This window comes from Panthera onca, chromosome B2 (assembly GCF_046562875.1).
Source record: "Panthera onca isolate mPanOnc1 chromosome B2, mPanOnc1 haplotype 2, whole genome shotgun sequence".
NCBI classification, from domain to species: Eukaryota; Metazoa; Chordata; class Mammalia; order Carnivora; family Felidae; genus Panthera; species Panthera onca.
This window is the reverse complement of record NC_138343.1, coordinates 88,582,606-88,726,784: the sequence shown is the minus strand read 5'-3', so window position 1 is coordinate 88,726,784 and position 144,179 is coordinate 88,582,606. Positions and strand designations below refer to the sequence as shown.

General features: G+C 38.6%; 1 protein-coding gene across 3 annotated transcripts; it reads left to right on the top strand.

Annotated features, from left to right (window-relative positions):
• Window positions 1-51,195: 51,195 nt before the first annotated feature.
• FBXL4 (F-box and leucine rich repeat protein 4) lies at window positions 51,196-133,980 on the top strand. Of its 3 annotated transcripts, none has more exons than XM_060616236.2 (10): window positions 51,196-51,352; window positions 56,988-57,061; window positions 68,798-68,915; window positions 69,571-70,154; window positions 78,812-79,157; window positions 86,948-87,192; window positions 95,063-95,276; window positions 116,480-116,551; window positions 120,580-120,892; window positions 133,429-133,980. In XM_060616236.2, the coding sequence occupies exons 4-10, from the start codon at window positions 69,643-69,645 to the stop codon at window positions 133,590-133,592; spliced, it is 1,866 nt and encodes a 621-aa protein (XP_060472219.1). In that variant the 5' UTR covers window positions 51,196-51,352; window positions 56,988-57,061; window positions 68,798-68,915; window positions 69,571-69,642; the 3' UTR covers window positions 133,593-133,980. The 3 variants fall into 3 exon arrangements, with proteins under 3 accessions (XP_060472219.1, XP_060472218.1, XP_060472217.1); XM_060616235.2 differs by having other exon boundaries at window positions 56,988-57,079; XM_060616234.2 differs by lacking the exon at window positions 56,988-57,061.
• The last annotated feature ends 10,199 nt before the right edge of the window (window positions 133,981-144,179 follow it).

Here is a 144,179-nt window from a genome sequence, read left to right as displayed (position 1 = left end):
CTAATTTCTTATCCCATAGATGAAAATTATCACAGGCTGATAAAGGATATTTGATTAATGCCTGGTATGCTTAGAATAATGTATCAATGAGTAATAGTTTGTTATTAATGTGGTAAGTGCTTTGGTAGTATTCAAAGGATTATTGGACATAGTTTTTCCTCATCTAATGAAGCAGTTGATGATATAAAAAATAAATAATTGTAGATAACAGATATTCTCATTAAGTTAATGCTTTTTGCCAGGTTTCTCTTTTCTTGAATTTCTGGACCATCAGTTCTTATTTGCAAAGCACTTGACCAAGCATATGATAGAAAACCCCAAAATGATTATAACATCAAGTATATTACATAAGAATTTTAAATAAAATGGTAGACTGTAAAAATTAGAAGAAAATTTCCCATTGTAAGATGGAAAATGAGGGAACAAAATTCAAATAAACAACTCTAGTCAGGTAATAGGGAATCATCCCAGCAGGGCAGGACCCCCAAGTGCTTGGGGCATCCAGGACTGTTGTCTCCTCGATGGTAAGTGCACGATGCATCCACCCTGCATTCCCACAGTGGGACTGAAAGCCTCTTGGCAGGAGAGACCCAGTCCAACATTACTTTGCATTGGAATGAGAAAATTAAGGCAGTCGAGAAACATACGATGATTCGGGTCACCTCATAACTATGACTTGATTACTCTCCCTGTTTTTTTTATTTTTCTTTTTCTTTAATGTTCACTTATTTAGAGGCAGAGTGTGAGCGGGGAAGGGGCAGAGAGAGAGAGGAAGACACAGAATCTGAAGCAGGCTTCAGGTTCTGAACTGTCAGCACAGAGCCTGACACGGGGCTTGAACTCAGGAACCGCGAGATCATGACCTGAGCCGAAGCCGGATGCTTAATCAGCTGAGCCACCCAGGTGCCCCTCTCCCCCTCTTTTTTAACCAGGATAACAAAGGGTTTTTGTAGAGATATTACCCTAAGCATATACGCACTCAAAATAGGATTATAGGTGGCAAAAACCAAAGTAATAGCTCTTGGCTAGAATAACCTCCATGTTCAAAACACAAATCTTTTTAAAAGCAATTTTTTAAATGTTTTTTTTATTTTTGAGAGAGACAGACAGACAGAATGTGAGTGGGGTACGGGCAGAGAGAGTGGGAGACAGAATCTGAGGCGGGCTCCAGGCTCTGAGCTGTCAGCACAGAGGCCAACTCGGGTCTCAAGCTCATAAGCAGTGAGATCGTGACCTGAGTAGAAGTCGATCGCTTAACCGACTGAGCTACCTAGGCGCCAAACATAAATCTTAAAATTAAAAGCTTTCTTTTTGATTGCTTCTGTATACTAAAATCAAGCTATTTGTTTTATAAATTTTCTACAAAATGGTTGCATGGAATTATGTTGGTCGGCATATTGTTCTTTCCTTATAAGTCAGGATAAAACTTGAAAAATGAGAACTTCTGCCTGATGTTATGTGACAATTTTATTCGATAAGAACTGCTTCATAATATATATATAGCTCGAAATGAGTGGGTTAACTGCAAATAGTCTTTGATTCTCAAAACCTGTTAGTCTTATCAGCAGTAATTTACTCTTGCTTTCTTTTGTTTCCCACACATAATTCTGGGCTCAGGTGCATTAGGTTCACCTTCCCACATCTTCTGGGACCCCCCAGAATGGATCCTACAGAGGCCAGGAAAACCAACCCCGACTCGGTGCACCCACCATCTTTCTGCTGACATGGTCCCTTGCTCTTTGCTCAGGCTGCAGATTTCTTCCGTTCTCTTAGTTTCTTCATTCATTCAATAAATATTTAAGGACTGTGTGTCAGGCTGTGTTCAATGCTGAAAAAATGATGAACAACGTAGGCTGGGTCACTGCTCCCTGGAGGCTATGGTCTTCAGTCTTGGCAGAGGCAGTGATGCAAGCATTTATGGTGCAATTTAGGAGATGCTGGGACAGGGCGAGCCCAACCCAAAGGCCTGGAGAGACTTCCTGGAGGGATGACATTTAAGCAGACACCTAAAGGACAAAAGGGAATTGGCCAGTGAAGGGGTGGAACATGTTCCTGGCAGTATAGCCAATTGCCCATACGTAAGAGAATGTGAAGGAAATTCAAGATGGCTGGAATATCACCCACTTGGGAGGGGATGGTGGAGATGGGAGTAAAACTTCACATCTGGGCAGGGGCGAGGTCATGTGAGGCCTTGTAAACCAGGCCAAGACTTCAGCCTTAGAAGATGGAGAGGGGCATTGCAGGAACTTCTACTCGAGGCACCTATATGTTGTGTGCACTCCCCTTGTTATCAAGGGCAACAAAGGAGAAGGGACATAATTGCTTTCCTTGAAAAATACCATATTGTCCTTTTGGTCTTATTATGCTCTTCCCTGTCCTCTCTCTTTGTCTCCTTCTCTCTCCTCTATCTCCCCCCACCTTTTCTCTCTCCCTCTCTCTCTCTTCACTCCCCCTCCTTACTCTCTCTCTCTCCCTCTCTTCTCTCTGTATGCACTGGAAGAAAAGAATTTTCCATCTTTTGGGGGATTCTCTCTCCTTGAAATGGCCTTCCAAAGGTCTCTTTGTCTTCTGAGGTCCTCTAACTCTCGTTTCTGAAGTGTGTCTTCACTGATTAAAAAAATAATTTAAAGCACCTACTGTTGTCACTCATTGTGCTAACTAGGGAGGACATAATGATGAGCAAAAATAGACACACTGCCGGCTCTGTTAGAATTTACATCTTTGTTACCATTCCTTAAAGAAAATCCTAAACAGGTAAAAAAAAAAAAAAGATAGATATTTTCCCAGTGATAACAGAATAAAAAGTTCAGAAGCACTGAGCAACTTTTTCCCTCAAGAACACTTCAGAGAATACAGATCTGGATTGAAATGAATTATTGGCTCATGCTTAAGTGCTGTTGACATGATGACAAATATTTAGGCAAGTTATAAACTGATGTGTGAAGGCCACAGCAGTATCTTCACTTCCGCATCTCCTCTCCCCGCTTCACTCAGAAATGTTTTGTGAAAATGTTTCAAACTGCTGTAGTATACTGTCACACCAAAGGCAGGTTTCCAGAAAAAAAAAAAAGAAAGAGAGAGAAAGTGGCAGCAGCTTCTCTGCCACCACAGAGATGAATGTTGGTCTGTTATTTATACCCTAGAGCACGTGACTCCATGGCGTGCCTGGAGGCGTGTGAGAGGGAATGAACACACATGGCTGGAGAAAGCAGACCTGCAGGTGGGAGAAATAAAATGTATGCAGTTTGTCATAGGACTTGGGGGGAAGGCATATTCATTGAATCAACTTTGTTGGCTAGATTCACAACCCATAGGCGTTATGTATTAAGGGCTGCTATGATGGGAGGCTGGCTCGAAGATGACAATAATTAATTCACGAGTATTTACTGACTGCCTTTGTAATAGCACAGAAAGATGTAGAAGAGCAGAAATCCAATCAGGATGTAGGGTTTTTCTTTCACCTGTGCACCATGTGTTCCATCTCCGGGTGGGAGGAGCTGCTGTTCCCTGTGTTGGGGGCACTGACATCTTGGAAAATGCTCAGGGTCAGTCCCGTTCCCTATGGTTTCTCTCATGCCATTCTGAGACTTCTTCTCACTGGCCAAACCTTTAGGGAGTTGAAACAGTCATTTTGGGAATCAGGCTGCAGATCCTGCAATGTGGACATTCTTTTTTTTTTTCTAATGTTTATTTTTTTTGAGAGAGAGAGAGAGAGACAGAGAAAAAGAGAGAGCATGAGCAAGGGGGGGGGGGGGGTACAGGGGGGCCGCAGAGGATATGAAGCATGCTCCAGGCTCTGAGCCATCAGCACAGAGCCCAATGTGGGGCTCGAACTCAGGAATCGTGAGATCATGACCTGAGTCGAAGTCAGATGCTTAACTGACTGAGCCACCCAGACACCCCAATATGGACATTCTTTAACCAGGAAACACTTGGGATCCAGTTCCCTTCTACTGGGGGCTCATCCTGCCAATGGAAGTACTGGGGAAATTTTGTATTGAATTCAAAGTGCATTTGAGGCAATGTTCTCCAACTTGGCTAGCCATCAGAATCCCTGCAAGAGCTTTTAAAAATATGTATTTGTGTTGGGGCGCCTGGGTGGCTCAGTCAGTTGAGTGGCTGACTTCAGCTCAGGTCATGATCTCACACTCCATGAGTTCGAGCCCCGTGTCGGGCTCTGTGCTGACAACTTGGAGCCTGTTTTGGATTCTGTGTCTCCCTCTCTCTCTCTGCCCCACCCCTGCTCATGCTCTGTCTCTCTCTGTCTCAAAAGTAAGTAAAAACATTTAAAAAAATGCATTTGTGGCCTTATACCACACCTTCTGATGGAGTCAGAATTTTCAGAGTACCAAAATCCTAAATTTTCAAAAACTTTCAGGGTGAGTCCTATACAACCTGCATTTGAATGCGTTGGGGGAAAGCTAAATAGTGGCTCATACTAAGACTCTGTTGTTTGACTCCACAGTTGCCTCCTGAATTTTGATTCAATTCAACAACAATCATTTAAACATCTACCAAGTGTTGTATGGGAGTCACTAATAGACATGACTGGAAATTGTTTTTCTAGATGTAGATGAACTCTGTTCAGCCCTTCACAACTACAGTAGTCCCATCTTATCCATGGTTTTAGTTACTTGAGATCAACAGCAGTCCAGAAGCAGATGTTCCTTTTGAAGTATTGGCAGAATTTCAAGAGTAGCCTAACCCTGAGTCACAGTGTCTATGTCTTCTGTAGATAGAAGATGCTATCTCATCATGGAGGCAGTGTATCATCTCACATCATCACAAGAAGAAGGGGAGTATAGTACAATAAGATATTTTAAGAGAGAGAGAGAGACCACATACACATAACTCTTATTACAATATATTGCTGCAATTGTTCTAGTCTTACTATTAGCTATGGTTGTCAATCTCATGCTGTGCCTAATTTATGAATTAAACTTTATCATAGATATGTATGTATAGCAAAAAGCAAACTATAGATAGGGTTCCACACTGCCTGAAGTTTGGGGCATCCACTGGGGGTCTTGGAATGTGTCCCTATGGATAAAGGGGGACTGCTGTGTTATCTTCTTTAATGATTACAACAGCCCTGAGAGGTAAATATTATCATCCCATTTTACAGATGGAAACACTAAGGGTTGTGGAGCTTAAGTATCTTGACTAAGTCACGTCAGGATTTGAATCCAGGTCAGTATAACCCAAGAGCCTGAGCTCCTAACTTCTAGGTTCCTGAATCTCTGTGCATTTAGCAAAGATGAGATTAGAGGGAAATACTGTGCACCTCTGTACAGCACATCATTTAAACAACTGGAAAAAAATTATTAGCTTTCTGTGTAAAATGCTTTAAGTGAATAATGAACTACTTTCTTCAAGTTTTTATTAAAAAATTTTTTTTAATGTTTATTTATTTTTGAGAGAGAGAGACAGAGAGACAGAGCATGAGTAGGGGAGGGGCAGAGAGAGAGGGAGACATACGCGGGGCTCAAACTCACCAACTACAAGATCATGACCTGAGCCGGTCGGACGCTCATCCAACTGAGCCACTCAGGTGTCTCAAATTTTTATTTTTTAAGTTAAATTGGTCAGTGAGCAATGTGTAAGTTCCATTCAAAGGTAAGAATGTGAAGATAAAATATTGCTGAATTCCTTATTTATGAATATGAATAGAAAGTCACTTATTTACATAGGTAGATGTAAACATAGCCAAATATAGATGTCTGTGATTTTTTCCTCAATCAAACATTCCTAGAATTCCTACTTTGATATATTTTAAGTGATTTATATTTACACCAATGCCAGGGTGATTATGTACTTCAAGGTTCGCAGATTTTAAGGTATCTTCTAAATTTGCATGTGTCCAATAAAAGCAAATAACAAAATGACCTTGATGCAGATGACATATTATATTGAGTTATGAGAAATAATATATACGACTACAGAGGAAGTTCCCTCGACTATTTGGGCTTTTAAAAATTACATATTTTTAGTACATAGCTATAGAAAAATCAACGTTTTCATATAAGATGGGGCTGTTTGCTACAAATTCTGTTTTTTGGCCAGAAAAGAGGGTGCCAGAGATAAAGAAGCATTTACAACAAACCCGTTGGCAATCAATAATATATGTCATGATCGGGGATGCTCCTTAAACTGTTTTTACTACTTGCATCACAGTGCAACTCTGAGCAAGTTACTTAACCTCTTTGCATGTCAGCACCCTTATCAGTAAAATATGGTCGATGGTGGTACCCTGTTCTTAGGGGGGGGTGAGGGATGGAAAGAAATAGTCAATGTAAAGCATTTCAACAGTACTTGGCATAGCGAGCACCCAATACCATTGGCTCTTGTTAATTCAAGTCAGCAAATACTGAATGTGACTCAGAAAAGACAAAAGCTGTCCATTTTGTGGATAAGAATTGTGTCACGTACTAAGTCACACACTTTATATGTATTGTCTCATTTAATCTTTACAATATGTTTTTTACCCCATTTTATAGATGAAGAGACTGAGGTGTAGAGAGGTGGCACAGGTAGAAGATGCTAACACTGGTGTTCTAACCAGGGCTGGCTCTCCTGACCCACCAGGCTGCAACCTCATGCCAAGCATTGCATGTCTCACACTGAGCTAAAGTCCCAGGGTCCCTTGCCCTTGGGAAGGCTGCAGTCTAGAAGAGAAGACAACCATTAATCAAGGCATTGCAAAGATAATCACGGTCTGACGCTTCTCTGGGGAGCTGATGTGATCGGAGAGTCCAGAGGAGGTAGCCTGATGAAGGAAGGGTGGTGGTCACTGGGAGAGCATTCCAGGCCAGAAGTTGTGCCAGGTTTTCTCCATGAGGGCTCTTGCCCTTAGGGAGGCCCTGCAGGGATGTCATACCTCTCTCTATGGCACAGTGCCCCGACTCACTCAGCTCAGTCCTTTCTAACTAATCCACATTCACCTCTAGCAATAGGCCCCACTACCTCTTGCTTCTGGTATCCTTTCACTCTGGACTTCAGCTTAGCCACCTTCTGTTATATTTGTTTGATCCATGGGGAAGTCGGCCATTTTTGCCACACCACGTGGGGAAAGTCCAGTCACACGTCTTTGGTGTTCTCTCCTCACCATGCCCCCTCACTTGGTACACCGGAGTATGACATTGCATAGTACGTATTCAACCAGAGAGTGAGCAGCGGCCTCTTCTTACAAACTTTATCTCTACAAGTAATTCTCTGAAAGCCTTCCTCCTAATTTGGCCCAGGGGCTGAAGACCGGTAGGGAGGATGAAAGCTAAAGAAAACCACATGCAGCACTCCCCACTGAGTTGATGACTTCTGATTCCAGTGTCCCCTTTGAATCCCCATCCCTGTAGTAGTAGAACCAATTGGGCCAAATCTTCATAAGCTCTGAAGATGGTGTTTGTTTCTAATTGTTTTCTGCTTTCCTTACAAAGTATGGAATCAATGAGTCATCTTTATGTCCGTCTTGGGTCCTAGATGCCAATCCAGCAGAATAAAAAAAAATTGGAATCAGTGTCTTGCTATAGCCTACACATTTCTTGCTCTTTGCAGGTTTATGCTACAACCTGATAATAAGGGAAGGGTGTATTTCCTCAAATCCTTGCTTCTGGAATACAGGTCTCCCTTGCAGTTCTGTAAGTCATCCATCATATACGTCTATATGTTCATTCTGTTGATATTTTCATGTGCTTACTAGTGTCATATGCTCTTTGGGGAGCAATTAACAAAACGGACAAATTGGCTGCCTCCTTGGAGCTTGCACTCTAACGATGGGGCAAATATTCTACATACAGGTAAGTTATCACAGACAAGAACTTGAAAGGAGTTAGGGCTCACCAAGTGGTTTGGACTATTTCAGATTCTAATTCTTTTACAATGAGACTTCTGCCATTCTCCCTCTCTCTCTGTGTGTGTATGTCTGTCTGTCTGTCTTTCTCTCTCTCTCATTGACTAACCCTTATTTGTTGAAGCTATATGTTTTTGGCCACCTATAAGACGTCTCTCTTTCTAAAACTATTCATTGCCTTTTGACCCACTTCATGGAGTTTAATTTCTATCTGTTGTACCCTGATTCTAGAACCATTGGGCTCCTACTGGGTGATTCATACCTGTTCCTTATTTTTTAGAGTATGTGTCTCCTGTCGCTTTGCTCCCACAGCCCTTAGCTCTGCCTCCATTAGAGCATTTCCACACATGAGGGCAGTGACTAGGTCATTCCTCTTTGTAACTCTCTTCCCCTCACAGACACACACACCACCAACTCCACCACCACCGCCCATGCCACGGCTTCCAACACTACCGTCTTTGTGCCTTGCACAAAGTAGGGATTCAACAGAAGTGGCTTGAGTTGCATTGTTTATCCATTAGCAATTAACCTTTTACAATGCCAGTGCAGTCTTTTAATAACTCTGGTCGGCAATATAAGGGTTCCTCCACTCCCAAGCTGGCAAGAGGGACAATTCATCACAGATGATTCTACAGGAAGTGACTGACCCTTGCTGCCCAGCTGTCCATTAGCTGTGGCTATTGTAAGAATAACCAGAGGTCTTCGAATTCCATGTCCTCTCATGATCCATGAACTCCCAGAAAGATAGATACATAAAGGAGAGGTCTGTTTCCCAAAGCTCTGCAGTGTTAGCCAGCCTTTAAAACCTTATTTATTGTGTTCATAATACGTCAATTTAGGACCCATGTTTGGTCAACTCTGCTGAAAAATGTTAGAACTGCGATCTGAGCTTTCTTTGTTGGTTTGAATTTTCCATAAAAGAATTTCTCCTATAATGAAAATAACCAAAAGGGCTTTCATTCATGAAAATATTTGAGGCATCCGAAAGCCTAGTACATGTAGGAGTACTTTTGTACTGGTCTTTTTGAAGAAAATTGCTTTTAACTCTTTTTAAACTGAATCAAAAATGTGATGACAAATCTCTCAGCAATTGCCTCTTCACAGACGACTGTAAAATAGACACTAATTTTTACAAAAGATATTTTCACTGGGAGTGGACAAAAGTGGAGGGTACATCAAGGTTAGTCTCAGTAAAAGAAAATAAAGATCAACAAGCCTCCTGGGGTAATGGGCTGAAAAAAAAATAAACAATGAATTTTCCAAGGTCAACTTAGGGCAAATTTTCTATGGCGATTTCTGATTAAACCAAAGAATAAATAAGGAAATTTACATGTCATTTTTTCTCCATGTGACTTAGAGAAATTGTGAATCATGCTTTCCCTAATTTTATCCCGTGTTATTTTGAAATTCAGCGGAAGGCATGGTCATGGAGTTAGAGCATTAGAAGCACATTTCCTTGACTCTTTAGCCACTCAGTAGTTTCTAGAAAGATGGTCTTTCAGGAGATCGTGGCAAGAAAAGAAGTAGAATTTATCATAACAGAGAAGAATGTAAAGGAGGATTGCATTGGGGATAGAAATAGGTTGATTATAATCATTAATTTAAAATGGTTTTGAATAGATATGATTTGTTTCGGTTTAAAATGAGAACACAGTAGATGATTCTTCCATTATTCCATTCAATCATCTAGCAGATATTTATTTTGCATCTGCTATGTGCCATAATGAAGATTAAGAATGGATAATTAAGGCGTATAGAAAAAAATATCCAGGTAGTAAAATTAAAATGACCTATTTTGAAAATTCTATTGCCATATTACCAGCATATCATTTACGTTGAAGCATCCCATAATCTTCTGTATTAAGGATTCCTAGAAGTTTTTCTAAGGCTAATTCAGACTTAAATTCCAGCTTCCTTAAAACCCATAAAAATTCCATGTTTCTGGGGTCTTCTAAGAATCATGAAAAATAAAGCAGTGAAATTGTGTTAGAAGCTGCAGGATTGGTGAATACATCAAGTGTTCTCTGCACGTGGTAAAGTGTATGTCATAAAACAAATGCCATATTGAAAAATTAAGATTTTAGTAATAAAGTGTTAATAATTATATGTTAAGATGGATGTTCTTTCTTTTCTATCCTTAAAGAATAAATCCAAAAATAAACAGAATTCATTAATTTAGGAATTAATAATACAAATTAAAATAGCAATGAGATACCTCTTTGCCTTCAGATCAACAAATACCATTTTATTTTTTTAAATATTTTTTATAGTTTATTATTTTTTTTTCTGAGAGAGAGAGAGAGAGAGCGTGAGTGGGGAGGGGCATAGAGAGAGGCAGAGAGAGAATTCCAAGCAGGTTCCACGCTGTCAGGATGGAGCCTGATGTGGGGCTCGAACTCATGAACCATGAGATCACGACCTGAGCCGAAGTCAGACACTTAAGTGACTGAGCCACCCAGGGGCCCCAATAAGTACCATTTTACAATGATAGTGCCTACTGTTGGTGGGAGTTCTTGATAATAGGCAACCTCAGATAACTGTCAGTAGAAGTATAAATTGATACAGTCTTTCTGGAGGACATTTTAATGCATACATCAAAAGCTTTTAAAATATTCATTCTTTTTGATCCAGCAGTTCTACTTTGAGGAATGAGAGCTATGTAAAAAGATAAATATCCAAGGGTATTCATTACAACATTATTTATAATAACCAAAAATTGAAGATCGTCAAAATGTCCAATAGGGATTATTAAAAATTTAGGTTGCAGCCACGTTTTATCATATTTTAAAGCCATTAAAAATCACACTGTAGAATAGTAACACACAGAGAAATGTTCATCATCTACTGCTAAATGAAAAACACAAATGATATAGCAGTGTATAGTACCCATGTTTTAGTCTGCTCAGGCTATTGTAACACAACACCATAGATGGGATGGTTCAACAGAAACTTATTTCTCACAGTTCTGGAGGCTGGAAGGCCAATTTGGTACCTGGTGAAAACCATTGCTTTCTTACTCTGTCCTCACAAGGTTGATGGGGGAGGGAGGAGAGAGATTCTCTGGTGCATCTTTTTGTAAGGATACTCATCCTGTTGGATTGGGGACCCACCTTTATGACACCATTTAAGTTTTATTACTTCCTAGAGGCCCTATTGCCAAATACAGTCGCATTGGGAGTCAGGCTTCAACATAAGAGTGTAGAGAGGGGGAAAGTAACAAATATCTTCTCCATAACAACACGTATATTTCCAAATATACAACATGTATTATGTATACGTGGAAAGAGGCCTGAAGGCTGTATATGGTATGTATCAAAACATTAACAATGCTTATATTTAGATAGTAAGATTGAAAGTAATTTATATTTTTTCTGTCAATTCAAAATGTTCTATTAAGAATGTGTAAATATCAGAATGCCTGAGTAACTCAGTTTGTTAAGCGTTTGACTGGATTTGGGGTCAGGTCCTGCTCTCACTTCCCTGGGATCAATCCCTACATCAGGGTGGAGCCTGCTTGGGATTCACTCTTTCCATCTCTCCCTGCCTCTTCCCTATGCAAGCTCTTTCCCAAAATAAATAAATAAATAAACTTAAAAAACAAAAAAGGGTATGTAAAAATCTTCTATTCAGGAGCTTGTCTTTTTGTTTTGTTGATGGTTTCTTTTGCTGTGAAAGAGCTTTTTATTTGGGGGCACCTGAGTGGCTCAGTTAACCATCTGACTTCAGTTCAGGTCATGATCTCATGGTTCTTGGGTTTGAGCCCCGCATCTGGCTCTGTGCTGACAGCTTAGAGCCTGGAGCCTGCTTTGGATTCTGTGTCTCCCTTTCTCTCTGCCCCTCCCCCACTTTTGCTCTATCTGTCTTTCTCTCAAATAATAAACATTAAAGGAAAATTTTTAAAGCTTTTTATTTTGATGTAGTCCCAGTAGTTTATTTTTGCTTTTGTGTCCCTTGCCTTAGGAGACTTATCTAGAAAAACACTGCTACAGGTGCTGTCAGAGAAATTACTGCCTATATTCTCTTGTAGGATTTTTATGGCTTTAGGCCTCACATTTAGGTCTTTAATCCATTTCGAGGGTTTTTTTCTGTGTGTATGGTATTAGAAGGTGGTTCAGTTTCATTCTTTTGCATGTCGCTGTCCAGTTTTCAGAACACCATTTGTTGAAGAGACTGTCTTTTCCCCATTGCATATTCTTGCCTTGTAGATTAATTGGCCATATGAGTGTGTGCTTATTTCTGGGCTCTCTATTCTCTTCTATTGATCTATGTGTCTATTTTTGTGCCAGTACCATACTGTTTTGATCACTACAACTTTGTGGTATATTTTGAAATCTGGGATGGTGCCATCTCCAGTTTTATTCTTCTTTCTCAAGACTGGTGCTACTTGCCCAAGCACATTTCTTGCAGAACCCCTGGGATATGTTAAAGTTGCAGAAAAATAAATCAGTGGTAAAACTCCCAGTGCTATCTCAAAAGTAAATTGACCTTATATTCTTGATCCTGTTGTGGGACTGAGGACCGAACCCCCTCTGAGCCTTCGAAGACGGGACTAACTGGAGAGAGAGAACTGTTGGTAATAACCCTTGTTGGCCCTCCAGAGACTTCAATCAATTAGGACCTGAACTCTGCCAACTTAGGATGACTTTTGCCCCAATCCTATACTGAAGGGTCCTTTGCCAAGCCCCGTCATGAATGTGTGCATCCTTCGCTTAAGGCTTCCCCAATTTTGTTGTTCGAGGGGACATTGCCTTAGGCAAGTATCCCTAAATATCTGGTATCCTTAAATATTTTCCTTGCTGTTGCAAGTGAAACGCTTCCTTCCCCCCCCCCCCGCAACAATTACTTTTGTAATGAGAAAAACACAATAAATAGCGTATGTATTTTTCATGCCATCAGCACGGCGCCAATCCTCACCAGCTGACCGTGCGCATGCGCGGAGCAGGCTGCCCATTGTGGAATCGCTTTGGGCAATGTATGCACAGCACAGTAGGGAACAGCCAGACTTGCTGAACTTCCAAAGGAACCCGTAAGAGATAATACAAAGACAAAGCTTTCATGGGATTTCAAGAAACAGCTACTTCTCCAGGAGGGCCTTATTATAAATGGGGTTTCCGAAGAATATGAAAGCCAAATAAGAATAGCTAACGCTTGAGTGGCACTTTTAACTTTTCCAAAGCACTCTCCCATTTATTAATTCATTTGATCCTCATAACAACGATGCAGGCAGGGCAGCTATTAGTATTCCTATTTTAACAATGAAGACATAAAGGTAGAGAGCGATTAAGAGACAGACCCAAAGCACACAATTAGCAGCGAAGGCTTGCGCTTGGGACACAGGTCTCTGGCTTTCCCTCCAGAGTGCCTTTTCCGACCGGTGCACCCTCACTCACAGGGTTTCTTCCACCACAGAGCCTGGTGGAAACCCTAGGATCTTTTCAGCTCCTATTAAAAGAAAGAAGTCCCTTAGCTTTCTCTTGAAAAGAATGAAGCCAAGTAGGGCTGTAAAAAATAATATAATTCAAAAGGCAAAACACAGCCTGCTTTCACCAAGACTGAAGGCTCTGCACCTCTGGTGTAGTACATGGTTGTTCTGGGCTTAAGAAGGTGTCATGGATGTCCACTTTCCATGGATTATACACTGTTGCTCATTTGCCCTGAGACCGAGAGGGGTAACAGCTCTTTCAAAGTTAAGTGTAGCAAATACTACCACGGTGAAGTGCTTAGGGACCATGCTTATTTAATCCTGGGTTGAGTGACTAGATGTGTAATATAAAATTACATGGGCCTAACCTCCATCTTAATTAAGAAAGGATTTCCTAACTAAGGACATTATTTTGTATACTAGACAACTTCACAGTTCTACCCAAATGCAGTGTAAGAATATGATTTAATCATTTTGTTTTAAACACTCAAATATGGCAGTTTGAGAGATAGTTTACAACTCTATTTTTAATGAACTGATTTAACTATAGATATTATAACTGCAAATAAAACACATTTACAAAAAGCTGTTGTCTTTAGAATTGTAAATCTGGCAAGGTTTTTAGCAGTAGAGACTCAGATAAATAAAAAGTTGCATCTTTTTAAGCGGCGGGTGTTAATTGGGCTTTTCTTATCATCAAGAGGAGTAAAAGCAGATGTTGATCTGAAACAACCACTTATCATGTGTAGTGGTCCTAAGAGATGCCATTTTCTTTGATGCCCTTATTTGTTCTGATTTATTATCAGCCAGATTTACCTGCTGGTCACATACTTACTCTGACTTGGAAATACCGTCCCACGATAAGTAATTCAGGAGATAGCTATTACTAGAAAGGAAGTATCCAACAAGAATGTCACAAACGTGTTTTGTCAGTGGACTGTAGCTGTGTCAAGGTGAGATAAACTAATCGTTTCACCTTGACGTGCTAAATTAAGTAGTGTGAAGAAATCAGAAGACAATGGCGAATAAAATGAGCTGAGTGAATAACTTGCCATTTCCTTGCATAAATAAATTTTTTGTGATGATTAAAGCTTAGTGAATAAGTTCAGGGGTGGGGGTGGGAAAGGCAATTATTCCACGTAACAGGAGAAAGCATCTATAATTATTTCATGATAACTATTTAGAGTCAAATGGGAAAAGTTACTGGAACGGTTGTGGTGGTACATTTATCTAGTAAGTTAGGAAGGACAGAATCTGTCATTCCAACTCTGAAAACTTGGATTCATCCCTTTCAAAATGAAAAAAATATATATATATATTGAATATATATATATATTGAATATATATATATATATTCAACATGGTTATTTAAGAGAGGTTCAAGTCAAAAAGAGTGAATAAAAGCAAACACTGGAGGCTTTTGGGTTTGAGGGAAGTAGTTGGGGAAGGAGCCAGAATAAGAAAGCTTCCTCTCACTCTTGATTTTACTCTTTCTTTCTCTCTCACTCAGTTCATTCCACTTCAAGAACAATATTTATTGGGGACCTTGAGTTCCATGTCCTGTGCCCATGGGCACTGAGGGTGCCATGGAGACGGTCCCTGCTCTCAGGGAGCTTCAGGGTAGGGAGCTAGTTCCAGTAGGTGAATTTTTGATTTAGTTAAGTGCCACCCAATCAGAAGACTTTCCACATCAGATCAGATATGAAAAGCTGTCTCAAAGCAGCTAACAAATGTTGAACAGGAAAAATACACCTTATTCGGTACAGTGTTAATGAGCGACAGCGCCCTTCTGGGACTGTCCAGTTTACTTCTGCCTTAAATGCATGGGCGCGTGTATGTGTGCAGGTGTGTAGGTGGGAGCATGTGAGTGTGCATATGTGTGTATGTAGTAGGCCAGCAGTCAGCACGGTGTGGCATTTTGCAAGTCTGAGGGCCTAAGTCCAGGACTTTCACAATCCCACTTTTACACCACTATTTATTCTAATTCTCAAGTTGGTAATTTCCCATTGCATATGCGTTCTAACAACAGAACTTCCCCACATTTCTCTCTAACTTATATTGTTCCCACTTACGGGGTGACAGATGTCTTGCTTTACAAAACCCTTTGGTTGCAACTTTTCTTGCCCACCCTAACTCTTTTTGCTTTATACTTTTTTGACCAGTCTTAATTAAGAAAATGTTTCACCAAAGCTGGTAGAGGGCACATGTACCTGGAACTTTGTTGCTTTCCTTACAGAGGATGCAAGTCAACCATGCCACCAAGATTTGTAACATAATGCACTTTTTCATTAAAATTGAGCAAGGGAAGGTCCTTGGCTGTTACTTACAAGAGTTAACTCAGCTTTACTGCTTAGGGCCAGGTGACAAGTGTTGGGATAGCTACTGAACCCAAAGGAGGAGCACTGGACCAGGGCAGCACAGTGAAGGAAGTCTTCCTGGAGGAGGTGTCACCTAAGCCAAGGACTGAAGGATGAGTAAGGGTTTGGCAGGCAGAAGATGGGGAGGAAATTCGGCTCAGGTGGAGTGCTCCATAAGGGCTATTTTAGAGATAAGAGAAAGTTATACATTCAAAGAGCTGGTGTTCATTTGTTAGAGCTGCCATACCAAAATATCAAAGACCGGGTGGCTTAAACAACAGAAGCCTATCTTCTCACAGTTCTGGAGGCTGGTAGTCCAAGATCAAGGTGCTGGCAGGGCTGGTTCCCTCTGAAGCCTCTCTGTTTGACTTGCAGACGGCTGTTGCTCCCTCTTCGAGTGGTCTTTTCTCTGTGTGAGTGCACCTCTGGTCTATTTTCATGTCCAAATTTCCTCTTCTTATAAAGACACCCGTCAGATTAGATTAGGGTCCATCCTAACCACCTCATTTTAACTTAATCACCTCTTTAAAGACCCTATGTCCAAATACGATCATATTCTGAGATACTGGGTATTAGCTTCAATGTATGCACTTTGGGGGGGACATAATTCAGCCTGTAACAGAGCTTAGAGGAAAAGTTAATATTATCAGTGCATGATGAAGGAGAGAACACTTGCATACATTCTACAACCAAACCACAATGTCAAGTACATCAGTAATTTGGGACAATCCAAGAGACTGCATTGTTTCAAAAGGAATCATGGGGACTTCTCTTCTCCCCTCCAAACGGAGCTGAAAACAGTACTCTTCCCATGTGAGTTGAAGATCTGGGCTCAAATATCTCAAAGACGTGATAGCAGCAGCCCCTGGAATATTTTCTTAAACAAACAAGCAAACAAAAATCCCTGCCTTTAAAAAGAACAGACATAGTCCCTTACTCTAATGGCACAATACCGGACAACTTTCTTTCAGATCACTGGGGAAGAAATGACAAACATCACCACAAATGATTCTTGTCCCCGCGACTAGAGCAACATCATCACGAAAAGACACCTTGACCAAGAGTAGCACTATGTGGAATCGTTTCTATTAACATGAAAGAAACCTCATGTATGTATAAGGCATGTGACTGTGTCAGCTTGTAATGAGAGAGGTCCTCACAAGTAAGGTTTGAGCCTCAGGGGCTTATCACTATGGCCTAACTCCGAGAATGACCTCCGCCTTCGCTGTCAAGAGACCTGGATTCGAGTACAAGTTCTGCAGTTTACTGTGATCTTGATGTCGCTCCTGGCGCTAACGTTCTGTGAGTCTATATCCCTCGTATATCAAGTCATGCCTCATATATCATGTCATGTCACAGCTAAAGAGTTAACGCTGCACTTCTTTTTTGCCCACATCTCCAATCACAAACAATGAGTCGATGTCAGAGAGCTGTCCTCACATGCCCTCAGCCCTAAGATCACGAGGATGGCACTATTAATGGTAGGATGCCCGCTTTTCTTTTCTGGGCCTCTGGGCACCAGGCAGTTGAAACCATGTAAAACTTGGAAGGCTCTTGCCTGCATGATTTATGGCTATAGCCGGTTCTTTATTCCCTCACTTTCATAAGCACCAAATTCCGTTAGAAAACTTAGGGGAAAATCTGCCAATCCTGGGCTATTTTGGGGTTTCTTCATCATCTCTTGACCTTTGATTTGACAAGCCAAATAACAAAATGAAAAATGGGCCCCGTGGTCTTGACCGTGATTACCAGCTAGGGCAGGCAGCAAGAGGAATGGGAAACAAAAAAGCCACACCATTCCGCGTCGAAGGTTCTGAGCTAGCGGCAAAGGAGAAACTTGAGGATTTGGACACAAAGTCCCGATAAAGTAAAGTAAATTATTTTAAGTATGACAAATTATGTTTCTAGTTTGCATCTATCTTTGTGGGATAGAAATGGAAGCTTAAGGAATTGTATGCCATTTTAAGTGGCCGCCTATATCAAGCACATCTTCAGGGGTAATTTTGATATCTTTGACTTCTAGGAGATAGTGGCTTATAGAGTCTATAAAATCTACTTGGTATTATTAATATCCTTAAGCTATTCCTCAAAGTTAACACTTAAAAATTTTGCGTACCAATGATCACGATCTTCTTGCATCGTGTTGTAATTTTGTAGGAACATCAAGGTATTTCAGTATTGTTGACGGTTTTCCATTCTTGCTATATATAACATGTCTAAATTTGAAAGTGAAAGCAAAGTAATGAGGAAATTTGCAAAGCACAGAAATATATTCCATTCGTTCCCTCCCTGCATTTTTTCCTTGCAGGTAAAGAAGAAGGTGCAATGTGCAAGTTAATCTATTTAAATGAAACCATAGCTTTTTAAGCTTTGAGGGAAAATATTTTTCAGACATTTACATGCATAAACAATTGCACTATGAAAGCTAAACTTAGTCATACAATCTACCTAGATCTTTAGAACATGCGCATACATTAAACCAGCTCAAAATTAATAAAACTCTCTAAATTATGCATGGCGCAGAGGGTGAAAAAAGTTGATAACAGGAACTGTTGCCTGGCCTGGTGCTATGAATTTGGTAATGCAACCCTATGGCTATGCACTAGAGAAGATCGTAATAAGGTATAATTGTTGCTTGCTCATTTGTTTGAACTCCAAAACTATATCAAATAACACTTAATTATACACATAGAATACCATTACAGCGAAGAGCTCGCACTTGAATAGCTTAGTATAAGTGAGGACATTTAATATTATTTGGCTCCAATAGGTGCAAAAAGATACAGAGTAGCAGCTGCTAATTAATCTGGAGTTCTAGGTTTGCAACCTCAAAAGAAAATCTAAAGAATATTTCCTGGAGTTTGAATATGTAAAGTTTTAACAGCTCCATCTGGTACATGCCCTCTGATTACCCAGAATGTTGGCTGGCAGTTTGAGGGACGCATTTGATAGCTCGCCAAGTTTAAAGGTCTATTGGAGGTAAAACAATGCCCACCCTTTAACAAGAGAGCCATTGTTCCTTAACAATGAAGCTCTCTGGCTTATTTGAATGTCAACAATTCAGAAAAGTTGATGTTTGGAGCCATCAAATAAAATGTTTTTGTGAAACAGTTTATTATTTCAGTGGTAATTATTTGAATCATTCATGGTAAAGGATGTTTGCTAATGAGAGCTTGGCTGCTGTAAATTCCAGAGAGACTGAATGCTCTTTGTGCTGACAAAAAGACCCAAATCACTGGAGAGCGACTGACTGGACAAATCATTCATCTATGCAAATGCCAGCCGAAATGGTCAGATGCATTTATTACCCTCCTCATTATAGTAAACAAGGCAGGAATCGTGACTGGCAGTTATCAACTTGCCCCGAAGTCTGATTTGGTCTCCTACCACTATTTAAATGAGAGGAAAAAAGGCATGCCGCTAGGGACTTTGTTGGTTTATAAAAGAGTAAATGTCACATAGCCCGGTGCTTAAAGACTTTTGATTGACAAATGTTTTATTTGACATATCAAACAATGATGGTTTTCATATCAAATAGTCCCTATTTGTTAGCAAAAATCTTAACCCCTTGAAGTTTGGCCAATGCTTTTAGCTCACTTCTGCCAATGCTGAGAAACTAGAACACAGATGGCAAGTTACATTAAAGGCAATACCAAATATCTCTACACATAATGTGCAAAGACCTAAAAATACTCTGCATTGGGTGACAGAAATGACACAGTGTTTTATCACAACACATATAGTGTAAAATGTTCTTCTGAACTGATAATGCAAATTAAAGTGATGTTGACCTACTTGCACTTACTAAGTATTCTTCTGCTGTTTAGTGCAAGATAAGCTAAACATTAAAGAATTTATACAGCATATGTCACAGTGAAATCTAAATTGTCTGGTGTAACTCTTCTTAAATGTCACAACAGTGTCACAACACGCTCAGGGTTTCAGGGCTCACAGTTAAAGCCACAGTACCCTCATATAACCTCTTGTTCTCATGTGCTCAAAACTTTTGCAGTCTTACTTCCTGGAGCTTAAGTTTTGTAGACTTCATTCCTGCCAGATTGCCATCTACAAGGGTACCTCCAAATACAGAAGTGTGCCAGGCGGATACGTGAGCTTATGGAATTTGTAATCAAGGTATGACTTGCTAAATGCCACACAACAACTTGCCTTGGAGACGCTTAGGATGATGGGTTCCCACACGTGCTTTCCTTTTCCCAGATTTTGGGCTGTCGGCACTGCTGCACTTTCAAGCCTCTTCTTTCTTAGGACCAAGGTGGAACTGTTCGTTAGGAAAAACTGGAAAAGTAATCGCCGGAAAAGGTGCTAAACAAACCCAAAGCTGTGGTATGTTTTCCTGGCACGGACTACAATGTGGAATTTTCATAACCCTCAACTAAGGGTTATCAGTCAATTGTGTTTCGTTCAGTTCATCTGTCATACTTTTAGGCATGTATACTGTTACCCTCAACATAAAAATAAATGTAGTCAGGGCTGCTGGGTGGCTCAGTCGGTTAAGCATCTGACTCTTGGTCGGGGCTCAGGTCATGAGCTCACGGTTCGTGAGATCGAGCCCTTCATCAGGCTCTGCACTGACAGCACGGAGCCTGCTTGGGATTCTCTCTCTCTCCTTCTCTCTGCTCCTTCCCTGCTCATGCTCTCTCAAAATAGATAAATAAACTTAAAAAAAATAAATGTAGTCATTTTTTTTTTTATAGAATTTGAGCATCTGGAAGAGTGTTTTTATCAGGAGAAATAGTAGTATTCCTCCTTTAAGTGCATGATTGTGAAAGGGGTGGTTCTCAAGTAAAATCATAGCATCTTGGATCTCAGCTTTCTCCACAGAAACATTTTCATTTTCACCGGAGAGAATGTGAGATTAGAGAACACTGATTGCCAGTACTGCTGTTTCATTCTATGTGGAGGGTCATCCGTTAGGGAGCTCTTAGCCTCTGTCACTCAGTGGCTTCTTTGGTGCACTTGAGAAAAGGCTGAGCCCTTTCCTCTGCCTGTCACTTAGAGATGTGTCTTCCTGACTGCCTGGAGTAAGTGTGGGCTCAGATCTGTCCCTGGAGTGGGAAGGTTAGATCTCCAGCTCCCCGCCCCCCCCCACCCCGAGACTGAATGAGTAAATCTGCCTAACTCTGGGTACAGCATTAGAGAGCCCGTTGTTGTTACACACGAATGTCATAGTATGATAGGAGAAGATAGGATTCAGGAAGCAGAGAGGGAAAGGTTAGGGCCTGAGATCTCCTGGGTGGGGAAAACACCTCATGTTGCATCCACCTATTCATCCTTCAAAGCGGCAAGAACATGAATCCCGGATATTGCGGTAAAAAATCCTGTAATGATAGTCTTCATAGTTTTTTCAGAAGTTTGATCATTTTCCTCTTGACTCCTTTATTTGTCAGTTGGTTCAAAACTTGGGTGAGCAGGAAAAGTATATTAATATTAACATACAGTGAAATTTGTTTCATTGATAAGATTTTGGGAATACATTTCTTCTGAACAAAATAGCACAAACACGTTAAGAAAGCCTGGACTCTGACCTCAGCTGCAGCAATTTCTTACCTGACACATCCCCAAAGGCAAGGGAATTAAAAGCAAAAATGAACTATTGGGACCTTATGAAGATAAAAATCTTCTGCCCGGCAAAGGAAACAATCAACAAAACTAAAAGGCAACCAACGGAATGGGAAAAGATATTTGCAAATGACATATCGGACAAAGGGCTAGTATCCAAAATCTATAAAGAACTCACCAAACTCCACACCCGAAAAACAAATAATCCAGTGAAGAAATGGGCAGAAGACATGAATAAACACTTCTCTAAAGAAGACATCTGGATGGCCAACAGGCACATGAAAAGATGCTCAATGTCACTCCTCATCAGGGAAATAAAAACCAAAACCACACTGAGATATCACCTCACGCCAGTCAGAGTGTCTAAAATAAACAAATCAGGAGACTATAGATGCTGGCGAGGATGTGGAGAAACGGGAACCCTCTTGCACTGTTGGTGGAAATGCAAACTGGTGCAGCCGCTCTGGAAAACAGTGTGGAGGCTCCTCAAAAAATTACAAATCGATCTACCCTATGACCCGGCAATAGCACTGCTAGGAATTTACCCAAGGGATACAGGAGTGCTGATGCATAGGGGCACTTGTACCCCAATGTTTATAGCAGCACTTTCAACAATAGTCAAATTATGGAAAGAGCCTAAATGTCCATCAACTGATGAATGGATAAAGAAATTGTGGTTTTATACACAATGGAGTACTACGTGGCAATGAGAAAGAATGAAATATGGCCTTTTGTAGCCACGTGGATGGAACTGGAGAGTGTGATGCTAAGTGAAATAAGTCATAGAGAGAAAGACACATACCGTATGTTTTCACTCTTATGTGGATCCTGAGAAACTTAACAGAAGACCATGGGGGAGGGGAAGGGGAAAAAAAAAGTTACAGAGAGGGAAGGAAGCAAACCATAAGAGACTCTTAAAAACTGAGAATAAACTAAGGGTTGACCGGGGGTGGGAGGGAGGGGAGGGTGGGTGATGGGCATTGAGGAGGGCCCCTGTTGGGAGGAGCACTGGGTGTTGTATGGAAACCAATTTGACAATAAATTTCATATTAAAAGAAAAAAAGGAAGAAAAAGGAAAGCCTGGACTCGGGGAAAAAAAAGCAAAATTTAAAGAGGTGCCTGGGTCGTGCAGTTGGTCAAGCACAGCGCCCAACTTTGGCTCAGGTCATGATCTCACTGTTAGTGGGTTCAAGGCACATGTCAAGGTCTGTGCTGACAGCTCGGAGCCTGGAGCCTGCTTCAGAATCTGTGTCTCCCTCTCTCCCCGCCCCTCCCCTGCTCACGCTCTGTCTGCCTCTCAAAAATAAAGAAATGTTAAAAAAATAAAAATAAAAAAAAAGAAAGCCTGGACTGAGCTGGCCCTGGTAAGTACAGAGATGCCAAGGTTTAACAAAGCAGAGACAGGACCACAGTAACATACAACAAGCTTTACTGGGGAGTGTTTGGATAGGGCTGCGGGATAGGGTAAGCCCTTCCCAGCAACAGACCTTCCAGAAACAGCAGCAGGAGGCCACCACCCAGGAGGGGAATAGGGCAGATGAAATCCTAGAGAAATAGGGGGAAATCAGAGTGAGGGCGATGTGCTTAGGTGACGTGGCTCAGCAGTAAGGTGGGGAGTTTCTGGGTCAGAGAGCTCTGAAGGGCAACAGGGGTTTGGCTTCGTTTATAGCTACAGGCTTTGTCTTATCTATGGTGAGCAGATATTGGGTGGCTTTCACGGGGTATGTAAAGTAGTTAGGCTCCAAATAGGCTAAAAATATGTTTATTTGGAGTCTATTTAAAGCAATTGGATGTGTGAAAATTTGAGTTTGGTGCTGACAGGCTTTGGGCTAAAGGTCTTAGCCTGCTGTGAAGAAGTAAATAGCACGGGGGCCATTTTAGGCTACCAGGGGCTGTCTCTGGCTCATTTACATAACTCTAGCTCTGTTGAATTTTGTTTCTTTTAGATGTAAAAAATGTCTCTTTAGGACTAATGCACCAAGGTTTGTTCTCTTCCAGCACAGAAAAGTCTCTGGGAGTAGAAGTTTTGCCTTGAGGAGTATGGCCTATAAAAGGCCTACAGTGAAGGCACTTTTCTGATCAAATGAAGAGTTCGTTCTGAAATCACTCTAAGCACATGGCTGCTCATTTCACTTCCCACAGGGGCTCTAAAGCCCCTTTTTTGATGGAAAGCTTCCTGAGGGCAGAGAAGCCTTAGGGACATCTGGAACGGGTCTTTCCCCTTCAAAGCAATGACTTTTGCCTCGGCTTCAGCTTGTGGCATGGTAGTTTTTCTTTGGCGCTGAGATTATATGTGTGAATTTGTCTAGTCAAACCTGGGGTGGACCAGCCGTGTTTCTAACGCTGTCTGTGGCCAAACCCTGACTGTTGGTCTGTGGCCATAGCTGCTCCTTTCAAGAAATAACCGTCTTTGTCCCGGGGCTTTTGCTGAAAAAATTGTTCCTTCTTGCATGACAATTGCAGTCTACTACTGACAATAAATATATGTTGCTGTTGCAGGATTTTTTACCTCAATACCCGGGGTTCGTTGTCTCGCTGCTTCGAAGAATGAAGAGGTGGACACAAAATGAGGAGCAGGCAAAAGTTTATTAACGTATAAGATGGGAAAGGAAGAATAGTATGAAAGCTCTCTTTACAGAGAGGGGACATTAGAAAGTGAATGCCCTCACTGTGGGCAAAGGGCTTTGTTTTATAAGGTTCTGGTCAGCATGCTCTTCCCTTCTCCCCCACTTCCTTCTTGGGTCCTACCCTTAAAGGCTTGATAGCTCTAGGTGCTGGGTGGTCCATTCCTGATTGGCTTGGTTCCAGTGTATGAGGGGTAGCCTATGGCCATGTCATTCCTTGTGAGTCATACCTTTTATGATCCAACACTTATTTTTAGTCAGTCTTTTGTCAAATTCCTGAGGGAAACCTGAGGGGGAGTGGGTGGTGTCTTTTACATTCTTAAGAGGAACCTTACACCTGAGGGGCTTTGCTGTGGTCAGACACTGCCAGCGTTGTTCCAAAATATGTGTCCCCCCCCCCCACCCCAAGTCATGAGATCAAGACCTGAGCCTAAGTCAGACACTTAACGGACTGAGCCACCCAGGCACCCTGAGGGTTACTTACTTCTTTAGCTTGTTTATGTTATCTTTTTGCTCTCCTTGTTTATTTTAAAATTAGGAAAAGATTATAAAGTTATAATTAGGAAAATAGATTCAAACAGTATCATCAGTTGCTCTCTGGTTTCTCTCTCTTGACTGCTTTGGGGTAATGGAAATAGATATATTGGTCTCTGCTTCTGGTTCCTGACACAGAGCCCTTAAAACTCTTATAAATTCCTAAGTGGTAAGAGCACTAAGAACACCTTTTCTCCTATTGAGATCACTGTGGGTGGGCTCCTGGATGAGGACAGGTTACTGGAAAGACAAAACCTTGATTAGAAGTTGGGAAAAGTAGTGATTTTCATCCTTGCTCCTCATTCCCTAGAGAGAAGAGAGAGTCAATGATTGATCATACCTACATGAGAAGCTTCCACAAATCCCAGTGATAGTGGGTTCGAGAACTTCCAGGCTCGCAAACACACTCATATCCGAGAAGGTGTTGCACCCCCATCTCCACAGGGATAGAAGCTCCTGTACTCAGGAGCCTCCCAGACCTGACCTCACTCTATGTATATCTCCATCTGGCTGTTTATTTGTATCCTCTATCATTATCTTTCAATAAACTGGTAGATGTAAGTAAGTGCTTCGCTGAGATTTGTGAACTGCTCTAGCAAATTAATTGCCCCCAAGGAGAGGGTTGTTGGAACCTGCAATCTGTTACCAGTTGGTCAGAAGCACAGGTGACATACTGGACTTGCAATCGGTGTGTGAAGTTGGGGCAGGGAGGGAAGAGACTACAGTGTTGTGGGACTAAACTTTAACCTGTGGGATCTGGGATCTGATACTGTCTCCAGGTAGATAGTGTTAGCACTGAGTAAAATTGTAGGATACCCTGCTGGTGTCACGGAGAGTTCCTTGCTGTTGTGGGGAAAAACCTCTACACATTTGATGACCAGAAGTGTCAGACGTGTTCTGTGTGAGTAGAAAAGGAGACTCACTAGGGAAAAAACTAGTAGTAGGGAGGAAGTAGATTTTTCCCCTACTTAAGGAGATGGAAACTGAGTTTTTCCTGTGCACTGCTGGACTGTGCTTTTTAACTCTGCTGATCTTATTCTTAGACTTGAACTCTTCTTGTGGTTGCAAGATGGCTGCCATTTGTCCTTGGGAAATAGCCTTCGTGGCTTATGCCCACCAGGGAAGTATGAGAATATTTTTTTCCAGTATTCTCATGAAAAGTCCTGACATTTAGTCTGATGGGACCAGGTGAAGTCATGAGCCCATCTTGGAACCAATCACTACAGTCATGAAATTTAACATATTGATTAGTGTAGGTCTGGGTTTACCCCCTTGGGCTAGCAGAGGTCTCATCTGACCTCTGATAATGAGAACTACTAGTGGAGGAGAGATGCATCACTAATCAAAAATTATCCAAGCAGTGTACAAGTGTCTACTCTTTCTGGCTATCTTCATTTGAAATGACCAAGAAAATATACACCAAAGCCACAATGTTGATAGTCTTATGACTCTTGCAACATATGCCTGAATTACCTTTCCTGTGTTGGCCACGATTTTTGCCATGGAGAGTTTAAAATGTGATCTTATTTTCTAGAAATTTCATATTGCTTAGTGTGCAGCATCTCGAGTCCCAGTTGTAGTGTTTTTTTCTTAAATTTTTTTTCCTAAAAGCCTGTGAAGAGTATGAATATGTGTATGGTCAGTCTAACTTTTTTTGGAGGGCTAATTAACAATGGTAATCAATGATGATAATAAACTCTTTACAATACAACTCATTACTTTTCTATCCTACATATATCTTCTAATAAATCATGATGGAAATTTGGTCACATCTAGAATATTTAGATACAAATTTTGACAAAAGAAGAAAATGACCAAATTAGTAATATATCAAATTTCATGAGGTTAATGCTTAGGAAAGGTAGCACATGTCCTCTGGATGCTTCTAGAACTGCGTTTTAAAAAACAGCCACTCAGGGTACCTAGGTGACTCAGTCAGTTAAGCATCTGACTCTTGGTTTCAATTCAGGTCACGATCTCATGGTTCATGAGATCGAGCTCTGCGTCAGGCTCTGCTCTGACAGCACAGAGCCTGCTTGGGATTCTCTCTCTCCTTCTCTCTCTGTTCCTCCACTGCTCTCACGCATGCTCTCTCTCTCTCTAAATACACATTAAAAAATATAAACAATGAAAAACAGCAATTCATTAAAGTACGCATAGAGTCCTGTAAAACATACAGGTCTGCTGACTCAACTTTCGATAGATCTACAGTGAGGGACTGAATGTGCAAACAGACAATGGCCAAGCCATAGATAAAAATAGAACTCTGATATGAACGCCAGAACGCTAGAAAATAGAACGCTAGAACTGGATATGCTCATAACTTTATATCTCCACTCAGGTATAAGCTTTATGAGTGAAACATCTTAGTTTTATTCACTGATGTATCCCAAATACCTGCGTAGGTAGCAACCAGCCCAGGAAATGATACATTACCTACAGTAGCTAGCCTAGGAAACCAAACTGCTATAAGTCAGACTTGTGGAAAGTCCGATCACTATCTCTAGCAACTAATCCCGGAAGCCAAACAATAACATCTGTAACAAAATGGTCAGGACTTGATTGATAACTGACAGCTTCCCTAATTCTTGTCTCTGCTCCCAAGAACCAGCCAGAGAAAACCAAATATACACTCTTAACCCCTCACTTAGGATGCCCCACTTCTCGCTAGTCTGTTGACAGCTTCCCCATGCCAACAGCCTCCAATCAGAGCACACCTAAAAGGTCTCCTTTTTCTACTATAAAATTTTCCCACTCCTCTGCTTGCCTTTGGTCTCTGCTACAATGCAAGTGATGGTGGCTGACTCCCTTGCTACAGCAAGTTCTGAATAAATAGCCTCTGTTTGTTCTCATTTAGACTGTCTTCATTTTTTTCCACAACAGTTACTTGAGAAGTCACCTGATTGTCTAGTGCATGTATTCTCTGATGTTTTCTATGCATGCAATGAAAACTGCAATTTTGTTCACTTAGCTGGTATTTTCAGTTGCATAATATCAGATGTTCTTAAAATATTAATTAACTCTGCCAGGGTCCTCATGTTGGTATCTCCATTTTATAAATGGAGCGACCTGAAACCACTAAATTGAATAACCTGTAATAAATGAAAGGCAGAGTTAGAATTCAAACTTGACATTTTCGTTTCACAACTGATCTTTAAACAAACATATAATAGGAATTGTAAGAGAAAAATATAGCTAGAACTGGATTTCATGTTTTCTTTAAATCAAAGTCTGAGGAGAGACAAGATTGAAGTTTATAAAATAAAGAAAAGTGTGTTTACCATGGGCATCCTCTGATATTTGAAAGGCAACATAAGGGCAAATGAAAGAAATCACTATTTTATTTGACTGATTTAAAACATATTTCTTAGTTGCTGTGTTCTTTGGACTGGTAAACGATAATAGGCAAGTGGAAAAATTGTGTAGTTAAATGAAAATCAAAGGCCTAAATCCTGCCCCAGGACTGATCATATCTACCTGAGTAACCATGGTCAAGAAGCTCCACCTCTCTGGAGCTCAGTTTCCTCATTCTTCTAAAGTGAAGTTTATAACCTCTATCTGCCGGACTCTTGTAGGAATTAAATGAGATAACGTGTAGCATCTAATACATATTGGTTCTTCTTTTCTTTCTGTTTAGAGTGCTGTCATTCTCAGAATCCTAGCTGTGTATCCATCCTGGAGTATCACTGTTATTGATTTGCCGGCCATTTTCTCTCCAGGTTGAACTCCTCCAGGATAGGGAGAGAGTCTTATTTATCTCTGTATAACCAGTTATATTTAACTGTGAAGGCTAGTTAAATACGGATGAAGCAATTTCGGACTTTAGGAAGCATAAACTCTATAAGAAAAGAATTACATGTGTGATGTAATAAAGGAATGATACAAGACAGCAAACATTTGAGGGATAAAATGTGTGGCACTGAGTGAACGAAAAAAAAAATGGGTCAATACATTTAAGGAAAACATCACCAAGGATGGATGAACCATGAGGTAGACCTTAGCAAAGGAGAAGATTTTGCTACCAAGATAAAGGTACAAAATATGGTGCCATGAGGAATGTACAAAGGCATAGAGGTAGAAGTAGACGTGAATGGCTTGGAAGGGTGGTGAATACATGAGCTTAACAAGCAGAAAATTTGGGGAATGGAAGAGTGAAGAAAAGGTTGCATAGTTACGGCCAGATAAAAAGCCAGTTATGGCCTTGAGGTTGTCAACAGGCATGTCAGAGCACCTGTCCATGCTTATGCTTATGTCTATGTCATGCCTATGTCCTCTGCGACCCCCCCCCCCCCCCCCCCCCGCCAAACCTCCCTACTTGCTGCTTCTGGAACATTCTATCTTTCTACTTCTATCTCACCTCCTCCACAAGGTCTACCTTGATCTCTATATTTAATATAGCTGTTTCTCCACCCCACCTCCTCTCCTAATTCCTCCCTAGCCTACTCTACAGTTTTCCTGTTCTCAGAGAACTAATCACCTCCTCATATACCACAGATAAACTTATTTATTATGCTCATAACTTTATATCTCCACTCAGATATAAGCTTTATGAGTGAAACATCTTAGTTTTATTCACTGATGTATCCCAAATACCCGGTACACAGTACGCCTAAAAAGGAGTTATTGAATGAATAAATGGAGAAGAGGAAAATATTTGAAAACGAGACTGAGGTCTCAAATTTAAGTAAACCCTCTGCCAGCCGGTATTAGGATTATTGACATTTAAGACTCTGACCATTTTGGCAATACCTGCTAAAACCTAAACACAATCTGGACTTGTATTTATTCACCTGAAAGTCAGTTGAACTTTATAGAGGTCAGAGGAAAAAAGAGAAAGTAATGGATAAAGAGCGACAGATTTCACACTGACGTTGGGTGAGGCTGAGGAGACAAATGGAGAACAGAAAGCTCTCAATCAATGAGTTTAGTTTCAAATGTGTATTAAGAAAGCCTGAAGTCTTAATTCCTTTTCTCAGAAATGTAGAAAGGTCAGGAACCTTTGTGACAGAATTGTGTTTGATCTCCCAGCTGAAGTTTCCAAATGTTTTGCAGACATTTAAATGTGGATAAAAGGTCAAACATCTCCAACCAGAAGTTACAATCAGGCTTTAAAATTTGGTGCATTAAATGGTTACACAAACTAAATCTCCATTCATCAGGGAGCAAGAGTAACTTAGAAACAAAAGCAAATGGCACTTAAACATCATCAGCACAAACAGGAATTTGGCAATCAGCTTAATTCTGGGCAAGAAAACTTTCTTTCCCAATGGGAATAATGGTTGTAAATATAATGAGACTTTTGTGCCAAATGGAGAGAAATAATTTAGCCATACAGTCAAATTCAGATTGAAGTTCCTTATTAGAATGAATAATATTTATCCATGGGACTCCAGTCATGTGACTTTGGTACTTAGCCAGGAATTAAGAGTTGGAAGTTTGACTCATTTTTTCCCCCCTTCATACATTGTATTCTATTAATCAATCATCAGAATCTATGGACTTTCCTTTTGAAAGTTCACGAGTGCTTAGGCCTCTCCTGTTCTGTCACATCCTACTTAGAGTACGTTGGGTTTTGGTTTCCCCTCTATCCAGGGCCTGTGACTTATTGCTTCCAGAATAATTTTCCTAAAATTCCTCCTCCAACGTTCAACTTAATAAAGATTTATTAACCCCTCCTATGTGTAGTCTACCATGCACGGGTTAGGTCTTCCTATGCATTCCCTACTGGAAACCCGGGACTGATGCATTCTCTGCCTTGCTCTCATCTAACCCAGAATGTGGCCATCATGCCAGATCCTTTCCAGCATGTCAGTTTTACTCTCTGAATATCTCTTATCCAAATTCCTCTCCACTCCTACGGTTACTGTCTTTGTTCAGTAGTTAGTTTTTGCCTTAATTAATGCAGCAACCTCCCAAATTGGCATCCATTCTTGTTTCCCTCAGTCCTCATTGTGTTCAGAGCAATATTTTAAAAATATAAACCTTAGTCTGCAGTGGCCCATGTAAATTCCTTCAATAACTTCTCAACTCCAGGATAAATCCAACTTCTTTAAAATGGCATGCACTATTTTTCTTGGTCTGGCCTTGTCTAACCTGAAATGTTGAGAGTGGGCCTTTTGGTGTCATTAAGATTGGCATCATTTTCATCTCCACCCTTCGTGTCCCCAGACCAAAAATTCTGGTTATGAGGGAGATAGGGCATTGTCAATCCAGAATACATGCTTTGTTTTGTAGGGTCAAAGCCCAGGCTTGCAAAAGATTGTGTCTAAAGTCGTCTAGTTAAAGGGGCACCTGGGTGGCTCAGTCTGTCCAGTGTCTGAGTCTTTTTTTTTTTTTAATTTTTTTTAACGTTTATTTATTTTTGAGACAGGGAGAGACAGCATGAACGGGGGAGAGTCAGAGAGAGAGGGAGACACAGAATCTGAAACAGGCTCCAGGCTCTGAGCCGTCAGCACAGAGACTGACGCGGGTCTCAAACTCACAGACCGCGAGATCATGACCTGAGCCGAAGTTGGATGCTTAACCGACTGAGCCACCCAGGCGCCCCCCAGTGTCTGAGTCTTGATCTCAGCTCAGGACATGATCTCAAGGGTCGTGGGATGAAGCCCTGTGTTGGGCTCTGTGCTGCCAGCTCAACGGGATTCTCTCTCTCCCTCTCTGCTCCTTCCCTTTGCACTCTTTCTCTCTCTCTCTTTCACTCTATCTCTCAAAATAAATTAATAAACTAAAAAATACTACCGTAGTCTAGTTAAAGATTAATTTCTGCTTAGTGCCAAAGAAGAAATTGAAAGCAGTTTTTTTCTAACCAAATGTATCTTTTCACGAGAAATCCAACTCACCAATTCCAAACCAAACCCAGGCAAGCTTCTTTCTAGCTTCCCCAGGCCCTGTGAATGAGGAGGAGGGGCTGTGTTTCTAGCCCGGAGCACAGTAGAGGGCTTCACTTCTTATCTTTTTAGGCAGGCTACATTGCGAGCTAGAAGTAATGGTGACAAGCGGGAGTCAGAGTGGCATCACCCCAGGAATGATGAAAATACCTAATCTGAGCAGAGAAGGGTCAGCCTTTCAGCCACTGGGTGTTTCCTGTTACTTCAGACTTCCTGGGAGAAAGTCATGGTGCTCTTCCTCTTCTCATTCTAGTTGGGTGTAGACCAGGTACTTACTGATTGCAGCCGGGTTCTCAGGACTTGGGCTATAGGGGCAGAAAAGGGTTAACTCAGCAGACCGCCATAGCTCCAACTCAGTACATTCCAAAGACTTGTCTTCAGCCTGGCCCTTAGCTAACTGCTAGGAGAGAACTTCTGAAGCCTTGGAATATTCTGCCTAATCAGTGTTTTCGTGTGCCTCAGGCCTCGGGCCATGCCACACCTGTTTGACCAAGTAAGCTTGCTCTAAAGGTGTGATTTATAGGTGAAGGTACAGGAACTCTCAATCATTGCTGGTGGGGATACAAAATAAAACAGCCATTTTGGAAGACAGTTTCTTATAAAACTAAACATATTCTTTTTTTTAACGTTTATTTATTTTTGAGACAGAGAGAGACAGAGCATGAACAGGGGAGGGGCAGAGAGAGAGGAAGACACAGAATCTGAAACAGGCTCCAGGCTCTGAGCCTTCAGCACAGAGCCCGACGCGGGGCTCGAACTCACGGACCGTGAGATCATGACCTGAGCCGAAGTCGGACGCTTAACCGACCAAGCCACCCAGGCGCCCCAAAACTAAACACATTCTTACTGTGTTCTTACCAGCAACTGGGCTCCTTGGTATTTACGCAAAGGAGTGAAACACATTTCCACAGAAAAACCTATATGTGGATGTTTATAATTGCTTTACTCATTATTGACAAAACTGATAGTTTTTTTTTAATGTTTATTTATTTGGGGGTGGGGAGGGGCAGAGAAAGGGAGAGAGAGAATCCGAAGCAGGCTCTGTGCTGTCAGCGCAGAGCCCAATGTGGGGCTTGAACTCATAAACCATGAGATCATGACCTAAGCTGAAACCAAGAGTCGGATGCTTAACTGACTGAGCCACCCTGGCGCCCCTATTGACAAAACTTTAAATTCACCAAGGTGACCTTCCGTAAGTGAATGGATAAAATACTGTGATAATCCAGACAATGGAATACTATTCAGTGCTAAAAGAGAAATGAACAAGCCGTTAAAAGGTATAAAGGAAAGTTAAATGCCTATTACCAAGTGAAAGAAACCTATTTGGAAAGGATACATCCAAATGATTCCAACTATATGACATTCTGAAAAAGGCAGAACTATGGAGATGGTATAAAGATCAATGATTTCCAGGGGTTAGAGAGACAAAGGGATGAATAGGCTGGGCACAGAAAGTATTTAAGGCAATGAAATTATTCTGTATGATGCTATAATGGTGAATACTTGTTATTACAAATTTGTTCAAACCCATAGAATGTACAACACCAAGAATGCACCCTGATGTAAACTATGGACTTCTGGTGATAATGATGTGTCGACGTAGATTCATCAGTTGTAACAAATGTACCACTCTGGTAGGGGATACTGTGAATGTGTGGGGCAGGAAGTAGATGGGAAATATTTGTATCTTCTATTCAGTATTTCTGTGATTCTAAAATAGCTCAAAAAAAAAAAGCCTATTTAAAAAAAATAAAATGTGATTTGGAATACCTGGTTTTAGTCTGGGCAGGTAGTGGATACTGAGTAGCTGTGATCGTGCAGCCGTGCATGTCTACACGACTGACCTCCAGTAAAAATCCCTGGACACCAAAACTCGGTTGAGCTGTTTATTTGGGAACACTTTTTATGTGCTGTCAAACATTGGTGCTGGGAGGAGCGCCTGGGTGGCTCAGTCCGTTAAGCATCCGACTTCGGCTTAGGTTGTGAGCTCACAGTTTGTGGGTTTGAGCCCCGCGTTGGGCTCTGTGCTGACAGCTCAGAGCCTGGAGCCTGCTTCAGGTTCTGTGTCTCCCTCTCTCTCTCTGCCCCTCCCCTGATTGTGCTCTCTGTCTCTCTCTCAAAATAAATAATAAACACTTAAAAAGTTAAAACAAAACAAAACATTGTTGCTGAGAGTATGAAGTACGTCCCTGTGCAGTCCCACTGGAAGGCGAGACTGGAAACTTGTGCCTGGTATTTCTTGACCTTCACCCTGCATACCTTTACCCTTTGCTAATCTTCATCTGTATCTTCTCACTACAATAAATCACTACAATAAGTCCTGTGGGTCCTTTCAACAAATCATTCAGCTTGACAGTGGTCTCGGGACTCTTGAAACAGCTGTCTGTACACATAAACCACCTAAGTATATTTTTATGCTTAGATTTCAGACGTCATGTTTTCACTTAAATTTAAATTTTTTTAAGTTTATTTCTTTTGGGGGGGGAGGGGCAGAGAGAGGCAAGAGAATCCCAAGCAGGCTCCGCACTGCCAGCGCAGAGCCTGATTCGGGGCTCGAACCTACGAATTGTGAGATCATGACCTGAGCCCAAATCCAGAGTCAGCCTCTTAACTGACGGAGCCACCTAGGCACCCCTTAAATGTAAATTTATCGCATCATAAACAATGGTCATCATCTACTATTACTTTAATGCCTACAGGCTCCACTATGAGGCTGCCGTCGCTTCACATACCAATCTCTTCCCCAGTCAGGAGTGGCTAGAGCGGCCCGTGGTTTTCACCTGAAGCTGGGGACACATCTCATCCCAGCTTTTGAAGAAAGAAAAAACAAAACCAAAGAAAGCAGTTCAGGAGACTCCCCTTAGAAAGTGGCGGGCCCTTAGGTCTTCATGGTGTTGTGCCACATGATCAGTACCTCCCTCTCTCTCTACCTTACACCTTGTATGATGAACTTAATTATAAATAAATATCAAACACTATAGCACATACCCAGGATGGTTCCAGGTGTAGCTAAGGTAATGGTTTTTGTCCTGCCCTTGTTTGGATGCTTTTCTCGTATTGAGCTGGATCACTGGCTTTTTTCCGTTGCCCACTGTTTGGGTCCTCTATCACCTAAGTTAAAGCATCACCAGAGCTGTAGGGTCAGTTCCAGACAACGAAGAGCGTTTGCATCGGCATTCGTTCCGTTAGTGGTATTTCTCCCTGACAACATGCTCATTACAATGCCTGCCATGGCTTTCTGCTTTCCTAGGGGTGGGGTTTTTATCCGTGGGCCACGTTCTCTGCTCCCTGCATTGTCTCCCTGACTCTATCTATGCCCACTCTGCCCCAGGGCAGTGATATGGGTGGTGCTTTGCATTTCAGTCTCCATTTCTGGGAGGAGGGAGAGATAGAATTGGGCTGAAGCAGGCTGGTCCACTTTTAGAGTATCTGGAGTTTATGATACCTTGTGACATCTTGGGGTGTACTGTCTATTTCATACCCATTTTAAGAGCAAGTTATAGTTATGCCAACCATGGAGTGTCTGTGCATCTTCCTAGTTCAAGTTTATAAAAATAAAGGCCTTTGGGGGCGCCTGGGTGGCTCAGTTAAGCATCCAACTTTGGCTCAGGTCATGATCTCAGGGTTCATGGGTTTGAGCCCCATGTCTGTCCTGACAGCCCAGAGTCTGGAGCCTGCTTCTGAGTCTATGTCTTTCTCTCTCTCTCCCCCTCTCCTGCTTGCACTTGGTTTCTCTCTCTCTCAAAAATAAACATTAAAAAATTAAAAAAAAAAATGAAGGCCCTTTTTTTTCTTTGCAGGACAGGATAATAATATAATTTCCCTTTTTATCTCTTAATACGTTTTACACTATTGAACTATCCTTGCATTTTTGAAATTACCTTTGCTGGGTCATTCTTTAACATTTAAAAGTATTCAAAGTAAATGGGTTGATCTTTTCCTTGGGAGTTTTGTGTCAGTTCTTTCAAGGGTGATTGGTCTGAAGTTTGCACTCTTCTTGTTAAATGGATGCTAACTTCGTATAAGGAAGAGAAACAGTTTCTTTCTTTATCTGTGTTCTGGACCAGTTTATATAACATAGAAACAATTTGTTCCTGGAAAGTTTGAAATAATTCATCTGTAAAACCATCTGGGTCCTGCACATTTTTAAGTAGTAGTTCTGTGACAACTTTATTTTTTCCATGAAAATTGATTTATTTAGATTTACTACCTCTTCAAGGGCCAATTTTGGAAATTTATATTTTCTTAGACTACTGTTCATTTCTTTAGATTTTATTATTATAGAGCTGTGCAAAGTATTTTCTTGGTGTTCTTTTAATATCCTCTTTGTTCTCTTTTTCATTTCTAACTTTGTGTATAGGGCACTTCTGACAGCATAATTGGTTCTTAAAGGATTGTTAGAAGTCAAGTCATTCTTAGACAAATTCTTTTCATCTTATAGATATAGTGTTATAAATCAGAGTTCTGGTCCTATTCATACTATAAAAATAGTAATGTTAATCATTGAAGTAAATGCCAGGAAAATGCAAAATATTATTGTTAACTAGAAGCAAATATTTATAAATTTATGAAACAAATATTTAGAATAAAATATAGATTGCAAACACCTTTTTTTGAGGATTCCGCCCCCCCCCCCCCCCCCGGGAATTATACTAGATAAACTTTCTTAAAAAGAATTCAGAAAATTTTGGTTGGGATAGTCTTTTTCTATTCCTTGAAGCCGATAGAAATGGTCTTCGTTGATCACTTAAAGTCTTCTGCCTTAAAAATTCCATTGTGCCAAGTTTTCGAATGGAAAGTTCTGCAAGGTGGGATTCTTTTTCATGATAAATCCATATGGCTGATCAGAGGGTCCAAGGGGTAGAGATGAATCTGGAGAAAGAAGTAGAGAGGAGATTACAATATGTCTCATATGCTATGTACCATCTGTAGAATTTTGGGCTAGGTCCTACAGACCATGAAGAGCCACTGAAGATTCTTAACTATTCGTGCGGTAAATATAACTCTGGTAGCAATGGGTCAGAAGGGAGAAAGCATGAAGGCAGAGATACCAGTTATAAAGGCAGGGAAAGGAGTTAGGAGGCAGGAGGACTGATTAAAATAATATTTACAGGGTAAAAATTCCTAGAAACCAATTAAATGTAAGGGGTAAGGTAAGGGGAGACATTTAGATTGCTTTCCAGATTACCCATGGCCTGAATGATTGGGTACATGATGATATCATTAGTTAAGGCAATTTGGCAAAGGAACAGGTGACAGTGGGAAGATGACAAATTGCTTGGCACACATTGAGTGTTCAATGAACGTTCTGTGGAACATTCAAGCTGTATCTGGGATCCAGCTGTGTGTCCTGAAGTTCAGCAGAGGGGTTTGAGCTGGATTATGAATTTTGGCACGATTAGAAAATGCTAACCAAAGCCATGAGATGAGTTTACACAGAGAGAGTGGGGGAAGAAATGTAGAGGCCCCAGGACCAAATCCTCGTAAGTACCAACATTTCAAAACAATTATATTTAAATAAAGCATTTTAATTATTCCCTTCCCAAATTGAATACTTTCTTCTGACTTTTTTTTCAAGTACTCAGGCTCAAAGTTGGGAGTTGGAGTCCTTGCTCTCCTTTTGTGTGCAATTTTCAGGTACCACGGAGTCTCCTTCTATCATGTCTCCCACTGCCCCTTACTTTCCATTCCCCCTGCCTCGCCGTAGACCCCTAGCATCACCCACCTGGCAAGAGCCCTCCAGACAGTGAAGAAGCTCTTGTCTCTGATCATTGGGACCAATGGCTTGTCAGAGTTGTTTACAAGTATGTTTCAGCAAGGGATTATAAAAACAATACCTTGTGAACGTATGAATGTTTCTTCACGCCCTTACGTTTTAGTGTAGCCGTAGCTTCTTCCCTTTATTGGTGTTCTGCATTGTCCTTCTTTTAAAAGCCATATCTACAGTGCATAATAATGATTAATAATAATAATAGTAATAATAGCCTTCTTTAATGCTGTCTAGCAGGTACTCTTTTATGCACTTTACTAATTTTACCTCTATTAATCCTCACACAAACTTTGAGGTAGGCACTATTAGTAACTTTTTTATAAATAAGGAAACCGAGGCACATAAAGGTTAAGTAAATTACCCCAAGTCACATAGATAGCAAATGGTCGAATTGGAACTAGTTTCATTAAATTTAGCTCTATGGGCTCTTAACCACTGTGCAACACCATAATGTCTATTCTGAAAGTGCAAAACAAAAATCTTTCCAGATTTTCATTCCCCCGCCCCACTCCAACCTTTTACTTTTGCTCCACTCACCCTTAATCCTCCAGCAATTATTAAACCCTTTTTCGGTCTTTCCCAAGACAGGTAGTTTGATTTTCACAGAAACAACAACCCTCTTTCCTTTTACATCATCATTACTTTTGTCTTGAAATATTTAATTAAATTATGTAGTTGCCACTATGGCTCATAAACAGATTTGGGAACAAACATCCTGACTCTCCGTGAGCAAGCAACTCGTCTGGAAGGAATAGGAATACAAGGGAGTATTAGGGCGCACCTCACTGGTCTCAACATCCAGGGTGTCCGGCACATCAGTCCATGAATTTTGGAGACAACATTGAGAGCTGGGATTAATGAGGCGTTTCTGTTCAAAGAATTTCTAGTGTAGTCCCCACAGTTTAATTTTGCTTTTGTTTTCCTTGCCAGAGGAGATATATCCAGAAAAACGTTTCCATGGCCAATGTCAAACAAATAATTGCTTATGGTTTCTTCTAGGAATTTCATGGTTTCAGGCCTCACATTTAGGTCTTTAGTCCCTTTTGAGGTATTTTTTGTGTATGGTGTAAGAAAGTGGTCCAATTTCATTCTTCTGCATGTAGCTGTCCAATTTTTCTAATGAAGACATACAGATATCCAAAGACACGTGAAAAGATGCTCAATATCACTCATCATCAGGGAAATGCAAATCAAAACTGCAATGAAATATCACTTCACATCTCTCAGAATGGCTAAAATCAAATGCACAAGAAACAACAGGTGTTGGCAAGGAGAAAAAGGAACCCTCACACACTGTTGGTAGGAATGCAAACTGGTGCAGCCACTGTGGAACAGTATGGACTTTCCTCAAAAAATTAAAAATAGGATTACCATATGTTCTAGTAATTCTACTGCTGGGTATTTATCCAAAGGAAATGAAACACTAACTTGAAAAGATCTATGCACCCCACCCACTCTGTGTTTACCACATTATTTACAATAGTCAAGATATGGAAGCAAACCAGTGTCCATCCATAGATGAAGGGATAAAAAAGATTTGGTGTGTATAAAATGGAATATTGTCCAGCCATGGAAAAGAATGAAATCTTATCATTTGCCACAACGTGGATGCACCTAGAGAGCATAATACTAAGGGAAATAAGACAGAGAAAGACAACACTGAAAGATTTCATTCATATGTGGAATTTAAGAAATAAAATAAACAAAGAAAAAAAGAGACAAACAAAACACCAGACTCTTAAGTATAAAGAACAAACTACTGTTTGTCAGAGGGGAGGTGGGTGGAGGGATGAGTGAAATTGGTGAAGGGGATTAAGAGTACACTTATCATGATGAACACTGAGTAATGTATAGAATTGTTGAATCACTACCTTGTACACCTGAAAATGAATATAGCATTAATTATATTAACACATTAGTACATTAATTATGCTTGAATTAAAAAGGAGAGAACTTCTGTTTTCTCTCAGTTACCAATTTCTTGCCATCTGGCCCAGAGCTTTAGGAACGTGTCATTTTCTGGGGTGCCTCCACGGCTCAGTTGGTTGAACATCCAACTCTGGTTCAGGCCATGATCTCACCATTCATGAGCTCGAGTCCTGCATCAGGCTCACTGCTGTCAGCATCGAGCTCCACTTCGGATCCTCTGTCTTCCTCTCTCTTTGCTCCTCCCCTGCTTCTGCTCTCTCTCTCTCAATAATAAATAAAACATTAAAAAAAAAAAAAAGAATGTGTCACTTTCCAAAATGATTATGTCAGTCACCTGATTAAAACTGTGCAGCCATTTGTCCATTGCCACAAAACAAAGTCCCAAGTCCAGCATAAAACCTAAATTCTCAGCATGGCATTTAAAGTCCTCAATGATTTATCCCATGCTACCTCTTCAAATACTTTTATCCTTCCCATGCTCTAGGAATGTGAATCTATATTGAGTTTGAATTTTGAAAACCCATAATAAGCTTTATTAATAATTCCCCTAAGCAGAGTCCAGGCTTCTTGTTAATCCTCTGTCTCTCTCTTCATTTAAGAAACCACAACAGTTACAAAAGTACAGGAGAGGGAGAGAGAGGGGCAGTAAGAGTTTGTTCTATGAACTCTTTCGGGCCCTCTGGCAGACCTTATTTTCCAAATATGGTTATAGCAGTAATTCTGGTTCAGCCTGCCCTTCAGAACCTTGCCGATCCTTCTCCCAAGTGGTGGTGTCTCTGTTTTCTCACCTTCAATTTGGGCAGGAACTTTAACCCCTTCCACAGGCAATATATGACAGAAGTGATGCCGTCTGACTTCCAAAGCTAGGGCACAGAAAGGACATGTGGCCACATGCGGCTCTATCCCTTTGCACTCCACCGCCATATTGTGATGAGGTCAGACAAGCTTTTTTTGCAGAGACACCACATGGAGAGGCCCAGGTGGAGAGGAACTCTGCAGCCAACAGCCAGGGTTAACTACAAGATACGTGAGAGAATGAACCTTCAGATGATCCAGTCCTCACTTTCAAGTCTTCAGGTGAGGCCCAGGCAGCCTAGAACAGAGACACCAGCTGGTGCCACTGTGACGTCAAAAACTTGGCCCACAGAATCTATGAGTGTGATAGTTATTTTTCTCAATGAGGTTGGAGAGTAATTTGCTAGGCCGTCACAGAAAATGGAACAGGCCCTTTGGGCAAATGAGTAAATAAATGGTATATCTGGGGGGTTCCCTTCCCAGAATTTTGAGTTAGAAATGGCGGAAGAAACCCGTCCATTTCAAGATTACTTGTTCGATGCCATCCCAAACTCCCAGTGTCCTTTACCATGGGGTTGTAACTGTAAGATGAAATGATACTTGGTGCCCGGACTCACAGCCTCAGCTGACAGACTCTCACCCCTGGGCCTCTTATGCTTTGCCGGCCATCTTCTCTGTGCACTGGGCCTAATCAGATGATTTTTTTTTCCCCCTTTGGGTACTCCCTAGCCCTCCGTGAATGTTCACGGTGTTAGTTAATACCATCCTCAGTTGTCTTTGGCAGTTCACAGCAGTGAAATTATGGTGTAGGCTCTCCTTCGGAAATCACTCTCTGCTTTAGAATTTCTTCACATATCAATCTGTATTCAAAAACAATTTTTCACAGCACTGATGAGAAGGAGGTAAGATTATCACAAAGTGCTGAGGGTAGGAAAGAAGTAGGACATACTTTGCCAATCTTTGCAACTCTCTCTCATTACTGATCCCAAAACGCTTTCTGCCTCTTTTTCCACCCCCCTGCAGGCTTTTTATCATGTTGTTGCCTTTGCCTGGAAATCCCTGAAATTGTTATCGTTTCAGCTCAGTTAAACATGCCAACTCCTTTAAGCGGCCATGCTTAGTGACAAGTTTGTCTAACTTTATGCTCATGCAGAATTTTGTTTAGAATGCTTTTAAACCCTCCTCTCGTGATTAAGATATTTGTACACATGGATATTTGTAAGCCTAGATGGTGAAGTCCTTGTTAGACCTTATTTCCTCTGCAACATTTAGCAGAGTGCCTTTCACATAATAGATCCTCAATATAAGATTGTGGAGTTAAATTTCTAAATGAAAGGGATGGTGAAATATTAGAATAAAGTTATATTATAATAAGGCATATATGTAATGAAATGCTTTAGAAACTTAAAATTGATTAAAGGCCTCAACTTGAGTCCAGAGTGTGTGTGTGTGTGTGTGTGTGTACATTTATACATAAGTCTATGTACATATGATGGAAATTGTGATATAAACTGGTATCTCATTTCCTTCAGCGTTTCTATAAATTGTTGCCACTATGGGCTTACCTTTGTATATAAACCCAGAAAAGGCTCTGAGAGACCTACCTGAAGGAAGTCAGTTATGGCAAGTTATCACACATACCTAGTATTTTATCTGTATAGTTAGTGAAAATCCAGTTCTGATTAAGAGTTAAACCCTACAGTGACTATGACAATTTAGAGATTGAAATTAACAGAAAATATAAGAAAGGAGCAAGGAAGAAATTTCAGTGTTTCAACATAGCTTTTACTTTAAGTTAAAAATGTGTTAGCGTATTTCCATTTCAAAATATTTCCTAAATACATTGAATAGCTTGTACTTTAGAAGGAAGATAAACCACATAAAATAATTGTTTAGAACAAGTACACATGAATGGATTATTTCTTACTAACAATATGATATACATCTTCCATTCAAAGGTATTAATATCAATCCTTTCATTATGCAAGACTTTTTTCCAGCTGCAGCATTCCAATTAACATACCCATCTATTTCCATATGAACAGGGATCTGCGCTAATTTTACACTAATTCCTAAGATGAATAATTGAGATATTGGACGCAACACCTCAAAAAACAAAGTCTTGTTTGGTATTTGAAGTGACAAGTCTTGAGCCATGAGTTAATCAAGAAAACTATACATAGGTCTTCATTAACATACTAAGAATCAGCCTACCAATAAAGAAATCACTGAACATGCACATTTAATGGTGTAAAATTCAATCGCACTTAACTCAGCCTGAAAATATCAGTATCTTAATAATTCTTTGTATTTATGTAGACCAGAACCTTTCCTGTGGAGAGAGCAAAGTTCTTTTGCATATCTTCTTTGATTAAGCACATTTAAGAGGAGATGCCATTATCCACACTTGACAAACTATCAAAAAGGTGAAGTAGCTCAGCCAAGGTCACACTGCCAGAGAGAAATCTAACTCAGCTCTAGACGTCTTGGTTGCAATTAGCACTCTCCTGAATCCAGAAATAAACAGGACAAAATCTATTTCTATACTTGGACACTTCCAAGATATTATAAGATCTCAAATACTCTCACCAACCTCTGCCTGCCTTGCAGTGCTGGATGTAATGCATGAGGAAGTGTGAAGAGAGATAAAGGAAGCACCTGACAGCAGTTACTGATTCTGGAAAAGGAATTAAATGGAAACCAGAGATATATCGATGTGTCCAACTGTTGTGAGCTGTGGCTTGGTTATAAACATTTTATAGTGTGGTTCAAGGGTTACTGTAATATGACCATACAGGCACAAAGCACTCACAGTAATATGGACCCCTGTGGAAATGCTAGAGCACAAAGGCCATCATGGAAGTGGTTCTGGGGAGCCCCAGGTGCCAGTCAGTGATGGAATAAGTAGGAGAAGTTTGAAGGGGAGGTTAAATGGATAGGGTTGTCCTACGCTCTTGGTATGACCCTAATCCTTCCTGAGATGTAATTTTGAGGTCAGGTTGGTACTTGTATTTAGCTAGGGTGTTGTATTTTAGGTGGAGAGAAGAAAGAAAGATAGAAAAGAAAAAGGAAACAAAGAACAAGAGAAGGAAAGCATGGACTAGAAGTTAGGTTTGATACTAGACCTGGATTAGAAAATGAAAGGTACATCTGCCCTCATCCCTCCATCCTGTGGCACTAGAAATGAAATTCATTTGTCATCCTGGACAAGATGCTCTTTAGAAATGCTTCTAGTTATATCATTATCTTACCCTGCTTAAGTAAAGAGCTTTTACAAATTATAGACCAATACAATTTATTCCCCATATGCCCTCCCTGCATGCACAGAAGTGTGTTTTTTTTTTTTCCTTAAGAGATAGCTTAAGGCAAGTAAAGTACTACAAAGTCATCTCAACAGCAACAGGTAAAAGGGCAAGATGTCCTCTATTTAGATATGTCAACAGCAAAGCTCACAGAGAACGTGAACTGACTGATTCAACACGTTTCCAGAAGATGAAGGTATATTAGAATCCCGAAGAAAACAAGGCTAAGAAAACTTTGCCCATAAATCAGCAATTACTGGTAGTTAGTCAATATCACAGGTTTGATAAAGTGCCAGAGCCCACTAATGGTATGAGAACATTAAGTCTTTGGTCACAAAGTCACAGCAAGACCTTGCTCAGATTTACTTTGGAGCTGTCTGGGCCTGGAGCTGTTGCTGTGAATAACAAACCTGATGTTTTTCTTATGCCCTCGTTTCCTTGCTGCACTTGCGCTGGGTGAAAACAAAGGCGGGACGCAGCAGAACAGCGGCTGGAGATGTGACATTACTGGTGGAGAACTTTGACATATAGAAAGTTAAATTGGTCAAGCCCATGCGGTGTTGGCATAGGCCAGAATTTTATCCCCAGACTGTTCTAATATTGACTGCCGGCTCTCTCAATTACCTTGCAAGATGGGCCTGCCACAGTCTTCTGAGACTAAAGCGATGACCATTTGTGCCATCGCTTCACAGATTTTTCTCTTGTGCCTACTTTTTCAGTAAAACAGAAAGAGACTGTGGATAACCTGTCCCTATTCCCAAGGAAATCTAAAACTATTGGAAGGAGTCAATACAAATGTTTGACGAGACGCTATGCATTTACTTTATTCGAGTCTCCACTTGAAGTTGAGGTGTTGCTTTGTAATATTAGTACCTGTTCACCGTAAGTCTTCACAATTCAGACATAATACTCTGCTGGTGAAATGGCCTAAAGCTTTCTACCGAAAGTGTAGTTCAGAGGTCAGTAGCACCCGGATCATCTGGGAGCTTGTTATGAGTTCAGAACTCAGGCTTTACCCGCAATCAGAATCGTATTTTAACATGATTCCCAGGAGGTTCATATACACATTAAAGGTTTTTTTTCCAATTGGATAAATTGGATATGTGACATTGTGTGAGTTTAAAGTACACAATGTATTGCCTTGACACATTCATATATTGTTTTGTAAAAAATGCTTATTTATTTATTTTGAGAGAAAGAGAAAGTGTGAGTGGAGGAGGAGCAGAGAGAGAGAGAGAGAGAGAGAGAGAGAGAGAGAGAATCCCATGCAGACTCCATGCTGTTGGTGTAGAGTATGATGCGGGCTTGATCTTGTGAACTGTGAGATTATGACCTGAGCCAAAATCAAGTCGGACACTTGGCTGATTGAGCACCCAGGTGTCCCCTTTTTGGGGACACATATATATATATATTACGTATAACATATAATATTACATATTGTAATAAGATTGCCAAAGTAGCAATATTTATCACATTACATAATTATGCTACAACATTATCAATCTGTATTCATGATACTGTGCATTAGATCTCTATGGTTTATTTACTACTTGTTATAAGTTTGTACCCTTAAACACCAGCATTTTAATCCTTCCCACCCAAACCCCTAGTAACCATCATTTTATTCTTTTTTTTTTATAGTTTTAACTTTTTAAAATTCCACATAAGTGAGGTCTGCCTTATCTCACTTAGCATAATGTGCCCAGGGTCCTTTCATGTTGTCAAAAATGAAAGAATATCTTCCTTTCTCACGGCTGAATAATATTCCATTGCACATTGAAGTTTTAGAAGTATTGGCCTATAGGACTTTTACTATTTTTACCTAAATTGTATCCATCAATCATTCCATGTAAAAGAATGCCTGCTTAGATTCTTGTCTGTAGTTGAAGGCACAGACAAAATTGGAATAGAAAAGACATCAAACACAATTTGTATGTGAACTCTTTTAGTCTAAATGAACATGAATTATTATTAGTGGAAGAATAAAATACTAATATTGTCCCTTAGAAATATTATGGTGGCTCCTCCTATCCTCAATATGACCTTCAAAGAAAGTAGCTCAAAGACCCACTCTTCTGAATTTCAAACACTTGCATTGCTTCTCTAAAGAGGTACTTTTGACTGATTGCATTAAGCTTGTTTTCCAGCTGCACTAAAGGCTATGGAAAAATATTCATTATTAGGGAAATAGGACATACAAATATGAAATTAGCCCAAGACATCTTATCCTATAAAATAGTCCAACACTGTATGAATAGCAATCTACTTAGTAAATAGTAAAGAAAGTGCCCGGTTCCATAACAGATCGATCCCAAGTGCCCATCGTTAAATCTTGTCTGGCCCGTCTCCAAGTTGTTTGTGCCGTCCTGGCAGCCACAGGCGTTCTCAGAGGGCAGGGGGCCAGGAGGCGGGCGGAAGGGGGAACGCAGCCAGCAGGCCATCCTGGCTTCTCACCCTCTTCTCTTACTGACTTGCTTTATGAGTCATTTGATTTGGAGGAAAAGACCCCTACTCGAAAGCACTCAAATCTCTCACCATTAAAGGCTGAAATGATACACAAAACAAAAGAATAGCTATAGAACTGTATATAATAGGGAGCTTTGTCTTCAATAATGTTCTGAGGAACCTATTAAAGAAAAGCCAATTTCTCCTCAAAATTCTGGAACTTCTACCAATTTAAAACCAGGAGGGAAGAAAAGCAAGCCTATTTGTAAATTTGTTTTCTGTCTTTTCTTTTTAAATGACTTTGAAATAGAGGAATTTTTCCCAATAAGGCATTGAGGAATCTAACCAAGAAACTCCAAACAGTTGGAGCATCTCAAAGATTGATATTTAAAGATGCACTTTTAGGGAGCTTTTGGTCAGATTACCACTGTCCTTTCACACACTATCGACGAGAGAGGCAGGGCTGCTGGATGAAAGAAACGCACTGGCAAAGAGTACTGGGTTTGAGGGAAGATTTATAATAAGGGTTCAACAATTGTGGTAAAGATTTCATTTTAAATTATGCTTAATAAATTATTCTTGAGTCATTTGTATTTACTATATACATTTTATTACTCATATTAACCAGATGGGGAAAATATTTATGGCTCAATAACACAAATAGGATACACTCCTTTATTTTCCAAAGAATTTAGGTTACCCAGAAAATCATATTTTCAATTTTTTTAATAAGAGGTTTTCTCTTTTAATTTTTGTAATGTTTTTTATTTATTTTTGAGACAGAGAGAGACAGAGCATGAACGGGGGAGGGGCAGAGAGAGAGGGAGACACAGAATCTGAAGCAGGCTCCAGGCTCTGAACCATCAGCCCAGAGCCCGACGCGGGGCTCGAACCCACGGACCGCGAGATCATGACCTGAGCTGAAGTCGGACGCTTAACCGACTGAGCCACCCAGGCGCCCCTCAATTTTTTTGTTTTAAATACACAGACTATATTACAGTGGGGAAGGGACAGTCACAGTTGTGCAAGGGCACAAATAAATAGGTGAATGATGAGTGTTTATCTGGGTAATCCAGTCCTCTCGAATCTTCCATTGAGGACAAAATAATACTGAGGGATTGCAGATTGAATTATGTGGAACATTAATATTGAAACCCTCACGTATTTATTTTACCTGTATGGACAGAAAAACTTTGCTTTTTTCTATTGATTACCATATCACCCTATGAATAGACCGGGATCTTCCTCATGCAAACACACAGGAACTCTTTCAAAAACATATTCACTTAAAAAAAGAAAAAGGAGGAAGAAGAGGGATTGTAGCCTCACTTGGCCTTAGCTGATGCCCTGGCCATGAACATCAGTTTCATGGCTGTGTTTTCCGTCCTCACAGAACCCTTGGCAGGAAGTTACCTCAGGAAGAGATCCACTTCCAGTGTTCTGTCCACTGTTTCCAGGTGGTATTTCTCCCATGTTATTCTCAACCATTGACAATGTTTTATTAATGTTAAGTTTTTAAGTAAATGATCCAAGCTATAGGAAAAGGAATAATACAAGTCAAAACAGCACAAACAGTATGAGTTAGATACGTTTTTATTTTTTAAATATATTTTTTAAATACTTGTAAAAGCATTTCAAGATATCCCTTCTAAACTTGTATAAATTCAGTTTAGAGTTTAATCAGATTTGGGGCACCTGGATGGCTCATTCAGTTGAGTGTCTGACTTTGGCTCAGGTCATGATCTCGCAGTTTGTGAGTTTGAGCCTTGCATCCGGCTTGCTGCTGTCTGCACAGAGCCCGCTTCAGATCCTCTGTCCTCCTCTCTCTTTGCCCCTCCCCTGCTTGCACACACACACACACACACACACACACACACAGTCTCTCTCTCTCTCTCTCTCTCTCAAAAATAAACATTTAAAGTTTTATCAGATCGTTTTAAACCATCTTACTGGTTTGTAGTTAGTGTTCACTTATCAAACATATTAGAAGTTCATTGAAGTTGCAAGTTAGGAGACTTAATTCAAGTCCTGGCTTGCCAGCAACTTGCTATAAGTCTTTGGATAATTTATCCTGTCTTTTGAGGCTTTTCTCTCCTCTGGTGACAATTCAAAGGATTAGAGGAGAATGAACATGAAGGTTCTATTCTGACATTTTGTGCTGGAAAGATTCAACTCTTATCTTCAACATGTTTTAATAAATATTAATAATATTCATACATTTGCATACTACTTCATAGCTTGCAAAGTGCTTTCACATATATGATCTCTTTAAGTCTTTCCAGTGTGTGTGAGTTAGGCACATTTCATAGAAGTGAGAGCAAGCTCAGAGAAGTTGTAACTTATCCAAGATCACAGAGTTCTTATACAGCAGAGCTGGATAGACAGGTCTTCCTACTCCCAAGTTCAATTTTCTTCTACTGTATTCAGGGTACTTGAAGGTGATGGTAATATGGATAGTTAAGTTTCTGTTAAATCATAAAGTAATGTGGTATTATTTTACAGAGGGTATTCTACCCTCTGGATGTAGAGTCAGAGAACTAGGTTTCTTTGACAGACAGTATGATTTGGGGAAGTCAACCTCTCTGAGCTTCAGTTTCCTCATTTGTAATAAAGGGATTTGGACTACGTGACTTTTGGACTTACTTCTTGCTTAAAATTCTTTTTTCTTAAGGCTGTCACTATGCCTAGATTAAAATTGTGGTAGACTAACATAAAACTTTTTATAGACTATAAGAGGTTGAAAAAAGTTCACCACAAGATCATTCCTACTGGCTATTATTCATGCTCTCTGGCCATTGGCCTATTAAAAACCTTGGACTGACTGATATTACTGACCAAATAATAGTTTTCAGTAGACTAGTTAACTGAAGATTTCATAAAGAGGTACATTATTCTGCCTGAGCTACATAGTCCAAGGCATGGAGTTGCATTTTCAGAGAGATCTTGACTCGACAGAAGACCTTACTTGGTAACCAGTGATAGGAAACCTCAGGGAGCACACTGTGAAGACATTTTTGGCCCTCCCTGCAGTGTGCTGAATATATGCTATCTCTGCCTCTCTGATACACTGTCTCGTTGTCATGCATACGCCTCACCCTGAAAGGTTATAGTTGGTAGGCATTTCGTTTTAAGACACAGACGAAATCACTTGAAAACAGTCGAGGGTATGATGGTGAGTGTTTTAAGAGTTAGAGACAAAGAAGAGTTTTGAACCTGCTGCTTCTTTGCCCGCCTCCCCATCTGAGTCGAACATTGTAACTTTTGAAGTGAACATAGAATGGATCATAACTAGCTTGCTGAGCTGGTTCTTTATGCACAATTAAGCTTTGTTGGGACTTTCTTTATTTGTAATAGTGCTGTTACGGCGTGGGATGCTATTCAGCTCCAAACAACATTCCATTTAATAACTAGGCATTAGTTCACCCATTAAATCAGCGCCATCACTAACTGATAAGTATCGCCCTTTTCCTTGGCCCCACTTGGCTCTTCCGCTTAGAGAATGAAGCATGGCAATGTTATGGCACTTGAGAGGAGAAGGTTGGAGGGAGGACAGACTGAGCCATGATGACCCAAATTCCTCTAGTCACAGAAATGGAACTTTGCCCCGGTCTTTCCCTTTCCTTAAACATAAACTTATATACTTCCCAAGCAGCACTCTAAGTGCCTTTAAAAACAAAACTAAACCAAAGCACTAAGCAAAACAAATAATAGCACCAACTACTATATCTCTTATACACCAAAGAGACAAAACTGTATTGGGGGGTGTGCAAAAGATTTGCAACAAAAGATGTGAATAAAAATGTTCATAACAGCATCGTTTGAACATTGTTTGTCAAACCCAAAAAATAGCTCAATGTCCATTATGGTATATTTATACAGTGGAAACTCAAGAAACTACCACTATACTCAACATACACAAAAACATGAATAGTTCTCACAAACCTAATGTTGAGAGAAAGAAACCACACTGAAAAGAGTGTATAATGTATGAATCCAACTACATAAAGGCAAGAACCACTCTGGTATTAGAAGTCAGGAAAATGGCTACCTTTGGGGAGGAGTGAAGGATAGAGATTTAAGAAAACAAGGGGGTCTTCTGAATGCTAGTAATGATCTATTTTTTTTTATCTGAGTGAATACATGAGTGTGTTCATTTTTCATGAAACTCTCCATTGGTATTTTGTGTCCTTTTCTGAATATATATTTTATACCTCGATGAAAAATTGATTTCAAAATAATGTTAGAAATGAGAAACTGTTTTAGTTAGACTGGGGCTGAGTGCCCTAAAGGTGTCAACTCAATGAAGTCTCACGGGCAAACATAAAAGGGCAGGTTTTATTTACTCATTAGTGAATTTATTTGCACTCCACTTTTGATTTTAGAATGGACTTGAGATTTGCAGAAAAGTTGCAAAGTTGCAATGGTGGTACAGAAGATTCTGCATACCATTCATATATTTCCCCCTTATTTGTTAACATCATATATTATAATAGTACATTTGTTACGACTAAGAAACCAACATTGGTACATAACCGTTAACTAAATTCCATTACTATTTTGCTAGTTTTCCCACTAACATCCTTTTCATGTTCTAGGATCCCATTCAAAATACCATGTTATATGTAGTCAACCAAGTGTCCATCTGGTCTGTGACAACTTCTCAGTTTTTCCTTGTTATGTTTTTTTCCCATTAACTTGACAGTTTGTTCAGGTGTTTTGTAGGCTTTCCTGGTTTTTCTGATGTTTCAAGGTCAGACTGGGTTTATGACTTTTGAGGAAGAATATCATGGAGATGAAGTACCCCTTTCTCATCACAGCATATCAGGGTGCATGCTAGAACTTGATTTATCACTGATGCTAATTTTCATCTGGCCAAGATAGTGTTTACCAGGTTTCTCCACAATAAAGCTTTTTTCTCCCTTCCATATTCTTTGGAAGCAAGTCACTAAGCTGCCCACACTCAAAAGAGACTGAAAATTAAACTTCAATTCTTTTTTAAAATGTCTAGTTTTGCATACAATTTTTACCACATATATCAGCTCAGTTCATATACTTTATAAATAAATATCTTTATTTTTCCTCTTTAGGAGCAATTAAATAGTAACGAGTAAGCATCTCTTCAGTATTCAAGGTTTTTCCATCTTAATAAAACCTTGTAACGAGATCAATATAATGCAAACTTTAAAAAAGTGGTATTGTATCTACTGAAAATAAAAGTAACCGAGTAAGGGAGATGTGAGAGCATCTCGTTCATGAGAGGTAATGGTCACAGTTTCCAAATGTTGTGAGGGAAATGAGTTTGCAGGACGGATTTGTATCTGGGGCAGAAGAGGTTTGCAAATTTGGTGAATTATGCCTCTAGAGCGCCTGTAATTTATTTTCCGCTTTTGCTCTGAGGACCTTACCACCCCTAGGCATCACCTGACCCACCAACTCTGGACTGCAAAAGCCCTAGCAGGAGTACACTACAGATGGCAGGCTGGCGCGAGGAAGGGATTACTCCTGCAGCGAATTTAAACCACTGCCTGCTGGGGAGTAACTGGGCGATTTATAGGGCAAGACTGAGTCTGGGAAGTCTGTAGGAAGCTCCTCCCCTCAGCCTAGGACAGGGCGGTCCAGACTCCGCGCAGCGTCTCAGGCCAGAGCGGCGCCCCACCTCTCCCCTAGCTCCGCCCCTTCCCCGTCTCGGCCCCGCCCCTCCTCGTGGCCTTCGCGTCTTCCTTCCGGGTCGCGCTGGGCCGCGCTCGCCGCCGCCGCGCCGCAGCGCGGGACTCTGGGAGCCGCCCCCGCGCCGGTGTCTCCCGGTGCCGCCTGGGTCGCTGGTGAAGCCCACGGCGCGCACCTCTCCCGGACCCTACAGGGTACGGCCCTTCCTTTACTTCTTCCTCCTGCGGGTCTCCGTCTTCCTCCTTCGGCGCTGGGGCGGGGCCGGGCCAGGGCGGAGCGCCGCGCTTCGGGGAGCCTGGGCGCAGGGCAGAGGTCCCCACCGATCGCCCCTCCCCCGAAGCCCGCGTCGCGCTGCGGAGCTTGCTGGGCACCTGTGAATGGCTTACGTGCCTTGGGTGCTGCTTCTCTGTCCCGCTCTGTCTGCAAGACGTGAGGCGTGCCGGCGTTCACCCTGCCTAGGGTTGTTTACACCGCGGTGTCCCTGGGCCGTGCTGACCCAGCAGCCACCCCGTCGGCCACCTGCCCGGCTGTGTACTTGTTGCTCTTGTGCGTGTTGCCTTGACTTCCCTCTGGCATCGATGGTTTTTGACTAATCAGGCCCATGTCTTCAGGGCTGCCACAAGATACCGGCAGTTTCTATGTTTAGGGGTGTCCTTAGAGTGTCGTGTTGACTTTAACCACCCACTGGGCTTCCTTGTCAACCTGTTTACAATGGGAGTGATTTTGGATTGCCTTGATGGTTCCCAAATGCTTATTGTCACATAGCCTCAAGAGGCCGTCACTGATTGAAATATATACGGATAAATAGAAAGTTAAGGTGATATAAACCTGTGGTCAGGTAGTGGCGTTGACAGGATACCGTGTTTGGCGTTATGCCGTGGAGGACTGACTCTACGCCAGGGGCTGTGATCTTGCTTGTTCCAATTTGGTTGAGGACACAAGCTGCCTTTACTGCTGCCTGGCCTGTATTCCTTGGTATCAGGCACATTTTATCCTTAAAAAGCTCACCTAATGAGTCTGTAGATCTGTACTGCATATTGTAGCTGTTGGTTAAGTAAAGGGACATTTTCCTAATACATCATCAACTATCCTATAGTCCTTTATTAGATACTAAGTTATTGGGAGAAAGAGACGGTGTACTGGTCTTCCTAGTGGCAGTGTGCATCACCCTATGGTAGGAACTCTCTTATTTCTCATTGAATTGGATTCTTCTTTTCATGCTTCTTTTCTGAGTACCAACTTCTTACACTGTCTCAAATGTTGGCTTTTCTGAACCTTCAATTTCCTGCACTTCTCTTCTGTTACTGACTTGAAAAGCAGGGAGGTCAACTCAATGTAAAATGGTTAATTTCTTCTTTATAATGCTGTGATCTAGTGATGCAATTATAGTACTCTGTACGTGGCATCTTAAAATATTGCTAACTGCTTATCTTTTACTTTGAACATGGTCAGTTAGCAAAAACTGCCCCTTTGTTCTTTGCTCTCTTAGTCTCTGCCTTAATTTTCCTAGGATCAACATTCTGTCTTAAGGAGCTAACTTTGCTGCCCTCTTAGACCTTTTGCCACATGAGGGGGGTGTGTGTGTGTGTGTGTGTGTGTGTGTGTGTGTGTATGTATGTATTCACCTCTGTTTTTTTCTAGTACTTTTTTAATGTTTGTTTATTTTTGAGAGAGCACCTACAGGTTCTTGTGTAGGAGGGATAAAGAGAGGGAGAGAGAGAGTCCCAAGCAGGCTCCTGTGTTATCGGCACAGAGCCAAAGGCCAGGCTTCATCTTACAAATTGTGAGATCACAACCTGAGCTGAAATGAAGAGCAGGCGCTTGACTGAGCCAAGCAGGTGCCCCTCTTTAAGTACCGTTAATGATCTTATTCTTCCCATCTATAAATCTTTAACCTACCTCAAGAATATTTTCATGTGAGAAAGGAAGTAGGGCGCTTTCCCCCACCCAAAATTGTTAGCCAGTGATCCCATCTTTATTTGTGGGATTCTGTTTTTTCCTACTGATAACAAATACTCCATTTATCCAAGGCCTTAATTCTTGTGTATTCTTAGGATGTTTTCTGAACTGTTGTTCAGTGATCTCTGGCTTCTTGTGCTGATACCGTGCTGCTTTTCTTATTCTAGCTTTATAATGTGTTTAATATTTAGTGATTAAAATAGTGTCTGGTATGTTGTAGGCCACTAAATATTTTTGGAATGATGACACTTGGTAGGGGTAACTTGATTTCCTTGTTACTCCTCTCTGCCCCCCCCCCCCCCCTTAAAGTCTCTTGTCTATTCTTGAAATTATTTTTTAGCTAGACTTTTTCATGGTGAGTTGAATTATTAACCATTGTTAGATAATAAATCCCTTTTCTTGGTACCTCAGAACTCGCCATGTAGAGTTGCTCCTCAGAGTTGTAGGTAGAAAAGCAGCTGTTCAAAATCCTCCTGTCTCTAGACTTTGCATTATGTTATTTACCAGTAAGTGTAGTGTGTCTCGTCAGCTATGACTCAGGACTTTCTCTACCTGGTTTCAGCAGCTCTGAGGGATAAGTGCCGATAAAAGTGATACCCAGGACAGCCCCATGTCCATTTGTATTTTACCATCCCAACTGGACATCTTAAATGTAATGAATTTTCAAGTGCTGCTGTAATAGATCCTCAGAAACTTTATTAGATTATAAAATAAATATATACATTCTTCAAAAAAAGTCAAGTAATACAGAAGTAGCCAGAGGAGAAAGTGAAAGTGTTGTGTGCCCACCTACCCCATAACTCCATTTCCCAGAGATCATCATTATTTAATTATTTGTTCTCTCTCCTTCCGGACGTTAAAAATACATATGTATAAGTCTACATTTATTTCATAAATGGCACTGTAATATATATATATATATATATATATATATATATATATATATATATATATAATTTTCTATAATTTCCAGCTAGTAATAATTGATGAGCATCTTTCTATGTCACTGCATTTAACATTATCTTTTTAAAGTCTTTTTGGTATTTCAGTGTAGGAATAACCTAAAATTTATTTAACTGATCCCCCTGTTGATATTTAAGCTATTGCAAATTTATTTCTATCAGAGACAAACTGCAGGGATCATTTTTGTATGTATATGTTTATTTGCACTTTTGTTTATTTCCTTCGTGTAAATGCTTAGATAAGCAACTGCTGGGTCAAAGGCTGTATACATTTTAAATTATGATAGATTGTCATATTGCTCTTCAAAAGGTATTGGAAGAGTAAATTTATATACTTTATAAGAATGCTGCTGCTACCATATCATTGCCAAGATTTGTCACAGATCTGAGATTTTACCCTATTTGCAAACCAACAGTTTCATGGATACTGGCAGAAGACACGAGACTCCTGGGCCAGAGACAAAGCACAGCAACAGCAGTAACCAGAGTATCATCGTTTTCTTGTGCTTCCTTGAACCCCAGTTTCTGTGGGGTGATGTGATAAGGACTAGGTGACTCTAGCACACACAGTAGATTGCATTATAGGACAGGAAGCCTGAGTGTAGGAAACCTGAATCTTTCATTATGGGCTGCAAGTAAACTTGCTTAATCTTTGCCCTACAGAGAGGCATTATATTTATTTTGCTGGTTAATAAACAAACCTGCCCTCTGCTCCAAAGGGAAACCTCTCTTTACCATGGACGTTTGCTATGTAGACATCCTTGGAAAAATAATCTGGAACAGAGGCCATCAGTGCCTCTGCTTATAAGACCTACAGAAACATGAGAGACCTGTGAAGAATTGTCTCAAAACATAGCTGCTAAGATGATACCATCATTTTTACTTTTTTTTACATTTTAGTAATTTTATGGATGAAAAATGCTATTTTTTTACTCTTAATTTTTATATTTCTTTGCTTATTGGTGGAGTTAAATATCTATAAATGTTTACTGATCATTTGTATTCTTTTGTAACTTACATGTTCTTCCTCTTTGCTTAGTTTTCTGTTGAAGTATTTCTGTTTTTCTTAGTGGTTTGTAATAGTTCTTTACATGTTGTGGCTCTTAGTGACTTGGTATACCATTTGATAATATTTTTTTTTCATAGTCTATATTCTTTTAATGTTTCTGGGAACTTTTGCTATATATACATTTTTATAGTATTTATGTTGTCAGTTCTATTATTCTCTTCATGACCTCTGAATTTCTACCCCAAGATTATTAAGATACTTTGTACATATTCTCTTAATTGGATATTTTGTATCATAAATTTAGATTAAGAAATAGTTGCTATGTTAATATCCTAAATTTACTTTTCTAAATACCTGGATATTTTTCTAAAACATTTATTTTCATAAGCCATCCTTTCCCTGTTGTTTTCATTTGACACATTTATTATGTTATATTATTTTTTCTTCAAAATTGACAAATTAGTAAGTAAAATATGTTGGTTTCCTACTGTGACTACGAATGTGGTTGAATTTATCCTATGTGTAATCGCTTGGATTTTAATCTTAACAAAATACAAAATATCCTTTTTTCCTTGTTTAATGATTTTTTTTGCCTTGAAGTCTATACTGTCTGATATTACTGTTGGCATCTCTGTCAGTTTTGTGTGTGCCAGATCTATATTGCCCATGTTTAATTTTAATCAGCCTACATCATTTTGCTTTACTTGCCTCTCTTGTAAACCTCAGACATCATATAGCTGGACGTTTCTTTCTCCAGTCTTTCCCCTGTCTTAAACTGAAAGTCTGTAAAAGAATAATTATAGATTCACATGCAATGATAAGAAACAATATAGAGAAATGCCTATGTACACTTCACCTAGTTTCCTCCTGTGGTGCATCTTGCATAACTAAAGTATAATAGTACACCTAGGAAATTGACATTGGTACAATCTACAGACCTCATCTAGATTTCGTAACTTTCACGTGCTCTCTTGGGTGTGTTTGCATTTAATTCTCTGTAGTTTCATATAGATCTTGTGACCACCACCATAGTCAAAATACAGAACAGTTCCATTACAAAGATTCCTTGTGCAAAGGCTTTATCTTTTCATAGGAAAATTTAACCTATTCATATTTATCTTTTTTCTTCTCCCTTGCAAGTTTGGAAATTATAAAACCATCTATATAACTGTTTCCCTTATACTTCCTTTTAATAATATGAGACTGTGACTCCTTGCCTTCCCTACATTCTTAGTTTTATTGACTTGATTTCTTTTTTATATTACTTGTTTTTCCCCAACTGTCCTTTTCACCTTCACCAGTACTGTATCTGTAATGATTCGAATTTGACTATAAAGTCGCTAGTGACTTGAATATTATGTCTTTCCCTTTTAAAAATATTTATTTTAACTCTTGTTTTTTGATTGGAATACTTTTTAAAGACTGTTTTTAAGGAGAGTTATGGGAAGTATGTTTGCATGTCGAGAAATATTTTTCATTTTGTTCTTTGTTTTTCTGTGTGAATAAGTTTAAGTACATTTTTTTTCTTTAGAATTTCTGAAATATTACATTATATTCTAGCATGTACTTGAATTTTCATCAGCTTCAGTCTCTTGAATCCATTTTATATAGGCATTAGGTTTCTTGCATTTGTATTCCAAGTCACTTATCATTTTTTCATTTAAATTTTTAACTTTAGCCACCATGTTTTTAATTTCAAAGACCTTAACATTTTTAAAAAATTAGTTCTACTTGTTTTATGAATCCCATACTCTATTAATCCACACGAAAGATAACAACTGTTATTTGACAGTATTCTTCTATCATTTATTAACTTTTATTGGAGACCATTTGTTCTAATTGCCCAACTTGTTTCCTGGTCTTTAAGATGGCTAATTCTACTCATATCTATAAATGCAGATCCATGTTGACTGATTTGTACCTGGTTGGGAATCTCTGTGGTCATGAAGGTCACTGTTCACTCTTCTGCACAGGTAGTTTCCTAAAGCCAGGTGGGTGGTAGGGGCTCTGTGATGCCGCTTTGTGCTAGACATAATGAATGGGCAGGACATGCCAACTAATAGGTATCTTTCAGGGTATGCTGGTCAAGAAGAGGCCAATAAAGTAGGGCTCCCATAAACAAGCCGGTATGGGGATATTAAATCTCCAGTTTGACTTTCTTTTGGTCCAAAACAAAGACTGAAATCGAAAGCACACAGAACAGTTCCATTACCCTACGAATTCCTTTGTGAGGGCCGTTTGTAATCATTGGAGTCAACCCCTGTCTTTTCCCCTAACTCTCTGGCAACCACTGACCTGTTTGTCTTCCCTATGGTTTTGCTTTTTCCTAGAGTGTCTTATAAATGAGGTTATACAATATGTAGCCTTTCAGTGTGGCTTCTTTCACTTACAAAATCATTTTAAGATTCATCTGTGCTAGTGGCTGAATCAATGGTTCATTCCTTTTTATTACTGAGTAATATTTCATTGTATGGATAGTTGTTTAATCTTTCATCTGTTGAGGGATATCTTGGAGTGATTATGAATAAATATATAAACATTTGTGTACAGATTTTTGTCTGAAAATAGGTTTTAATACACTTGAATAAATAAAGTAGGAGTGAGATTGCTAGATGTTTTGGTGAGGGTATGTTGAACTTTATTATAAACTGCCAAAGTTTTCCAAAGTGGCTATACCACTTTGCATTCCCACCGGCAATGTTTGCAGCATCCAATTTGGTATCATCTTAAAATTTCATTAATCTATAATTAACTGTTCCCAGGTTTAAGATATTAAATACTATCTGTCCCAGGGTTTACCTTTTTGAAATTATGCTTGACATTGCTCTTATGTAAAATGTTTGCTAGGATACACAAAAATATGCAATAAAAGAAGAAAATGATAGATTGGACTTAATAAAAATGGAAAACTTTTCTCTTTACAAGATATTATCAAATAGATGAAAAGCCAGGCACAGACTGGGAGAAAGTGTTTGCAAAACACATCTGATAAAAAAAACTTGTATCTAGAATGTATAAAGAACTCTTACAACTCAATAATATGACACCAAGAAAACCTGATTTTAAAAATGGACAAATTAGACATCTCACTAAAGAAGATACAAATGGCAAATAAAGATATAAAAAAATGTTCCACGTCATTAAAACAAGATATTTCCACCCACCCACTGGAATGGCTACAGACTGACAACATTACCTACTGATGAAGGTGTGGAACAACTAGAATTGTCACACACTGCTGGTGGAAATGTAAACTGCTGCAGCCATTTTAGAAACATTTTGGCACAACAAAACGAAATGTTTATCAGCAGGTGACAGGATATGTCCACATAATGGGTATGATTCAGCAGTAAAGGGGAACAAACTGCTGATACACATAATAACAGGGATAAATCTTAAAGATAGGCTGTGCCAGATAAACTAAACAGAATACAGATATATTATTTCACTTATGTAATTCTAGAATAAAGGACAATCTGACTTACAGTGATAGGAAGCAGATTATTTTTTATCTGGTACAGGAAGTGGATGGGATGGGACACCTGAGTGGCTCACTCAGTTAAGCATCCGACTCTTGATTTTGGCTCAGGTCATGATCTCGCAGTTTGTTAGTTCAAGCCCTGCATCGGGCTCTGTGCTGACAGTGCACAACCTGCTTGGGATTCTCTCTCCCTCTCTCTCTGCCCCTCTCCTGCTCGTGTGCGTGTACATGTACTTGCACCCTCTTGCACTCTCTCTCAAAATAAATAAGTAAACTTAAAAAAAAAAAAAAGGAAGTGGATGGATGATTGGAAGGGGGCACCAAGGAAACTTTTGTGCTGAATGGAAACATTCTATATTTCAGTTCTGGAAATGATTACATTGGTATGTGTCTTTGTCAAAACTCATTAAACTATACTCTGAGCCTGGGTGGCTCAGTTGGTTAAGCGTCCGACTTCGTCCCAGGTCATTTTCTCAAAGTTCGTGAGTTCGAGCCCTGTATTGGCCTCTGTGCTGACAGCTCAGCACCTGGAGCCTGCTTGGGATTCTGGGTCTCCCTCTCTCTCTGCCCCTCCCCCATTCGTGCTCTGTCTCTGTGTCTCTCTCTCTCCCTCTCTCAAAAATAAATAAACATTATGGGGCGCCTGGGTGGCTCAGTCAGTTAAGTGTCCGACTTCGGCTCAGGTCATGATCTCGCGGTCCGTGGGTTCGAGCCCCGCGTCGGGCTCTGTGCTGACAGCTGAGAGCCTGGAGCCTGTTTCAGATTCTGTGTCTCCTTCTCTCTGTGACCCTCCCCCGTTCATGCTCTGTCTCTCTCTGTCTCAAAAATAAATAAACGTTAAAAAAAAAAAATTAAAAAAAAATAAATAAACATTAAAAAAATTAAAAACAAAAACTATACACTTAAAGTGGAGTACTTTTTTTGGAATGTAAATTGCACACCAAAGTTAATTTAACAGTACTATACCATTTTAGTTAGTTGGTCTTTTTGCAAGAATGGCTAGAAGTGACATATCTATGATCTTGTAGTTGGATTTTTGTTAGGGAGGCTAAGTATAAATGTAATGTATTTCTGTTAGGTAAAATGCTCTTTGTTTTACTGTACAAAAGTGTACAGTTAGTATTTGGCTAAAGTAAATTCAATATAATGTATGGTCTTAAGAGCTAGAAAGATTTTTTCTGGCTTCAGTGAGTCTATTAAAATTGCCCTTAACCAGATATTCCAAATATTTTAGACTTTAGTTAAATGTACATTGTGTATCTGCCAAAGGTTTAGGGTTATTTTCCCACTCAGATGGTTTATTCTTACCCATTATTAACAATGAAGAAAACGGTAAAATATAGATAATATAGCATGGTGGTATCTGTACCTAAGGTACTTTATGTATCGTATCTGTGTTTTTAGGAACATGTCCTTCCTTGTCACTTTTTTTTTTTTTTTAACTTTAACTCAGTTTATTGACACAGTAACACAGCACACTTGCCTCCCTGACACCCCCACTCCCCTCACCCAATCTAGAGCTTTCCCCCTTCCTCCCCTGTTAGAATGAGCTGTTCAGTGAAGACAGAAAAGGGCAGGCCACTTCTACACCCCCAGTCCCACCTTTAAGCCCTACGGGGCAGGGTCTCAGGCACTACTCAGAATCTGTTGAGAGAGAGGAGGGGCAGTCAGCACTATGCAGGGCCAGGCAGAGGCATCCAGCCCCTAAGAGCAGATTCCCACACAACCCCCAGGTTCCTCTTCCTCTCTGCTCTTTGTGACCCTAGGAAGGGGACATGTTGGGGCCTGGGCCTGCAGCCGGGAGCAAGAACTCCTGACTCTGATTTGCAAATTGGGAGTTTGGCTAATGTTTTAAGGCCTAGGGCCCTGGCACCCTCAAGAAAGCCCTGGTGGTGGGAGTGAACTTCAGTGCCCCTGTTTAAAATGTATTGATAACATTAAACAGATTAAGCCGGCCTAACCAAATGCCAGAATAACCCTAAACTGTAAAGAAGGAGGGGATCAGACCTGGTTTCTCCAGGCCAGACACAAAACTTTTGTTTTGTTTGCTTTTTTTTTTTAAAAAACAAAACAAAACAAAACATTGACTCCTTAATTCCTTTCTCTTGCTACTAAAGAATGGTCATGAAGTATTTCATAAATTGAGATTTGGTTGTTAAAGTATAGGAAAGAAAGAGAGAGAAAACATTCTGCAAAACTAACCATGATCAGTTTCTAGTTTAAATTGATTCTAAATCTTATCCCTTGTTTTCTGACAGGTTTATTTGTAATTTGACTTCCTCTGTACTTCTTGCTTAGTCCTCACCGATCATTCATCACCTCAGCAGAAGTTTTGAAATGCTACGTTTTGTAGTTTTGAGTGCTACTTTGATTCCCAGAAGAGAAAGAAGTACTGTTTGTCTTTGGTTTTCAGGATTTTTCCTCCACCTTTAGATTTTTCTTTCTCAGTGGTTCCCCTGCCTTCTTTTGCTCTAGATTTTCAAGAATCTTTGAAGCTGGATAGGAGGCTCTATTTTCCCAGTTCCTACGCTTGGTTCAGTTAAGAACTCTACACATTTATTCTATATTGGGGCCTTGTTGGATAAAAACTAATCAGAGTAAAAGTGTTTTAACTGGAGGAAGATTTACTTAGAGGAAGGGAGAGGCACATCAGGTAGTAATATTCCGTCTCCGGTAGTCTCCTTGCTGACAGTGTTACATTATTTTAATATAGTACATTGTAATGTAAATAATTATGGTGAAGACAGAGGGCTGCTTTGCCTCGGTCTGTGCTCCTTCGTAGCTCATCTAATACCAGAACTGTATCAACTTGTCTTTTTACCCTTGCTCTTTTTTATTGTTGCCTTTCTCAGCTTGTCTGTGCCCTCTTGCTCCTAGGTTATCACTTTTTCTAAGAATTTACTTTTCATTCATAGTTTTTCCAGTTCTTAATCATCCTCCGGTCTTTAACATAGATTTGGAGTGCTAAAAAAAAAAAAAAAAAAAAAAAAAAACTTCATTGTATTTGAGAAAATAGTTTCCTTTTACCTTTCCAATCATCTCTTTCATGAATCTTTCTTTAATTTCAATCAGTTTCTTTGTAGCCAAGGTCAAGTCTCTTTTATGGGTTCTGGGGCTGCTTTTGTACTAACAGAGGTTACTACTTTTTTACATTCTCTTTGAAAAGTAAAATTTCAATATGTATACTGTTCCTTATTGGATGGCTTCAAAGAAGGTCCTACATTTGATTCTTACCTATTGTGTTTCGGTTTTTATTATCCATTTTTTCCCCTCTTTTGCTCTGTATCAAGGTATGGAGCTCCTTTTGCTTCATTTTTCCATCTACATGTTCTTACCTTGAAGAGTGTCTGGCTTCATTTCTGTGTTTATTTTAATTCTGTCCAGCCATCTCCTGTGCCGGTCTTCAAAAAACAGAACAAGTGCTTCTTGAGCATATATTGGCATGTGCTAGGCCCTAACAGTGTAGTTACCATTCAGTGACATCTCAGAACTTGAGGAATTCATTGTCTGGGAGGGCAGAAAAAATGTCTCACCATGTAAGAAATGACCCAGAAAATGTAAGAGCAGAGAAACAGTGAGTGAGCTGACGGACCCTAACAGATGAATAAGGGTGTGCCAAGTGGGGGAAGAACAGGGGCATTCCAGAGCAGCCCAGCCTCGGTGGAAGACTTGGAGATGCTGAGGTGTGCAAGCCCAGGTGTGGTGAGGGCCAGGCGGATGTTCTTCGGCAAGAGTGGTGAGTGTGTAGAAGCGGAAGGGAGGGGGAGAAGACTGGTGCCCAGGTAGGTGGAGCATTCTGGAGTATTTTATCAGAAAGTCAGCCCTCGTTCAGTGGTACCTCTGTATATTTGAGGATGAAGAGGAAGAAGCCCCGGGGAGAAGTGCTCCAACAAGAGGAGGAGATATAAGAGCATGTGATGGCAGAGAAGCCTGGAGGGGGCAGGCCAGGAAAGAGGGCTGCTTAGGAGGGGCAGCTGCTGCCCTGAATTCAAATCTGATTCCATCCACTCTTCTTGACCGATATGTTCCTGCATGTGCCCGTGTCTTGATTGCAAGACACCTCTCCTCAAAAGCGCGTCTCTTGGTCCGTTTCAGCAGGATTCAGAAATGATACCATTTCACGTTTGGCCTTTCTTCTTGATACCTTACCACATTATGCACTCTTACATTTTGGTATGTTGCTGCGGAGCGGCCCCGACCCTCGTTTTCCCCCAGCTCTTCTCGGGCACGTCTCCGCGGGCCGCTCTGCGGAGGTACCGTGATGGGAATTGCCTTCAGTGTCTGGCCGTGCCTTGTTGCCCGTCCTCTTTCCTTTTCCCGGATCTTTTCACTTGACGCAGAGAATCCTCCTTGAGTTTTCAACTTGTCTCTAGCTTCTTGCCTCCCACTGTGAACCTAGCCTTGGCGTGGTCCTGGCTGCGGTTCCTTCTGATTGCCTCCTTTTGTTTATTGTATGAAAAGCCCTTTCCATCCCTCCTCTTCCCCGTGCCGGAGCTCTAGCCGCCTTCTCTGCAGCGCCTGCCATCCTGCTTCTCTCCGCCTCATCGACTCCCCATCTCACTTCAAATCTCAGTAGAAAACATATGTTCTCCCTTGTCTACACCTCTTAATTTCTCTTCTCCACTGTTACTGCTTTCTCTGCAATTGTATTATTTAACTTTGTTAAGCATTTTAGAATATGAAAGATGTAGTTGAAAATAAAGTTGTATTATAATAAAATCATGTCGTGTAAAGCACGTTGTTTCCCAAGGAGTATGAGAGTCTCAGGATAGAAGTTCAAATGGCTGTCGTTCTGTATTCCTTGATTGTGCTAGTAGAAAAGTTCCATGTGTTGTGGAGAATTTCTCACCTCCTAGCCATTGTTGGCGAGTAATTGGATTAAATGACTAACAAGATAACAATCACCCTATTTCTAATTCTGACTTGTTAAGTGGAAAATAATATTTGTATATGTTGTAAGAGTTTTAAAAATTAAAGGTGCATTTTGAATGAACCAGAAAAGAAAATGCCCCTCAAAAGGTATATTTTATAATCATCCTTTTGGACCAGTTTAGTGTAACAGACTAATATTTATTTATTTGAACCAGGTGGGAAAAGTCATTTTGCCTTTGAATCCCATTCTCCCCATAAAATAGAGTTATTGTATCTTTTGCATTTGGTTCATTGCCCATTGGGATATTCATTGGTTATCACAAATTGCCTCCATGCCTTGGCTAAAGTCCAGACAGTACGTAGACAATTTGGACTTAAGCATTGGCCATTGCCGCCCACATGAGTCCTGAGACTATGGCTCCAATCCCCTTTTCAGCAGCATTTGCCAGGGAAAAGTAGAGTGAGCTAGCCTTTCTTCTCCATATGTTCTTCCCCAGCCGCCCCAAACATTTTGATGTGTCATCTGAGTGATTGGAAAGGAGTTTAGAATCAATGAAGGGTGTTAACAATGGGTTTGCACATTTCCTTTTTTATTTCTATGCCTTGTTTATTTTCAAAAAGCAGGTTTTAACTTTATTACATTTTTCTGAATAGTACTGCTGGAAAAGAATAAATATATTTGCTTTTTCCGTGTACTATACACTGCTTTTCCTTCTTTCAAAAATTTCTTTTGTCATTTTTAGCTTTATCTTAAAAAATAACAATTATTGTTATTCGTGGTTGGAAAAAATAAAGCATCCATTTACATTTCTCTTCTACTCTGCAGAAGTTTGAATACATAATACATATATTTACAGTTTATAACTCACTTTTACATATGTTGCTTCAATGTAAAATTTTACTCTAACACAGCTTTAAAATGATATTGCTCATATGGCACTCTTGCTGCTTTTGATATTATCCCATATTCTGTAGTAGTAAAAGCTAGCTGGGAAACAAAGTTTGTGGCTGAGTATGTCAAATAGAATTTGGCTATCCCAATTCGTCTCCATCTTTTTGCCCAGAATAATTGTGAAAGTTCACATGAATGATGATAATCTTATTTTGAAGATGTATCTTTGGTTTTATGAAATTTTTACTTTCTGATAAATGCAGTTTTATAAAGAAAGTGAAAGAAACTTATTCGAAGCAGTTTACAGACTGTGGAGTGAGAAGTGATGTCCAAAGATTATAAAGCCAGACCCATCCGTCCACCTTGCAGGTGGCCTACCTGTCACGCTCATGAAGATTTCCAGGAATAAAACTTGCAGTCTTCCAGTTGTCTGTCACTTGAGTTGGATACTTACAAATTGTTCTTTATTTCCTAAATTTCATTTTGCAGTTTATTTTACTCTTTTTCTTTTAAGAGACGGAAGGACCAAATAAATTCTTTGGGAAATTACCCCTGTTGATTTACCTAGGAGCGTATTTTGGAATGAAGTGTATATGATCAAAGATCTGTATCATTTTAAATTTTGGCATTAAATATTTGAGATTTGTGCATTTGTAAATTTTTTCTTTGCAACAGATTTATACTTGTGGTAGGTGAAATATTTGAATAAAGAAGTGCATACTAGATAATTTTTTTTCCCACACTGATAACATGACCTATACTTTAGCACTTGGTGTTACATTTTCTGAGGTGAATCCAAATTGTCGATTCCTGGTACATCAACTCTAGGGACATGTGCTGCAGACCCACCTTATTTATTTTAATACATGTTTTGTTACTCTTCTCCAGAAATTGTCTTGTTCAGATTGTTCTATTATTTCTTGTTCTTGGAGTGCAAGTTCCTCCACTTAGTGAGTCTGCCTACTGACTGTCCTTCATCGTGGTTCATTTTGTCTTGTAGTCTGTGAGTTTTTACTGTGCCGTATCTTTAGTAAGGGTTTAGTCTGTCCTGTGTCGTGGAAGCATCCCCGCAGAGAGGTTTCCCATCTACCCCTATCAGCTTCTAAAGTTTTACCAGCTCAGGACTACTTTTTTTTTGTTTTTTTGGGGGGAGGGGGGGCTTAGGGATGGGGTAGCGTGAATTTAGGCCCATGCTTTTTGGCTTAGGGATGAAGGTAGTGTGAATTTAGGCCCATGCTCTTTATGAGGCATGATATATGCCTAATAGGGTCTGATTTCCCTCTAGCAACTTTTCTCCATTGCCTAAATTGGTGTCCTATCTTCTTAAGCTTCTTGGCCATTGAGCTAAGTTTTTATATACCTGGTTTCCCAGATAGGATGATCTTTCCTAATGTTTGGCTTTATGAAGATCTTCCAGAGGTCACCTCTGGCTTGAAATAACCTTCCTGCATGGGTGTTAGAAAGTCCCCTAATAACCAATAAGGCCTGTAACTGGTTCCGAGAGTTGTATTAGCTTCAGCGCCTGCTGTGTGCTGTTTGTTTCTCACAGCTGTGGATTTTCCTCACTTGTTTCAAGCTCAGTTCTTTCATTACTGTTTTACTGGTTATATTTCAGTGTGTTTGCATCTGGCTGGGATTAAGAGGCACAAGAATGCTGTTATATAATTTTAAATTATTTTAGACTTTTATAGTGTTTTTTGTTTGCCCATCACCTTTCTGTCAACACGACAGTATTTTGTACCTACCATGTTCTTCGTACTTTGAGAAATGAAGATCTTTGGCTGGATTCCCTCCTTCAAGAAACTTAGTTTTAGTGTAAACCCTTGTGGAGCTAAGGTATATATCTGATACCAAGGTGGTGTCAGAGACTAAACATAGTGAGTAAAGTGGCTGGAAAAGGAATGATAGAGGCAGACAGACCTAGAGTAATACAGTGTTTAGAGGTTGACTGAGTTTACTGGGTTAGACAAATAGATGTGGGTCTAGCTTGAGGAGAACCTTGGAAGGTCAAACTGAAGAACTTAGATTATGTCTTATAGGTAAGAAAAAAATTATTGAAGGCTTTTGAGTGGCAGGGACATTTAATGTATTAGTCTTAGTGTTAAAGTTTTGAAAGGCTCACCCATCACTCTACTAAAGAAAAGTTATGTTTTCTTAGGAGAAGTTAAACTTCTGTTAAACTTCTAAACCTTAGGTACAGGCATGAGTATATTTGAATTCCTTGTTTGTGTAGACCAGAGGTACCTACTCAACGTGGACAGAGGTTAAGCCTGTGTTACAAACTAATGAAGTTGGCTGGGAATAATGGCAGCTGCCTGGAGAGTATAGAGCTCTTCTAACAGGGGGTCCTCTTGATTTTTTAAGGGTTACAACCTAGTCAGACTTTTAAAAAGTACTATTTGAGTATGGTATTGGCACAAATATAGACATATAGATCAATGGAAACAGAAAAGAGATCCCAGAATAGACAGCCCATGCTTATATGATCAATTAATCTATGACAAAAGAGACAAGACTCTACAATGGGGAGTAAACAGTCTCTTCAATAAATGCTGCTGGGAAAACTGGACATCTACATGTAAAGGAATGAAACTGGACCACTTTCTAACAGCATACACAAAATGGATTAAAGACCTAAATGTGAGACCTGAAACCATAAAAATCCTAGAAGTGAACCTAGATAGTAGTTTCTTTGACATTGGTTAGAGCAACATTTTTCTACATGTGTCTCCAAAAGCAGAAATAAACCATTGGAGCTACATCAAAATAAAAAGCTTTTGCACAGCAAAGGAAATAGTCGACAAGGCAAAAAGGCATCCTACTGAATGGAAGAAAATATTTCAAATCATATATCCAGTAAGGGGCTAATATCCAAAATACATAAAGAACTCATGCAACTCAATACCAAAAAAACAAAAAAAAAAAACAAAAAAACCAGTCTGATTAAAAAGTGGGTAGAGGACCTGAATAGTCACTTTTTCAAAGAAGACATACAGATGGCCAACAGACACATGAAAAGATGCTCAGCATCACTAATCATGAGGGAAATGCAAATCAAAACCACAATGATATATCACCTTACACCTGTCAGAATGGCTAAAATCAAAAAGACAGGAAATAACAAGTGTTGGTGAGGATAGGAGAAAAAGGAACCCTCACGCACTGTTGGTGGGAATCTAATTGGTATAGCCGCTGTGGAAAACAGTATGGAGTTTCCTCATAAAATAAAAAATAGAAATATGATCCAATAATTCTACTACTGGCTATTTACCTAATGAAAATAGAAACACTAACACAAAAAGATACATTCACCTCTGTGTTCTTTGTAGCATTATTTATAATAGCCAAGATATGGAAGCAACTTAAGTGTCCATTGATAGATGAATAGATAAAGAAGATGTGGTGTGTGTGTGTATGTATGCACACACACAGGAATATTATATGGCCATAAAAAAGGATGAGATCTTGTCATGTGACAACACAGATGGACCTAGATGGTATTACACTCATTGAAATAAGTGAGACAGAGAAAGACAAATACCATGTGACTTCACTTATGTGTGGAACCTAAAAGCACAAATGAATAAACAGCATCAGACCTATAAATACAGAGAACACTGTAAGTTGCCAGAGGGAAGGGGGTTGATGGATGGGCTAACTGGGTGAAGGGGAGTGGGAGATACAGGCTTGCAGTTATGGTATGAATAAGTGATGGGAATAAAAGGCACAGCATAGGGAATATAGTCAGTGATATTGTTATAGCATTATATGGTGACAGATGGTAGCTACACTTGGGGTGAGCACAGTATAAGTGTATATAGTATATTGTAGAAATGCTGAATCACTATGTTTTACATATGAGCCTAATGTAACATTACGTATCAATTATAATCAGACTTTTAAAAAGATAAAAATAAACAATGAGATAAAAAGTACTGTTTGGTCCCCATAACATGTGTCTGCCCACATACTTTGACCCGTAAGCTATAGGTTTGTAGCGTTGATATAGAAAGGGGTCATTATATTTTTAATACATTCTGTCATGAAATTTTGGTTTTTCATTAAAATTTTTTTTTAATGCTTATTTATTTTTGAGAGGCAGAGCATGAGCAGGGAAGACTAGAGAGAGGGAGACCAAGAATTCGAAGCAGGCTCCAGGCTCTGAACTGTCAGCACAGAGCCTGTCTTGGGGCTCAAACCCATGAACCACAAGATCATGACCTGAACCGAAGTCGGACACCTAACCGACTGAGCCACCCAGGTGCTCTTGTCATGAAATTTTAAATAAATTATTCAGAATTGTCCACAAGATTCAGAAACATGTAACCTGTTCAGTTAGAAAGTTCTATATCAAATAAATAGCTGTTTATGTTTATCTGTCTAAAAGATGATCTATAATCTTTTTGGGTTATTTGACTTCCTAAATTGGAAATAAAAGTATCTTCTAAAACTCTTATCTTATAGGTAAAAGAATGTGACATTTCAACATTTGAACCTGAAATCAGCATGCAATTTTCAAGGCACATGGATGAATGCCAACTTTTACATTTCCTGTGTGTATCCTGTGACCATTCTCTCTGGGGTGAGTGATTTCTAAGAGTGTCTGGCAGCTAACCAGATGCCAGCCAGCCATGGACTGCCCTAACAAATACTGCTAAGAGTTATAAATTAAACACTGTCTGGTGATCTGTGAGGTGTAAGGCAGTTAATTTAGTTGGTCTGGATTAACTGTCAGCTCCAGAAAACTATATTCCCATAATGTGAAATCTGTACTTAGTATGTTTGGAGGTAAGTAATAATTAACAATAGGGAATCATTTGTTAAAATGTAAAATTAAAAAATGCCTTAAGGTTCTTTCAGATTCACAGCAGTGTTTTAGTGGTTCACCGTATATTTTAAATAATTTTAATTTTAAAAGTTCAAGGATTTTAGTATTTTTTGAAAGATAGAACTTTGTATGAAATGGAGTTTTTTGGATCATATATACCTTCCATTGCCTTATAATATCAGTTTTGCTTCCCACATAGCATAGAATTATATACATTTTCAATATTTAGGTTTCTTAAAAATATATTTGATAAGTTATGCCAGAGATTTCACATTTACAGTGAGTTTGCTTTTTCAGTTTCATTCTGGGAAATTAGATTGGGAAGAAAACCTAATTATTACCTTATCCATGCATTTTTCTGCTTATTTAAGTTATTTTACTTTACCAAGCCATTCATTTTTTTTTTTAGAACATCCTTCAAAGAGTTCATGCGTCTTACTGAGGACACCTGACCTTTTGAAGCTTCATAATTCACACCTAGATGTCACCAGTCTTTCCCATGTTAACCGTTCTGACTATGTTTTATTATATATGCCTTCGGCGCCGAGCCAGGACAGCTACAAGAGGAGAAATGATGAACAGCCATAGAACTATAGAATCAAACAGCCGGACTTCCCCTCTCCACGCAGAGGTGGTCCAGTATGCCAAAGAAGTAGTGGATTTCAGTTCCCATTATGGAAGTGAGAACAGTATGTCCTATACCATGTGGAATTTGGCAGGTGTACCAAATGTATTTCCAAGTTCTGGTGACTTCACTCAGACAGCCGTATTTCGAACTTACGGAACATGGTGGGATCAGTGTCCTAGTGCTTCCTTGCCATTCAAGAGGACGCCACCTAATTTTCAAAGCCAAGACTATGTGGAACTTACTTTTGAACAACAGGTGTATCCTACAGCCGTTCATGTTCTGGAAACCTATCATCCTGGAGCAGTCATTAGAATTCTGGCTTGTTCTGCAAATCCCTATTCCCCAATTCCACCGGCTGAAGTAAGGTAAGACTCAGTTTTTAATGACCAGATTTTATGGCTGGAAGGTTTTGGATGTTTTAATATTGGAGGTCTTTTTTTATTCTCAACTAATTTAAACAAATTGGATTAAAACAATTTTTTTTTAATGTTTATTTATTTTTGAGAGAGAGAGAGACAGAGCTTGAGAGGGGAAGGGCCAGAGAGAGAGGGAGACACAGAATCTGAAGCAGGTTCCAGGCTCTGAGCTGTCAGCACAGAGCCCGATGCGGGGCTCGAACTCACGAACCATGAGATCATGACCTGAGCCGAAATCTGACGCTTAACAGACTGAGCCACCCAGGAGCCCCTAAACAAATTGGATTTTTAAAATTTTCCTTAGTTTTCTAATAGGGAAAGAAAGATCACACATTTTAAGATATGATGAATTCTTTGTACCTATAACACCTTACACTGTAGCATTCATATGTCATGAGATTTGTGTGTCAATTTACTATAAACAAAAAAAGCATGATTTGAACTAATTGGGATGTGGGCCAATCTGAGAAGTTAGTAGGATATATGACCTGTAACATATTTAAGAAAAGTATCATATGATTGCTTTTACATACAGTGAGTAACTCAAAGTAGGCCTATAGAGTAATACTTAAGGTGGGGTATTGGGGGGATTAGCTTTAATATTAGGGGGATGTTTTTGTAACAAGCATATTCATTAAAAACATGTTGCTTTGAGACATTCATGCATTCTTTCTAAAAGCCTATTTATATCAATTTGCATACCAGTGCCTCTCTTTTGTAGTTCAGCCTCCTGTGTTCTAAAAATATAATTATTTGGGGTGCCTGGGTGGCTCAGTCTGTTAAGCATCCGACTTCAGCTCAGGTCATGATCTCATGGATCATGAGTTCCAACCCTGCATCAGGCTCTGCGCTGATAGCTGGGAGCCTGGAGCCTGGTTCGGATTCTGTGTCTTCCTCTGTCTCTCTTCTCTTCCTCAGCTCACACTCTATCTCTCTCTCTCCCCCCTCTCTCTTACTCTCTCAAAAATAAACATTAAAAATTTTTTTAAATAAAATAAAATAAAAATATAATTATTTGACTAGGTAATATATTTGTACGGTTCAAGAATCTAAAAAGTACATAATGCAGTCTTGCATATATCCTGTTCTCCATGTGCCTAAGACCCATCCCTCCTCAAAGAAACCACTTTTATCCACTTACTTTTTCCAGAGTTTATGTGGATATAAGCAAAAACAAATATTTTACTTTCTTTATACACAAAATAAGCATACTATTCACATTGTCCTATACCATGTTTCATTTAATACTACATATTGTGTCTTTTCATATAAGTACGAAGAGAGAGAGGTTCCTTATTCTTTTCTATAGTTGCAAGTAATGCACAGTGTATATGTATCTCAACTTATTAACCAAACGCCTATTGATGGGAACTTAATTTTTCCATGCTTTTGCTATTTTGAGAATTAATGCAATGAATAACCTTGTCATGAATCACCTCACGTGTGCAAGTATGTCTGTGGGTTAAGTTCCCAAAAGAATTGCTGAGCCAAAGGTCTGTGTATTTGTAATTTTGATATATAGTGCCAAAATCTCTTCAAAGAGTCTGTTTATTTATATTCGTATTAGCAGTGTATGTGCATACGTGTTTTGTCAAAGCCTCACCTACAGAGTATGTTAATTTTAATATTTTTGCTAGTTTGGTAGGTGAAAATGTTATATAAACCTTAAGTTGGAATACTTTTATTATCTTCAAGCTTGAATATGTTTTCATGTTTAAAAGCCACTTAAATTTCCTTCTCCTTGAACTGTCTGATCATCTTATTTGCTCATTTTTCTATTACTTGTTGTTATCAGTTTTAAGATCTTTATATCACTTTATTAATTTGTTCATTAAACATTTATGTGTGTCTACCATGTGCTAAGCATTGTTTTGGGTATCGGGGATACCTCAGTGAACAATGAGCAAAATAGACAAAAAGGCCTGCCCTTTTGAGTGTATTCTAACTCCAGAGCAGTTTGTGGGCACCTGTTAAACAGTAAGACTCTAGCTGCCAGTGGAGGAGGAGCGGGGATAAGGATCAGTTACCACCTGCCACATTGCTTCCTTGAAGACCCTTGTCCCCTCAACTCTAAGGGAGTACCTCCCCGGTGTCAGGAAATAAATACAGCTCGAGCTGGAAATAATCTCTATTTGTTCTTTTCAGAATGACCTCGAAAATTCATTGTGAATAATACTACTGATAAATCTATTTTTTTTTTTTAAACACAAAACCAGCATCATTCAATATACAGGTTTGATTTTTTTTCCCCCTGAGGGAGAAGTCCTTTGGGAAGGATCCTTTCTTACATGAGAATTGTTTAATTGGACTCTGTCATTCTTTGTCTTTTTCCTACAAAGTTATCCCCTTTTTTCCTGAAAAGCTAAACAAATTTGGGAATGAGATCTATGAAACATGCAGTATCTTTAATCTAAAACATAATGTCTGCATAACTGATTTTGAGTGTAAATCATGCTCTTGGATTCCTAGCTGAGAGTTGGAGTGTGTGGTTGAGATTAAAGTGACGACTTTATTTATAGATATATCTCTAATTTGTTTAACTGAATTTTATCTTTATTCCATAGACAATACCCTTACATTTTAAGAGAAAAATAATTTAGCCAATATATATTATTGCAGAATAAAAAAGGACCTTTAAAATTTTACTGATTATGAAATCAATAGGTGTTTCATTGTTTAAAAAGACTTGTTATAAAATATCAAGAAAGAAAACATACAGGAAACAAGACCTCCACAATTCTCCCCAGACTCAGTAACTGTTAACATTTTGGTGAATTTCTTTAAACAGTCAGAAACATTGAACACCTTCTCTGCCAGTTCGCTGCTGCGAACAAAACAAAGAACCAGACAAACATGGCTCTTGTTCTCTGAGTTGTTGTAGGTCAGTCTGGAAGAAGGCCATAAGATCACAGGGAGCATGTGTTGGTGGTGGGAAGACCTAATCTGTGGGGCTCAGAGAAGTTTTCCCTGAGGAAGTAACTTAACCGAGAGCCGAAGGTTGAGTGAGGCTTTAGTTTGGATGGGAGAGGTACAGAGAGAACCACACATGCAAAGGTGAAATCATGACATGAGATCTGGGTGTTTGAAGAACTTTCTGAAAAAGGTTCAAGAGTGCGGAGAATAAGCTAGTGAGGGGCCACAAGCGTGTAAGTGCCATTCTTAAGATCTAGCCTAGTGGTTTCCACACTTTGGGAATCGCAGGGCTCTTGGATCCAGTTTTCCAGAAGCAGACCTTCAAGACTGCTGTTATGCAAATGATTTGCTCTGGAAGTGCTCCTGGAGAAGCCAGGAGAGCTAGGGAGAGGAAGAAGTCAGGCAAGGAGGCGCTTTCACGTGAAGTCCCAGTCTGCCTGGAGGAAAAGTTATTAGGGAGGTGGGCTCTTATACTCCCCGCACCTGTCTTGGGCTGTGGCCAGGGGAGTGGGAAGGGGAATGGAAGTCTCTTAGGCACATGCTGCCCTCTGGATGGAGAGACTGTACTTTGAAGAAGGCTGCAGGTCGAGGCCCTTAGGAGCAAAGCAAGGAGATGTGGAAGGTGGGCACACAGAACTGACCAGGAGGTCTAAGTGGACTACAGGGAGAGAAAGCTGGCAGTCTTAAACTAGTAAACATAATAAAAATGATCATAAAAACTGATACAGGTTGTCACATTATTTACTTTGCTAAGTAAGTACGCATTAAAAACACAAACAAATGGAATACATCATTTGTCATCACCATCATGTCATAAAAGAAACCTCAGTTTATACTGAGAAATTAGCATGATCAGAATCTTAAAGAATGGTTGGCATTTTACATGTATATTTGTGCATATTTTTTAAATATGAAATTTATTGTCAAATTGGTTTCCATACAACACCCAGTGCTCATCCCAACAGGTGCCCTTAAATGCTCACCACCAACTTTCCCCTCCCTCCCACCCCCCATCAACCCTCAGTTTATTCTCAGTTTTTAAGAGTCTCTTATGGTCTGCCTCCTTCCCTGTCTAACTTTTTACCAATACATTCCTTATTTTTCACATTTATTCATGGAAATCTCCGTCACACGCTGTTATTTGGGAACCACTGGACTCTACTACCTAGTATTTTAGTTGAGTACATGGTTTTATGCCTATCTTAAGAGTTAGCAAACAAGGGAGTGTGTTGGAGTCGTTCAGGAATTTGTTTGCAGGAAATGGACTTGTAGTCCCGGAACATTCAAAATTCAAAAGCAGTCTTTCCCCATTTCGTCTGGTTGATTTCTTTGTTCAGTGAATGAAGTAGATAAGTTACAGGTAGTTCTGTAAGATCTCAGAGTCTTCTGACTTCTTGCCTACTGCCCTATTAAGAGAAAAGAAAATAGGTACTACACAGTGTCCTGGTCCTGGGGATAAGATCTTACTGGATGCTTGTGTAAGAGTCAGAAAAAGGCTAGTACAGGGTTACACATTGGAAGAGAGAGACAGAAAAAGAGGAGAAAGAAAATGACAAATTGAGGTCCTGTTAAAGAAACTGACTGGAATAAAGTTATTTGGGGATAAAATTTAGTGGTGTGGATTTTTTTTTTTTTTTTTTGAGCGTTAAAAGAAAGCATTTAATTATATAATACTGAAGTCAAGAAAGGAGAGGAAAAGAAAGTGGCTGTCACATAGAGAATTTGCTGCCAAAGGAAGTTGCTTAAGTAATGGTTTCCCAAATTGGTCATAGTCTAGTCCTGATTTTGTAGGCCAAGAAGCATGATTTTGTCATGGAAGTCGCCAGGCCCTAAAGTGGTTGGTTCTTAAAGCAGATGCTAGTTAGTTCCAATTAGAGATAGGCTGGGAGGCAGGGAATGAGTAGGTATACTATCAGAATCCTTTTCTTTTATTCTTGTTGGTTTTCCTCTTCTATCCATTTACTTTCAGCTGGTGAAATGGAGCAGTGTTGCCAAGAGAATTGTCTTTGTGCTGACTACTACATATGCTTACTAACCAGGAGAAATTTTGGTTATAGGAAAGCTTTTTGCATCTGTGTGCTTGACTTCCAACCTAAATATGTTGGAAAACTTGCTTTCTCTGGTTTCTATTGGTGAACATCTCTCTCTCTCTCTTTTGGTTTACCTGTTGCTTCCTGGGAGCCTTGGAGAGCCTTTCTCAATGGGGAAACGAGATCAACAGCATAGAAGGAGTGGTTTGTTTCTTTGTTTCTAAGAACTGGACACATAGTAGGCGTTCAGTATCATCAACAGAAAGGGAAATAAGTGGGCTGGTGAAGTGAATGTTATTGGTTACCATCCCAGAATTAAGTGTTCTATAGTGCAGCCAGAATGGGATTCAGAGCTGAATCCTGCATACGCGATAGTGTAGATTTAAAATACTTACATAGGGCATTTAGAGTTGGTCAGACTTGTCTGGTAGATATATACAGTGTGTGAGCATATATAGTAAACACTTAAATGTGTGGACTATGGAGCACAATTTAAAGCGGTTTAATCTTGTTAATGCTGTCCTAAATCTAGAGGATTAAAGGAGTTGGGGCTATCTCACAGAATAGTGTGTGTGTGTGTGTGTGTGTGTGTGTGTACATACACCCACACGTGTGCACATGTACATTTGTTTGCATTTGCTTGTTTTCATGGACTAGTTTTAAGATTCTGGTTTTAGTTTTCCAGAATAAAATGATACTGGCATATTTTCTTGTTGGATAAAATAGATACCTTTCTCTTGCTAACTTTGAAATAATACATTCTAGTTCTATTAAGAAATTTTAAATAAAAATTCACTTTAATGCACACACCTCAGGATCAATTTGATTGATCTCATAGTTAATGTTAACTTAATTCAGTTGGCCACAGACCTATAAAATAATTTTTCTTTTCATAATTTTTTGTTACTTTTTACGTTATCAAGACAAAGGTGAAATATAAATAACCAATTTAGATACTTGAAAGTTTTTATATTTAGACATATTTTTAAATATTTCTAAACACTGATAAGATGATGATGATGTTCTCCTTTAAGTATACTGTCACATTTACAACTTAAGTTATATGTATAGGTAAATATATAATATTCATGCTATATAGAAAAGCGAAGGTGATGCTAAAATAGCATTAATCCTGATATACCACAAAAGTTAAGGAAGTCAATTTGAAGCATCATCTAGCCTTGTCCATTCTGCAGAGTAGGTAAGGAAGACTTTGGTAGATTAATACCTTATTAACATAGAATATTGCTGCTCTAGTCAATGCTTTTCTTTAAGCTTATATTTGTACATTTATACAATATACAATATACAGTTCAAACTGCACATGAAGAGCATGTATTAGCTGTATTTATTTATTGCAAAGGATCTGGCACAGGTGATTTCTATGTCACATTTTCAGTGTTTCCTGTTAAGCTTTGTAAAAGCTCCTCATTGAAGCTAAATAATAAAACAGACTGGGTTTAAGATCACATGTGTTGTGAACCAGTACAGGCAGTTATTTCAAAGGGTCCTGACTGGTCCTTCTTTCCTAGACATGAGACATTTCTCTAACATCATCTGATGTCATTTTGCCATAGCAACAACAGAATGAATAAAACCGTTTACCTCCTGATTCGTGGAAATATACTGTTCAAAATTAGGAATGCATTTTCCTACCAGCATGATTTTAAATGATTCATACGTCAGTTCCTTTACATGCATTTATGTAAATGCATAAATTTATGTGAGATTGTTCAAATCAGAACTGTTAGGAACCCTCAAGAGTTTTGCGATTAATCTGTAGGGGTGCCCAGGTCTAGGCTGGCATTCCAAGTGTGCTTGACTGCCATGTCACAGGAAGAGGAAGATGCCCAGCCTGCTTTCCTTTCCTTCTTATACCCGCCACAACCTGCTCTACTCCTTAGAGTAGAACTCTTCCCCAGTTTGTCAAGGTGGGTCATAGAGTGGGACCTGTCTCTCCACTCTTAACTCTCATGTTGTCTCCAGATACGGGACTCACAGGCTCTTTGTGTTTGATGAGTTTTATTTCTAATTTTCAGGAAAGAACCAGCAAAAGTAGCAACTATGAGGTGATTATAAAGCTTCTAGTAAGTGCGAAAGTTCCTACTATAGTGGGTAGTGATCCGTTTACTATGATCCCTGTGAGCTTCTGCTGTGTGCTTTTATTCCCACAGGTAGAAATGATCATGCTTCCTTTCTCCATTCCCCGTATGCCCTTCTTGCTGCCATCTTGGCTTAAAGACCATGAGGGTACCTACATGTTGATGACTCACGCTTTTTTTGTCTATTTCAGTTTCCTAAATGTCTTACCGTAATCAGTTTTTACTTAAATCTTAATAGGTCACTGGGCCAAGGAAATGAACTGGCAATATATTAGAGGAAAAAACCCCTCATATGATTAATAAGTTTATGAAAATATTTTAAATATTGTTAGTAATCAGTGAATTATAAATTGTCATGTGGAGATATGGCTTACCATAAAATTAGAGATTGTTTTTAAAAATAAATAATACTTTCAGTAGCCATTCTTGTATACTATTAGCATAAGCTTCTTTGAAAGCAGTTTGTAGTATGTATTCAGATTTAAAAATATTCTTAGTCTTGACATAAAATCTGTATTTAAAAAATTCTGTAGCTAAAGTCAATAATTAGAAATGGAAAGATGTTTATTGAAGTATTTTTTTTATCTGTGTTTCTAATTGTTTTCTGATGTATTTGGAAAGAGTATTAGAGAAATGGTTACTTGTGACACATGTGGAAGAATATTACATATCTGATGATCCTAGGTTATGAAGAATCTTTACATAATTTGGGAGATTAGTTTTATTAGGAGACTTCTATGAAGAGATGGAATCTGAGTTGGGCCTTGAAGAAGAGATGGGCAGATAATTGCAAACTGGGCATTTCTTTGTGGGGAGACAACATGAGCAAAGACACAAAAGCAGAAATAAGTTTATTATCTGGAAGGTAATGATTAATCTGGCTGGAAAGTAGAGTTCGTTTTGGAGGAGTAGAGAAGATATTATTTATCTGTTATGTGTTAGGTACTTGCCAGATAGAGACCACACTCAGATGACTAAAAGAGGAGAACAATGAGAATTTAGAAGAAGAGCATAGAGAAAGGATGATTTCATGAAAAATTTGACAAAACTTAATGACTCGATAAGAGAAAATCAAAGATAATGGAAGTGTTGAGTTTGTGTGATGTCAGTAACAGAAATGGAGAAGCTGGAAAAGGAGAGCTTGGGGTGACAAGATGATCATGTTGGTTTCCACTGTTGGCTTTAGGACATGTACACAACAGAGCTTAATTCCTCCTGTGTACCTCATTCTGACTTCAGGTATCCTTTTCCTTTAAAACTGAGTGGTGTTCTTCATGTAACGCTAGCTCTTCCAGTTTCTAACTGACTGATATGGAATTAGCAAAAAAAGTACTTTCTAGGACGTTAGGAAAATAATTCAAGTAGTACAAATATTTCAAGGTCTGTGACATTTAGTTTATAAATTTGTTTATAAACAAACAACACTTGTGTTTGATTCTGTTCACCTTATTTAATACCTTTGTGTGTCACACTATAACGTTTTGGGCGTGGGGCCATAACCTTAAGGTAACAGTAAATCTCATTCTAAAGTGTATTATAGGTAAGTTTCTTTCTTTGGCAGATGGGAGATTCTTTGGTCAGAGAGACCGACGAAGGTGAATGCTTCTCAGGCTCGCCAATTTAAACCTTGTATTAAGCCGATAAATTTTCCCACAAACCTTATACGGCTGGAAGTAAATAGTTCTCTTCTGGATTATTACACCGAATTAGATGCAGTCGTGTTACATGGTACGAAGGACAAGCCAGTGCTTTCTCTCAAGACTTCACTTATTGACATGAATGATCTAGAAGATGATGACTATGAAGAAAAGGACGGTTGTGGAATGGACAGTCTTAACAAAAAGTTTAGCAGTACTGCCCTCAGGGAAGGGCCAAATAATGGATATTTTGATAAACTGCCTTATGAGGTAAGCCAAAGATAATCAGTAGCAATATTGGACATAACACTATAATTTTTAGATGTTTAGGTATTAATGTTTATTTTGCTAGATATCAGAGAAATAGAAACATTGGTATGGTGTACATAATCTCATGTATCATATACAGTCAACCTGTGAACAACACAGGTTTGGACTATGTGGGTACACTTAGATATAGAGTTTTTTATAGTATAGTATGATACATCTGTTTTTCTCAGGATTTTCTTAACAATTTCTTTTCTCTAGCTTACGTCACTTTAAGAATATAGTACATACTATGTTTAACATACAGAATGTGTTGCTTGACTGTTTATGTTATCTGTAAGGCTTCAAGTCAACAGTAGGCTATTAGTAGTTGACTTTTGGGGAAGTCAGAAGTATATATAGATTTTCGACTGGTGGAGGGGAGGTTGACACTCTTAACCCTTGCTGTAGTTCAAGGGTCACCTGTATTTTGACTTTGAAAAAGCTGGACAAAATTGTGTTAAGTAATTTTACCGCTTTTGTTTTGCATTAGAGTATTAATAAGACCATGAGAAGGATGCCTATTCTCTTTGATAGTCCACAGTTTCTCCAAGTCTCCTTTATGCTTCTATATCAATTCTCTTTTATATCCTTCTGGCTAGCTGAAATTTTTGGTCTAGGCAGGTGCAGAGTGCCTTTACTTAAAGTCTTATTTTCAGTGTGTCTTTGCAGGCACCTTTCTGCAGTATATTTAGCGTCCCTGGCCCCAAGGCATCGTATGCCAGAAGCACACCCCCTGGTGGTGGGGGATCCTGCCAGGCATTTCTGTCCCCTGCTGACAAACTGCTGTGTGTGGCTAAAAATAATATAACCAAATCTTTTTAAGAAAAATGGTGTTTTTTTGTGTTTATTGTGTTTATAACGCAAATTTTAGCCAATTTAAACTGGCCGCCTTCCAAATTGGTGGGTATTTCAGCTTTCACTGTAGTAACACAAGTAGCTTAACTTGCATAGAACAGCAAGATAGTCTCTTGAAAGCCTAATGGTTACTACAATGCCTGTGCACCATTCTGCGGTTAAAATGCTGTCGTGTCCTGCGAAGTAGCTAGAGTTGCCACATAAAGATGAAGCGAAGGATCCAAGGTAATTGAGTCAGTAAGCCATGAACAGGACCCCACCCAGGCCGTCTAGTTCAAGTCTTGTGTTACAGAAAGAAAGCTTCACGGATCGGACAAGACCCTCTGGCCCTTAATGGGAGGACTGGGGAAAGGTGAAGGAAGAGTTGAGCTGGGGAAAGAGAGGAGGGTAGGGTGCTGACAGTGTTGTTCCCCAGGGCTTCAAGGAGCAGTTGTCCTCACAGCAGTGGGAACAGTTCATCAGGAAGAAACAAAAGCACTTATTTGATTCTCACCCATTTCCTAAAACGACAAAATAGAAACTTAAATTTGGCCAATACATTTGAACAGTGTTTGTTTGAATTTTATCCAGACCTGATAAAATGCTGACACGTAGCATTCAAATGAACACCTGAGGGGAACTTCCAGCAGAGGGAAGAGAATGTACAGAGGGGAGAGGAAGTATAACTTTGTAACCCGTTTGGGAACAAGATGGCTGCAGAGGATGAAATTGGATGGAGGCTTAGGACTGCCTCGATGCCTGACTCCCCAGGACACCATTCGTGTAGATGACAGTGATTGGGACAGTCTAGCATTGGCAGTATGCGGCCTGCATCACTGCTGCATCAGTTTACTTTTGATGAAAAATTAGAGCAGATCCAAGATTATACCTGTAATAGTTTCATACTCACTTTCTTGTGTTGTCTTGTATTCATAATGCTTTTCTGAATGGGAGAGAATGGTGTGGAATAGCTAACATTCCAGGAATCATCCACAATATGTAGGCATTTTTGCACACTTCTTGGCCCACAATTCAAATAATTGCCCAGGTGTTTGGCCTTCGTGTAAATTTTGTCTTTCATATGTGTCATGGTATAAACAAGAGAGTGAACCTTTTCTGTGGTCATTAGGGAAACATCGAAGGTTTTATTTTATTTATTTTAAAAATGAGAATAACAAAATGAGATTTCTGTCTTAGGTAACTGTGTTGGTAAATGAAGAATAGGGCAAGAGGAGGTCAGGGTGGGGAAGCAGGGACACCAGTTAGGAAACTACTGCCGTAATTTTGGCAAAAAATGATGAAGCCTGGATATTGGAAGATTTGGAAGGGAGATGAGTAGGAGAAATATTCCGGAGATCAGGAGGTAGGAATTGAAAGTAGTAAACGTTTATCTACAGATGAAGCAGAACATCAGAGACCCTTTTAGGTTTCTGGTTGAAATGACTAAGTGGATGGACATGCCATTAATCATAAAACAGTGGGTGAAGGTGGGAAGGATATACTGACTTTGAGGTGCCTGTGATTCATCAAAGCATCTCCGCTGTCTGGTTGAGGACAGTAGGCAGTTAGTGTTTCAGTTTGAAATGCAGGAGGCAGGTCTGAGTTTACATTTGAGTGAGTCCACTTGAAAGAGGAGAGGGGCATCATGGTAGATGAAATTAACTGGTGACACTCTGTAGAGTGGGAATAAAGGGCCAAGGACAGAATTCTGGGAATACTAACATCTAAGAGTCTCATAGAGAAGACCTGTCAGAAAAGGCGCTTGGGATAACAATGAGAGAGTCTTAAAAGCAAAGCAAGAGGAGGCCTAGAAAACACAAAAAGGACCCAGTCAGCCACATGGCTGCAGAGAGCTAAGTTACAAGTGCCCACAGGTTTTGGTTATTGGGACATCTTTGATAATCCTTTACTGTTATCGGTTCAGTGGAGCCATGAACATAAGGTGAGGGATGAGAAAACCTTGCCATATTTGGTTAAGGCATAAAGGAGGGAGAAAGAAGCAGAGACAAAAACTGTTTACTCTGAGTATAAGCAGAAAAATACTTCTGTTAATATACTCTGGGGGCTGTAACATGGATAAGACTGTCCGCCAATAATGAATAATATTGTCATCTTGACTAACACTCCACCCCTTTGTATGGCACTCAAAAAAGGCATATCAAAATGAAGGAGAGTATGAATTAGAGGTATTATCTGTTCTAACTTGCCTTCTAAAAGGAGAAAAGACAAATGGTGGAGGAAGCAGCAGATTAGGAAGTTTTCTGTTTGTGATGCAGTTTGGGAGAGGTTTCAGCATGTTTCTAGGCTGAAGGGAAGGAGGCAGTAGAGAGGGAAAGCTTCCAATACAGGCAAGGGGTTTGGTCAATACAACAAGGGCATGTGGGAGAAGGTGAGGGACAGAATCTGTAGTCCTGAGAACATTAACCAGCCATGATGAAAGCAGAGTACATTGCATAGAGAGTTAATGCTGCAGAACACTGAATGATCTCACGGTGACTAAAAGGAGAAATTAAAAAAAAAAAAATACCCAAATTATTTTTAAGATAATCTAAATTATTTAAAGTGAAAAAACCCCCAACATTTAAATATATCAAGTGAGTGTTTCCACAGTTGAAAATAAGGGCACAACTGAGCCCTTGCCAACATCACATCCTGCACTCACTGTGGTAGCAAATGGTACTTCATGCTGGGATACCCCTGTATGAAAACATGTTTTTATAGACACTAGACAAATAATGATTAATGGGTATTCTCCTGTAGGCCTGAAACCAGTTATCTCTCATTTAATCAAAATCCCAAAGTGCATTTTCACGTGTCAGTGTCCTGGTCTCAGTGACTTTTCATTATTCTTTTTCTATTTGGATATTTGCTTAAAATGTAATATTAAGTTACCATAGAATGTTTTCACACAAAATATACATCTTTTCATATTGGTGACTTTTGTTTGGAACAATGCCAGAAATTGCTGGGTATTATTTAAATTACAAATCATCTGGAAAAAGTAAATTATTGATCCTCTGATACAGAGATATACTTAATTTTTAATGCCTTTTTGCACTAACTGCCTTTACAAATTCTCTTGAAATAACTTTTAATATTATAGTTAAACCAATGGATTTTTAATTCATTCTACAAATATTTAAGGTCCTACTATTGCCAAGTCCAGGTGGGTCATAGGTTCTTTCAAACATTTAAGAAACAGATAAACCCTATATTATTTAAATTATTTCATGGCATAAAGAAAAAGAAAAGTTTTCAACTTTTTAATGAAGCCAGTATAACATATAGTACCTAAAAATACCACAGACCAATTGTACTTCAGCAAACAAATAAAATAAATAGACTTATTTTGAAAGATAATACAATAAAATCATTCAGCATGTATTCCTGGAATTCAAGAGTGTTTTGGTATCAGAGAATTATATAATAATACCATAGTACTAGGTCAAAGGAGAAAAATCCTATGTCATCTTAGTGGATAAACAAAATTTGTTGACAAATGACAGCTGGACAGATATCCACATTTTTAATCCATCTCTGTTAAAAAAATAAATACCTTGTTAAGCTATATGATAGTAATTGTCTACTACCAAATATCATTAACCAAAAGCTAACATATTTAATTATCAAACACTAGAAATGCATTATCCAATATGGTAGCCACTAGCCACATGTACTATTGAGCACTTGAAATATGGCTGGTCTGAATTGAGATGTGCTGAAAATGTAAAATACAAGATTTCAAAAACTTCATACAAAAAAAAAAGAATAAAATATCTCAGTAATTTTATATTGATTTACATGTTGAAATGATCATTTTTAATGTTATTAAATATATTTAATATTACCTGTTCCTTTGCCTTTATTCTTAACTTCATTAAGGAATAATTGGTAAATATAATTGTATATATGTGAAGTGTACAACATGATGATTTCATATACATATACATTGTAGAACGATTACCAAGATCGAGATAAGTAACACATATATCACCTCACATCGTTAATTCTCGTTTTTTGTTTGTGTTGAAAATGCTTAAGATCTACTCTCAGCAACCTTCAAGTATACAATAAAGTATTATTAACTAGAGTCTTTTGACTTAAAAAAATGTATTTACTAAAAATTTGAAATTATATATGTGTATCACATTTGTGGCTCACATTTAAATTAAAGCCAGGAACAAGACAACAATGTTACTTAACATTGTTCTGGAAGTACTAGCCAATGCTGGAAGATGTGAGAAAGAAAAGGCATAATTTTTGGAAAGGAGGCTGTAAAATCATCATCATTTTTTAGATGATAGGATTCTGTACTAGAATACTTCGGAGACTAGACTAAAAACTATTAAGAACAGTAAGTAAAGTTGGCAGGTTACAAAGTTAATAGACAAAAGTCAATAGCTTTAGAAACTCTAGGAACATGAAAGATCATTAAATGATAAATCATCCCATGCCCTTGAAAAAGAAGATACAATGAAGTAAAGGTGTCAGTTTTCCTTCATGTATTCAATGAAGTCCTAATTAAAATACAAACAGAATTTTTGTTCTTTAATTGAAAATTTCACCTGAAAAAAACATGAAAATACTCAGGAAAATTCTGGAAAAGAAGAGTGCTAGAGGGGGGCACTAGTCCCACCAGATAACAGAGCATATTATGAAGCTATAGGACTGATATTTGTGGGTCAACAAAGAAGAAGATAGAGTCTCATTTGCAAGCAAACAATCCAATGCACTCCCACAGATAAACTTTTAAAAAATTAGAACAAAACTCATTTGACTCACAGGGCTATTGATAAGAGAGAAATAATAAATAAATGGAACAATAGAATCCAGAAACAGATCAGAAGAAAAGAAAGAAACTTTGGCAACTCCCTTGGCAAAGGGTTACATTTCTGTAGTAAAAACAAAAAAAGAACAGCAATAAAAAACAACGTCACACTATTTTATTCTCGTTTCTTCCTTTTTTGCTTTCAGAATGGCAAGATTTAAAGCATTGATACCAGTACTGTCTAGGACATCCGTGAATGGGTACTTTTTTACACTGTTTCTAGTAAATTGATGCTCTGAAGGGCAATTACCCTGAGGTATATTTGCAAATTTTGTCAAATATGCACACACACAATGATATTGCAGTATCATTTGCGATGGGGAAAAACCCAGGAACTCTGTAAGTGAGAAATTAGTTGAATAGTATGCCACATCTTTAAAAAGGAATGGGGTGGATTTCTATGTGCAGATAAAAAGATGCCTACAAGATAAATTATTAAATGAAAAAAGCAAGGTATAGCTTTTAGTGCAAATCCAAAATAGGATTTCATACATATTTTATACATGTTCATACATAGGATTTTATACATATTCATGCATATTTGTCTGGAAGAGATCAGAAAAATGAACAGTGCTTACCAATGGGGAGAGAGTTTGTTAGATTTGAGGATAGATAGGGAGAAACTTCTCATATACTACCCTTCTTCAGTGTTGGGTTTTTCTAATGTTTTACCCGAATTTTCTTTTTGTTTGTATAATATTTTACATGTCAGCAGTTTACCTGTTATCGGGGTGATGAGATTTTAGACTAATTTTTAATTTCCTTATATTTCCCTGTTTTTTTTTTATAACACATACTCTTAATATTTTTAAAGTCTAGTTCAGTGTTAAAAATAAATAGTAAAAACCCTCCAAACCTCACGGAGCACAATATTTATGTTAGTTAGCAGTGCTCATACTTTATGCACTCTTTATGCTTATTTTAAATATCATGTTGTCACTATTTTGTAATCTTTTGGCCTAAAACAGTGAAATTATGACTTGAAACTAGTATTGGGTTTATGTAGTCAAATAAACAGAAGAACATCATTTGGGTTAAGGGGCATATTTGCAAAACAAAAATGTAGCTAGATAAACATACTGCGTTAAGCAAGAAACTCAATATTCTGTCTCATCTAAAGATTTTTACCATTTAGCAAATATTTGGTCTTTTTTTTCTTTGTGTTTCTTGGTTCAGAATAGGCTATTCAACAGTATTAGTTTAGAAACCCCAAATTGTGCACCGTCAAGAAAAAACAAATCTTGAACTAGTTTGAGGAAAACGATTTTAATTAGAGGTAAAAATCCCTTGGATTCCTCCCCTTTAATACTTTTTGTATCCGTGTGCTACTCCATCATCACTGCTAGCAGGCCCGTGGTTTCTCTTTCCTCTGGGAATTCTGTAATCGCTCCTTGACCGGTTTCTCTGCCTCCCTGCCTCCCTGCCTCCCTGCCTCCGTGCCTCCAGTAGTACCCTCTGCAGTGGGCTTTCCAAACACAAATCTGACCCTGTCACTCTGCAGTTTATATCCCTTCAAGACTCCTTCTTGCTTTCAGAATAAATTCAAGTTCTTAGTAACCCAGACCCTACCACTAACTAGTCTCTCACCTCGTTTGCCTCTCGCCCTTTAAAGCTGAGCCTTCCTCGTGCAAATACACTCTTCCTTCGAGGTTAGGCCTTCTCTTCCACAGCAGCCTATGCTCCTCTTTTTCGAAGCTATTAAAACATCTTATTGCACTAACCAGTTCCCACTGGGCCCTGCAAAACTCTGGAAGTCGGAGCTCTCTTCCGTAACCATGCTTGCTGGGCTGTAGATGTTCAGTAAATGTTGAGTCCATGAAAAATTGATTACCAAATTGTTTATACTGGAAAAAAATGAGTAGTCAATCTGAACTTGAAGTACCTTGTAAACAATTTTGAATGTAATATAGTCTTCTGCATGCATGCTTTCTTCTAATTTGGATAATTTGGATGAATCTTGGTTTATCTAGTATGTGAAGACACTGTCATCAAATTTGATACGATTGTTCTTTATTAGACCATGTGATGTACTTACGTGATACTGTTTCTTTCTCTGTCCTGATGGTCTTGGTTTCTCTGTTTGATGTAGCTCATTCAACTGATTCTGAACCATCTTACACTGCCGGACCTGTGTAGACTAGCACAGACTTGCAAACTACTGAACCAGCACTGCTGTGATCCTCTACAGTACATCCACCTCAATCTGCAGCCGTACTGGGCAAAACTAAGTGACACCTCTCTGGAATTTCTGCAGGCGCGCTGCACCCTTGTTCAGTGGCTCAACTTGTCTTGGACTGGGAACAGGGGCTTCATCTCTGTTGCAGGATTCAGCAGGTTAGTGCCAAGCCTTGTTGCGGTCGTTACTACGTGGTCTTTTCCGTAACCAAAGTTCGAAAGTATCTACCATATACCATACGGAAATAAAAAGGAGATCCATTCTGTGTATCGTCGTGTTCTGCTTATAAACGTGAGTTTCTTCATCCCCTTCAGCGAAACTTTATAATGAGATAAAAGGAAAGTCTGCCCTTTACCTCATATGTTTTAAGTCCCAAGTAACTTTGAACAGAGCCCCCCTTTTTTTTTCTTTCTCACATTTTCGGCATAGATGATTAACACATTTTAAAAACTATTTCCAAATCAAAATCCACCTCTCTAATGTGATTTGTCAGAAATGGAAAACAATTTATTATGGAACATTTTTAATTAAATCTTAATTACATGTGCAGTACATCACCCAAATTTAGAAGCTCATTTAAACTAATTATGTTGAAAATGCAATTGCATGCTAAGTAGGCGACCACACTTGCAGACCTGCCCAGGTGTTTCTGCTCCTTTCTATTGAAGCATTTTGTTTCCTTACTATTAAATGTCACCTGTTAAACATTTGAAAGCTTGCACAAGTGCATATTCATTTAGTAATGCCATATTAATTTTTCTTATGATACAAACAGGTGTTTTTCTCTTAACCTTGCTGAGAGTTATTCTCATTGTATGTTACGCTCTAATCCCATCATTTCATTAAGTTAAATAATGAAGGAGTAGAAACTTTGGGGAAATTACCTGTGATTTTTGATTAATGAATAATTTTCTGTCCCGTTTTTAGAATTTAAAAATGAACAACAGCTCTCCCTTCACGCATCCTCAGTGGATACATTCTTAAACAGAGGTTTATGAATTAGAAATTTGTATATTGAGCCTTGTTTTCCCTTGACTAGACTATAAAAATAAAGATGCAGTTCCAAAAATAAATATTTGATAGCATAAGATTCAGATGAGATAACTAATGTCACAATGTGTTCAAAGTGCTAATATTGATAGTTCATGCATCAAAGTAAAAAATAAACACAAGCAGTGATGGCTTATGGCACATGTTGAAACCATGGATGCACCGAATTCCTTTCTTTTCCTCCAAAAATAGAGCCAGGGAAAGGAGTTCTTCGATAAAACATTATGGTGTGGTGGGTCAGAGGGTATAACGATTTTATAACATGCTATGTATACAAAATGGTTTCCATTATGTGAATTTTCTTAAGAGGAGATGTCTGTGGTAGAAAAATGGGCATTTCTTTTTTGGCAGTGTGATTCTGGTGAATTTTTGTAGAATCCACATTTTAAAAATTGCTAGACATTTGACAGCAATCCAGTGGAACACAGCTTAATCCTTTCTACTTCCCCTTGGCCCAGATACATACGCTTCATTTGAAAATTGTGCTCTCTGCTAATAGGACCAAGAAGAACTGAGCTTAATGATAACTGGATATTTAGAGCAGGCCCTAAGGTCAGAAATCAAGGCTAACTGACTCTTAGAATAACTGTGTCAGTAAGCATTATTTTACATTCTTAGGACCTTTCAGGTATTTTCATTCCTCTTGTAGCTCTTTCCTTAATGTTTCCCACTACTGGGAATTTATTGTTTGTTTTCACCCTTTGTGTATAAGGAATTATAGTGAGTGTTGTTGGCCACATCAAGAGATGTTGAACACAGTCCTACATCAGGCTACAGAAATGATAAAGATATAAAGATAAACATGTAAACATCCTATATTTTTATTAATAAAATTAATAAAATAACAGTATGACAACTAATGAGTGTAGACATTAAAGAAAACATTGATGGCGAACAGCTGAAGCCCAGCTTCTTTGGGAAAATGTTGCATATGACCGTGATATACTGAGTAAAATGTAGCAGTAATATTAAATCATTGTTTTAAAACTCCCTTTATGTAGCTCATCCTGATGCATGAGCAGAGACATAAGTTGTAAGAAGAAAGTTTAGTAATGCTACTTTTTAATTTTAGACTCATAAGGGATAAAGATCTGCAAGACTAAATCTCCAATCTACTCTCTCTCTAGCAATTTCTCTTCCATTTTCAATTCAGCCATGTTAGTTGCTGTGGGGCTGTTTAAATAATCACGAAGGTACATACATACATTTAAGTTTTCCATATTTTACTGTAGTATTTCAGATAGTAAAACTATAAATCTTGATAGCATTCCTTTAAGCATAGTCCTTGTTCCCATTAAGAAAGTAAAAAGTTTAAATACCAGGGAGAGAAGAGAGAATTCTTTTTCTGGGTGGGAGATATTGGAGTTTTGCCTACTGATTGCTGTTGGCCCCCTTGACTTGACTGCCGAATTGATAGTCATTATGCCTTGTAGGCAGCATTCCCAGAATAAACAATAAATATTCATGGCTTGATTATTAATGAATAATCTATGAATAAGTACGGTCTATTTATGCTCATTACTGTGAAGAAGACTTATTTATAATACTTTAAAGAAAAAAAAGTACATTTTTAAACCAGAGACCAGTGATGATGAGTAAGTCTTTGGGAAAAGTTTGATACCGTTTGTTTTTGTTGCCAAAAAACCTTATCCTCACAAGTTGGAACTGTTTAACTGGATTTCAAAGAACTTTTTAGGAATTTATATTATTCAGAAGATCAGGAAAATAGGTTGAATCGGAATAACAAGAACTTAAAAGTTTTAATCAGTTATTAAAATCCTATTCTATCCCCAGATTTGTGATTTGCAACTTCAAGTACTGCTCATGCATATCATTACTCATTAAAATCACATCTTTTATAATTCCACTTTTCTTTTATAATACAGTTCCCTAAAGTCTTGGATATTTCTTTGCCCCCCTGCCTGTTTGTGCTCTGAGGCTTAATCATATCACTCTGATGCTCAAAAAGCCTTAGGTTTATTTTTCCACTACTGTTTTTCTTCGGATAGTTGCCCAAATTAATCACCTTGATCTCCACCTCAGCTATGCAGAGATTTTTACCCCTGACTCCTCTCATTGTTTCCTTTAGAAAACATTCTTGGATGCTTTTTAGTTTCTAGAACTTTATTAGATGTTTTGACACAGAGCTACAATTTTATGGGATAAAGAGCTCATTGCCTGTTTATTTGTTTACTCAGTTGCCTACCTATGCTTTATACAGTTGTCTTTTAGAATGTCCAATTCCCAGGGGCACCTGGGTGGCTCAGTTGGTTAAGCGGCCGACTTCAGCTCAGGTCAAGATCTTACGGTCCGTGAGTTCGAGCCCCGCGTCGGGCTCTGTGCTGACAGCTCAGAGCCTGGAGCCTGCTTCAGATTCTGTGTCTCCCTCTCTCTCTGACCCTCCCCCGTTCATGCTTTGTCTCTCTCTGTCTCAAAAATAAATAAACGTTAAAAAAAAAAAAAAAAAAAAAAAGTTGTTTAGAATGTCCAATTCCCAGAGATTGGAGACAACTTTAAGACTTTTTTCCCCTGCCAGCAAGTTTTGTTTTTAACGGCTTCATTTTGGATCAGATGTATTAAATAATGTTCCAAATTACATGGGATTAAAGATTATCTTAAATATGCTATTTTATAAAACTCAGTGAGAGTCAGCTAACAAAATGTACAATTAGGAATCAGAAGCCATAGATATTTGTGTTTAATTCTCCCCTTATCTTTATACATCAGGCAAGTGTGAGGATTAGTGTCTTTTATTTTGATGAGTAAACTCAAATCATTCATTCATATGATTTTATTATTTTAGGCTGCAAGTTTCCATTTAGTAAGTTACTTCTTATGTACTTACATTACTCTGGACAAATTAATTCACCACATAAGGATAAGCCATTTATTTCTTTTCTTATAGCAGGAGACCTAGTTTGGGATTGTTCGTGTGAAATTAAGTCTTCTCATAATACCCCCAATATCAAGAAATACTTTATGAGAATTCACACCGTGGAATGAATAGGCTGTAGGAAATAAAGAAGCTTAGTTCTCATTTTGAGTGACCAGTGTCATGATTGAGATGAATGAATACATGACCAAGACAAAAACATACATGTAATTATGCATTAAAATAAAATTTAAATGAGGAGCATTAAGGAAAGAAATGAGAGTTGTGTTCAGCTAATTAATTGACTCTGCTGCTACTTCTCCCTTCTTGAACTGGAGAGATCATGAAAAATTAGGTAGTGTAGATCCTGTAAGTTCAGGAAAACAGAGTATAGGGATATTGACTAATCTGCTCACACTGAAAATATGTAATATAAAAGAGAGAAGGAAAGTCAGAAAGGTAGTACAGGCATGATCATTATCTTCATTGTGCTTTCAAATTTTACCATTCATTAAATCAATTTGGGAAGTTTTCTAGTCTGTTAACCGGTTGGTTTTCTGCTGATTGGCCTGTAAATTCTTTAGAGGAGAAAAGTTCAATAATGGGAGTAAGGAGAAAAGGGATGTCCAAGTATTCCAAGTCCAATTTGGGAAAGAATTATAGAACAAAGTACTTTGCCAAATAATGAAGACGTTCAAGAGATAAGATGCGAAAAGATTTTAAGAGTTAATATGCTCATTTAACTTCTATAATCTTCAAATATTTATAGAAGTATCAAAGCAAAATAGGTTCTCTGAAACCCTACATCCATTTCTAGGTTGCTAGTTTATAAAAATACGAAGAACCACCTATAACTATTATTTATACCCAAAGCTAGGAAAACTGTTAATTTTGTCCCATTTCTTAGGAATAGTTTAACCTACAGGAAAAATACCCTGAGTCCATAGAATTTAGTCTGTTTAAGAATAGAGGAAACATAAATTCTTCAAGTGGAAGAATTTTCATAAGTGGAATTCAAATTTTCATAAGTGGAATTTGAGGCAGCTTATAAAGCTCAATATAAATAAGTTAGTAAGGGAGGAAATTGTAGTTAAGAGAAAAAAAAGGGGGGGGCGCCTGGGTGGCTCAGTAGGTTGAGCATCCGACTTCAGCTCAGGTCATGATCTCATGGTTTGAGGGTTCGAGCCCCACATCGGGCTCTGTGCTGACAGCTCGGAGCCTGGAGCCTGCTTCGGATTTTGTGTCTCCCTCTCTCTCTGCTCCTTCCCTGCTCACATTCTGTCTCTCTCTCAAAAATAAACAAAGATTAAAAAAAAAAAAAAGTGAGAGAGAAAAAAAAAGTAGTAGTTGAGGAATAGATGAGCCTGAGTTCAATTCAGTGTATAGAGGTATGTCATTATTTATTTATTTCAAAAAAATGTTTTAATGTTTATTCGTTTTTGAGGGAGAGAGAGAGACAGTGAGAGAGAGGGATAGGGGAGGGAGGGGCAGAGAGCGAGGGAGACACAGAATCCGAAGCAGGCTCCAGGCTCCGAGCTGTCAGCACAGAGCCCGACGCGAGGCTGGAACTCACAAGCCGTGAGATCATGACCTGAGCCGAAGTCAGATACTTAACCTCCTGAGCCACCCAGGCTCCCCTGTCATAATTAGTATACATTGCCTACCTTTGAGGTAGATCCAGAACCTGAATATTGAGCACCACATTCACTGCTACCACCTGGATCTCGTGCACCATCTTCTCTTTCCTGAATATTGTGACCTGACTGCCCCCGTTTTCACTCCTCTTCCCCTTGAGTCTCTCCTCTACCTAGAAGCAAGAGTGATCCTGCTAAAACACAAGGAGTTTGTGTCACTCCTCTGCTCAAGACCCTCTGATGATTGAGAAGGCCATCCCCCTCAAAGTAAAATGTAGACACTATATGAACTGCCTCTTATCTCTCTGACCTGTGCTTCATCTCCCCCTCACTTTGTACCTCCCGCATTAGTCTCTTCACATTTCCTCAGTCTGTGTGGTATCCTGCCCCCGAGCCATTGTGCTTGCCTTTCCCTCGGCCTGGAAAGTTCTTTCCCAGATACCTGCTTTGCTTATACTGCTAGTTCCTTTGGGTCTTGAGTCATCTCAGTGAGGTGTCTCCAACCACCCTATCTACCCTTGATACTTCCTGTTGCCCTTCCTTGCTTTTATTTCCTCCTTGACACTTTTCATTTTTTTTTTTTTAAGTTTATTTACTTATTTTGAGAGAGAGAGAGGGAGAGAGAGAATCCCAAGCAATGTCAGTGCAGAGCCCAGTGTGGGGCTCAAACTCACGAACCGTGAGATCATGACCTGAGCTGAAGTTGGATGCTTAACCTACTGAGCCACCTGGGTGCCCCGACACTTTTCACTTATTATTTGTTTTACTCATTTACTTGTTTATAGCCTGCCTCCTACCAAAATGTAGTAAGCCTCCCGAGAGCAGGGACTTTGTTTTGTCCACTGCTAACTCCCCAGTGCCCAGAGAAATGCCTAGATCATACTAGGAGCTCAATAAATATTTGTTAAATGAATTAATGAACATGATTGATGCAAATTGCAGTTTACCTAATTTAACTTAGCAAAGGTAACAGTAGTGGGATGGGTTTGAAGAAATCTGGGAGAGGGAGTAGCTTGAGGAGTGTCAGGGAATCTTAAGGAAGGGATGGGCAGTTGTGCAAGATGCCACAATAAGTCAAGTAATTCAAGCACTGAAAAGAAAGGGCACTGAATTTGGCATTTAAAAGGAAAGGGCGAATTTAGGGAGAACAGAACATATATTGCATTGGATTGAGAATAAATGGCGTTCAGGTGTAAATAAGATATGTGGGCAATAGTTATTTTCAACATTTAAAATAAATTGGTAGCAACTGAATTTTTTTATTGTTGTTTGAATGTGACTTGGCCACGATTTAACTTTTATTTTAATGTTTGTGGGGTGCTTTGACCTTTACCAACTGCTTTCACATATTGTTTGATGTTCAAAACCATGAGGCAGTGTGGTGAGTGCTGTTATGTAATTCTCGTCTGCCTTTTACAGCTGAGAAAATGCTAAGACTTGGGTAAATGCCTTTTCCAAGGTCACATGCTTAGAAGTAGTGGAACAGGGCCAAAAATTAATCCTTTAGTGTTATTTCTTTTATTTTCGTGATTGATTTAGTCAGTTTTATTTTATATGTGTATTTGAAAGCTAATGAGGAAAAAAGATGTGGCATGAATAAACTAACAGTATGTCACTGATGTGACATTGTCATAGGCAAGAAAATGTCGAGAGACCTGGACAGGGATGATTTGGTACACTTAAGGGTTCAATTTGCTTAGGTGATAAAGTTTCATGGATTCAGATACTCTTAGACTCACATCTCCTTTTATATTATTTTCAGATGATGATTATGGAAGGGACTGTTCTCCCCCCCCCCCCCCCCCCGCCATCTGTAATGCAACTAAGATAAATATTGTTATTACCAGTCTGATACGGAATTTTATGTCCACCGTGTTGAATAATTTCTGTGTACTTGACGCGAACCTGCAATTGAATATCTTGTAATAATTTCAGCATCAGTATGGTAAATAGTAACAAACATAAGGAACATTACAATAGTATGGTTAAACCAATTCCACATTTCCTTAGTTAAGAGGAGGTTAGTCTGATGTATTTTGAAGTCATTTAATTAAAGCTTTCACTTTGTGTGTCATATTCAAAGTAAATTATCCAGCACTGAATGGATATTGTTTAGGGGGAAATATCTTCTAAGAGTTTTGTTATGTTTTTGGATTTTGGCTCTACAAACTCAGGTGTGAATTTTAGATAGATAGGAGAAATGCATTCTTTGCTTTCTTAATTTTTCACTTAGCATTGGCTGACTTTTTCCATGATGTGAATACATCTTATCATATCGGGTTGATTTATTTTAGCCTAATCATGCCTATTTTGGTAAGCAGTAAATGAGAATTTAAGTGAAACGAGCTTTACATTTTCCCTAGTAGAAATCCATTCTTCTGAAGGTGCCTATTAAGAGTTGAGGTAATTCCAGTGTACTTGTAAAAGTATCATTTAGTTTTACAAAATTCACATGGAACATTGTTTTTACAGGTTTCTAAAGGTTTGTGGATCTGAATTAGTGCGCCTGGAATTATCCTGTAGCCACTTTCTTAATGAAACTTGCTTGGAGATTATTTCTGAGATGTGTCCAAATTTACAGGACTTAAATCTCTCATCCTGTGATAAATTACCACCTCAAGCTTTCAACCACATTGCCAAATTATGCGGTCTTAGACGACTTGTTCTCTATAGAACAAAAATAGAGGTAAGAATAACCATCCTTTATGTCTTTGCTACTGTGATAGCCAACCGAATACTTAGTTGCCTGTAATTGCTCATGATAATGTGCTTTCTGATTTTTAAATAGATTATGATGCCACCTGACTATTCTAAAATCAATAGAACTGATTCAGTCATTTCAAAATTATTTCAAGTGTATTGTGTTGTTTTTATAATTATAGGAAGAGGTTCTTCTCTGTGTTCTTAAAATTTTTGTAATACTGTTCATGTAATAAGCAATGAGCTGAGATGAGCTGAAATGCTGGCAGGGAATGAATTAGAAAAAGAGGCAGAATGATAGTATGCAGGAGGGCTAAGAAGCAAAGTGGAATTTATCCAGGGCCAGACTTAGGAGTTAAAATTCTTGATACCATATTTTAGGAGGCTCATTAATGAAAAATGGAATCTTGTCATGTATATTGACCTACTTTCTTTTTTCATGTAACATCTCTAGGACTTTTTTCCAGATCTCTACATATACCACCTGACACTTTCCACTAAGTGTGTAGTGTAGGTTATACCATAATCTATCTATTCAGCCATTTCCCAAGTGATCAACATTCAGGTTTTTCCAATTGTTTTCCTTTTATAAACTATCTAGCAATAACATTGTTTTGTGCAGAAATTTGCATATACATGCTGTTATTGCTGTAGGATAGAATCCTGTAAGTGGTATTACTGGATCAAAGAGTATGTGGCTGGGACCTACTAGGGGCCACTTACTGTCATATACTTGTTTACTTTTCTTCAGTCATGTTGGCCTTCTTTCTGTTACTTGAACATTCTGATCTGGTCCCAGCCCTTCTGCCTGTCTAGAATGTTTTCTAGCTTATTACATGGCTGCCCTTTTCTTAGCTCAGTGTTCAACTCAAGTATTTTTTTTTTTTTTTTTTCAGAGATCACTTCTTGGACATTGATAAAAAGGTAGCCCCTTTCTGGCTCATTCCTTTCATTTTATCCAGTATTATTTCCTTTCTAGCATCTGTATCACTTTGAAATGATTTTGTTTTCTTGCTATTATCTGTCTCCTTACACTGGGATATAAATTTTAATGAAAGTAGGAGCCTTGTCTGTCTTTTTCATTGCCGGGTTTCCAACATCTAGAATAGTACTTGGTAAAGATTGGCTCTTTGATAAGTATTTATTAAATGAATGAATACAATAACCAAATTACTTTTCCAAAATGGGATACCGGTAGTTTTCCCACTATAGCGAACTCTTGCCTGTCTTGAGTGTTACCTTAGTCAGCCTCTGGTATTTAACCTCTGGTATTTCTGTTTCCTTTTCTCTAAAATGGAGAGACTAAAAATACAGATATTAGGGTCATTGTGAGAATTAAATTACATGTAAAGCGCTTAAAGGGTGCCTCGAACATAGTAAACTCTCAATAAACATTAGCTGCACGTAACAGTAGTAGTGATAATAGTACCATCATGGTAGTTTTGTAGCGTGTTTTACTCTGTGGTGGGGAAAGTCTCATTTCTAAGCTTTTAAACCTTTTTTTAAATCCTTGTATATTCTTCTGCCACTTACAGCTTTTGGCAAGGGATTTTATCAGAAGTGTATTCGTTTTATTTCATTTTGCTTTCTAATAAGGCTTCCTGTCTGTCACGTAAGCCTTGCTTTATGTCCAAGAAAGAGCGTATTGTTTTCTTCACTTAGGTTTTGTATCTTTCTAGTTAAAAGGTTTATCTTTTGCATTTTGTAGTCGCAGGTACTGTTTTCTATTTAATTTTAATAGGTTATTGTTAAAGTTCATTGTTTTTGTATCATTATCTTGTATCTGCTCACTTTCCTGAATGCTTATAATTGTTCTAATTTTTATTTATGTCTTTTGGATTTTCTAATGATACGATTACATAATCTCAAAATTACTATACCTTGTCTTTTTTAATATTTAAAGTGTTGCTTTATTAGATAGAAATTAATAAATAATGTGCAGCAAGAGTCATAACAGGTGTACCGGTGTTATTTTTAATGTGGTGAGAATGTCATTAATGTTTCATTTTAAAAACATCTATACAACAAACGTTTGACTATTATGTGCTAGGTACTGTTTTAGGCACTGGAACTTTAGTATCGAACTAAATAGACAACTCCTCATGCAGCTTACTGGGTTTATATGTTGTTTGATATTGCTTTCTGATAAATAGTCTTTATAATTTTTGTTTGCTTAAGAATATTTTATCAAAAATGTATATTAAGCCTCCATTGATACATTCATCTTTTTTCTTTCATCTCAATATAATGACTTATTTCGAATAGTCCTTGCCTCCCTACATGTTTTTAATTTAATACAAAGCTGGGTTAATTTCCTAATATTTTGGAGCCAAATTAACCTGAGTTTGAATTCTAGCTTTATCACTTATGAATTGTTACCTTGAGGAAGTTTCTTGACCTCCTGTACTTCAGCTTTCCCTTCTGTAAAATGGAGATAGTAATAGTATGCACCACAGAGAGTTTTTGTGAGGATTAAATGATTTACTATACATGAAGTTCTATAGCAGTGCCTGGTTCATAGTTAGTATCTTTTAAGGATTTATACTTATAAGTAATTTTTACATCTGCTTTATTAAGTGAGATTGAGCCGTAGTTCTCCTTTTCCTGCTGTTTTATCAGGTCTGAGGCTAGGATTATGACAACGCAGCAAAATGATATGGGAAACTCCCATTTTTTTCTTTGATCTGGAATAGCTTCGATAGATGGGAATTATTTGTTCTAGAATTGACCTATACAACCATCTGGATATATAGCCTTTTTTATTGGTAGATCAGAGTATATACCCTTGTATAGACATGGCATTTTTTCTAATCTATGGAAGCCTGAAAGTATGTAAGTATAAGAGCGTCTGTTTAATACAGTATTTTCAGTTTGGGGCACAATGTTTAGCCAGAGTTTAACCGGTAACCTGGTATAGTGGAAAGAAGACTTATTCTGGTTCTGGCCCAGTGACAAGCTTCATGATCTAGGTTGAGTCACACAGTCTCTCATATTCCCAGATTCTTCTTTTGTGAAATAAAAGGGCCGTTATCCCTGAATGCGTGTTTAAGTATAGTGTTAGCCCATGTTTTAATTGGTCTGTCGTGAAATGACTTACCACTTGTGAGTGTAAAATTGTCAGCTATCTTTTCTTGGGTAGGTCTGTCCATTCTTAAATTATGCCATACCTTATTTTTACTGATATATTAACTCTTTTATTGGCCTATGTACTATAAAGTCTTAGGTCCTCTGAGCAAGATAATGCCTCATTTAAAAATTTTCCAGTGAAATTTAACTTTAAGAAGAAATATAGCACAGTTAATTATTCAGGGAATTTTCAGGAAGAAAAATAGGATAAAAACAAGAAATTATACTAACTTGCTAGGCACCTTACATCTATGGTGATTTTTAAGAATCACTGGGTTCTACTCCTGAAGCCAAGACTACACTGTGTGTTAACTAACTTGAGAATAAAAATTAATTGATTAATTTAAAAAATAAATTAGATACCTTAAAAAATGTATAGCCTGTGGGATGCTTTTGAAATGTTCTATATCAACAATATCTAAGTGTCAGGAAATCATGAAGTAATCCAGTTTTCTTTAATTTACCTCAAGAAACTGATAGAATATGACTATATATTGTTAAACTCATTTTCTTTTCTTAGTTTCAGGGATACAATATAATGATTCAACAATTCTGTACATTAGCGCTCATTGTGTTAAGTGTTCTTTTGATCCCCTTTTTCTGTTTTACCCATCCTCCCGTCTACCATTCCTCTGGCAGCCACCAGTTTGGTCTTTGTATTTAAGAGTGTGGTTTTTTTTTTTGTTTGTCTCTTTTTCCTTTTGTTCCTTTGTTTCATTTCTTAAATTCCACATACGAGTATATTCTTTAAGAAGTGTGATTTGTAAAAGCCTGAGAAGATTTCCTATCTCCAGAGTGGAGATCTATACATATCTAACTCTAGATGGCAAGCATCATCTCCAGCTTCCCTCGGTTACTTAAACACAGATGTAAAATCATTGTAGGAATGCATTAAATAAAATTTGTGTGGTAGTTCAATCTGCTAAAATATTATAAAAATAATTTATACACTTATTTTATACAATTTTCTGACATTGAGTGTATAAAAAATTTATAAAGTTACATTTTAATGATTTACAATTAACTTACAGTAAAATAAAAATAATGCCATTTGAGTGCTATAAATGGGAAAATTCAAAATTGGGAAAAATTTACCCAGGCAGTGTTTACTTTTATTGCTTCTCAAGTCTATATTCAGTGCTCTCTACCTATACTTAGTATTCACTTCTAGTGTCTTCTCATCCTTGGGATCTGTATCAGATGCTGACGTGGGCACTCAGTAGGTCACAGGAACAAAGGGAGAAGGCAGCACAGTCCTCTGGTCTCTTAAAACAAGCAGAAGCTACAACACTGGCATTCATATCAATCTGCAAACACCTCCCTTGTCACTTAGGCACGGCATCATGTCACCCCCTTCTTTCTTCCATGAATGTACACTTCTGTCCTACACTCAGTGATGTTGGTGGATGGAGAACAAACAGGGAATAAGACAAGATTTAGGGGCTTGGCTTCTCTCTGAACCTCCCGTGTAATCATTGGCAGTACATTCAGATGTTATGAACTGTTTTGAAAAAAAGGAACAGCAATTAATTTTAAATGCCTCTGTCTGCTCTGAGGAAATATATGAGAAGAAAAAAATAAACAAAACAAATTTCAACTTCCTGGGAGAGTTTTTTTTTTTTTTTCTTAACAAGCAATACAAATTATCCAGTGCCACTTTCACCTGTTTTTCTAAATTCTACAAATTTTTTAAATAAGCAAAATTAGTATTATTAAATGTTGAGTCTGTTATAGCATTTAACTTCAGAGAGATCAGATTGATGGTGTCGTAGAGTTATACTTTACAGGCCTATATATAATTTACACTAATAAACATAATACATCTGTGCCATTTTATAAGACTTAAGTCTGTGTGCCTAGTGAGCAAAGCTTTAGAGGATGTTGGAGACCTGGGTTTTAGCCCGTGTTTGGGAAAGCTTACTGAATGTATTCTGTTTGCTGTCCTAGACATTTTGCGTATTATTTAATTCTTTGCACTAGTCCAGTGAAAGTAGGTGTCATTCTCATCTTACAGATGATCAAATGAAGGTTCCAAAAGATTAGTAACCTTCCCAGTGACACAGAGCAATATGTTAGAGTCAGGATTTGAACCCAAGTTTGGTGGTCTCAGTGTCATAGTTAAAATTGTATGCTATGTAAAAGCACAGAATGGTGGTTATTCTAATAACTTGACTGCCTCTATTTAAACTAGAGATTTTTCCTTACTACCTATTAGAAAAGATTTGCGATTGGTAAGGAAATATAACATTGTAACTAACATACACAACATCGTGATCCAGTGTAAAATGCAAACTAGTAAGTTATATTCTATAAATATTTTGTAGTTGAAACTTCTACAAGAAAGTGGAATTCTTGTCTTTTGTTTTTATTATAAACAAACTTACTTTGAAGTCTTAATTGCTCTGCATTTATAAATAACAATTATTTAAATTACATTTAGAAAATTTAAGTAATAGTTTGTGGAATCAATACATAATAATGCTTTAAGCAAATGGGTTCCATAGGCCACTTCTCAATGTTATACCCTAGTGGACAGTAGCATTGGGACACATAATCCCCCAAATAATTTTAGCAGGTAAAACTATGTGTTGTTGATGTCTAGGTGGTATGTTCCTAAGTTGTTAGGCATAGCCAGGCATGTTGCAGTTCTGATTACTCAATAAGACTGAGAACCCAGGAGAATGAAAGTATAATCGGGTCAGAATTGCCTAATATGCCGGTGGATAGATCCTGACATGCTGACGTGGCCCCTTCTGAGCCAGCGGTGAAACAGGCCGTGAGCCCAGGGCAGTGGGCTTCTCTCTCCCCGACAGATTTCACCATCAAGGCTGCTTGAGCCTCATGAACCTCATGGGTAACTTTGTCAGGAGCTGGGGTTGTATTGTGGTTCATATCCTTCATATTGCTTGATTGCTGCTTTGGTAGTACACTGAGAGCAACCTTAAAATAAGTCCCAGTGCCATTGTCACCAATTTTTGAGCCCAACCTTTACCTGGCCTAGTTCATTAAAAAAGTCAAACCCATAAATAGATAAAACAGAATAAAATGGTAGTTACCAGGGGATAGAGGGTGGGGGGAGGGTAAGACTGACAGTGTTTAAGAGATCTAATGCACAGTATAATGAGTGTAGACAATAATACTGTAATGATACAATTCAAATATTGTTTCAATTGTAATTGCATTTCAATATATAAAAGTATTAAAGTAACTCACTGTACACCTTAGATTTACAAATTACAATGAATCAAGTTTATCAAATTAAAAAAAAAAAAAAGATTTTCTGCCCAGTTCCACTGCTTTGGCTCACTATGGCCAGTACCCTGAAGTGAGAGAAAGCAGCAGTAGGATCTTGTTGAGACTTTAGCTATGATTAAAACTTTTGCTTAGCAGTAGGATTCAAGTATCTGATTCACACACTATTTGATAATTTAAAAACTGAAAAGGTATTTGTTATTTAGTCTGTATCATAGACCCAAGTCATACAACTCAGTCCTTATCTTGGCTTTTCCACTTAAAAGATTTATGTGTTTGGGTAAGCCACTTGTACTAAGCTAAAAGTTTATTTATCTATTAAAAAAAAGCCAAACTTACCCTATCACATAAACTATTGGAAAGACCAAATTAGGTCATACGTATTTAAAAAAAAACAAACCCACACTTTATAAATTAGATGGACCTGTATAGTTGTGGAAATGATAGTATAGATTTACCCAGCATAGTCCTACACAAATATTCCCACCTTCGTCAAGTATTCTTGTATATCTTCCTAAATAGAAGTATTTTTTCCATCATGTGTGAGGGGAGATTGAGGCTGACTTATCTCTTTTACCCTTTTGATTTATTTCTGGTGAAAGGAATGTTCATTCCTAAATTAAAAACTCCTTGACAGGAAGGACCATGTTTTTGACTGTTTACTTTTTTTCACGACTAGTGCATAGAACAGTGTTCATTATAGTGAATGTACATAGTAGGTATTTAGTAAACTTCTGTTGAATGAATGAGTGATAGCTATCTCTTATCAATTCATTTTTTCATTAGTAGATAAGCATATCTATTGAACAGATGGACAGTTAGATCTGCAACTTGAAAAACGTAGAAGAAAATATTTGAACAGATCTGTATTTGTTCAGAAGTTTTAGCCCTAAAAGATAGTGCAATATAGTTCAACCTGTTTTGTTCATTTGTTTCATGAGATCTTTTTCATTTTTTAGATGTGTTTAGGGTTGAGATGAGAACTGGTTTCATCAGAGAAATAACAAATGTCTTCTTAAAACATCAACCAAAAAACATCACTAAATAAGCTATTTGCAGAGTCAGTGGTATACACTTGTTGGAATTCAGTAGATGCAAAGAGCAGTAAACATATGCCTAGTGAAGAACAAGCTAATACTATGATAAAGAGAGACAAAGCAGGCTGGTGTGCAGTAAGCCCACATGCATCCAAGAACGTCACAGGTGTGTGCTTGGTTGGAGAATGGTCTGTTGTGCAACCTTATTGGGAGAAATGACCCTCCAGCCAAGACTTAGGCCTTGTTTACTGTATGATTCCAGAATGACTAGCGAAGTGGGTTGATAAATAGGGTAATTTTCTTTGTAATGAATTTGGTGGATCTTTTAGGTGGATTTGTTAGGCAAAAGGTGGGAACTTAGAACAGACAGGAAGGAAGCTTTGTTGTACTTAGGATCTTCTGCTATCCATGACAAAAGGGTAGCTATAATGTATAATGATGTATGTACTATAGCTATATTATAGTATATATTTAGTATATTATATATACTAAAGCTATAGATGTATAAAGATGGGGCGTACTTTGTTTCAGTCCCTTTGGTCCTTTTCTTCTCTGTTCACTAGATTCTTTTTATGTTTGATAAACACTGATTGCAAGCATTTCTCCTGCCATATACGATGATGTCTTTTCGTGAGAGGAGGGCTGTAAAAATTTAACTCATTAAATAGACCTTGAAATACTTAAAAGGAAACCTTTAATTTCAAACTAATTTTAGACTTAAAGAAATGTAGCATAAAAAGTAGATTCCCTTACCATATGCATAATTTTTTTCCTGAACCATTTGAAAATAAATTAGAAGATACAATTCTTTGCTTCTAAAGGGACATGTATCTGTAACCTACTGTTAAATACTTGTGTTATGAGCTGAATTGTATCTCCCTAAAATTCATATGTTGCAGTCCGACTCCCAGTACCTCATAATGTGAGTGTGTTTGGAGCAAGGGTTTTTCAAGAGGTAATTAAGGTTATATGAGGTCATCAGGGTGGGGCCTAATCCAATATGACAGGTGTCCTTATAAGAAGAGGAGATTAGGATACAAAGAAGCACAGAGGGGGGCGCCTGGGTGGCGCAGTCGGTTAAGCGTCCGACTTCAGCCAGGTCACGATCTCGCGGTCCGTGAGTTCGAGCCCCGCGTCAGGCTCAGGCTCTGGGCTGATGGCTCGGAGCCTGGAGCCTGTTTCCGATTCTGTGTCTCCCTCTCTCTCTGACCCTCCCCCGTTCATGCTCTGTCTCTCTCTGTCCCAAAAATAAATTAAAAACGTTGAAAAAAAAAAAATTTAAAAAAAAAACAAAGAAGCACAGAGGGAAGAGCGTGTGAAAACAAGGGAAGAATATGGCCAGTTTCAAGCCAAGAAGAGAGGCTTGAGAAGAAGCTAACCCTTCTGACACCTCAATTTCAGACTTCTAGCCTTCGGAATTGTGCAAAAATAAATTTCTGTTGTTAAAACTACCTAGTGCACGGTACCTTGTTGTAGCAGCCTTAATAAACTAATGCAGTTTGTAAAGGATGGCATAACAACAACTTTTTCACATATTGCATAGAAAGTGTCTTGGAGAGAGGTCATGTGCATTTACTAAAACAATGTGGATTAGCGGTGGAAGTTTGAACCTGTTTACCTTTTCTTTGTTTGTAGAAAAAAAAAAATCTGGAATGGGTGTGAGATGGGGCATGATAGTAGCTCAGTAAGAATGTCATTCTGTTGCTTAGCAGCAGACAAGAAAACCAAGTGTGTTTTTTAAAAGTTGGAGTTATAAATGGAACACCTGCATCCAGTTTTGATTGCCTCACTTCAAGAATGATAGAGCATAAATTGAAAGAATCTGAAGAAGTGAAAAAACTGATTATAGGTATTGTGGGGGACTAGTGTATGACAGTAATCCGAAAGTATGGTTCAGCAACTGTTTACTTGGCCTACTAGGCAGGGACGACAGTTTCAAGGACCCCACTGGCTTCATCTTCATCAACTAGAAGACGACAAAAGTAGTTGATCTTTACTTCTCTTGGATATCCGCACTCTCCTTGTATTTTCTGCTTTCTCTACCAGTTCATTTGGCAGAGTAGATATGTAGGTAAAAATGCATCCGACCCCCGTCTATTGATGAAAGCGCCTGGGCTTTCCCACTAAAGATATATATACTGTCTTTTGAAAACAGTTTGGCTTGATTTAATGACATGAATTTGCTTCTTGACACAGAGATAATGGTGGCCTCCTTACTGCATTCTTACTTGACTTAAAGAGCACATTTTTTATACTGGTAAGTAGAAGCAGGGATGGCCTTTCCTTTAATGGAACCAGTGCAGCTAATAAACTCAAATGAAAGGGATGGCCTCTCACTTAACAGAGTCAGTGTAGACAACCAAGACCAAGAGGAGAAACTGAAATAGAAAAAACCTATGCTGGTCATGTAAATTGACTAATGCAGGGCACCATTAGCTAACTGCCACCTAAAATGTAGTCCACTTCAGACAGATTAATTTGGCTAGATAACACATAAAACAAAAAGATTAATAATTACTTTGTTCTTAAATAGCTTAAAAGTTAAGATTTTTAATAACTTCTATATAACTGAACTATCAGATACTAAAGTTAACAATTTTTAAAGCCTTTAATATATGTCTCCAGGCAAGAATATATCTATACTTTTCTTTATCCTGATAGGCTTTATAGAAGTTCCAGTGGGAATATGAGGCTTTTGGTGGGGTTGAGTATATGTAGCCTGAGAGAATAGGCTGCGGTTCATTCAGGGTCAAGAAGCCTAACTTGTCAGTGCAGTGAGGTGGGATATAGAGAGAGTGTCATCTCTTGGGGGTCAGACTTGTTATCATCCACCAGTAAATCAGGTAGAAGAAACCTACCTGGAAAGGACATCATTCATTAGAGATAGCTGATCAGCATATTCTCTCACTGTTGGCATGCCACTAGGGAAACTATAGTTACAAGACTTGCTTGGTGAGTTTAGAATGAGAACACTGAGAATTAGTTATGTGACTTAAATGATTAAAGGCATCAGCACAGAACAGGTTGACACTTTCATCTCAACAGGAAGGAAAGAAGATAAAGTCTTTGCACTAGTACACTCTCTTTAGATGAACAGTGTCAACCAGCATATGCCTCAGACTCCTCTTACATGCTTCTTTGACGGTCCAGCCCTTCTACCCCTCTGATTGAAACATTCTTTTTTTGTATGCTCAGTAAGGTTACTGTCAAGTCCAGCTGGTGTGGAAACTGCCCTGACTTTGTGACTGTAGATATCTGCTATCACCCATTATGGATTGATACGGAAATTGATCAGCCTATAGTTATCTGTGAGCAAAGATGCATTCAACTGTATGATTGTAGGAGAGATCCACTACAATAGTAAAATGGTTCTGAAATGAGACTACAGAGCAAGGCAAACGTGTGGTTTAGTCTTAGATTTTGTTCTGTCACACAGATGGGCTTTTGGAATTTAAATTATTTGAACCTTATTTTGAAACTTGTACCATATAGCCAAATTTCTGAGTCTTTGGTCTAGGGTAGCTTTAACTCTACTTAGTTTTAGAAAGCTTTCCTTTTTTTCCTCGAAGGTAGGTGTAAGAGCTTTATTAATTTATGTCATTTATGGTCTTTGACCTTTTCTTTTTAGAAACCAATGAGAAGTCTAACTTTTCCACCACAATGTTGATCTTAAAGTTTAAGGTATAAAAGACCAAAATTATTTTCAAGTTGTGATTATGTATCATTGTATAACCTATACTGTACTGTATATTTGGACTGTATAAAAGAGAACAATTTGCAGTAGATGGTTTATAGCAAATCTCTATAAAGTAATTGAACTGAAATACTCTGGAATGGTGATTATTTCTGCATATAGTTAGTTTCAAGTGCTTTAAATAGTTCTCAAAATGCTTCAACTTTGATTCCATATTCACCTTCCTCAAATTTATTGAGATTGGGGTACTAGGGCAAAAAAAAATTAAATTGAAGAAAGATTCATATATACAGTGTATACTTTTTTTTTAAAGTAACGTCCATGCCCAATGTGGGGCTTGAACTCATGACCCAGAGTTCAAGGGTCACATGCTCTACTGAGTCAGCCAGTCAGTCACCCATACATACATGTGTATTTTAAATTCTACTAATTGATTGTGTTCTTTGGATTTCTTTGGTGATATTTGTTATGCAAATTTATGAATACTCATGCAGGGAATATACTTGTATAAAATCCCATCTCGTTACTCTGTTGTGTTTGAAATATATCACGGTCAGTGAATGTACATTTGTTTGTGATCGGGTGATGTCACTAGTCTCTATATTTTAGCTAATATATATCTGTAATACATAAACTTATTTTAATGTTGCTTCAATTTTTTTTTAATGTTTATTCACTTTTGAGATAGAGCACGAGTAGGGGAGAGGCAGAGAGGGAGAGGGAGACACAGAATCCGAAGCAGGCTCTAGGCTCTGAGCTGTCAGCACAGAGCCCGATGCAGGGCTTGATCCCACAGACCACAAGATCATGTCCTGAGAGGAAGTCAGATGCTTAATCGACTGAGCCACCCAAGTGCCCCTATAATGTTCCTTTAGAATGCTTTCTAGGAGTCATTTTCTTAGAGTTAGAGAATACTGATTTGGAATCCTATCTTCCTGTAGTAAGAGTGTTATGATTAAGGGTTAAATTCTTTACTGAAGATAAGCAACAGTTAATTTTAACTGAGCAACAAAGGTCATAAACTAGTTATAACAACTATAAACCTGTATTAATGTAAAGTGGTAAACACAGTACTGCAAACATTGATTAACCAATGTCTCACTGTATTATGAAATGTACATGGTATGATAAGTAGAACTCTACTAAGCCATAAACCTGGACTGTCTAAAACTTATATGTGAGTATAATAAACATCAGTTACCATCTTACTAAGTATTTTTCCTTAGTACTTTCAAAGTCTGGAGGATAGAAGGTTATGTAGCGTATGGGTAGCATTTCCTAAAAAAAATGTGAATGAAAATTTGAATTTCCTTCTTTTACCTCTTACTAAATTTCCTTATAGCAGGGAGAGGCATTAATAATAATTCTCTGTGACTAATAGCTATCTGTTGGATTTTGGAGCTTTTGAACAGGGTTAGTAGGTAGATTATAGGTGGAATGCAAAGGGATTCTTTTTTTAGGAACATATATTCTACTACTAGATGCCAGCATTCACTTAGGGTATGTTTTGATAATTCTGTAGGAGAAATTAACATGGATCCAGTCACTCCTTAGTGGATTCCTTTCCATGGCAATTTAAATAAGGTTGGCCTTTGGGGCTCCTGGGTGGCGCAGTCGGTTAAGCGTCCGACTTCAGCCAGGTCACGATCTCGTGGTCCATGAGTTCGAGCCCCGTGTCAGGCTCTGGGCTGATGGCTCGGAGCCTGGAGCCTGTTTCCGATTCTGTGTCTCCCTCTCTCTCTGCCCCTCACCCGTTCATGCTATGTCTCTCTCTGTCCCCACCCCAAAAAAAAAAAAAAAAAAAAGTTGAAAAAAAAATTTAAAAGAGTCACTGGATATTTAAAAAAAAAAAATAAGGTTGGCCTTTGTTTAAAAATGACAAACTCATTTGAAAACGCATCTCCTGTCTTGCATTATTAAAGCTGATAGCTATTTAAATAAATTGTATTTTGATTTTATAGAGCTACTCTTGTGTTCCTATTGAATTTTACTGAACTAACCAGCAGAATTTGTGGACTTTAGGACCTAATAGATGTCTTAAGTCTTAAGTCAGAGGTTCATACAATTTTTCACTTTTTTATTTCTGAATGCCTTTTTCACGGCATACTTGCTAATGTAGCCTTAACCCATCCACTTGTGTGTTCTAGAAGCGCAAGTACCCAGTGTGATAGAATTGTTCTCTTAAGTAGGGGTGGGCAGACTTTTTCTGTGAAGGCCCAGATAGTAAATGTGTTCGGCCTTGCAGGTTATATGTGTAAGTGCAGATGCATTCAACCTGCTGTTGTAGTGTAAAAATAGCCATAGACAATACATAAATGATAGGGTGTGTCATTGTTCCAGTAAAACTTTATTTACAGAAGCAGGCAGTGGGCTGGATTTGGCGTTGGGGCAGTAGTTTGTCAACTCCTGCTCTAAGTCATTGAGTTTGTGGTCTCTCCCAAATCAGGCCCTTTTATATTTGGAAACAAAGAATTTCTTCTCTTTGCTTCATCATCAATAGCAGAACTTTAATTCTGAATACTAACAGCATAGAGAAGATCCTAAACATTTTCTAGGAGGGAATTGGTTAAATGGATTTAGAGAGACTGCAAACTATTGTTGTGTTTTCTAAACCTGGGTACACCCACAGTCTCGGGCTTCTCATGAGCTCTGCTGGAGAAAGTCATGGAACTGTAAACTTGTGCTTGTTCACCTCAGTGCTTCCTGCCGGCCCTTTTATTGATCTGTGTTGACTCCTTGTTATATTCCTCACAGCATCTCTTCCTAGGCCATCCTTGTTCCCCCTAGCCATCACCTCCATCCCCTCGTGTGGTGGTCTCAGCATGTCTCACAGCTCTTACTTAGCAAAGATGTGTGATGTCATTCAACATGAATCTTTTATCCTATATTAGCTCCTTCTTTAAGGTGGGAATGAAAATAATAGTTCTGTCTACCATTAAATGAATTTTTAATTCCCAATTTAATGTGCAGACTGTAAATTATTGTACAATATTTACATGAGTAAGTATAGTATGCCATGAATTCCTCTTCCACGGCTTGTAATTCCTCTAGAATGCATCTGCCTTTACACAAGATGTTTCGTAGTTACGTAATTATGAGAATTTGAATTCAGAAGTGTATTGTCTGTGCCTCAAAATTATAATTGATAAGCTAGACAGTAAGGAATACACGTGGCTCCTCAAAGGAATAGTCAAGACAGATTAATACGGCATTCTTGGCAATACATTTTTTTTGTCTTACTCTTACCTTTAATTAGAAGAACTGATTTAACAGGAGTTCATCTCTTGATAAAAGAGAATCTTACTATCCCAACACGGGTGTAGTCAGAATCAGGGGACTGTGTTACATGACTGTCCAAGCCACCCCAGGGATTGGATGGAAATCTTAGAGAAAGGAGGGATTTGGGCCTGGGCACATACAACAAAAAGTATATAGTGACCTGGCATTGGCTGTACCTCATTGTCAGAACTGAGCCAAGCCTCTCCTGGTTCTGCAGTATCTCCGGTACCACTGCAGAGCAGGACCACTGTACTTTCAGTAGAAGTCCTGGTTCTGGGGACACCTGGGGGCTCAGTGGGATGAGTATCTGACTCTTGATTTCAGCTCAGGTCATGATCCCAGGGTCATGATCCCAGGGTCATGGGATCGAGCCCTGCGTCAGGGCTCTGAGCATGGAGCAGCCCCTCTCTCCTGCTCATGCTCACTCACTGTCTCTCTCTCCCTCTAAAAAAAGAAAAAAAAGGAAAAGTCCTGGTTCCAGACAGAGGCAGTCTGCAAGACCATTAGACAGGGAAGAATACAAAGAGTGAAGTCAGGGGACGGGAGTTCAAAGAAGTAAATGAAAGCATCCTTTAAAATGGAACAAGAAATTATGGAACATAGAGTGAAACAGCAAGAGCAAGTAGTTGTGGTAAAGAGCTAGTTAGAAATCTAGGAAATAAATGATAGTCATTATAATAAAAAATTAATTAAGTTCTAAATTGGACACAAAGATATTGCTAAATTAGAAAGGTTTGAGGAATGCACTTAAACTTGTAAAAGCTTTGGATGTCAAGCACTATTATATGTAGTTTGTATGCATTAAATATATATATGTATATACACACACACGCATATACACACACGTACACATACATTCGTACATGCACACATACACCTCACTTAATCCTCATAGTAATCCTGTTCATTGCCTTAATAAATATATACTGTGTCTATTCTATGTGCTAGTCACTGTATTATTTATTTATTGTTATCTATAGGCTACCCCAAAACTGAGTGGCTTGGAAAGGCTGACATTCATCATCTAACATAACTTCTCAGGAATCTGGAAGCTGTTTGGCTGGATAGTTTGGGCTCAGGGTGTCCAACAAGGTTACACTCATCTCAGAGCTTAACTGCAGCTGGAAGACCAGCTTCCAAACTCACACCCATGGCTATTAGCAGACTTCCTCTTTAGCTGTTGGCCAGAGACCTCTGTTTCTCTCTACACGAGCCTCTCCATAGGCCTCATGAGTGTCCTTCTGACATGGCAGCTGGCTTTTCCTGACTGAGAGATGGGGGGAACCAAGAGGAGCAATAGCCTTTTATAACAGTATTAGTCAGGGTTCTCCAAAGACATAGAAATAAGAGGGTGTGTGTGTGTGTGTGTATAGCTTTATTCTAAGGAACTGGCCTACATGATTATGGAGGCTGGCAAGTCAAAAAGCCCACAGGATAAGTCAGCAAGCTGGAGACTCAGAGACCAATGGTGTAGTTCAGTCCAAGTTCAATGGCCTGAAAACCAGGAGAGCCAGTGTTTCTGGTCTGAAGGCTGGCAGACTTGAGACCCAGGAAGAGTCAATGTTTCAGTTTCAGTCTGAAGTCAGGAATAAGCTGATGTCCCAGGTTGAAGGATACCAGGCAGGAAGAATTCTCTCAACTTGGAGGAGAGTCAGCTTTTTGTTCTATTCTGATCTTTGACGGTTAGATGAGGCCCATCCACATTAGGGAGTAATCTGCTTTCAGTCTGCTGATTTATCTGTAGATGAATGTTCATCTCATTCAAAAACTCCCTCTCAGAAACACCCAGAATAATGTTTGACCAAATATCTGGGCACCCTGTGGCCCAGGCACATTGACACATAAATTAATCATCACAATAACCTAACATACCATCACTCTGCTATGTTCTTTTTGTTAGAAACAAATCACTAGATCCAGCCCCCACTCAAAGGGAGAGGAACTAAGTGAGCTCCATCTCTGAAAGGAAGGAGTATAGAATAAACTGTGAACATACTTTTTAAGCTACTCTGGGCACTGGTTCTTGGGAGACTCAAATGTTTATGTAATAGGAGTTCCAGAAGAAAAGAAACCGGACCAAATGATAGAGAAGCAATATTCGAAAAAAAGGATTGTTAAGAATCTTCATCTTTCTTTCTTTCTTTCTTTTTAATATTTATTTATTTTTGAGAGACAGAGCATGAGTGGGGGAGGGGCAGAGAGAGAGAAGGAGACACAGAATCTGAAGCAGGCTGCACTGCAGTCTCTGAGCAAGCTGTCAGCACAGAGCCTGATGTGGGGCTTGAACCCACAAACTGTGAGATCATGACCTGAGCCAAAGTCGGATGCTCAACCGACTGAGCTACCCAAGCGCCCCAAGAATCTTCATCTTTCATGATGACAGTTGGAGGTCTTCCAGTCAAATGTTCACTCAGGATACCAAACAGAATAAGTGAAAATAAATCTTTGGACACATTGTGATGAAATTGCAGAATATGAGATAAATGGATAAGAGCCCCCAGAGAGAAAAAATATATTACTTACAGAGGAAGACAATTAGACTGCCTAAAATTTTAAGCCTGGCTAAATTTTCACTCAGGACGGAGCGAAAATTAAAGACTAACTATGGTATTTAACTTTCTGTGACTCAGATTCCTAATTTATAAATGAGAATAACAGTATCTACCTTATAGGTTATTATCTGCTGTGTTTACTGATATATCCCAAGTGTAAACAGTGCCTAACACAGAGTAGACATTCAATAAATATTTATTAAACAAGTGTGTAGGGTTGTTGTGAGGACTAAACAATGTATGTAATTTACAGCAGTACCTGACATGTTGGTAACTACTCTATAAATATGTGTTGTTAAGGTTTTACCACTCACAGACACTCGCTAAAAGAACTCTTAAAAATATTCTTCAACAAGAAGAAAAATTCAGTGAGAAGGTATCAGATATAATAGACAGTTAATGACACAGAAATTGATAAAATGCCAGTAAAGTAAATACAGTTGACCCTTGAAGAACTTGGGTTTAAACTGCATGGGTCTACTTATGTGCAGATTTTTTTTTCCAATAAATGTAGTTCAGTACTGTACGTGTATTTTCTCGTCCTTATGATTTTCTTAAATTTTTTTTAATGTTCATTTTTGAGAGAGACAGAGACAGAGCTTGAGCGGGGGAGGGGCAGAGAGAGAGGGAGACACAGAATCTGAAGCAGGCTCCAGGCTGAGCTGTCAGCACAGATCCCAACACGGGGCTCGTGAGATCATGATCTGAGCCGAAGTCGGACGCCCAACTGACTGAGCCACCCAGGCGCCCCGACATCCTTATGATTTTCTTAATGACACTTTACTATCTCTAGCTTTACTGTAAAAATACAGTATATAATACACACAGCATACAAAATATGTGTTAGTTAACTATTTATGTTACTGGTAAGGCTTCCCGTCAACAGTAGGCTAGTAGTAGTTAGGATATAGGGGGTCAAAAATTATACCTGCAGAGTTTTTACTGTGCAGAGGTCAGCATCCCTAACCCTGATGTTGTTCAGGGACCAACTGTATTGACCATGGGGTAAGAAAGAAAGAAAAACTAATCTTTTTGTATTACTTTTAAAAAGGTAAACTAAAATCCTCAAGGTGTTTCTAAAATTCATATCAAAGAGCAAAGGATCAAGAACAGCTAAGAGTTTTGAAGAATGAGGAAAAGGTGTTTGCCTTACCACATATATAGACTCATTCCAGATTATAATAGGAAAGACTGAAGTGTTGGTACAGGGGAAGGGCAAATAGACAAGTGAAACAAAATACCCAGAAATAGACTCATACACATATGGAAACTTGAAATATAACAGAAGACACCGCAAATAAGTGGATAAGGTAGAATCTTCAATAAATTGAACCAGGACAACTGGTTATTCTTAAGGAAAAAATGAAATTTGATATGCTCCCATGTATAAAAATCAGTTACCACTGGGTTAAAAACCAGTGTAAAAAAGAAAAACTTTAATGGTGTCATTTAAAAAAAAAAGAAGAAAAAAAAGAGAATATTCTCCTTTGGGTAAAGAGGGACCTTTTGGAGAAGACAACAGAATACAAACATAAAGGAAAAAGATTGATGTGACTATATTAAAATTTGACGTTTCATGTCGCAGAAGATTCTATAAATAAAGCAAAAGACGTGTTAGATTTAGAGAAGATATTTGTAATGGATAAAACTGACAATGATTGGTATCCAGCATGGAAAAGAATTCCTACAAGTCAGGAAGGAAGGAACAATCTAATGGAAATAATCAGTAAAGGATATGATTAAGCAGTGTATGGAGCAGGAGATATGAGTGGCCCATAAACATATGAGAAGATCTTCAATCTCACTAGTAATCATACTAATAAATATTCTAACGTTCCATGCTCATCAGATAGGCAGACATTAAAAAGGATGAAAAGATTATATGTTGGCAAAGATGTGGGACCCAGCGCTCTTGCATTGCTAGTGGGCACGTCAATTGACGCAGGCACTCAGGAGCGCTGTTTTGCAAAATCTGATAAAGTTTAAGCATACCTAAACACCTAGAAATTCTTCCTCTGGCATGTGCTCTAGAGAAATACTCTTCTATAAAATGCACAAGGAAACACATATAAGAATGGTTATTTTAACATTCTTTGTTATGGTAAAAGTTATAAACAAACTAAATATTCACCAAATGGGAATATATGTTGCATAATGTAATAGGATATACAACAGTTAACAGGTCAGTGAGCTAAAGCTGTGAGTGTCAACACGGACAAATTTCTCACAAACATTGTCGAGGAAGATGCAAAAGTATGTGCACATTTATATAAAACCCCTGTTTTTATATAAAACCTCCCTGCAGAGGGAAAGAGAGAGAGAGACAGACAGACAGACAGACAGACAGACTGAGAATCTTAAGCAAGCTCAGTGCCCAGAGCAGAGCCTGACGTGGGGCTCAGTCTCATGACCATGAGATCATGACCTGAGCCGAAAGCAAGAGTCAAACCCTCAACCAACTGAGCCACCCAAGTGCCCCAAATTATATAATTTTCAATCATTTTTTTAAGCACTGAGTGATGATAAAGGTTACCTCTAAGGAAATATATAAATGGATGGAGGGATTCACAAATAAATAAGGATAAGCAAAGCAGTATGCTAAGATTTGATAAATCTGAGTTGCAGCTACCTGGGTATTCATTTCATTGGATTCTGTACTTGTTCATATACCTGAGGTTTGCCATTGTAAATAGTTTAAAAATAAATTATCAGCAAGTTCTTGAATGGAGTGTGCGTATAGGGGTGGGGGAAGGGGAGCCATTTATAATTTTGAATTGACAAGAATATATGGAATTCTCTATAAAAGTTCTCTAATATGTCCTGGATCTTGCTCATGGGAAAGTCTTATCAAGCAACCTTGTCATAGGGATCTGGTATTTTAATAAAAACAAACCTGATGTCATTTTCCTATCTGTTAGTAAGTTAAAATAGCTAAGTATTATGGAGAAGCAGAAAATTAATTTATCTTGATAGATCTCTTCTAATGTCAACATTCTGAGAGCTAGATGGGATTGTCTTATAAATGTGATAAGTTGTGTTGAAACTTAGGTATAAAGTCATAAAATGAATATAAACTTTTTTTTTTAAATTTTGCTTAAAGAAATGCCCAACAGTGAAACAATTAGTCTTAAGTCTAGTTTTGTTCTAGGACCTCTTGTAACTATTATTTTATTTTTGCCTTAACTAAGTTTATTTTATCTGATATAGTTCATTATTTTCTCTGGGAAAATCTTACCTGGGTTCGAACTAATGTTTTGTATCATCATTGACACATTCTTTGTCCTTTCTCCAGCTAATACTGTTCAGGTTTTGAACACTTGGAGCAGATTAAACAGAGGTTGTACAGTGTCATCGTCATTTTTTTTAGATACGATTTAGTTGAAATGTTTAGAAAGAAATTTTGCCATGTTAGTTCGAGTAGTTTTTTGTCCTAATGGAAAAAAGAAAACTAGAAATGTGAATGTTTTGCTGCTTTTTTTTTTTTTTGGTAATTTTTCATGGCAGGCATTTCATCAAATGAACTTATGACTAGAGATATTTTAGGTACCATGATTATGTAGCAGTCTAGCGTATCTTTGGGTTTCTTCAGTGGTGAGACCGTTTTCATTGCACAGAGTAGATGGGCTTAAATGGCAGGAACATGACTAGAAAGTGCACGTTATATATGTTTCAGTCAGCATGTTGCTAGTGACAGGTGCTCAATGGTTGTTGGTATCCTTGTCAGCAAAGAGAATCCTTTGACATTAACGTCACCAGCTCAATCCTGATTTGGGGTGACTCTATTGGCAGCTCCATCAGGCGGCAGCTGATCAGTGAATGTCAGAGCTGCCGCTGTTCTTCAGAGTGTCACCAGGCCTCTCTGGGTTTTTGTTTTCTTACTTTTTTTTTTTTTTGAGGGCGGGGTTGTTAAGCTTGTCTTGCCGTTCAGTCTTAACCAGACTTTCAAATTGCTTACCTTTGGGAGATGAGCTGAGAGGTCACAGGGAACATAGGTGTCTGTGGGGCCCACGAAACCATCTACGAAGTGGCGACTTACATGGAAACTAGTAATGATTACCTTGACTTCAAGCCAATCAATGGTGGGAGCACCTGGGGACTCATTAAATGGCATTTGTGGTGTCTGTAACCTCGGGTTTGAGCTCTATTTCAAGAAAAGCGGTGACAGCCTTTAATGTCTAATTGACCTCTCCTCTTTGTTTCACTTTCTTTCGCTTTCCATATTTGCCGCCAATGTGGTCCCCGATGGCAGCAAACAGCACTGCTCAGCATTTTGAACTTCTGTTCAGAGCTTCAGCACCTTAGTTTGGGCAGTTGTGTAATGGTAAGTATTTGAAAATTCTTTATCTATACTCCATCGCTTGTTCTCTTTTTCTTCCCATGGGTGAATTTTATCCTGACCCAGCCACTCCACACTCACCCACAGCTTTTCAGATTTACGGCGAACTACCGTGTACCCTACTTTCAAACATTTTTCTTAAATTCGAGAGGATCTCTTTGAAACATCAACATGATTTATCCAGGAGAGCAAGGAAAGTAATGTGTTGTGGTAAAAAGAGTTTGGTTCTGCCTCGAGCCAGACAAGCTTCAGACAAGCTATGTACCTCTCTGGATTTTTTTTTTTTTTTTTTTTTTTTTTAACAAAATAAGATATCAGTCATACCCAAATGCTGGTAGTTCAGTACGTTTGTCACAAAGCTAATTTTAGTTTTTAAGTTCTGAAATTATTTCCTGGAAATGTTGCTGATAGTAGGTAGGTTTATCTTTGTTTGTTTGTTTTGCTGTTGTTGTTGTTTTCAGTGTGTGTTTGTTTTACTGTCCTTACTGGTTAAGGTAAATGGACACCCTATGTTAGAACTCAAATTTTTTTGAAATGTTACTGGTCCATTAAATCCAAATGCCTAGGGACTGTTGAACTAGATAATCTTTAAAGTCCTTCCAGATTAAAAATTTTAGCTTTATGGTGCCATTGAAAGAGTTCATGGGATGAGTTAAATTCTTTTCATCTAAATTATGTGGCTTATAAGTAATACTGAGACTTCAGGGACAGGAGAACTCTTGGTATTTGTATGTGCATGTGTGTGTGCATACATGTACACACACTCAGAGGAAATGCATCTCCCAATATAACTGACTGTAGGGCAATCCATCCCTCTTTTCTTTCTTACCTTCCCCTCGCAAAACAGATTCAGGAGATCCCAAACCATTCCAATTTTGTTTTGTTTTGTTTTTAATTTTTTTTAATGTTTATTTATTTTTGAGGGAGAGACAGAGCACGAGCGGGGAGGGGCAGAGAGAGGGAGACACAGAATCCAAAACAGGCTCCAGGCTCTGAGCTGTCAGCACAGAGCCTGACGTGGGGCTTGAACTCACAAACCATGAGATCATGACCTGAGCCCAAGCTGGACGCTTAACCAACTGAGCCTCCCGGGTGCCCCCCCAAACCATTCCAATTTTGTATCCACTTACTAGGAAGACCTGAATAAGCAGGATGGTTGCAAGATCAGAGAAGTTCTCCTGGCGTCCTAAGCTTGGATTCAACCTAAAAGAAATTCCACGTGAACACCTTTTAGAGTTCAGTGATGGCTTCTGAGATGCTCCAAGATTTGGCAATGTAGGCTAGAGAGACCTGTTACGACCACTTGTTTATCTCCATTTCCCCATATAAAAACCATCCTGGTGGTTAGGCCTGATTAAACCACCAGGTGTGGGCTCAGACCAACCCCAGTCTTTAGAAACAATCTTGGGAGCCCATTAACTCAGCATTAGATTTTCCTTACTTTTGATCAAATTCTTATCTTCGTAAGCCATTTTATGGGCTTCTGTTGGGTCCCTCTGATGACTTTTCTGGATGGGCCCGGTTACATTTGATGGGACTTTCTGTGATGACAGACCAGCCAATTACTGCCGCTTGGATTGTTGCTTATTGCTAGCTCGCCCTCTTTAGATTGGTAAGGCCACTGTTTAACCTTGGCCAGAGGTACCTTTTTCTGCCTGTTACTTACCTCCCTTTAAACTGGAACAACATCTTCTAGAAAAGCAGGAGTCTGGTCACACATACTTGAGATTTGGAATCACATATATGTTTGTAGTTGGAATTAGTGTGTTTTAAGTCAACATTTTCAAGTTGACTCATGCAACATTAGTCCTAAAAGATATTCAATTAAGAAAAGATGTGTATTGGGGGGCAGTGAGGTAGGGATTCCTGATTAAGATTAGGAAATAATGCTACCCTGCCTTCCTCCTAGAGTTTTCAATGGTATATCCTACAACAAAGAAACTGTGTGCCTTTGTGTATGCCAGTGTTTGGCAGCTTTACCTGACTCCTGAACCCATTTTCTCCTTGTACTTCTGTTAATATATGATATACTGTAAGAAATGCTACTTAAGATAAGTAGGCTATTATTAAATTAAAGTATGTAGTTGCCAGTAAAATATTGTTGCTTTTGATATTTGTTTGTCAGGAAATTAAGTTTTAAGGACTTGACATTGAAGTTCAGAAATATTCGTGATATTGCTGATACTATTATTTACGTTGTGGTGGAAACATTCCACACTTGTCATAGAAATACTGTTCCCATTTCACAGCAGGTCCAGGGTTCACCAGAACAGTAACACAGACAGATCTTTGTTGATATTTTAATACCATGTTTATTTCAGCTTCTTTTCTATCAGTTGACCAAAAGGCAGGATGATTCATTTGATTTTATTTTTGACTATCAAAACAATAGCAAGTAAGCATCACGAGTGTTGGAAAGCTTGACAATTCTTTGTAAAGGAGTTGATTGGCTGCACTAATTTTCAGAGTTAAAGTGTATTTGGGTACACTCACTTAAGTAGTTGTATTCCCCTCAAATCGTTTCTCATGGTCTTCTGCTTGATTCTACCATAACAGTTCCTGAAGACCGTAGAAATCCCCATGACTTCATCTAAGCCATCAGCCCTTAGTTCTGACTCAAAATATAGCTCTGTAGCTCCAAATGTGTCCATTTCTCGTTTCACTGCTTGCAAACTCATTGCAAGCCCCTGCCTCTCTCCACTAAGCTAATGCAGGCCTCTTTGCTGGGCTTCCTCCCTCCATAGACCATCCTCCACACAGAAACCAGAGGGGGGTTTTGTTTTTGTTTTAGTGTAAGTCGTATTTGTTTCAAACCCTCCATTGATTTCCTTGGTACTTAAAATAAAAATCCAAACTCTTTCATGGCATCACAGCCTGGCCCCTGCATATCTCTCTGCCCTCATGGCCTCTCTCCTCACTCCCCTTGGGCCATTCCTGATCCTACTTCTGTTCCCTGAATACACCAGGTTCATTCCTGGAAATCCCAACAATCACCCCTCTCTCCCCTGCTCCCTTCCTCCACTGCATGTGACCCTCTGCGCATCTGGCAGTCTGATCACCCTATTTCATTATTCTAACACCACTTACCACTCACTGGATTTATTTTGCTCGTTTGTTTGTCTTTCCCAAAAATGTGAACAAAGTCTTTGTTTTGGGGTTCACTGTTGTTCCTGGCCTCTGGAGTGGTCCTGGCACATGGTAGTTGAAGATATGAATAAACAAATGAACACAAGGAAATGATACCTGGAAGTGTTAGCTATTTTGTTTCCTTTTGACTTCTGGTGATAATTTTGATACCTGATTAAAAAATAATCAAATCAAACTCTAAAGAAACCTGTTAAGAAAAACATTATTAAAGCATATAAAGCCCATGAACTGAAATGTTTAATCCCTGTTTAGTAGAGAATTATTTTGTGATCATGAAGTAAATCGTCGGACACTTCCAGTAACTGAGACAACATATCACAATCTAAATTACTTTTGTGTTGTACGTTCAGTCCCTAAAGGCCTCATTTAACCCCAAACTAGTATCATTATTAGGACTCTCAACATATTCACACACCATTTTAGAGTGTGGTGAAGTGCCCACCTCTGTCAGGGGGCTCTTATATACCTACCACAGTTGATGAATTATATATAAAATAGAAGAAACGAGGTCCCGTGAACCGAACGAGTAGCAGCAGCAAGGTCAAAATGGAAGGCGTGCAAGAACAACACAAAATCCTCAAATTCTTTGTGAGGGACTGAAGATTTCATACTGCTCTGGGATTTAATTCATGAAGCCCTCTGTCTAGAGTTCTGTTAGGTGGATTTTTAAGTAAGCGATTATTCTTGCTGTTGTAGGAAACAGTGGCAGATCTGTGAGATGAGTGGGTAGATCTATATTAACAAGAACGTGGGTCTGTTTACATGGAAGCAAACAATAGGAGATGATTGTGAATGTTTTAACTTGCTCTATGCAGTCTGTATTTCTGAGCATAATATGTAAGAGACTGGAATGATTTGATTTCCAGATTGAAGACTATGATGTGATAGCCAGCATGATAGGAGCCAAGTGTAAAAAACTCCGAACTCTGGATCTGTGGAGGTGTAAGAATATTACTGAGAACGGGATAGCAGAACTGGCTTCTGGGTGTCCGCTTCTGGAGGAACTCGACCTTGGCTGGTGCCCTACACTGCAGAGCAGCACCGGGTGTTTCGCCAGACTGGCACGCCAGCTCCCAAACTTGCAAAAACTCTTTCTTACAGCTAACAGATCTGTTTGTGACACAGACATTGAAGAACTGGCATGTAATTGTACCCGATTACGGCAACTGGACATACTAGGTAAGGATACAGTATATATATTGGTTTTATTTTTTATTTTTGCTTTTTTTTTTTTTAAGATTTTTTTTTCTTAATTTCTGGGAGAGCGCAAGTGGGGGAGGGGCAAAGAGAGGGAGACAGAGGATCCAACCCAGGTTCTGTGCTGACGGGCTGACCGCAGTAAGCCCGATGCAGGGCTCAAACTCATGAACTGCAATATCATGACTTGAGCCGAAGTTGGATGCTCAACTGCCAGAGCCACCAAGGTGCCCCATGTATAAACTCATTTTAAAGCCTTGATGTGAAAGCCAATCTCAGACTTTTTGCAAGGGGGGAAAAAAACTTAGGTACAATAAAATTTTGTCCTGATAAGCCTGCTTGGTTTGAAGAAGTGCAAGATAGGCCAGTTGATACAGAGAGTAATTATATCTGTACTTAAGTAAAAGAGTGAGGACAATAACAGAATTTTATAGTTGAGCCTATCAGAAAGCTCTAAATAAACATTAATTCTTGGTCTAGTAAGAAGAGTGAGAATTTATATAAGCTGTGTTCTCCATTTTAAAGACAGAGAAGAAATTAATCCATTTGTATAATGAGTTATACATATGTGTGTGTATGTATATGTGTGTGTGTGTGTGTGTGTGTGTGTGTGTGTGTGTGTATACAAATGCTTCTTGATGTTAAACTCGTGATTAAGGAATATTGTCAAATCTTCATTTCCAGTAATTCTAGATTTTAGGAGTAGTTCTACCCCAGGGCAGATCTATTGAAAATCCTTTCCAGTTCTGGGATTCCTTGTGTCCTTGCAGTTTATCAGCTGGGAGCCCTGTGAGGCTTCGTTACTTCTTACTTTAGCCGGAAGTGCTGGCAGCACCATAGTTAAAATTGCCCACACAGTTGGAACTTTGTGAATTCATATAGCACCTGTACTGTGTTCTCTGGTAATCTGTTAGTGTTGATAGGTTAGTCCATGGAGTGGACTCTGTCCTTTCCTGTCTATTAAACATTCAACCACGGGGAAATGTGAAGATTTTCAGCATCTGAATTTGTGGTTTCCTTGAAAATCTCTGCACAGTCCAGGTTTATGATACATTTGTGGATGTTGCTCATATGGTTGCATATTACTTATTCAAGCTACTTTTATCAGACACTCTTGCCTAAACATTTAGGGAGAAATTCTTGCCTGTTACAGGTACACTTTTGGCTAGATACCTCATCTGTGTTATATTTTCTTTATTCTTCATAGCTCAGGGAATTGGATATCATTGTGTTTTCATAGAAGAGGGACTAGAGTCCAGCAATTAATATATGGCAGAGCCAAGGGTTCAAATGAAAGGTTTTGGGCCCCAACATAGTCAGTACTGATTTTTTATAACACCACGACTGCTTTCCTTGCTTATTTCTTTTCCTTTCTGCCTACCTACCACTTTGAATTAGTGTAGACCTTTTACAGGAGAAATATTTTGGAAAGTTTAAGAAAATGAGAGAGAATGAGGAAAGGTAGCTGAGGCCTTTAAAATTGGATCACTGATTACATTAGGCTTCACTTCAGAGGATAGGGGCTGGCGTTGGTTAATATCTGTTTTACAGTCACCGCCCCCCCCCCCCCCCCGCCCGAACCTCATACAGTAGAGATGAGGAGTAGCCAGTGTCTTAAAGAGATGCTACAGAACTACAAAGAAGTTGGTAATGCTGATTCTCAGACAAAAGCACACTTGTGAGCACTGGGGTTGGTTTTCAGGTGGCCTAATGGCCTACAAACATATGAATTACTTGACAGAGACATGAAAGACAAATAGGGAAGAAGTATAATGGCTTCTTTTTGAAAACATTTGTAACTTTCCCAAGCAAGAGCAAGGAAATATGGAGAGTTCCAGTCCGACATGGCAACATAGGAAGACTCTGAACTCAGCTCCACGGAACACAGCAGTTTATACCTGCTTATAGAGCAGTTCCTCCTGAGAGAACTGAGGGCTGACTAAACAGCTTCTGCAAAACCATAGAATGGCAAGAGAACAGCAAGAAAAACTGAGACACAGTAACAAAGGGAACCTCCACCTCTGACAAGGCCAACAGCAGTTGGGGGCGGGGTGAGGGGGGGATAGTACTGAGGGACCAGGAACAGATCTCTGTCCTTGGGCACAGGATAAAAGCCTCAGTGGAGAAGAGCAACTAACACATAAAAGAGACAACAGTAGAACTCTACCAAATTGCAGAGGGACTGTGGGTCACTCTCCAGGTCAAAGGGACTGGAGGACAACACAGTTTGTGTTCCCACCCCACCTTAAAAGCCTAGACCCCACCAGGATCTAGACACCAGCAGGTCCGGTCATCAGAGTGCACCTGTAACCTCAGCAAGACCAGAGTCCACAGCCCATGCCAGCTTTGGGGGCAGTGGCACTGGGGCATAGAAAATAAACTGGATTTTTTTGTGCGTGTGGTTTTGGTTTTGTCTTGTTTCGTTTTTGTTTTCCTTTTTTTTCCCTTTTTATCCCTTTTTTTCTTTTATTTTTCTATCATCATCATCATCATCATCATCATCACCTTTCTCTAAAAGCCATGGTTTAAAAGAGCAACTAGCATATAAAAGAGTCAACTCTAGAACTCCACCAAACAGTGGGGAGAGCTGCTAGAATGCTCTCTGGGTGGGAGGAGCTTATGTACATGGTCTGCACTCTCCCTCCACCTTGAAAGCACAGACCAGTGCACAGTCTGGCACCCTAACTGGCCTCCTGCCTCAGTGAACCCTGAGCCCTTAGCCCACACCAGCCCCAGCTGTCCTACCTAGGCAGCCACAAAGTCGTACACACCAGGACACCCCTGGTTAGTGCTCACTCCAGCCCCAGTCTTCACATCAAGGTGACACAGGTGCAGACATCCCAGAACACTCCAGGCGCACACCACTTGTGCTTCCAGTGACTTGCTAGGGCACCCACAGTGCAGAGTGCTTCACCATCTTTGGCTGACATCTGCTTCAGCTCCAGCCATCCTGCCAGGGCACACCTGTGTGGAGCACCCCAGAACACTTCCACCCATGCCAACCTCAGCTCCATCCACCCAGCCAGGGCGCCTCCATTGGACAACCTGACTTGCTCCCAATTCAGTTTCAGCTGTCCTACCAGGGCATGTTGTGTGTGGAGAGCCCAGGGACCACATCTTTGCTTTAGTTGTCCTGCTAAGATGACCCCTGCATGGAACACCCCAGGACCTCCCAACCTATACCCCACACCAACTACAGCCATTATTCAGGGCACCCTCTGTGTGGAAATTCCAGAAACACCCAAGTTTATATCCATTTCTGCTTCAGCTGTCTTTCCAAGGTGCCTCTGTGTGGAGAGCCCCTTGTCCCCCCAGCTTGGACCCACTTTAGTTTCAACTCTCCTGCTAGGGTACCTTCTGCCTAGAGAGCTCAGGGATCTCCTGGCCTGCACATTGCATCAGCTCCAGCCATTCTGCCAAGGTACCCCCTGCACAGAGCACCCTGGGACACTCTGACTTGCACCCATTTCAGCTTCAGTTGTCCTGCTAGTGTGCTCTCCACACACAGAACCCTGAGACATCCTGACCTGAATCTGCTTCAGTTTTAGCTGTCCTGACAAGGGACTCTATGTGGAAAGCACCAGGTTCCCCTAACCCATGCCAGCCACAGGTCCAGCTTGCCAGCCAGCAAAAGTCACCAAGCATATAGTCTACATAGGGGATGACCAAACACAAGACCATTCCTTCAAGTTCAGGAGAATTAGCTGCACCTCCTAATCCATAGAAATAAATGCAGAAAGTCAAGCAAAATGAGGAGACAGAGGAATATGCTTCAAAAGGAAGAACAAGAGAAGGACCAAGTGAAATAAAAATAAACAGCATGCCTGAGAAGGAATCTAAAATAGTGATCATTAAAATACCAGGCTGGAGAGAACAGTGGAAGAACCCAGTGACACCTTCAGTAAAGATATAGAAAATATAAGCAAGAACCGATCAGAGTTGAAGAATACAATAACTGAAGTAAAAAACACACTAGAGGGAATCAACAGATTAGCAGATGCAGAAGAGATCTGGAAGACAGGGTAATGGAAAGCACCCAAGATGAACATCAAAAAGAGAAAAGACTTTTTAAAAATGAAGATAGATTAAGAGAACCCTTGGACAACATCAAGCAAACAAACATTCACATTCGGGAGTCCCATAAGAAGAAGAGAAAGGGGTGAAAAACTTATTTAAAGAAACAGTAGCTGAAAACTTCCCTAATGTAGGGAAAGAGTCAGACATCCACATCAAAGAAGAGAGTTCCAAACAAGATGAACCCAAGGAGGTCCACACTACAACATGTAATAAGTAAAGTCTTAAAGGTTAAAGATAGAATCTTAAAAGCAAGAGAGAAACAAAAAGTTACCTACAAGGAAAAACCTGTAAGATTATCAGCTGATTCTTCAGCAGAAACTTTTCAGGCCAGAAGGGAATGACATGATACATTCAAAATGCTGCAAGGAAAACACCTACAACCAAGAATAATCTACTCATCAAGGGTGTCATTCAGACTTGAAGGAGAGAGAGTTTCCCAAACAAAAACTAAAGGAGTTTATCACCACTAAGCCAGACTTAGAAGAAATGTTAAAGAGACTTCTGTAAGTCCTAAAGGAAGTGGCCATAATTAGACATAAAAAAATTATAAGTAAAAAGATGTAAAATAGGACCACATATTCATAAAACATGAAGGGGAAAAAGAAAAAGAAGGTTTTATTTTTTTTCTTTTTTGTTTTTAGAATGCCTTTGAAGTTCATCAAAGTAATATAGACTGCTGTATACTTAGGATGCTATATTTGAACCTCATGAGGTACACAAAAAATAAGGAGAAAGAAAGCCAAACATAACACTATAGAAACTCATCACTCATAAGGAAAGAGAGCAAGAGAAGGAAGGAAGGAACTGGAGAGAACTACAAAAACAACTAGAAAACAAATAATAAAATGGCAGTAAGTACATACCTATCAACAATTACTTAAATGTAAATGGCCAAAAGGCTCCAATCAAAAGACATAGGGTGGCAGAATGGATTAAAAAAAAAAACAAAAAGCAAGACTCACCTTTATACTGACTATAGGAGACTCACCTCAGACCTAAAGATACATACACTGAAAGTGAATGGATGGAGAAATCCCATGCAAATGGAAGTGGAAGAACAAAAAAACAAAAACAAAGTAACAATACTTATATCAGACAAAATAGATTTTAAAACAAAGACTATAACAAGAGACAAAGCATTGCATAATGATAAAGGGATCAATCCAATAAGAAGGTGTAACAGTTGTAAGTATCTGTGCACCCAGCACTGGAGCACATACCTACAAAGAGCAAATATTAATGGACATAAAGAGAAATTGATGATAATACAGTAATAGTAGTGGACTTTAACATTTTACTTAACATCAGTGGATAGATCATCCAGGTAGAAAATCAACAAGGAAATAATGTCTTTGAATGACACATTGGACTAGAGGGAAATAACAGATATATAGAGAACATTCCATCTGAAAACAACAGAATACACATTCTTTTTTATTGTGCATGGAACATTCTCCCGAATAGATCATGTATTAGGCCACAAAACAAGCCTCAATAAATTTGAGAAGATTGAAGTCATACCATGTGTCTTTTCTGATTACAACAGTATGAAACTAGAAATAAATCACAAGAAAAAAATAGAAAAGACACAAAAACCTGGAGACTAAACAACATGATACTGAACAAGCAATGAAGGGGTCAATGAAGAAACCAAACAAATGAACAAAATTAATGGAGACAAATGGAAATGAAAACATAATGGTCCAAAATCTTTGGGACACGGCAAAAGCAGTTCTAAGGGAAATATGCAGTGATATAGGTCTACATCAAGAAACAATAAAAAGCTCAAATAAACAGTCTACACCTAAAGGAACTAGAAAAAGAACAAACAAAATCCAAGGTGAATAGAAGAAAGGAAATAATAAAGATCAGAGCAGAAATAAATGATATAGAGACTAAAGCAAAAAGCAATAGAAAAAAAAAATCAATGAAACTGAAAGCTGATTCTTTGAAAAGATAAATAAATCAATAAACCCATAGCTGGAGTCATCAAAAATAAAAGAGAAAGGACTCAAATCAGAAATAAGAGAGAAGTAACAAACTGACACAACAGAATACAAAGAATTATAAGAGAATAATGTGAAAATTTACATGCCAACAAACTGGACAACCTAGGAGAAATGGATAAATTACTAGAAACATTCAATCTTCCAAAACTGACCTAGGAAAAAATAGAAAATCTGAATACGCTGATTACAAATAATGAAATTGAATTGGTAATCAAAAAAGTACCAAAAATGAAAGTTCAGAACCAGATGATTTACAGCTGAATACTACAAACATTTAAAGAAGAGAACACTGGTTTACCTGGGTGGCTCAGTTGGTTAAGCATCCAACTTTAGCTCAGGTCATGATCTCGCGGTTTGTGAGTTCGAGCCCCACATCAGGCTCTGTGCTGACAGCTCAGAGCCTGGAACCGGCTTCAGATTCTGTGTCTCCCTCTCTCTCTCTGCCCCTCCCCTGCTCGTGTGCTGTCTCTCTCTCTCTCTTTCTCAAAAATAAATGTTAAATAAATTAAATAAATAAATAAATAAATAGAGTTAGTACCTATTCACCTTTATCTATTCCAAAAATAGAGGAGGTAGGAAGGTTTCCAAATATATTCTATGAGGCCAGCATTACCCTGATACCAAAACCAGACAAACAGACCACAAAAAATGAAAACTATGGGCCAAAATATTACAAACCTCATACAACAATACATTAAAAAGATCATTCACCATGACCAAGTGGAATTTATTCCAGGGGTGCAAGGATGGTTCAGTATTTGCAAATCAATCAGTGTGATACACCATATCAACAAAATGAAGGATAAAAATCATATGATCATCTCAGTAGATGCAGAAAAAGCATTTGATAAAATTCAGCATCCATTCATGATAAAAAAAAAAACCTCAACAAAGTAGAATGAACTTACCTCAACATAATAGTAATAATAAAGTGGACAACATACCTCAATGTAATAAAGGCCATATATGAACAACCCATAGTTAACATCACACTCAGCAGTGAAAGACTGAGAGCTTTTCCTCTAAGATTGGGAATAAGACAAGGGTGTCCACTCTCACTGTGTTTATTCAAGATAGTACTGGAAGTCCTAGGCATAGCAGTCAGACAAGAAAAAGAAATAACAGTCATCCATATTGATAAAGAAGTCAAACTCTCACTATTTGCAGATGACTGGTTACGATACATGGAAAGTCCTAAAGATTCCACAAAAAAAAACTGCTAGAAGACATGAATTCAGTAAAGCTACAGGATATAAGATTAGTATCCAGAAATCAGTAGCATTTCTATACACCAATAATGAAGTAGCAAAAAAAAAAAAAAAAAAAAAGAGAAAACAACACCATTTACAGTTGCACGAAAAAGAATAAAACACCTATGAATAAACTTAACCAAAATGGGGAAAGAACTGTTCTTGAAAACTATAAAGCACTGATGAAAGAAATTGAAGATGATTCAAACAAATGGAAAGATATTCCATGCTCATGAATTGGAAGAATTAGGATTGTTAAAGTGTCCCAAATACTTCCCCAATGAATCTTCAGATTCAGTGCAATCCTTATCAAAATACAAACAGCATTTTTCACAAAACTAGAACCAACAGTACTAAAATTTTTATGGAATCACAAAAAACCTCAAATAGCTAAAGCAGTCTTGAGAAAGAACAAAGTCTTGAGGTATCACAATCCCAGATTTCAAGATATACTACAAAGCTGTAGTAATCAAAATAATATGGTACTGGTATAAAAATAGACACATAGATCGATGGATCAGAATAGAGAGCCCAGAAATAAAGGAGGCAAGATTATATAATGGGGAAAAGACAATCTCTTCAGTAGATGGTGCTAGGAAAACTGGATAGCTATGTGTAGAAGAATAAAACTGGACTACCTTTTAATACCCTACCGCAAAATAAACTTAAATGGATTAAACACCTACATGTGAAACCTGAAATCACAAAAATTTTAGAGGAGACCACAGGCAGTCATTACTCTAACATCAGCTGTAGCAACTTTTTTCTAGATATGTCTCCTAAGGCAAGGGAAACAAAAGCAAAAAGAAACTACTGGGACTACATCAAAATAAAAAAAAATGCACCATGAACAAAGCAAAAACACAACCTACTGAAGGGGAGACGATATTTGCAAATGATATATCTGATAAGGGGTTAATATCCTAAATATATAAAGAACTTAAAAACTCAATATGAAAAAACAATGCAATAAAAGAATGGGTAGAGGATCTGAATAGATATTTCTCCAGAGATGACACACAGATGGTGAACAGACACATGAAAAGATGTTCAACATCACTATTCATCAGGGAACTGCAAATCAAAACCACAGTGAGATATCACCCTTACACTTACTAGAATGGCTAAAATCAAAAACATAAGAAATATATGTTGGTGAGGATGTGGAGATAAAGGAACCCTTGTGCACTGTAGATGGGCATGTAACTGGTACAGCCACTATGGAGAACAGAATGGAGGTACCTCAAAAAATTAAAAATAGAATTACCGTATGTTCTAGTAATTCCACTATTGGGTATTTACTCAAAACAACACAAATTCAAAAAGGTATATGCACCCTTACGTTTGTTGAAGTATTATTTACAGTAGCCAAGATATGAAGTCAGCCTAAGTGTCTATCAATAAAAAATGGATAAGGAAAATGTGGTATATAGGTATGCAGTGAAATATTACATGGCCATAAAAAAGGATGGGATTGTGATAACATGGAGGACATTTTGTTAAGTGAAATAAGTCACACTGAGAAAGATAAATAATACATGATTTCACTTGTAAGTGGAATCTTTAGGAAAAAAAGCAACAAATGAATAAACAAAAAGAATCAAATCTATAAATATAGAGAACAAACTGATGGTTGCCAGAGGAAAGGGGGGTGGAGGGATGGGCAAGATGTGTGAGGAGGAGTGGGAGATACAGGCTTCCAGTTATGGAATGAATAAGTCCTGGGAAAAGAAGACACAGCATATGGAATATAGCCAGTGATATTGTAGTAGCATTGCATGGTAACAGATGGTAGCTACACTTGTGAACATAGCATAATGTATAAACCTGTTGAATCACTACCTTGTATATCTAAAACTAATATAACATTGTGTGTCAACTATCCTAAAAAAAAATAGGAGAGCAAGGAAGTATTATTATGGCAAAATAAATTATAGGAAGAGGACCATCATGCAAATATATTAGAACATCTTATTTCAAATATAAAGAACAAAGTAAAATAATGTTAACAGCAATGGGACTGTACGCTTTATATTGTTCCGAGCATATACTAACCGATTTAACCCTCACAGTGTTTGAGATAGCTGTTATTATAGCCACAGAAGTGGAAACAGGCTGAAAGAAGTTACATGATTTGCCAGAGTCTGATGTCTAATGAGGAATCTGAATTTTTTTTTTTACAATTTTTTAAAGTTTGTTTATTTGAAAGAGAGGCAGCGTGAATGGGGGAGGGGCAGAGAGAGAAGGAGAAAGAGAGAATCCCAAGCAAGCTCGTGCTGGCAGCACAGAGCCTGATGTGGGGCTCGAACTCATGAAACCACAAGACCATGACCTGAGCCGAAACCAAGAGGTGGATGCTTAACCAACTGAGCCACCCAGGTGCCACAGGAATCTGAATTTGAATCAGAATCTATGCTCCTAAACCACTATGCTAAAATTTCATTTTTATTGTTGTTTATGGTTTCCTTAAGTGTTTGAATCCATTTTGAAAAAAAGATTCTTAGTTAAACCAAGCTTATAGTCATTATTTTGTCATTTTGTGATTGGTTAATCACAAATTAATGAAATGTTAATTGGTCTGGCAAATGTTAAGTGGCATACCTTCTTCATACTGAAAATGCTTACTGACCAGTATAGTCCCTACCTTCAGAGAGTTTATGACCTGCCCCCCCCCCAAAAAAAAAAAACCCCAGTAAAACAATTATAAGTAACTTTAATGCACGCCAGAAGCAAGTTCATTTGGGGGCTCAAAGAAAAGAGAGTATATATGATTAAAGAAATATGAAAAAGTTTACTTGAAAAGGTTAATAGGGGGCACCTGGGTGGCTCAGTCAGTTGAGCGTCCGGCTCTTGATTTCAGTTCAGGTCATGATCCCAGGGTGGTGGGATTGAGCCTTGTGTTTGTGTCTGTGCTGAGCCTGAAGCCTGCTTAGGATTCTCTCTCTCTTTGTCTCTCTCTCCCTCTGCCCCTCTCCCCTGCTCGTGCATGCTCTCTCTCTCTAATTAAAAAAAAAAATTTTTTAAGGTTAATAGGTATTTGAAAGGTATCCTCGAAAAGGGAATAGAAAATAGGAGGAGAGCATTTTAAGCAGAATGAAGAGCATGAAACAAAAGCATAGGAGTTAAAAATACAGAATACCTTCAGAGAATTGGCAATCTAATTTGACTTAGAACGTTAGTATAATGCAGGCTTTCGTGGAGAGTTTTGAACACAAGGATGAGGAATCTGCACAAAATTAAACAAGGAAGAGCTATTACTGGGTTTTAATTTGGAGCATGAGTGATATATTTAGAGCTGTGTTAGGGATATTAATCTAGAAACAAGTGGTAGGTGAATTGGGAGAGCGAGGAAATCAAAATCGGGGAGATTAGCTATGGTAATCCATCTAATACGGGTCCAAACCAGGGTAATGGTATTGTGAAATTAAACACCATCCCTTCATTCTTTCATTTATTACACACTTACTGAGCATACACTGTGTCAGGCATTGTTTCCAACACTGGAGATAGGTCAGATAGACAGATGTGGCCCCTGCCCCGAGGGAGCAAACTGACTGAGAACATAGTTGTGTTCTAGGTGGATAAGAAAACAAAAGCACACAGTCCTCTGGAAGCATAAGACAGGACACCTTAGCCTTGTTAAATTTTCAGTCTTCCAACTTCCTTCCCTGACATTCTATTCTCTTAGGCTTTTAGGAATTTCTAACTTACTAGGAAACTCAGATGCTAATGACCAAGTCTGGCAAATAGAAAACAGTCACAACCCTAGGTGAAGAACACCGACCACATAGCCAAGTGTCCCAGCTGAGGTTCTCTTATCTTGTACAACAGAAGCCCACTCACACTAACTTCCACATAAGAGAAGGAACATTATTGTGAAGGTACAGGTGTCTCTCTGGGATCCATAGGTAGGAGTTATGGTCAGACCTCAGCAGAGACTGGAAAACTATCAAAAGGCAAGAACGTTATTTTCTCTTTTTTCTGCCTTTTCCTGTCCTTTATGCTCAGGCGCCTGCCCCACCTCCACTGCCCTTGTACACTCACCAATAACTTTTACATCTGCTTTTCCCTTTGTTTTTGCCTTACTCTTTTCTTGTCATGCTGGCCATCTCTGTCTTCCTATGTACATGTAGCTATATGATACAACAGTCCCAACCCAGTTTTTCGTGTCTTTAGTTCAAGGGATCTATGGACACTGAAGGCTTTAGTGAGTTCCAGTTCTCCTGATTCCCAGGAGAATCTGTATGGGTTTGGCACGGGGCTAGCCGCAGTCAAGGTAGCAGTATACCGCTTCTGGAGCCCACGGCAAGGAGGGGAGCAGAAAGGATTTCTCAGGGGAAAAGGCATAGGTTAACGTCTCAGAAACTTCAGTTCCATCACATTAGATGTGTTTATGTGATATGACAGTGATTTTTTTTCCTCCCTAGAAAACCCACAGTTAAAGCATGCATGCGTGTTTTACAATAGATGATATCTTCAAGCCTAATGATATTTGTTATTTATTGAGTGCTGACTTTAAGCAGGTGTTTTTCATAACGTATATAATGTGGCTTCTATCTGAATAGCCAGTAGTCTCTTCAGATTTAACGTGGGCTAAATGGAGTACTGCTCAGCCATTATGTGACTTCCGATAATGCCATTTTATACCCACCACTTATCGAGTTGTATTGTAACTATTTGTTTTCAACTCTGGTCAAGGAGTTCCTTAGGGCAGACACATGTCTTATTCATCTTTGTATCTCCAGTGCCTGAAACAGAAGTTTCTGCAGTGGTAGTTGCTCAGTAATTGCACTGCATGGAATATGAGGTTGAATCACTGTAAGCATTGCTGTATGATTTGACCCATGGGTTGAGGAAAACGAGATGTGTAGACAGTTTTGAACTTGGGTGACAGAAATAGGAAAAGTCTGGAGGAGCTGATTGGAATGGCCAGGAGGTAGGAATGAAGATAGTGAGTAGACTATTGACAAAATCCAGGTCCTAGATGCCAAATTGGATGGAACAATTCAGTTTGTATTTTTTTTACAAGGCTATTTCAATATGTCTTTTGTTTAAAGAGATGCTTTTAATTTTTAAAAGGCAGTTTACCTTAAATGCATTTTAAATAATAAATAATAAAGGGGTTCTTTATCCGGACATTATATAAATATGATACTTAAGGTGTTTTGTTTTATTTTAACAGGAACAAGAATGGTAAGTCCAGCATCTTTAAGAAAACTTCTGGAATCTTGTAAAGATCTTTGCTTGCTTGATGTGTCCTTCTGTTCACAGATTGATAACAGAGCTGTGCTGGAACTCAATGTGAGCTTTCCAAATGTATTCATAAAAAAGAGCTTTACGCAGTGACTTCGTATATGTTCTATAATAAAATCCATGTGCTTTCGTAGGGTTTTATTTTGGCGTTGGTTTTGTTTAGTTTCATAATGGTGGGAATGTCTTGCTGCTCCATTAAGGCATTTGTAGATTTTAAAGAAAGATATGAAATTGTCCATTAAATCAAGTAAAAATGTAAAGAAGTGTTTTCATAAAATATTGTAAACGCTTTTTCTTCAAGAATATGTGAGTGGGTCACATTATTTTTACCTTATGTTCATCAGTAATATTATTCTTTAGTCAATAATTACATGTGTAATAAAAGAGTAATATGGAAACCTTTTAACTTATTTTTAAAGGAACATGTTGAGCCAGAAAGTATCATGATGTTTAAAAATAAAATTAATTTTTCACACCCTCATGTAAAGATGTCTTATTATAATAAGCCTTATGACCTGGCCAGTGTTTTGTTTGATGTATACAGAATTTTCAGAGTTAGTTGGAGGAAGAGTCTTATTTTTTCATGTTGTAATTATTTTTTAAGCTGATACATTAACTCTTCAATTTGATGGTTTTAGTTTTTCCATTTTTCTTCTGACTTAATTATTTTACTACTGGGTAATATCAGTGTAGAAATGTGGGTGTAATCAAGAACAAGAGGTAAACTACTAAACAAAATAACTTTCCAGCTATTAGCAGATGCCTTAAAAATTTGCCTGAGGGAGAGGTTTAAGACTTCTGAAATATACGTGGATTATATCTATTTTTTTCTGTGTCCCAGCACCTTAAATCATTAGAAATCAGTTACAGTGGAGGAAAAACAAACATTGTTTTGTTAAAATAGTGAGTTGATTTAGTTCTGTTGCTAAGAAAGTAAACAAAATATTTTGTGGCATGAAAAGACAGGGCTGTTTTGAGTAGCAAACTAATATTAAGTGTGTAGTATAACCAAATTTACTTTCCCACATAGGACAGACTGCTAAATTCCAACATCTGCACATCCCAGAATAATCCTGTAGAACTCTACTGTCCTATCTGGCAGCCACTAGCCATATATGGCTGTTTTATTTAATTGTAGTTAAGTGTAATTAAAAATTCCATACCTCAGTTGTGCTAGCCACATTTCAGGTGTTCAGTAGTCACCTGAGGCTAGTGGTTATCATATTGGACATCATTACTCTAGAATTTCTTGTAGCCATTTAAGAAGAAGCACACTTAGTTAAAAAATTAGCATGCTTAATATATATCTCTGGGCAGTTTTTGAGGGCATTCTCAAAACTACATATATGAAAGCATTTTTCCCCCAAAGTGCATAAGCTAGTGAATTTATGTATATGACAAATATTAGGCAGTCAATAAATATTTATTGAATGAGTAAGAATATATTATTGAGCTAAGCCATATAATATGTCAAACCTTAAAAACGTAAAGGCTATAGGGGCTCCTGGGTGGCTCAGTCAGTTGAGCATCAGACTTTGGCTCAGGTCATGATCTCGTGGTTTGTGAGTTCGAGCCCCACATCGAGCTCGCTGCTGTCAGCATGGAGTCTGCTTTGGACCCTCTATTCCCTCTCTCTTTGTCCCATCCCCCACTTAGGCTCCCAAAAAATGAATAAAACATTAAGAACAATTTTTAATGTAAATGTTATAAACTAGTACTATGCTTACTCTTTTCTAGAATATAAAGAATGCAATACTGTGACATTTGAAATATTAAAATAGCAGTACAGTCTCTTCCATATAAGAAACCATCTATATGAAGATTTCTGTCATGGGGCAGGACCCACCCTATCTTGTTTTCATGGCAGAAGCAAGGGCCAGTTGGGAGAGGGCTGGGTTATCCTACACATTACCTTCATGCACTTGTATTTTCTTTCCACTCACAAATGTATATAAACATTTTAGATGTTTTATCTGGTGGAACTTCTAGGAGGATGAGATTTATAATTTGACTACCAACTGGGTGAAGTGGTACTTTTATCGTAAATTAGCAACCGACATTGAGTTGATGCTTACTTTGGCCAGACCCTCTTTGGTAGGCTTTGTATTCCCTGAGTCACTTAATCTGCACAACAACCCTGTAAGATAGATACTGTTGCTTGCTTCCAGTTACAGTTGAGGAAACTGAGGCAAAGAAAGATTGAAGAACTTCCTCCTGTCCACATACCTGCTGGTGGCAGAGCCATTTTACACACCTTGGACATCTGGCTTTTACACACCTAGGCAGTGCGTTTAACCTGTGTTTTAAGTGTGCAGGGTGACTTCTGATTCCGGAGCAGAGGTCAGCAAACATTTTCTGTAATGGACTAAGAGGCAAAATTGAGATTATTATGTAGGTATTATATAATGAGAGAGAGAATGAATTTCCACAAAATTTTTATTGACAGAATTCAGAACATAGTAATGGAAAACAATTTTTTTGTGATACGGTTCTACTAAAGAAGAATGGAATACTCATGGGGAGGATAATATTTCACTCGATTGGGATTCAAAGTTACTATTTCCTATCATCAGAATTGATTGTAAGTATTCATCTGTTAATGTTGATCTCTAGTAAGATTTTACATATTTTGTCTTTGAAAATATCTTTTCAGACAGATAAGAATTGCCAAGTACATATGTTAATCCATGAGAGTATTTTCCGGAGCATATTTATCACTTGGAAGGCATTGGTAGAATTCTATTAGATTCTTTTCTCACTTGGTCTTTTCCTTTTAGCCTGCTAGAGCCTTGCAGATTAATCCCTTCCAATTGAGGGTTACAGCGTTGGTGGTATAGTGGTGAGCATAGCTGCCTTCCAATTGAGGGTTACGTGGAAGCTCCTGAATTGCACAATTGAATGGATTTTGAAAAATGGAAATTTCCTTTACATTTGCATCAGGGTCCAAAAAACACTGCCGGACCTGTGGTTTGAGCAGAAAATGTATCTGCTGAAGATTTGTGCGACAATGGAAATACTGCTTCTTGTCTTCCCTCTTGAGAGCACAGGAATATATAAAGCTCCTGGGTGTTACTTTGTGATTCAAATCATGTTAGTTGTCATCAAAATTACTCTAGTGTATGTTTCCTGCGTGAACATTGTTTTGCTGTCTCCACCTCCAGAGCTTCTGATTCAGTAGAATTTGCATTTTAATGAGTAATCAGTCGATGCTGATGCTGCTGGTCTGAGGGCACTCTTTGAAAAGCACTACTCTAGAACACTCTGAATCTGGAGGAGCCTCTTCCTGAATCCTACAGACAGTGGGGATAACTGTTCCCATTGTTTTGCACTGTCTCAATTTTTGGTTGAATTCATTACAGAACATCATCAAGTCTGCAACCAAAGCTAGATTCCAAAGCCATTCAGTGTTCCGTAACAGTAGTTGAGGGTGTTTTCTTTTGGTCCAGAAAAATTGCAGTGTCAGTTCTGAACTCAGAAACTCACAATAAAACTACTGCTGCTAAGCCAACTGGTAGAACAAATCGGGATGTCACCTTCCATAGCTGACAAAAGATAACAACTGATGCCGGTTACATGAAGTTCAATGTTGAGAGCACTAGTTCATTAACACAAGATGAAAGTCAACCATATTCCACAAAAACCTGCTGTATATAGTACAGTGAATAACCATAGGGTTTTAATACTTTGCATCTTCACAAGTTTTGTAAATTTGACCACCTAAGCCTTTTTTTGCTCCGCACGTTCTTACCACCAGATGTAACACATCTTAGCAGATTCTACTTCAGCTTGTACCAAAGTCACGTTTTCTTAACTTCTTAGAAAACACTCTTACCTATAGTTGTTGCACACAGACTATTCATAGAAACTAACTCTTCAATCACTTCAGCCTCAGCATTGACTTATCAAACAAACCACAATAACCAGGCAGTAGCAGTAACATCTGTTGACTCATCAAGAGCCAAGGAAAACTACTCAGAATCATTTGCCTTGTTTTTTTGTTTTGTTTTGTTTTTGTTTTTTATTGACTGTTGATGTTGTTCCCAATGTTCTCCACCCTTTGAGCGACTGTTGTTGCCAAAAGGCTAATTAAATAGTCTAAGCAAGTTTACTTTGGACACTTTAGTTGATGAATCAAAAACATTTTAATTAACTCACCATTGGTAAATGGCTCTCCTTGCTTGGCTAACAAGTGAACCGCTCAGAAGCTTGTTTTGGCTGCGGCTGTATTTTCATGTTTTTATTTTTATAAAGAAATTCTGTAATGAAATGAGATACCTTGCTTTAAGTTTTCTAATTTTTCTGGCCACTGTGATGAGTACTTCACTTGATGATTCCAACGTATGTATAGTATTCTTCCAGAACAGCTGCAGTGTCACTGCATGTTGAACACAGTGCTTTGCCATCTAATTTGATAACAGAATTATTCAGACTGCACCGTGCCTTCAGCACATGAAACTTGGAGTCCACGTTTCTTTTTTTCCTTTCCCTTTCTTTGTTTTGGCATGATGAGTATCCACTGGTAATAAGTAACTATTGTGGAAGGACCAGATGTGTGGTATTCAGAAGGCGAAGAGTTATAACTGCATCACTGGGATTTGTAATGAGCCAAGCAGAAGAGCAGAGCAAGGAGAGCACCGTAGGTCTCTGTTGTAGCCACTTAACCTCTTCCCCTGTGGTGTGGTAGCCACTATAGACGATGTATAAATGAATGTGGCCACATTGCTTATGGACACTGAAGGTTTAATTTCATGTAATTTTCATGTGTCACAAAATACTATTCTTCCTTTTATATTCTTTTCTTTTTTGCCAATAGAAAATGGAAAAACCGTTTTAAGTGGCAGGCTGGTGGAGCAAATTTGTAACCCGGGTTCTAGGATATTCTCAAATCAGTGACTAAGCTCAGGTTTGCACACTCCTAATTTTATACACCGCTCTCAAACCTCTTCTCAGCCTTTATCTTTCTCACTTTACCATTTAGATTTTAATATGAAGAACCATATTTTATTGACTTAGAAAAAAACAAAAATTTTTGCCATAACAAAAGAGAATTTTGAACTTTTCTTTTTTATTGAGGTATATTTGGCAACTAAGAATTGTATATGTTGAAAGTATACAATTTGATGATTTGATACACATTATATAGACATTGTGAAGTCATTGCCACATTCAAGCTAAATGATGTATCTTTTTAGATAGTTACAGCTTTTTTTTTAATTTTGGTAGTGACAAGCACATTTCAAGCATACAGTAAGTACTATTTACTGTAGTCACATTGTACATTAGATATCCAGAAGCTATTCATCATGCATAACTGAAACTTTCTTTTAACCAACATCTCCCCATTTCTCCCTCCCCTAGTCCCTGGTAACCCTTACACTCCTGTGAATTTGACTGTTAGATTCCACATAAAAATGAGATCATGCAGCATTTGTCTTTCTGTGTCTGGTTTGTTTCAGCAAAGTGTTCTCCAGGTTCATCCATGTTATTGAAAATGGCAGTATTTCCTTCTTTTCAAGGCTGAATACCATTCATTCCGTTATTATATGTGTACACAGTATAAATGATATGTGTGTGTTGTGTGAGTGTGTGTGTGTGTGTGTGTGTGTATAAACACACATCACCTATTTTTGTTATCCATTCATCTGTTGACAGATGCTGAAATTAATGTGGGAATGCAGATATCTCTTTGAGATCCTGATTTTATTTTCTTTGGATATATACCCAGAAGTGGGATTGCTGGATCATATGGTAGTTCTATTTTTAATTTTTTGAGAAACCTCCGTACTGTTTTTCATAATGGCTGTACCAATTTACATTCCCACCAACAGTGTACAAGGATTCCGTTAACAAGAGAAAATCTGTAGACTATCCATTAAAATTTGAAGACAACTGACCCATTATTATTAGTATTGTCAGCTAACTTAATTGTTTTAATATTTGTTAGCATTTTGGTAAGATAAAATATCTTTCCAGTGACTAGTAATAGATAAAGCTATGTCCCTGACTCTGAGCATAATTAAAGGAGCCTCTCAATTTAAACTGCCCTGAAATAAAACCCTAAAAATATACAATATATAGAAAAAACATTTACATAGTTAATATTCTTCTTTCTTGTTGGGGTGATTAATTTTGAGCCAATATGTAGCAAAGAAAAAGTGATTTTTTTTTTTTTTTTTGCAGAAGTGTTTTTATTTTTGGTGTTTCCCAGGAATTAACTAAAGACTGGAAACTCATATTTACAAGTATAGTAATACTAACCAAAGAGCTATAAAACCAAATGAAAATTTCATTTGGCTACCACGTAAATTAAAAATGATTGTTTGATTTTTCATTTTTTTACTTTACAGTATTAAAGGATACCTATTCTTGACACAGTAATTTTCATTTTCAAAGCCATTTATCACACATTTCTTCAGTGCTGCATCTAGTTTCCTCCTGTTTAGCACATTTAATACTAAATTAATACTTCAGAAGCACTTTTCATTTTTAGCCATTCTGAAAATGTCAGTGACCCTTACCAGAATGTTAGCTCTTGCTAAAACACTATTCTAGCAGCTGTGATTTTTTTCCTTGTAACCTGGTTCTCTAGCAGTTACGTTAATGTCAATAAGCAAATGAGGTGATGATTGACAGCAATAGCCACAAGTCAAAAGGGAAAAGATAAATTACTTTAATCAGATATCATGATTTATTATATATATTTTATAACCGTGGACAGAGGCCAAGATTTTTTCCTTTGACACAGCAGAAAGTATATAAAGATTTTTGCCTATAAGTCTAAATTTTATGCTTAAATTTTTGTACATATGAATACCATTAATGGTTTGTTTGATTACATTTTGAAAGGAAAAATGTAATTATGTTGAAATTAACATTTTCAGAGGAAATAAGTTTTTTTATTGGTGTATTTGGCAAGTAAATTAGTGCAGTTTTAGCTATAAAATTTCAATGAAAAATTTAAAAGCAAAGCAGTCATGTGATCAGATATATTGAGTAGATTGCACTAAAGATAAAACAGCTCTTTCTGTTACAAATGAGGATCTGTACAGACAACTGAGATGTTTTAAATTTTATTTGTATAAAAATGCTGTTCAATATCTAATGATTTTTATTGTTTGTATTATTCTGTACTTCAGAATAATAAGATAAGCTTGAGTATCTCATTAGCTCACTTTCAAAATTGATCATTTCAAGACACTGCTGAATATAATGGAAGGTTTGGGTAAATAGGTTTGTGTCACAGCCTCTATGAAATTAGACGAGGCTAAGCCTAGTAGATGAGCGATCATCTGTGTGCTAAACACTCACAATCCGTCCTCATGTTACTAAATGACATCCGCTCATTTTAAACTCAAAAATTACACGAGTCTGCAACTAAACTGCAGCCTGCATGCACACTATTATTTACTTCTCTTTCCTTTCTCAGTAATTCCCCCATATAACATTTATTTACTTAAAGTTTGGTTGGCTTGTTACTTAAACCAGAGTTTGATACAGTGTTTAACTGATTTTACTTACAGGGTATCGTGTACTGTGGCATTTGCTTTTTGTGGAAGCCAGTCCCTTTCTTACGAATTAGCTCCTAAGTACTGCAGTTCTTGTCGCGCCCAAACTACTTAGGTGAACTAGAACGGAATGAAGTACACAAGATAAGACACATTCATCCATCCACTTAGTCAACAGTATATATATGGACAACAAAGACGTGTTGAGATCTCTTGTGCTAGCACATAATTAGGTGGGCAGATCAGGTTTACAGAATGCATATAAATCACCAAAGAGCGCATTTCAAAAGGGGTATATGTGCCAAGAAAAAATTCTATGGTGAAATAAGCACGGGATACCAAGAATTCAGCACAGTTAGGCAGGTTTCCTTACTGCTGAACTTCAGAACCTTGATATTTAATGGACGCTGTGAAGGTGAGATGAGGTAAGGTTTGTGGCGTTTCCCAATTTTCTGTGGAATACTTGTCAACATTTCTTGGAAACTAGTCTCTCAGAGCACTTTGGCAAGTGTTACTAAGCAGTACACGGTGTCTTATAAAAAGTATTGACTACAGGGGCACCTGGGTGGCTCAGTCGATTAAGCGTCCGACTTTGGCTCAGGTCACGATCTCACAGTTTGTGGGTTTGAGCCCCGCATCGGGCGCTGTTCTCAGCACAGAACCTGCTCCAGATCCCTTGTCTCCCTGTCTCTCTCTGCCCCTCTCCAGCTTGAGCTTGCTCGTGTGCTGTCTCTCTCCACAAATAAACATTAAAAAAAAAGTATTCACTACAGTTACTTTTAAATGCTTCCTCAAGATCCTGCATTGTAATTTCTTAACAGTAAAAATATTTAAAATGTATTATTTAAGAGGAAGATTGGGAAGTTGACTGGTGCTCTGGTGATACGATGAAAAAAATATTTCTGGGCATGATTTCTTTTTATTTGGGCCCATAATTTCTAAGTCCATTTTTCTTCCTGTATTAGATTTCTAGAATATGTATTTACTTTAGGTATCCTAAAATTTGGGGAACATGAATGACAGTCTAGTCATTGGGAATGGCTAAAGGAATTGCCATCATATGATGATTTTTCATATTTGTATGTAGGGTTTCACAGTCAAGTTGCTGTATTTACTCTTTGTATCTTGTGCTAGTCCATAAACTATTCTAATCATCAATTGTGTAGCCATAGAAAGAGTAGAAATTTTAGATTAACTTCTGAGCAGTGACTACTTAAAAATGTGTAATACGTAGTATGTGTTTTTTAAAGTTACAGTAACAACAGTTCGGAGCTAGCACCCGTTTTGCTGAAGTCTATGAATCAAAGAAGCTGGTAATTTATTACAAGACCATTTCTTCCCAATTAGATACTTTTACATTATGTGAACCCTGTTATATGTGTAGTCATACATACATTCATATATTCTTTTCAGTCTTTTAGGTAAATATGTGTTTAATTTTGTTAATTTTTTTAGTGGAAAGTTATATTTCTGCAGTGCTTTCCATAGAATATTTGTAAGTTGCTGCTAAGATTACAACCATAAAAGCTAGAGAATTATTAATACTAATACAGATTCTGTCACACCATTGTTTCATTTGAGATGTTTTTGCTCACAGATACCACAAATAAAGAATTGATCGTGTTGATTACTTTGTTGAAAAGCCCTAAAAATAATTCCACCCAGTAAAACCTAAAATAAATATCCATAAGTATTTATAACCAGAAATATTTGTAAAATCGAAAGACTTTTCACATGTGTGTTCCTAGCATATGTTACCTTAACGTTTGTCAGCGCTGTGTCTGACCATGCGTAGCTACACAGAAAAGAGAGAAAATATTAGACTATTGAACAACTATTCTGCTTCTTTCAAAGCATCTTCTGATCGCCCATGTATATGTGCTCCTTGCCAAAGCCAGGGGTCTCATTTCCTACTCTCGGCTCTGTCTTGTTTACCGGAGCCTGGAGTCTGAGCAGAGTGGTGTCCTGGGGCCTCCGCCTTACCCCTCAGCACCTTCGGTCCTTAACCTCTGTAACAAGCCACTAGCTTCGGTTTTAACTCGGTAGCCTTCAGTCCTCCCTCATAAATCAAATTAGGCCATCTATTTTTTTTAATGTTTTGAACATTAAAGTACCAACTGTTAAAGAAGGTGACTTTTTAAGCCTTTTGATAAATGTTCAACCACCGACTCTCTGGTGGGGGAAAAGCCCTGATTTGGAGTGCCTCCCAATTTTTGTCATGCAAATATTCCCAGATTTGAAGCTTTCAGTGTGAAGTGACTCAATGCTGATTTGGGATGAGATGCACACACTTTGTTCTTTTGAGCTGATGCAATCTAGCTCCCGCTCACCAACGCCAGATGAAAATAGGCAAAAGAAGCTATAGCTAGTTTTCCCGCCAAGGTGGTATTATCTGTACTCAAGTGATCCTTCAAAATCTATGAAATTCTTCCTTGCCACCAAATACATTGAAAAGAATAAAATTAACAAAGTTTCCTACACTATTATCAAATCATCACCAGTAGGAGGATTAAGAATACTAAGAAGAAAAATACTTTGAAAAAACTTACAAGGAGAAGCAAAATATTTTTGCTGATGTAAATCTGACATCGGTCATGTAAATTGAAAGAGCATTGTGTGTTTATGGGATTATAATTAAAAAAAAAACATTTCCCTATATTTCCACAGACTTTGAAAATTATATCCCCAGATAAATTGTGACATTTCCTTTCTGCATGTTGGTGCCATTTTACATTATGAAATTGTCATGGAGATTCATTACATCTATTTTCCAAACACAAATGACCATAATTCAAACATGTACCTATCATATACCAAACTCTAAACTGCATAAAAACATTCTATCACTAAGGTATATGTAGGCACATTGATAAGATGTGTACACAATTTTGTAACAAAGATTCTGAGCTTGGGAACCTCAGAATTTTTACTTTTGATATCCTTCTGCCTCAGGTACCAGATTTTTGGTCCAGATTTGGAAGCATTTATGTATTAGCTTTTATCAGGCTACAGTGAATAACGACTTAGGAAATACAAGTGGCTTCCAAGAACATCTAATTCTCACTCATGTGGCATGTTAGCTACTGTGGGTTGATTTCTGTAGCTACCTCCAGGATGTGGTTCAGGTTCAGGTCTGCTCCATCCAGGACCCAGGCTGAAGAAGGCCCGAACTGGG

Excerpts from the sequence above, each read along its gene's own strand:
- FBXL4 (XM_060616234.2), top strand. The coding sequence starts at position 69,643 with ATGTCACCAGTCTTTCCCATGTTAACCGTTCTGACTATGTTTTATTAT. Across the intron at positions 79,158-86,947 it reads TTGATAAACTGCCTTATGAG|CTCATTCAACTGATTCTGAA; the intron begins GTAAGCCAAAGA and ends TGTTTGATGTAG. Across the intron at positions 95,277-116,479 it reads TCTATAGAACAAAAATAGAG|CAAACAGCACTGCTCAGCAT; the intron begins GTAAGAATAACC and ends CCCCGATGGCAG.